The sequence below is a fragment of the Tasmannia lanceolata genome, unplaced genomic scaffold, assembly GCF_043159265.1.
Source record: "Tasmannia lanceolata isolate RefF3 unplaced genomic scaffold, GAP_Taslan_0.1 ptg000020l, whole genome shotgun sequence".
In the NCBI taxonomy this organism is placed as follows: Eukaryota; Viridiplantae; Streptophyta; class Magnoliopsida; order Canellales; family Winteraceae; genus Tasmannia; species Tasmannia lanceolata.
The window spans coordinates 33,384,280-33,515,276 of NW_027518697.1; the positions used below are offsets into that span (position 1 = coordinate 33,384,280).

General features: G+C 40.1%; 1 protein-coding gene across 17 annotated transcripts; it reads right to left on the reverse strand.

Annotated features, from left to right (window-relative positions):
• Positions 1-690: 690 nt before the first annotated feature.
• LOC143854854 (uncharacterized) lies at positions 691-102,353 on the reverse strand. 17 transcript variants are annotated; one of them, XM_077364967.1, is made up of 9 exons: positions 76,195-76,618; positions 75,808-75,868; positions 75,441-75,632; positions 70,430-70,514; positions 69,185-69,415; positions 68,957-69,034; positions 9,213-9,353; positions 8,507-8,557; positions 691-1,077 (listed from the first exon to the last, which is right to left on the reverse strand). In XM_077364967.1, exons 1-4 carry the CDS (start codon positions 76,498-76,500, stop codon positions 70,501-70,503), a joined length of 573 nt encoding a protein of 190 aa, XP_077221082.1. In that variant the 5' UTR covers positions 76,501-76,618; the 3' UTR covers positions 691-1,077; positions 8,507-8,557; positions 9,213-9,353; positions 68,957-69,034; positions 69,185-69,415; positions 70,430-70,500. The 17 variants fall into 17 exon arrangements, 9 of the variants coding, with proteins under 9 accessions (XP_077221082.1, XP_077221084.1, XP_077221087.1 ...); XR_013237608.1 differs by lacking the exons at positions 8,507-8,557; positions 9,213-9,353; positions 76,195-76,618 and adding exons at positions 100,893-100,958; positions 101,095-101,217; positions 101,750-102,353 and having other exon boundaries at positions 75,441-75,868; XM_077364969.1 differs by lacking the exons at positions 8,507-8,557; positions 9,213-9,353 and adding an exon at positions 6,486-6,588 and having other exon boundaries at positions 69,267-69,415.
• Positions 102,354-130,997: the final 28,644 nt, after the last annotated feature.

A 130,997-nucleotide genomic window follows, 5' to 3' on the forward strand; every position in this document is an offset into this window, starting at 1 on the left:
GTCGAGCCGGGTTGAGCATCCAAAAGCCCGCATGAATCTCGGGTCGAGCCGGGTTTGAAGGGGCCCGACCCGAGTTACATAAGTTATAGTATGTACTTTTTTTTCTTCTATTGTTAGTTAAAAGTTAAAAGTGAAAACCCACGCACCCACTGTTATAGTATGTGAGTGTAATTTCTGCTTCTATGAGTTGAGTTGATTCAAGTGTTTGATTCAGCATTGTTTGATTGTAATTAAAACATTGTTTGATTACAGCATTGTTTGATTCAAGTGTAATGTGAGTATAATTACATCATTGTTTGATTCAAGTGTAATGTGAGTCTAATTTCTGCTTCTATGAGTTGAGTTGCTTTGCCAAGCAAGAGTTTTCCTTAAAAAATTACGTCAACGTGAAAAAACCTGACCCGACCCGAGATTTATCATGGGTAGGGCCGGGTTTGGGAATCGTGGGTTTTCCGAAAAAAAACCCGACCCGCCCGACCCGAGTTGCAGCCCTAGTGAAAACACCGGTGCTTTAACGAGCGTCGGTGAAAAATCTGAGATTTTCCGACAGTTACAAAACGTCAGTAATTAAAATACCATTAGCTAGCCTGAAACATAGACCGACGTTTTGCGAACGTCGGTGAATGCCATATTCAGCGGCGTTTTTTATTGAACGCCGCTGTAGAAGTAATTTTTTTTTTATAATTTCCATTCATCAATATCCCCTTCTATGGTAAATGAACCTGATAATATTGTAATACACATTTAGTAGCTGCTGCTATCACATTCACAAGCACATTCACAATCTCACAAATAATTTGCATTACACTTGTTAAAGCTGAAGATATATCATAATGATTGATTATACAAACTAAATGTATCAGTCACCTAGGTACACAAAAATTAATTCCACCCATATAGATCCAGGCTCTACATCATGTAGGCTCCAATAGAATTCACCAAGTTGACAATGAGGCAATCGCCGTTCATTTACTTCATTCCACCCACAAATGTATCAGTCACCTAGTCTTTGGTTGTGCTTAGAAAAACTCCCTCGTACAGTCGTATCCTCTCCATATCCTTAAATTACATCATTCCCTAAATATAGAGGCAAAAAGTTTAGGCTAAAAAAATGTGTAGTGAAGAACAATGGGCATGGAAAGAAAACCCAAGAAAGCTATACTGTAAGTATAAAATAAAATTTACTAGATCAACATAACAAGCAGGAACACATCCATGGCATTAAGAACTAAATCCATCATAAAAAAAGAAAGAGATAAGGTAATTACGAAAAATTAACAAAACTACAAAAGACATTGTAAATTTGTAACACTGACTGAAAATTTACTTAGATTGCACACCGAGTGATTGAGAAGGCCTGGAATAGGAACCAAGCATGTCCTCAACAGTGAAAATAAGTTTCATGCTATTTGAATAGCAGAGCTCACAAGCCCACTGAAACTGATCCCATGTATATAGCTCTTGTTGAAATATATTTTGATAATTAGTGCATATTGGAGGAAATAATGCATCGTATTGCTCTTGTAAGTGCTAAAATGAGATGCATGTTAAAGGCTATTACAATACCCAAAACACTCTCAGCGGCCCCAAAATAAAAGACAAGATGAGTTCGCCCGCTTATCAAAATATGATATTACTAGTAACCCACATGGGATTTGCTAGGGACCTACGCAGAAAGGCATTTCACGGATAGCTGTTTCATGTGAGAGCAGCCACCTCAGATTAATTAATTGAATGAGACCAAATCTGTTGTGCAACTGCTCTCAAATGCAACAGCCGGCCACGAAATGTCTTTATGCTCTCATGCAGTGTAGCTGCAATCTTGATGTACTGCATAATATTTGGTTCATCAGAAATCTGAAATTTAGTATGTAATAAATCAATAAGTGCAACAAAAATAAAAAATGCCAGAAAAAGCAACACTGGCCTCTTTGTGAACATCATAGACCCTCGAATGCAAAACCTATTCCAAACGGAATCAATATGGGAATCATACCCACTTGCACAATGTAAAATTACATAAAAAATATTAACCCTCTGTTTTCTTTACATCAGTTTTCAAAGGCGAAGTAGTAAGGCGAGGCGCTTATCCTCTTGAGGTGTTAGTCATAAAAGGTGAGGTGTGGACAGCATACCCTCTGTAGTAAATGGGGACATAGTGATCTACTCCACAAAATATAGCAGAAAGAATAGAACCCACCTCTTACCCTAGAACCAGATCCATCATCTTCTCCATCAACCATACTCTACAAACCCTAGATCTGACAGGAGAAGGAAATGGTTGGAGGAGGAGATGAAGGGTGGTCGGAGGATTGGCAGTGCTACTACTGCTCCTACCACAATTTAGATGGAGGCAAAAATGTAGAAGGTACTCCCAGGTTAAAGCAGAACCAACACCTTCCTCTGTAACGTTTTCAGGGAAGGGGAAGAGTTCCAATAGGAATATTAAACCACGGAATAGTCCTGGTGGTTGGTTTTGTTCCCCCTGTAAATATTTTAATTTCAGGTGGCGGGATAAGTGTCGTTGGTGTCAATGGTCTGAAAATCCCTCAAAATGGGTTGCCCATGTTAGTTCAGAGCCTAGCATGGAGGCTAACTGTGAGGTGAACGGTCATGGCCTGATTCGGGTAAAATCCACTTTCTTGAGACTAAAGGGAGCCCAACTCTTTCCATATCCGGCAAGGAAGTGCTTATTCGTATGGACACCCTAAAAGCTTGTCTTATAGGAAAAAAGAAAGACAGATACATGTCTCTAGAGGACCTCTGGTTTTGGGCACAAAAAGTTTGGGATTTTCCATCCTTACATTGCCCTTGTACCTTGGCGGAGGACGAGATCCTCTTTATGTTTGAATCTGAAGCCCAGGCATCAAAGATTCTTGCTATGAGATCTGAAGCCCTAGGTAATCATTTGGTTTCTCCCTCACCATGGAATAGGGAGTTCCTTCAAGGTGAGGAAGCTCTTTGGATTAATTTTTATGGCATCCCTCTGCATGCATGGGCTATTTCAACGGTGGAGGCTATAGGGAGTCTATTTGGTAAAGTATTGGAAACCAAAATGAAAGGTAACCACCAACATTGTATGAGTTTTGTCTCGGCCAAAATTCTAGCCCCCCAGTGGCTTTTCCATGGTTCTTGTGTTAGAATTAGAATCCTTGATAAGGTTTACTCTATTGGGATTGATCTTCAGAAACAACACAATAATAAAAGTGGTGTTTCGGAGTACTCTAGTTCATTGGGATGTGCCGGTATGGGCATTATACCGCCGTCTGAGGGTTCCCCGCCGATTGAGGACATGCCTCTTGGTGAGCCGTTGGTTCCCCTGTCTAATTCAAATTTCAAATCCAAGGATGGCGCTGAGAAAGAGCTTGAGAAAGGTGTAAATTGGCCTCTAGTTAGGAGCGTTGGTCAATCTTGTCTGCCCCTGGTGGGGCTAGAGAAGAGTAAGCCTTTTGATTGTGTTGCCCCTAGAAAGAAAGTTGCTTGGCCGGACCTTCCCTATAAGGATAGAAACAAAGGTGCCCTCCCTCCAAAAGTAAGAAATACCTTCGTTCCACGAGCCTCGGGTGGCCTTAATCATCGCCTAAATCTTAATGCTAGGGCGGCAAGATCAGGAAATAACCTCCTCGATCACATTGTTGAGAAACTCTTAGATGCATCTTTGGTAGGGTCAAGAAAAAAAAATAGTTGAAATACAGGTGTGACAATCCAAGAGGGGGGTGAATTGGTCAATTAGAAATTTTAGGCTTAATTAAGGGAGATTAAAAATTAATCCATTTAATTAAGCACTAATTAGTCTAACCCTTGTTCAAATAGGTATATATCAATAAAATCTAGGGTTTAGACCTTCTAATCATGCACATTTAGCTAACCCTTGTTCAAATAGATATTATAATGCAATTTAGAGTTTAGACATTTAACTTAAGTGCATTCACTAACCCTTGTTCAATTAAAGCATAAACATAAGTAAGGTTAGAGATTACCAATCACCACACGTGTAAGAGAAGGAAAGGAAGAGAGAGAGAGAGAGACAATGCACACCACAATGAGGACACCAAGATTTATAGTGGTTCGGTCACAACTTGACCTACTCCACTCTTCCAAGTTTGGCTCCTTGGGTACTCCACTATGATGAGATTTCAAGCCTAATCTCGAAGCTCTTATAATAAGCTTTTCCATCTCAAGGGCCAAAGAGAAGCCCATCTGCACGAAGCCTTCTTCACCTTTCTTGGGCCGAAGAGGAGACCCTCATCTTCACCTTTCTTTACGGGCCGAAGAGAAGACCCTCTTCTTCACAATTCCTTTCGGGCCGAAGAGAAGACCCTCACATGAAGAACAAATACAAATGTAAAACTCTCAACGCCTCTTAATAGGCGGATTACAACTTTGTAAGCTCACATTCACTTCAAGAAATAAACAAATAAAAGCCCTATGGAGTGCCTCTTGATAAGATGTAGAAATGGAAGATCAAAGAGGTTTTTAGCATTTGAAATAAAATGTTGAAGCTCAAAGAGAAATGGGATTTGATCTTTCTCAAATGTTTAAAAAGCTTGTAGAGATAGGTTTTAATCATGTATATATAGTGTATTTGAAAATATGACCGTTTGGGGTAAAACTGTTAATAAATGGCTTGAAAAAGTCAAGCAGAAAATGTCCCAACGGCTAGTTTGCTCGACCAAGGCGGTCGACCAGGCTACGACGGTCGCCCGCCCCTATCAGGCGCCCTATTCTATTTTCAAATTTCTTACCGTCGCGGTCGACTGGCCACATGGCGGTTGCCCGGCGAGGGCTAGTTGTTTGCTAAAAAATTTGGCTCATAAAACCTATCTCGGTCGATCGACCCACGGTGGTCGCCAGCTAAAACCCATGTAGGATTGTTCTGTTTGAAACAGATACATATCCACGGTCGCCCGGCTTGACCCGGTCGACCGGCCCTGAGTGAAATTCCAATTTTAACTTTAAAATCCAGGGGCTTTTGGGCTATTGTCTTTGGGCTTAAGTCTTAGGTTTTCAAATACATTTTTGGGTGTGTTGATGGTTTTCAAAGATGTAAAATGTTAAGTATAAAAATCATTTGAAAATCTTTTGAAAGTGCATTTAAACATAAAATCAAGAGGACTCCAAATACATTCTAAAAATAAGAACCTTGAGTCTTTTTGGAATGTCTTGGCCCCTTTGCACTTTCTTGGACTTCTTCGGCTTGGGTGAACATCTTGACCTTGTCTTGGCTCTTGTGACATCCTCCAATCTTCAGTGCATGTTGTGAGGTGCATGAAGTGTCACCAATGGCATGTTCAGCTCCAAGCTCTTTCTTGACACTTGCTTAGGAACTACAGGGATCTTCATGATGAGCTTCTTTACTTGAACATTTTCAAATGAGGATGACTCCAATGTAGGTGCAAGCTCTTGGTTCCTTTGATCCTTGATCCACAAGTCATGTGTTGTGAAGAGTTGTGTAATGGCGAGTATGACATGACATTCCTGTGTACAACACAACATCTCAAAGCAACACATCAGTCCATAAATGCTAATCAATTTGGTTTGCTAGCATCAAAACAAGAAGGTAAGATGAATGATTAACCCATGGGAACCCTTGGGCTTACAATAGTAGACTCTCAAATCTCCTCAAATTTTATTCCCGGTTGCCCAGGGTAGGATTTGTTTTGGGCTGAATTATTATTACTCATTTTTTTAGTTAGTAGCCTTTTGGGTCTGGGGGGTCTCCTTTTTGTTTTTTAGTCATGAGGAAGCTAAAATTTTAGTCGAAATGGATATTCAGGGTGAGTTTTGCGAATTTTCCTCCTGTTCTGGTGATCGAAATATTCGTTTACCCTTAGGGACTTTGGTGCTAGAGAAGGTCATGTAGCACTTGAGAAAGATGAATGTTGAGGAAGAGATGGCATTGTTGGGAGAACGCCTTCGGAAGCAATGGAAGGATTTCATGTGCTAGGAATCTTACATGGCTTAGCCTCTGTGGGGCATTAAGGTGGTGGGTATCCGGAGTCGGATGACTTGCTCATACTGGGTTTCTTGATCCTTCAAGATTATAGCGAAGGGGAGTGCGCATTTTAGGCTTGTCATCGAAGATACAAACTGAATGACTATGACCATTGGGTAATATAAATGAAAGGAAGGAGTTTGGTGAAGGTTTCTTTTGGATGCGGTAGGAGATGAAGATCTCGAAAGGGAAGTGATTTAGTGATTTGGCATGGTGGGAGTGCATGGAAGTATTCACTTATCTGCAGCGGTTTGACATGGAAGATTTTATTTGGTTTTACTGGCCAAGGAGTATGTTCCTGGCCACCCTTAATTGATTCTATGTAGTGCAAGTTGGGACCCCTTGTCCCCATTGTAATCTTCATAGCATCAATGAAATTGTCAATTTTCAAAAAAAAAATTACATAAAAAATAGCCTCTCAGTGAGTAAGTTGGATCATTGAATACAACTTAAGATGCATGAACTTGTAGAAGCATTATAATAAGCTTACCTTCTCGGAAACTCGGCTGCTACTTCCATTCAATAGCTTTGGTTTGGGTACTTCACCTTGTCTTTTACTACGCGGACAGATGCCAAATACTTTCTCTCGGGTACTAAAAAGAAAAGAAAAAATGAAAAGAAGAGGACCCATTTATTCTCTATACGGGCAGCTAGAGAAATTGAGGACAAAAAACCCATTTTACCGACATTGAAATACAAATCTTTTTCAGGTCAATCATAATCCATCTCGGAATATGGAAGACCATATACAAAGGCTTATTAGTCAAGCTGGATATAACATGTGTAGTTTTCAGTAAAATATTGTCCTACAAGCATCTAATAAGACTCAAAAGAAGTCATTTCAAATTAAGTATTTTAACAATGGAAGTATCAAAATAAGGAAATCTGCTCACAATGGTACTTGACTGCTTCACTAATCTGCCAAGTTACTAAGTTCAGATCTTAACCAGTCAGAAACAAATCTCACGAAAAGAGGATATGATATGAACATTTTTGCAAGAAGAGATTTAAGGGGGAATGTGCCGTTGGGTCCATTCACTGATGCTCGATCTCAATAGGGAGATGTGAGTTTTATCTCCGGCCAAACGGTTAGGCAACACTACAGTGCCTGGGTAAACATCCCGTTTACTAAACAAGACGTCGAGAGTTTCACTAAGAAAGAAAAATAATTTTAAGGAAGGGGGGTCATCTAAACTAATCAATCCCCTTCCCTTGACTTCCTTCCCACTTTTCCTTGTCTTCTTTGGGCTGCGACGGTGAACGAAAGCATGTGTTGTGGTGACTATGCTCAGCAGGCTTGCAACCTTGGGTCTCTCGAGGAGTCGAAATCTCCCAGTTTACCGAATACGCATGTGCGATCAAACAATCCTATTTCTTCGATTGAAAATGTTCAAAATTGTTTATTTTGAACACCATGGAATCTTCCTTATTAGGTTACAGGAATTGATTGTCTCATGCGTTATAACATCTTTTAGGGATTATTATATCTTCATAAGTAGGGTATTTCAGTTTTTTTTAGGAGGGCGGGCTCTAATGGATTAATAACCGCTACTGTAGCGAAGAAAAGGTCGTAGCTCAAAAGCACTTGTTTCAATTTATCGGGATCTTTGCTTGTAACCGTCTGTTAGGAACCTTAACTTTCTCCACCATATGAAACGCGCAACTCTATAATTTGTGGACCTCCAAAGAGCTAAATGAAGAAGTACTTACTATCTTTCCCAAACCCCCTGTTCTACCTACCGACCTTAACTTCTCTTTCTAGCCCTTCTACGCTTACCAACGACTGCATTCCTCTGATTGCTTGTTATACTCCTACCATATTCCTTTGTTTGTGCACTTCAGTCCTGGATCGACTATAAGTTACGTTCTTTGATTCACTGAAAGTGACGTCTCTCAGGTGAGGGACTTCACAGAATTAAAAAAAGAGTATTATGGTGCTTATTCGAAATGAACATGTCACAAAGAAAGCAAGAGCTACTATGTTCTGCAAGAAATATAACAGTAAACAAGACTAACAAAACATTCCTTAATTTATGATTTTTTGAACTCGTAATTCTATTTTTAGCAAGTATATTTCATTCGATGCAAAATAAAACACAAGAAACAAGTCAAGATTAGCTTTCATAACACAAAAGCAGAACTTATTATTCAAAATCCTAACACTCTCTAGCCCAGTGCCAGTGGCTTTCATAATCCCAAACAAATGATTAAAAGAAAACCCTAAATACATGAAAGAGCCAGAAATCTACACAAGGATGCCTCATGTAGCAATCTTTATAGAACAAGAGTAAGGAAAAAATCCCTAAAATAAGAATCCAAGAGAAAAGAAAAACCTTAACTACATTAAAGATCCAGAAATCTACACAAGGATTCCTCATATTTCAATCTCTACAAAACAATTTAATTTAAAAGACAAAAAATCCTAAAACTAAGAACATGAAAGAAAACATGAATCGAGAAGAGATCTTACTTTATAAACAAACCAAAACAGGGATTGAGAAGAGATCTTACCATACAAAACAATGAAATCTTTCTCAGAAACTCAAACGATGAGGCTCGTTCCTAGTAGAGCAAAAATGTTGAATTTAAGAGAGAAATCGAAACAAAAATCAGAGAGGAAAACAAAGAAAGCCCTAAAAACTAAATGGGGTTTTTCTTCGATTGGATGGGGAAGAGAATGTTTGCGTTTTTATAACACATACCATTCTCTAAAACATGAAACTAAAAGGGAAGAGAAACACCAAAACCCTAGAAAGCATGATTGGTACAGCCAAGAACTTCTGATTATACATGGAACGAGAGAAAATAGCACTTGAGAACCCATTGATAATTCCCCAAAAAAAACAAATAATCACATTAAAATAGCAGAGATGAGAAATCACCCCAAAACCCCAAAAAAATTGTAGAGATAAGCAAAAACCCTAAACATACATTAACTTCACTGGTAATAGCCTTTTGAGATGGAAAAAATCACAAGGTTTTAGCTTCTTGATCCAGTAGGGTTTAACATAGCTCAAAATAAAAACCCCAAATCTTCAATGACAGCAGCAAATACCACGAGTAGAACTTAAATGGTATTTTCCTTCCTTGCACGAACAGTGACCTAAATCAGGAGATTTTGCATTTAAAATCGTTGCAAAGAATAAAGTCTGGAATGGGAAAAAAGAACCTCTATATATTTGTGAAGAAAAGAGCAGAAACTAAAATAAAAGCCTACCTTTTTTTCTTCACCTTCTACTTCTTCCTCTTCTTTTTCTATGTTATAGTATGGATACTAAAGTAGAGGGGATCCATGTAAAAACTTGGCAGCAGCACCTTCCCATTGGCTTCAATTCACGAAACCAAATTTACAGCAGCACTGAAAATGTAAATTAAAATGAATGATAAATGCAGTTGGGTGACATGGATCCAACGGGCGCTCTTGCCGCTGGGTTTTTGCAAGCGCATTCTTCAGTTTAGTATTCCTCGCGTTATAAAGAGGACATTAAGCAAAATCTCCTCGAAATTAGTATTAGAAGAAATGTACTTTATAAAAACATTGTTTTAGGCTACCGATATTGGCACTTCAATGTTTCGATAACCGCACTAACTCATCTTGTCTTATTATTTACACAAAAGTTATTACATTTCCCAAAACGATCTCATAAGCCTGTTAAAAAAGAAAAGACAAGCTGAATTTGTGCAATTATTAAAACATGGTAGAGCCAAATATCAGTACCCTTTCCATGAAATTCCCTCGAGATTTGCTTGGGCATTTCGCGGCCGACTTTTGCATGAGAGAACAACCAAAAGGCTCACTTTTCATCAGATTTTGTCTGATTCATTTAATTCATGTTAGATGGCTATTTTCTCATGCAAAAGAGCCATTTGCCTTTCCACGAAGTTCCCTACCAAACACCATAAACAAAGATGGAAGGTTTTTTTTATGGATATATCGAATGATATGGGTACACCTTTCTAAGACTATTGGTCACTAATTACATTTTCTTAGTAAAAGAAAATAACATATGATTTTTTTAACTAGGATAAAAAGAGAGTCCCCGGGCAGACCGCAAGTTGGATAAGATTAAGAGCAAAAAAATATATTAATAAAAAAAAAAAAAAATTGGACAGCAGCCAAGCAGAAGACTAACAGCTATAGCAGTGACTAAACAGCCTTGGACCGGATGTTGGGAAGGCCCAAGGCGTCACATTTGGCGGCCCCTCTGGCTGCTTGAGACAGGTCTCTCCAAGAATCGTATACGCGTTTAGCCTTGGAGATAACTGCATCAGCAAAATAATTCCCTTCCGAGAAAAGTACGGAGTGAGGATGAAGATTGCAAACTACTACGCTATGCAGATACTTTTGGACTTCAGATCAAAACACGCACGAATCTTGAAAACATAGAGGTACAAAGACCATTTTGCCTTTCCTAACACCATTAGAGTCCAACCTTAATCATTTTCTTTGTAGTCTCATTTTGAATATTTTATTATTTCTTATTGTTTCTTTTGGCTAGCATTTAATACATATTCATTCCCTTTAGAACCTGACCCTCTAATGGAAACCATACAATTAAGAACGGCTACGTTATTAGTTATACCGGAAACGTCCTCAACCCGTCGTTGCCAACCAATGGAAACCCTAAAACTATGAATGTCAGCGTTATTAAGTATACGTGGATTGTCTCTTCCACTTGAACTGAGTTGATTAAGATAAAAGTCAGTCGGCATATCATAAACGGTAACGTTATTAAAATATATCGCCAGCGTTTTCTCACTCCAACAGTTGTATCCACTGATTGAACCATCGTTGATTAATTGATCCCCCCAATAAAAAACGTCAACGTTATTAAATATACCGCCATCGTTTTCCCACTCCAACCGTTGTATCCACTGATTGAACCATCGTTGATTAATTGATCTCCCCAATAAAAAAACATCAACGTTATTAAATATACCACCGACGTTTTTCCACATGAACTGTTATATCCACTAATCGAACCATCATTGATTAAGGTGGTCGATAGCCCCGATCAGAAATGAAAACGTTAGTAAGTATACCGCCGACGTTGTTCCCACTCGAACCTTTATATCCACTAATAAAACCAACGTTTATTAAGGTAGTCGAACCAGCTTTTTTCCCACTCTATAAACAACAACGTCTGTCTCTTATAGAGGCAAGCTATACATTGAGGTGTACTCTTGTGCAACAAATCCGAGGATGCTATCTGGGCTCTGATGGTGTTAATAAGGGCAACAGGGTCTCTTTTCCTCCACTTTTTCAAGATTCGTGCGTGTTTTGAAGGTTCGATCAGTGGATATAACGGTTGGAGTGGGAAAAACACTGGCGTTATATTTAATAACCTTGCCTTTTCTGAGCTACTGAATGACTATCTATCTTATCAACTCGGTTCAGGTGAAAGAGACGATGCTGGTATACTTAACAACATTGTCGTTCTTAGTTTTAGGGTTTCCTCTAGTTGGAAACGACGGGTCGAGGAACGTTGTCGGTATAACTAATAACGTAGCCGTTCTTAATGGTAGGGCTTCCATTGAAGGGCCAGGTCCTGAAGAGAATCAATATGTATTAAATGCTAGCCGAAAGAGATAGCAAGAAATAATAAAATATTCAAAATCGGAATCCAAGGAGAATGATTGCGTTTGGGATCTGATGGTGTTAGGAAGGACAAAAGGGACTTTGTACCTCCACTTTTTTGAGATTTGTGTGTGTTTTGAACTAAAGTCCAAAACTACTCACATAGTGTAGTAGTTTGCAATCTTCATCTTCATTCCAAACTTTTCTCATCCACTAATTGAACCAGCATTCATTAAGCTAGTCAAACCAGCGTTTTTCCCACTTTGTGAAAGGCAATGTCTGTCTCTTATAGAGGTGAGCTATTGTGGGAGCCAGTTATTTCCCACCGCTCGCTTCTGGAAGCGCAGGATCACCACGTCGAGTTTCTTTTAGAGTGGGAGTGTTTGTTTGTCTGCGTTTCTTGTGAACTCGAGATCGGGGTCCGGATTTCAAAAGAAAGAGAGTTTCAGAGTTGCCATCTAGGTTAGGGCTTAGGACCCGTGTCTGCTTTTCCAATGAAACGGGGATAAAGATTCGAGTCTCATTGGAGCAGCAGTAACCGAAGCTGTACTCTAGGTTTGTGGCCTATTACCCATAATTTTACTCTGTTTGTTAAGGCTTGGTCTTTACATAAATCTGAGTAAGGGTTATGATTACATTCGGGGAAGGTGTTAGGCACCCCTTATGCCCAGGTAAACCCAGTCTCGACTTGATTTGGCATTTTGAAAGAACTTTATTAGAAATCTCCACTTTTTATCCTTTATTACCATTGGGCTTAATTCCTTTACGTAAATGAAATGGATTTACAAAGAAAAGAAAAACGAATCAGTTTGGGTGTTATCCGGATTGAGGGCGTGTACTGCATATCTCGAGTCCCAGGATGATCTCGCAGTTGACCACAATCAGGATAACTAAAAACAAACGGAAATGACAGGACATAAAGGAAAGAAAAGGGTGGGTTTTTTATTCCCTCCGTTTGTCCAACGCCGTGGGGGCACCAGGGCTCTCGTCTCTGTGTCTTTTGTCTATGGTGAAACCGGAGACAGAGTGGCGGGATAAGGAGAGGGAACGTAGCCCTATTTACAAGGAAAGGTACAGGGTTTACGTTATAGGATCTGGGGCAAGAGGAGCCCTAGATCCTATAACTACCCTTCACCGAGTTTTATAACAGAAATGCATAAAGCTGGGAAATAATTGTAATTTTACCAAAAGCGCGGGTACGTTTCCCGAAAAGTCGGCGGCGTAACGACGCTAATTTGATGACGTGGCTCCGGGTTCCCCAAAAATTATGCAGACCAACAGCGCTAATTGGATGATGGAGCATCGGGTTCCCCAGAAATTCTGTCGAACAACGACGCTATTTGAGTAAGAGGCACCGAGTTCGTCGAATTTCAATAGAACAACGGTCTAATTGAAAGATGTCGCTCCGAATCTTCGGAAATTCGGCAGAATACTGACGCCCAATATGAGCTCCCTAAGAATTTCTCTACTTTTTCTCTCCCGGGTAAAGAAACTAGGGTTTTTGGACAGAGTTTTCTTTGAAAAAAAGGGTTGAAAAACAGAGGACCAGAGGTTTTTATCTAGAGAATAACTTATGGAAAGGTTAGAATCTGATTTTACTCTTACCCCCCTATTTATAGTTTTTTTGGAACTTCGAAAGACCATATCTTATCCGTTTTGGACTCTAAATCGCATGCGGTCAGATCCGTTGGATTCCTTGTGGCAAAGAGAAACCAGCAAGGATGGTCTCGCGAGTTGGTTTGGGTGCGAAGTGTTTTTGGGTAAAAACGTACGTTTTTTTACTCAAAGTTAACCTTTGGTTGAAATGCCATGTGAAAACGGGCTTTTTGGCTGTACAGTAAAAGGCGGGTGCCGTGTAAAGACAAGGTTTTTGTTTTAACCTTGAGATAAATTCATTTTCGAGAAATCTTTCCTGTTTCATGAACCAGAGAGAGAGATCGAGAGAGAGAGAACAAGGGCTCTGGGCTCGTCATGAGACTCTTCATCGCGACAACCTATCATTAGTACTACCTTGACAAAATAGGATGTTTACAGATGCCCCTCTTTGGCATTCGTGTGCAAAAGAGACCGAGAGAAAGAGAACAAGGGCTCTGGGCTCGTCATGAGACTCTTCATCGTGACAACCTATCAATAGTACCACCTTGACAAAATTGGGTGTCTACATATGCCCCTCTTTGGTAGAGGGTGCAAGGCACAAGAATGCCAAAGTATGGAGACAAACAAAATTGTTTCATTGGGGACTAATTATAGGGTTGCAGGAGTCACGTCGGGTCCTTAGGCATGCAGCCTTTACCGAGGAATCTTGTTGTCAGGTCCTTGAGTGGAAACCTCTCACTGACAGTTTTGAGTTTTGAAAATACGACTGTTAGAATGAGTCTTAGGTGAACGTTTGAAGTCAGGTCTGGCGCCTGACTTGGGGAGGGACCTCAAAGAATGTTGTTCTTACATCCAGTACTAATGCTGATAAAAGGGGTGCCTGTGCGGCATCCGGTGCTTCGATACGACAGATCGTACACGAGATTTGATTGAGTAGAGAAGATGCATGATCATCATCTGCTCTTGGATTTAGATGGGTGGTTTGAATGGATGTAGTACCGTGTTTTAACGGGTTTTTTTACTTGGGAAGATGCCTTATCTGCATCCAGGGTTTATTGTCTTGAGGGTTGGCCAAAACACTAGTGTTCGTATGGATACGAACACCTACAAGGGTGGGATGCTTTTCTAGCATCCAATGCATGGCCTTTTTTAGGGTTAGCTTGATATTGAGGAGCTACCGAGTAGAAACGGACTTCCTCTGGTTCCGAGGGTTACCGTGTACAAACGGACTTATCCTGATGTTGTATAGCTACCATGTGGAAACGGACTTACTAGGAAGAGCTACCGTGTAGAAATGGACTTATTCTGATTTTAGGGATTACCATGTAGTAGCGGGCTTACCCTAAAGAGCTACCGTGTAGTAACAGACTCACTTTGAAAAGATATCGTGTGGAAACGGACTTATGCTAATTTTTGAGGATTACCGTGTAGTAACAGACTTATCCTTAAGAGCTACCGTGTGGTAACAGATTCATTTTGAAAAGCCATTGTGTAGAAACAGACTTACTCTGATTTTGGAGATTACCATGTAGTAACGAACTTATCCTAAAGAGCTACCGTGTAGCAATGGACTCATTTTAATTTTGGAGATTACCTATGTAGTAACGGGTTTACCCTGAAGAGCTACCATGAAAAGCTACCATGTAGAAATAGACTTACTTTGAAGAGATACCGTGTGGAAATGGACTTACCCTAATTTTTGAGGATTACCGTGTAGTAACATACTTATCCTGAAGAGCTACTGTGTGGTAACAGACTCATTTTGAAAAGCTGCCATCTAGAAACAGACTCACTTTGATTTTGGGGATTACTGTGTAGTAACAGACTCATCCTGAAGAGCTATCGTGTGGTAACAGACTCATTTTAACGTTTGATGCCTCAGGGGGCTAATACTGATTGATTGAGAATTTGATTGACTCCACTGGGGATTGATTACCTTTTGTTGGGAGAAATTAGGAGCGCGTGTTCTTTATTGAGAATTGAACGCGGATGACTCGCTGAGGACATGCGTGTCGATAGATTTGGATGATGGGATATGTGACGACAGGTCCCGATTGGTTGATCGGGGGAGGGATCCTTGACATGGGATCCGGCCGGTTCGAGATGGTTACGGAGTTAGTTGACGAGGTATCTTTACTGCAGACCTGGTCTCGAGAACCAGGCTATGAACAAAGATCTTTGGAGAGTGGGGGCGGGTCCTTGATTTTCTATGTAGGAAAGAATCCTGATTAGACCGAGGGAGCTTGATCGGGAGACATTTAATTGTCCGCCAACTTTATAGGAGATGATTTGGAAGGCACTTGGTTGCCTTGACTTTGCTGGTCATGAACGAAGCATTAGGTTGCCTCGACTTTGATGGGAAGACCATAGAAGCTGACGTAGCTAGAAGGGTCTTTTGATTGCCTTGATTCGGCTGAGAGTCAACCGGAGTTGATTCTGCTGGAAAGGGTTGACCCTACTGGGGAGTCGATGTTCTGTCGACTGTGTAAGTAGTTAGTTGATTCTGATAGAGACGGTGGACAGCTACTGATTGCGTTGACCTTGTTAGGGATAAACCAAGATGGATTGGTTCATTGTCTGCATGACTATACAGGCAAAAGTCCTTATCGGGGAATGATTGAAAGGCATTTGTCTGCCTTGACTCTATTGGGGAGAATTGTCAATCATAGGTTGCATTGATTTTGTCAAGGATAAACTAGAGTTCATCGACCAGTTGAATGCACGACGTAAAGGCGAGAATCCTTTCAAAGGCCTTGCAGTGACTTTACAGGGGGTTCGGGACCCTTTGGGAGACCTTTGGGAGTGACCAGGGGTACGGAGAGGTTTATTGAGGCTAGCAGGGAGGTTGGTCCCTGAAGTATTCTGCTACAAACTTGAATTCGATCGAATTAAGCTTGGCGGAGATTGGCCGGCTATGTGATCTACCGAGGATGGAAGATCTTTGGTCGTAGATTTGGTACATGAAAGCTAGAATCTAAGCAAAGGTCCTTGGGACAAGGAGGACGGGCCTCGTGATTTGCTCTGTAAGAACGGATTTGATGGATCAAGTTGGATGAACGGGAAAGCATTTCAGTCGCCTGACAACTTCACCGTGGTCGATTGGAAAGTGCTTGGTTAACTTGTGGGTCTCGTTGGGGATTTTGTCAGATGACTTAAAGGTGGTTGATCACCTTGGAGACTTGCAGGGGATTCCGTTGGACGGTTGGAAGGCGTTTAGAATGCCGTGTTTTCAATTTTTTGGGGAAGATTTTGGAAGGTGTTTGATTCCTTTAGATTGGTTTTGAATTATACCCTGATGGGTAATTCGTTTTGGGAAGTTGGGATTCTGCTGGGAATTTTTGGGAAGGCATTGACTTCCTTGGAGGTGATTGGGAGGCATTGGGTTGCCTCAGAGACTCCGCTAGGGATGATTGAAAAGGCATTGGGCTGCCTGGGAGTTGATTGGGAGGCATTGGGTTGCCTCAAGAACTCTGCCGTGGAAAATCCAGGAGGTGATCTGATGCCTTAGATTGATTTTGATAGTTTATCTTGAAAAGTTTGGACTCCCCTGGGGATGATCGGAAAGGCATTGGGTTGCCTTGGAGACTCTACTGGAGAGGCTTTGAAAAGGCATTGACTGCCTTGAAGATGATTGGGAGGCATTGGGTTGCCTCGGAGGTGATTAGGAGAATGTCGCGCAGGCTCTACTGGGAAGGATAGACAATCCTTGGTGAACTAGGGTTTTGAAGGGTTTGCCTCCGTGGGGAGGAAACCGACATCAGGGTTAACAGGATGATGTCCCTAAGCATTTAATGAAGCAAATATATGCTGTGACTAAGGGTTTGCCTTGTTCCCAAATCCCTAACGAAGATGATGCGAAGGTGTGGACCCTGCTTGAAGTATATTGTCGGGAGTTGGGAGCTATGCTGGGAAATTTTGGGGGTGACCAGAGGGCTACTCGATTTGGTTTTGAAAGATTTTGAGAATCCGCAGAGGAAACATGAGCAAAATGGGCTATAAAACGGACGAGAAAGGGCGCGGATAGGGCCGACATGAGGTAGAAATTCACCCAAATTCACGAATTGTGAATTTTGGTTCGGATCTATATATACCCGAACCAGTTCATTTCTTTTCATTTCTCGATGTTTTTGTCTTTTCTCGCTCTGAGTTTTTTGAGTTCTCTTTCGCATTTCTTTGAGTTTCTTTCTGCTTTCAGCCAACATGGTTCGTCACCACCCACGAGGGAGGAGGGATGCGGGGTGAGAGTCCTCTGGGGATGAGGGGCGGGATCGTGCCGAGTGGTACAGCGGGACACTCCTTTTGCGCACAGCTGTCCATCTGTCGCAGTTTTTTTGCAACCATCAGATGTGTCCTTTGGACTTCTTTTACGCTTTCCAAAGTTCAAATAATTGCGAGTCTAGTTCAGTGAGAGCAAGAGGATGTGCTGATTCACACACTTCTTTGGTAGAGTATGACTCCTTCTATAGCTGGCACCATTATGCTTCTTCCCACATTGAAGCAAATTTAGGTCCATATTGTACTTCTCTATTTTGGGGTCGATAGCCTCACACGCATCTGTGCCACATATTCCGTGTGGATGCGCTTTCGCCGCGGTGATCTGTCTCTGGCTACACATTATAGCAATTTCATCTCCCTATGTCAGCAACTTGATCTCTTTATGCCCCCACATCTAACATCACCGTACTTACCCAACAGCGGGACCAGCTCCACCGTTGTTCACTACCTCGATAGTCTGGGCCATGAGTTTGTTCACCTTCGTCAGTAGATCATTGGCTCCGGTATTATTCCATCCCTCACAGAGGTCAATTCTCGTGCCCAACAGTGTCTTCTGAGCGACTATTCTACCATTGTTCTTGTTGAAAACTCTATCCCGACAGCATATGATAGTGGTGGTTGTCATGGTCGTGGTTGTGCTTCTTTTGGATGTGGTAGGGGGTGTGGCGGGCGTGGCCGCCCATCTTGTACTCACTGTCAAAGAGAGGGCCATCATGTCGATACTTGCAATGCACTTCATCCCGAGCTTCGCCAGACCCGCTCGACGCATCTCACTGTTGCTACTCCTCTAGAGGCTTCGCCTTCCTCCCTTCCTCGCCTATTTCTGTGCCGGCCGATGATACGCTCACTTTATCTCGGGCCGACTATGAGGAGTTTCAACGCCTTCGCTTCAGCATCTGCTCTCCTACTATGGGCTTTGCACAGCCACGGAATTCTCTTACCACCCTTCTGTTTAGCTCTGGTTCCTAGATTATTGATTCCGGGACCTCGAACCACATGACTGGTAACTCTTCTGAGCTTAGCTCTTTTAGACATTTTCATTCGGTCTCTCACTCAATTACCCTTGCTGATGGGACCACTACTCCCATCTCTGGCTTTGGTAGTATTTCTCCTCATCACGGCCTTCCAATTATCATCATTTTTATGTGTCCCAAAGTCTCCCTTTAGTTTGCTTTTTATTTGCCATCTTACTAAAAGTATAAATTACTCTGTCTCATTTTATCCTTCTTATTGTCTCTTAAAGGATCTCTCGACTAGGAAGACGATTGGATCGGGACGTGAGGTGGATGGGATTTACCATCTAGATTGTCGCCCACCTACACCCGCATTACATAGTTGTGTCGACACCTATCAATGGCATTGTCGTCTTGGCCACCCTTCTCTTTAGCGGCTTCAGTAGACGCCTATTGTTCCTCGATCTATTTCTTCTTTTCAGTGCAAGTCATGTGAACTCCGGAATCACCAACATGTGTCTTTTCCATCCCGAGTGATCAGTAGAGTGTCGAGTCCTTTTGAGTTAGTTCATTCTAATGTATGGGGACCCTCTAGAGCCGCATCTTCTTCTGGCTATAAGTATTTTATTGTCTTTATTGATAACTATTCGCGTATGACATGGTTATTTTTTATTAAAGACCGTTCTAAGGTAAGCATTCCACACTTTTCATGCTGAAATTACAAATCAATATAATTGCACCCTCAAATGTCTATGCACTGATAATTGTAGGGAATATTTCTCTTCCTCGAATGGATTTCAGGATTACTTCACCACTCATGGCATCCTTCATCAGTCCTCTTGTGCCTACACCTCTCAACAAAATGGTGTTGCTGAGAGGAAGCTACACTACTTACTTGAGGTGGCCCGCACTCTGCTTTTTCAAATGCGGGTGCTTAAAACCTATTGGAGTGATGCCATCCTTACTGCCTGCTTCCTAGGTAATTGCCTCAGTTCATCGATTCTTCGTGGTGACTCACCATTCACAGTCTTATACCCTCTGGCTGTGTTTGCTTCGTTCATAATCTAGGTCCTGGTCATGATAAGTTGGACCCTTGAGTAGAGTGTTGTGTCTTCCTAGTCTACTATCATACCCAGAAGGGAAATCGTTGCTACAATCCTTGCCACCACAGGTCTTTGTATCTGCCGACGTGACATTCTTTGAGTTCGAGCCATTCCTAACTCAGATGCATAAGCCTCGTACAATTGTTATTGACTCGGCGATTCCTCTTCCTCTTCTGGTTCTTCCTGACGAGTTGTGCTATCCCCTCCGCCTCCCTCTGTGTTAATGGATCCCCCAGCTTCCGCTACTTCACCTTTACTGGTTTCAGCAACTCCTGACCCTTCTACAACTATGAAGACTTATCAGAGGTGTCGGCGTGCAGATCCACCACCACCTCCACGCGAGACACCGTCTCTTAGCCGGAGATACCGGCCTCTACTTCTCAGGTACCATCTACTATAGTACTTTTTGACTCTCCTACTGCTTCTGACTCTCCTATTGCTTCCCGCACCCGTTCTCAGTCTATTGCGCATTTTATTTCTAAATTTGTTTCCTATGATAATCTAACCCCCACTTTTTGAGGTTTTGTGTCTTTCATGTCTTCTATTTCTTTACCAGATTCGGTGGCCGAGGCCCTCGCTCACCCAGGATGGCATGTTGCCATGGATCTAGAGATAGGTGCTCTTCACACAAATCATATATGGATTTGGTTCCTCTGCCTTCTGGTGCTCGCCCTGTAGGGTGTCGATGGGTGTTCTCTATTAAATACTTACCAGATGGGACTGTTGAGTGCTTGAAGCCGCGCTTAGTAGCTAAAGGGTATACTCAGACTTTTGGGGTTGATTATATTGAGACATTCTCTCTTGTTGCGAAGATTCCATATGTTCGTGTCTTGGCAGTTTGGCCACTCCATCTGTGTGTTGCGAAAAATGCTTTCCTCTGTGTGTTGCTTACGAAAAATCTCTCTATGGCTTAAAGCAATCTCTGCGAGAGTGGTTTGGGAGATCCAATGAGGTTGTCATGCGTTTTGGCATGAAACAAAGCATCGTATATCACTCTGTTTTCAGTCATCAGTCTCCGACTAGCTGCATACTTCTCATCGTATATGTTGATGATATTATTATCATTGCCGGCAGTAACTCAGAGGCTATACGGAAATTGAAGAGTTTCTTCCAGAAAGAGTTCTCCACCAAGGATCTGGGTCGCCTAAGTTACTTTCTTGGGATAGAGGTAGCATGTTCTTCTCGACTTCTCTCTCTCTATCACAAAGAAAGTATGTGCTCGATTTATTAGATGAGACAGGGAATCTTGAAGTGAAACCTACATCTGTGCCCATGGACCCTAATATGAAGCTTATTCCAGAAGATGGCGATTTGCTGGATGACCTTGTGATATAGGAGGTTGGTTGACAAGCTCATTTGTCTCACAGCTATTCGCTGTGGACCACGATCCGAGAGAGGCGGGGGGCGAGCCCCTAAAAAGTCTCTAGATCATCCACGTGAAGGAGAGCTCTACCAAGGAACTCTCGAAAGAATGTGCCTCTCACAGTATGAGTGACGATTTAAAGTGAGATACCTCTCGATTCGGGGACTAGCCCAGATTCAAGACGTACCTTAAACAAAGAAGAGTCGCCATCCAAGGAAGTAGGCCCTGGATCCCATACTATGCTCTGTTGTAATGGATAACCAGAGATATAAAAGAAGGTTCGTGCCTGGTTACGAATTTGGAAGGTCCGAAGAGCACCTCATCCGCCCAAGTGCAAACACCTGGTCTCTTATGCCATTTGTTTATTGATTTTGAAGAGTTTTGGGCTAAAGTCATGTGAAATGGAAACATATATCCCCGAGAAGACGTCTACCTAATCATGCATGTCTCGGAGATGAATAATAAGCACACACAAAATAAATGAGAGAAGTGTCACCTAAGAATAGCTAGGTTATGAGTGTCATACCAAATTGGTGTCTAAGTTCTAGTGTGCAAACACATGCATGCTACAGCTAAAGGTATAAGGTCTGCACATGAAAGTAAGAAAACACAACAAAACACACATCACAACTTGACTCCACACACAACTCGACACGACAAATCCTAGACTCTAATGTGATACTTGACTCGGACCAAGATGGCCATCCATCCCAGCTGCTCCACGTATCCCAGCCTCGGGAAGAATCAGAATCAACGTAGTTCGATGACCTATTCTAAACTACGATACCTAACCATCTAGGACCGCTATTCTAGACTCGATCAACTAGACTCGACTAGTTTTTTAAAGCTTCTTGTGCGATTGCTTAAGTTCAAGTGAATTGTAATTTTTAGGACTCCCTATATGCCCTAACTAATGCAAGTTGATTAGCCTTAAGCTAATGCAGGTGGTTCCTATATCCTATGTGTAACTAGGCTGTTCATCTTAAGGAAAACCATGGGCTAACTAAATGTTTCCTAGTCTAGCCATCGGCTCGACTAAGTGTCTAACCAACCACGACTCGAGGCCTCCTTACTCTACGGACACTTACACGAAACACACAAAGCATCAACAAAACCAGGATAGACTCCTAACTCTAAGACACCCCAAATATCTAGGACAAACTACTAACTCTAGGGGAAGATCTTTTTGAAAAGGTTTTGAAGATTTTTTGTATTTTTTGAAGGTTTGAAATGATTTGTTTTTTAAGGTTTGGCTGGACTTGGAATATGGATCCCAAGCTGCACTACGTACCCCGTGGAAAGGGATCAAGCCAAAGTAGTTCGGAATAGAATTTTCTAACTACTCTCACAATGACTCAAGATTTTTGAGATTTTTGATTTTTCAGATGTTTTTGTTCTTTTTGACACAAGAGGACAGAATCCTATCATTATAAGGGTAGGATAGACTCCTGATATCCCACAAAGGTTGGACAGCATCCTATGCTTTGAGGAGAGGAACAGAATCACAACTCTGTAAGGGTTGGACAGCATCCTATACCTTACAGGGGTTGGACAAAATCACATGACTTGATGAGAGGTTGGACAGAATCCTAACCCCTATGATGATAGGACTGACTCCGGAAAGAAGGATTGACTCTCTAGCTAAGGACAGACTCCTATGCTAGTAGAAAAGACTTACTCCTAGTGCACAACCCTAAGAGGGGAGTGTTAATGAGACTAGGCGAATCTCCTAAAAGAAGATGAGATACAGAAGGGTGCTAGTGAGACTGGGCAAGTCTCCTAAACACAGAGATGGGCTCCAAGTAACCTTATCACTGCCCCTGCAATGACATATCTGGACATGTATCTAAAAGGCTAAGCTAGCCTCTAGCTAATGAGGGGGAAATGCTCTAGCATGAGACCGAGCTAGTCTCCTAGGGGTGCAACTTTGTGAGATTTGAATAGTCTATTATGGGTTGACTTACTAATGAGACAAAGCATGTCTCCAAAGGGGTTTGATTTTTCTACTGAGACATGGCTTGTCTTCCTAAAGAGGTTCTAGATGACTCTCTGCTGAGACATAGCTTGTCTCTCTAAAGGGTGGGCTCAAGATGACTCTTTCATTGCCCATGCAATGAGAAGAAGAATCTTTTTATTTAAAAGTAAGTAAAAAGACTGGGGGAGTCTTCCAAATTAAAGAGGGGAGTGCTATTTCGACTGAGCAAGTCCCTTAAGGATAGGCTTGGGCTAGCGCCTTCATCGCCCTTGCAATGAATAAGGGAGCTAAAAGATTATCCTAAAGGACCTTGCCACTCTCTAATAGGGTTAAGAAAATCTTCTACTAGAGGTTAATAATATTTATTTACAAAGACAACAAAAATGTAAATGATACAAATAAGATACAGATATTCCAACAGACACGGACAAATTAAATGCTCTTCTAAACACAAGGCTATTTCAAGAACAACTCATACTCCAAGTGGGGGAAAATTTTTATAAAACCACCTAATACCATATCAGAAAACCATTATGAATTCTTACTGAATCATGAGGATGTCAACATATTTTCCTATGTATAATTAAATCAGCCTAATACAACTACTGAACATAACTACATGACTCTCAAAAGTTTTTTCCACAGACTATACCTTATTATCCCAACCTAACTCCTCTTTCTGCAATAAATTGGCATTGATTCCCAAAGCAGTTGATAATATAAAGCATTAAACCAATCAAGTTATCTTAAAGGAGAGATGCGAAAGTGACCTCCTAAATTAGGACTTTGAAATTTCAAGAAGGGCCTGACCAAACTTTTTTTTTACAACTGGAGAACTCTTTTATTTCAACATTATAAAATCATAAAACAATGCATTTTTCCTGCGAGAATAATATGCTAGCAATTCAGTTATCATATCTATCCTCTAATCTTGTATATGTTTATTCTAATAATTTATCTCTTTGCTTAAATAATCTGCTAGGAATTCACTACACTTGACCATTAATATTATTAGCATACAAATAAAATCCAAACTGTATATAAAATAATACAAGTTCAGAATAAACCCTCAAACAGCAGCAGCATCCTAAAAAAATATATGTATAAATAACTTAATGAGCATAAGAATTCGACACATTTACCTCATACAATCATTCATAACATTAAAAATGACCTGATATAACCATTGACCTATTAATTACTCAGCAACCATAATCATTCTTAGTTTAATCTCCAATCCTTTTGTAAATACTTTACCCATTTTATAACAAAACTAATGCTAAATGAAAGATAAAGAGATTAAATAAAACTTTCAAAACATGACAATGCCTATCTTGGCAATCCAAGTAAAAAGATAGTATCAAAGAAACAAGATAGTGATTCCTGGAACCTGATTCAAAGTCAGCCTCAATTCAATGATTTGAGGGACCTTGTAAATTCTTGCTTGTATACTCATAAACAACAAGATTACCCAATATGAAAAAAACCCGGCCACTGATGGGAAATTCACCATAAGAAACGCATGGAACCATATTAGGAAGAAGTCAGAGTAACCGGATAGGACAAACTTGGCATGATTTGCAGGGAACATACCAAGGCAGAGTATTACCACATGGCAAACTATGACCAATAGCTTGAGCACTAAAGTGAGGTTGTTATTCCTTGATTAGTCTAAAGATACTAGATGCAGCCTATGCAACATAAAACCTCCACCAAATATGAGGACAAACTAGAACGGTACAGGTAACATGACATGGTTAGGTTGGTTAGGGAGGTGATACCAGCATCACCATGCTTTAAAATTTCCATCAAGACATTTTGTTTTATAATAACCAAAGAAACTTTCAAATGCATTTACTAGCCTAAAACTAACAGACACAGTCTACTAAAACAGCTATAACGTTTTAGCCACTGCTCCAAATTTCCACCATGAGTGCTTGTTGGAAAGATCTAAAAAGGACCTACAACTTTGTAGTTTACCATTTTCCCTAATTCTTTCATTTACTTGTCCAAAAACATGGTCTAAAAACCATCCAGAAAATTGTGGCGGGAATTGCTCTTGCATCACAGGCCTTACTATAGCTATTTAAACTTCTGTTCAGCACCTGTCCTAAGTATACTCTGATTTTATTAAAGCCTGTCAGAAATATCCACACGACTCACAAAGATTTATCCATTACCTTTAGTCTTATACTCCTAAACATCACCTAGAAACTAAATAGATTTAATGTGAATCATCAATTGACACATACATTCAGGATTACTATTACCAGATGACTAAAACTAAAGTGCTGAAACTCTAAGCTTAGACAGGGCTTACACCCTACACTACATTTATGGCTAAAATGATAACCTAGCAAAAGCCAAAATGCTTCATTCTTTCATAAGGAAAGGAAACACCACAAAACTTTCAAAAGATTATGAAGAAATGAAGCTCTCATTTAACACTAGAACATCAATAAAATGAATTGTCATTATCTGTTAATCTCAATAAAGGAAAAGTATAAACTGCTCATAACCTATCAATAAAAAAAAATGTACATAAGCATCCACATATTCCTACACTTTAATCTCTTGCTCTATATATATTAAGTTTCCCTTTTGTATTATGCAAATATACTTACACACAAACCTAAAGCTAGATTAAGCACATCAATCATACAACACAATAAAAAAAAACTACTTTAACTCAAAGAAAATTCACAACATATGGAGCCGAAACAAATTTTTTTTTTTCAAAATAATCAAATACATTGATGTCCAGGTTAACAGAAATTAATATCGAATACTATGGTTTACCAATCCTTATGTTCTCTTCCATCTTTCCCAAAACAAAAAAAAAAATTTAGATTACAATAAGAAAATACCATAGATCAGAACATGCTATAAATACAAACAAGAAATAGAAATGTAGAACGCATGCTCGGAAGTTTCAAGAGTTATAAATTTCAAAAACTTAACTGAACTGGAGAATGAAGCAAATTGAAGAATTTCAGAGGGAAATTATACCTGTTATGACGGTGATCCTTTCAATTGTATCCTCTTTTTTTTTTTAATAAAACTGATTTGTCCTGATCTTTGATTGTTCTTCTTTCTTTTCCTCTTTTTACCTCGATATTGTTTCAATTGATAGAAATAGTAACAAAGAAGTGATCGAATAGATCCAAGATTTAAGAAACTTGAATTTGAGGATATTATGTGAAAAGGAAAGTGAAATGCTTACCGAAGCTTGCCAAAGAAGATGAAAAAGGAAAAAAAAACATGAATCTAGGGTTTTAAGTGTTCAACTTAGAAATCAAGAGATCTAAACTTCAAAATAATGATCAAAGCTTGTATAAGTGGCCAGAAATGAGGAGTTGTTGTGATAAAGGTTAATGGACAGAAATGAAGTAGAAACAGAGTCTATAAGAAGACTAGGGTTTGAGTTGAGAAGAAAATAGGTTAAAAGCTTAAAAAAAGGATAGAAGGATTTATCGAGGGAGAAAAACACATCAACTAGAAGAAGAACAAACGGTCAGAGCTCGGCCGGAGCTCCGGTAAGAATTGATCGGAGAAGAAGGCTAGGATTAGAGCTCGGAGGTTTGGGGAAAAATGTTTCTCTCTCTCTTTTAAAAAAGAAAACCTAGATCCCTTGAAAAAATGACTTAATTTCATATTTATAGGATTTTTAGGAGGTTGATATCGGCACTACCATCTGATGGGCGCGCGGTTTGCTTGAAAAAATGATAGGCGCACGACACAATCGTGTCTTTTCTGCCCCAGGCCGCGACCTCTCTAGGATACATTCACTCCCCCTTCAGGATAAATTCACCCCCTTTTGTTTTACACACGATGATATCCGAGGTTCGTTTGCTAGGTAAACATGCTCGGATTTCAACGAAATTTTATGGGGATCTTGGTGGGACCCTAACCTACCTTGGGGTGAAATTTGGGGCTTTAAAACTCTAATTTGGTTGGGGTGTTCCCAAACATGGAGGGTTTAGGGCACGGTCAAAATGGAGTGTCTACACTCGCCCAGACATCGAATATGTTGTAGGCGTAGTTAGTCAGTATATAAGCTCACCTTGTACCTCTCATTAGGCTGCAATATTCCAAATTCTCAAGTACTCGAAAGCGCTCCAAGGAGAGGTCTGTTATTTAGAAGGCATGGTCATATGAAGAGTGAAGGATTCTCTGATGCAAATTGAGCTAGATCTCCACCAGATAGGAGATCAACCACTGGATATTGCACCTTTGTAGGAGGTACTTGGTGTCGTGGCGAAGTAAGAAACAAGACGTCATAGCAAAGTCCAATGCGGTAGTCGAATACAGGGCTATGGCAGACACGAATACAAAACTTATCTGACTGAGCTTCCTTTTTTCTTAGATTGGTATTGCTCCTTCTCATTTTCGGTTGTATTGTGATAATAAGGCTACAATTCATATCGCTACCAATCCAGTCTTCCATGAACGAATGAAACACATTGAGGTCGACTGCTATTTCATTCGTCAGAGGATCTAGAAGTGAGAGATATGCACAGTTTTCATTCGATCTGTGGATTAGTTGGCTGATCTGTTTACAAAGTCCTTAAGCAAAGCTAAGTTGAGCGATATTTGTAACAAGCTAGGAACGTATGATATATACATTTCAGCTTGAGGGGGAGTGTTAGAATATATGTAGAATGCCTAAGGGCATAGCTGTATTTGCACCTTATTCTCACTTAATATAAATACATAAGTGAGGGGGAGATCTCTCCTACTCACTCTCTTCTCTCATTCTCTTCCCAACATCTTTAATTTCTTGCTTTCAATTCTTGATCTCTACATATTATTCTTTGATCCCCATGCCCCTTAGTCTCATCAAAATCCTTGCCGACACCTTCCCTGCATATGTCTGCATATTTCCGGCAAATGTCTGCACATTCTCGACATACGTCTGCACCCTTCTAAACCTAGGGGAAATTTTTTCATACATAATCAGATATTTTAGGATCCTAAACCCTAATTTTCATTGTCCCAACAATCCTGAAACAAATTTTACTGCCCAAAACCATCATCTAACTTTAACCCTACAGATCCAATCACTCCAAACGACGGCACCCTCTCTCCGGCCCTCTCTCTCCGGTAGCCTCTGATTCTGAGTGAACCTCCTCTCACAGGTTGGTAGTCTCTCCCTCTCAGTTATTTTTTGAGATTTTAAGTTAGGGTTTTGAGAAAATCAGTTTAGAAAAAAAAATTAGGGGTTTTGAGAAAATCAGTTTAGGAGTTTTGGGAAAATCAGTACTCTCTCTCTCTCTCTCTCTCTCTCTCTCTCTCTCTCAAAACCCCTATTTTTTAGAAATCTATGGTTTAAAGCCCTAAAGTTTGGTTTAAAACCCTATTTTTTTAGAAATCTATGTTTTAAAGACCTAAAGTTTGGTTTAAAACCCTATTTTTTTTAGAAATATATGGTTTAAAGACCTAAAGTTTTGTTTGAACCATTAATTTGTTAGAAATGTATGGTTTATAGCCCTAAAGTTTGGTTTAAACCCCTAATTGCTCTCAAAATTTTCACAATTATGTGTTTAAAGCAAATAATTTGTTAGGCGCCTAAGTTTTGAAAAACAATGGTTTCAACCAATATTTGATAAAAATATTTTGTTAAAAGCCCTATTCAGTTTAGAGAACCTCTAATTTTTCAGAACTATATGGTTTAAACCAATAATTCTCACACATTATTGGTTTAAACCCTTAAATATTGAATAATAAATGGTTTAAACCAATAATGTTTGAAAAATCATTTGTTTGAATTCCTTCTATTTCATAAAACAGCTTGTATCCCTTCTATTTCGGAAACCAGCTCTTAAGTTTTGAAAAATGATGGTTTAAACCAATATTTCTTGTAAATCATTGGTTAAAACCTCTATTTTTTCGAAAATCAGTTGAGAAAACCCTTAATATTTTGACAATATATGGTTTAAACCAATAATTTCTCCCACCTTATTGGTTTAAACCCCTAAATCTTGAATAATAAATGGTTTAAATCAATAATTTATGAGAAACCGTTTGTTTAAACCCCTTCTATTTCGGAAATCAGCCACTAAGTTTTGAAAAATAATGGTTTAAAGCAATATTTGATATAAAGCATTGGTTTAAACCCCTAAATCTTGAAAAATCTATAGTTTAAACCAATAATTTATGAGAAATCATTGGTTTAAACCCCTAAATCTTGAATAATAAATGGTTTAAATCAATAATTTATGAGAAATCATTTGTTTAAACCCCTTCTATTTCGGAAATCAGCCCCTAAGTTTTGAAAAACAACGGTTTAAACCAATATTTGATATAAATCATTGGTTTAAACCCCTAAATCTTGAAAAATCAATAGTTTAAACCAAAAATTTATCAGAAATCATTGGTTTAAACCCGTAATATTTGAGAAATTAGTTGGTTTAAATTAGTTGTTAACTTTTTTTCATCACATTATATTTGAACAGGTCCAAATCTGATTTAGTGGATTTGATTCCATCTTTCCCCCTAGTGATCATCTCATCAAACCATGGTAATGCCTCCGTTATTCTTTTAAGCCTTGTATTTTTTAAAATGTTGTATATATCTAATAATGGTTTGTTTTGCAGGCGTCTTATGCTACGTCGAGATGCTGCCCCTCTAAGTTTGACGACTTCTTCAGGTCTCTTGAGTTGAGGAAAGCACATACTGATATGCTAGAGAGCGGCCCATTTGGGGCCTTGCTTAATCTGGAAGGTCTGAAATTGCACAAGGCAATAGTGACCGTCCTCGTGCGATCTTGGATACCCAAGTCTAGGGCATTTAAAATAGGTGACATATTAGTCCCCTTTGAGGTCAGGGATTTAGCATTGGCATTGAGCCTAAGCCTTATAGGAGATAGAATACGAATAGACTGGCATTCGACAGAGGAGGTCGAAGGTTGGAGGTTTTCCGGTGCTTGGGCGAGATTTGGTGAGATTGCAGATGTTATAAGGGCAGAGTCCAGATCGGATGAGATTGCATCGGTCCAGGCAACAGTGAGACATGTGTTGCTGCTTTTATGCTGCTCTGTGCTTTTTGCCTGGGCTGACCCTGTGGATCACAGGACGAAATCCTGCCTCTTCCCCTATTTAGGAGCAGAGACCGTGGGAAGAATTGCTTGGGCATACCCTGTCTACGACTTCCTGGTAGAGTCATTGGATTCATATTCCAAAAACGGAAAGACTGGATATATCACCGGATGCGCTATTGTGCTACAGGCAAAGAGTACATATATTATATACATGATTACTCTTTTGTAAGTTTGGTTTTTTGTTCTCTAAAGGCTGACTGTCTGTCTTCATTCCAGGTGTGGCTCTTTGAGCATACTACCTTGTGGGCACCTTCAGCTCCAGATGCACATCCACACTTATTAAAGTGGATCACAGGAATCGATACACGGAGGAGTGAGCAGGCAGCCCTTATCAGACAGACTGTTGATGGGAGGCTAAAGAAGACCCAGGTTAGACCTAGAGCTTCTGTACTCCCCTAGTACTCACTTCTTCTTACCGAGATTAACTATTCGATTTCAGGTTGTGAGGTGCCTACTACCTCTACCTAGAGAAGAGGGCCTCCTATCCGTCGCAGCTCCTCGATAAGAGGGCCTGGTATTTGTCGCGGCAGATGAGGTCGAGGAGGCTGATACTTTGATGGGAGAGGTAACGAACATCACTCTCTTTCTTGCATAGGGTCATTATATTCAGGTCATCTAAATTTCATTAATTGTTCGTAGGTTGGTAAGACAGAACATGTCATCCACGACATTCCCATTTCAGAGGGTCTCGTATCTGCCGCAGCAGATGAGGATACAACCCCCGTCTTTCTTACATAGGCTCGTCATATTCAAGTTATCTAAATTTTCTCTATTGTTCATAGGTTTATAAGAAAGAAGCTTCCGCGACCGCCCCAACAGACGAGGAATGCCTCCAAGACATTCGGATTTTAGAGGAAGAAACGATAGCGTCTCTGAGTGATATGTTACTAAAGGTACTAAATTTTAAGTCTATTTTCAATTACTATAGAGTCCATTCTCTGAGTGATATGTTACTAATTTTCCATTTCCACTTTTCAGATGAGCAAACCTTTTAAGGGGAGGAGAGGGAGAAAAAGAGATGCTGATAGGAAAGTGAAGAAAGAGCATGTGTCTATAACCAAGGCTGATTTTGATTTGTTAGTGGAGAGGGTTAGAGAACTTGAAGAGAGGTCAGTACGACATGAAAATGAAATAGCCACGCTTAAGAGGATCATTGCCTCGGGTGGAATGGAGGCCGAATGGGAGGATGAAAGAGAGGGGGAGATGATGGGAGGGGATGACCGAGGGGTGGTCGTCATTAAGAGCTAGGATTCCTTGGAGGAGGGAATACAGTGGAGTGTGATTTCCATCCCCGACAGTCCACTGAAACCTGTGGGAAAACTGATTTGGAGTATTGAGAGAGGAGTGAAGCTGGGTTTGAGGAAAAGGAAACCCTCTCAATACACTAGTTCGCCGTATACGGCTTTTGGACTAAGAAGGTGAATGATAAAGCATTGGTGGTGGCAGAGCCGCAATGCCATCCGTTGCTCTCAAAGCTTCTTGTGCTTCCCCAAGGTAAATCGGACTGAAGCCCTTTTGCAATATAGTTATCTAGCCTTTGTAAATCCTAAACTATCAGGTGTTTTGTAGTGAACGAGTTATACAGCTCAACGGCGAGTACCTGTTTGCTGAGGACTTGCTTATCCTTAACAACCCCATAGAGTGGTTAAGTTCTCCGGTAAATGTTTTGGTTATTTACTCTAGAGTTGAATTCTTTCACCATCGATATTTGTCTGAAATCTGTATATGTTATTTTACATAGATTATCAATGTATACGCCGAATATCTAAACAATCGGGACGAAAATAACAGAAAGCCCGGAGAAAGAGCCTGTGTCTCCATCACCACCTTCCTCTATGTAAGAATAGATAGTTTTTCATTTCCAATCATTCTCTTTATAGTTTGTTCACAAGGTCTGAATTTGTTTTGCTCACTCCATTAACTTCTCTTGTATTGCTTTTGTAGGATTGTTTAACTAGCAAAGACTACACCGGCCCCGATAGTGTTAAGAAGTTCGTCAAACGCTTAAACGAATACCCGCCGGATAGCCAAAAAAGTCCTCTTCCCGGTGCATGTACCTCAGCATTGGATTCTCCTGGTCCTCGATATGGTGGATGAGAAGTTCTACATCTTCAACTCCTTGAAAGAGCAGGTCTACTATAGAGATGTTGTACCATTGGTGAGTTCGGGTCCCACTTTCCTTGGTTATATTTCAATGTATATAAAATCCTTAGCCTGTATGGATTGTTTTATAGATACGATACCTTGAAGGGCTATACTTAAGTAGGTGGGAGTTGGATGTAAGCAAGTTTAGAGTGGTAGAAGTCGAGAAGAGGCCCTTACAACTCAACAGGTATTAAATTTCACTTAAAATCAGTTTGGAAGTTTAAATTCATTGTGGAAGAGCGTGGTCGATGATGTGTTGTTGTTTTGCAGCAATGATTGCAGGCTGTTTGTGCTTAAGGAGATGGACTGCCTGGCAGATGACGTTCCGCCAGAGTTCACTCAGGCAGATATAGAGCTGATGAGAGGACAATTGTTGGAGGATTTCTTGGAAGGTCGGTGTGGCACGGTTGTGAACTTGTAGGAAGGTGTGTATGTTAAGTTTGATATAAGAAACAATCTCCTTGTAATGGTTATATTTTTTAATATTTTTAACACCTTCAATCAATGGTTATATTCTTGTGTTTCTCCAGGTTTAATTGTTTTAAGGGTTACAGTTTTGTCAGCAACCAATGGCTCCCCCTGGCAAAGGTATTACTATGTCTAGCACTTTTATTACAAACTTTTTAAACTTGCTTTTTATAATTCTAGCAGAAGACCATTACACTTTAGGATGCACCAATTTTTCTGCTTTCTTCGACCACATTCTCTTCACTTTGTGAAGTGATTTTAATTTTCTGCATTACTTTGCAGCTGCTGCTCCAAAGAAACTTGATCCAAGGGCACACACGAAGGCTGTGAAATCGGGTGCCTCAAGCTTAAAGAAAAAGGCCAAGAAGATTAGAAGCGCGGTCACATTTCATAGGCCCAAGACACTTAAGATAGAATTGCGAGTTTTATTTTCTTTGCGCAGATATTTTCACATTGAATTTGGATCTTGCGACTCGTGAAGATGGGCATTTACTGAGGCTAAAGGCTGGGAAGATGCCAAAAATCGTTTTTCATATCAACATTGTATTTGGTTTGTGTTTCTGTATCAACAAACAGAAAAGGCTGTTGTAAATAAGATAGGCTTTACTCGGATATGTATGTGGTACACATTCCTACACGAAAAAACATGTGTGTTCTTCTATATGTGGATCTTATGAAATACATGGATGATGGTTTGTACTCTGTAAATTTGTTTTAGATTTTGAGAACCAATGTGAGCCGAAAGTTGATTACTTCACTCGAAATTATAAAAGTAAATTTCTGGCCAATAATCAGTTTTGAACCCAGACTAGGTTGCCAACATGCTAAAAAAAAAAAAAAAAAAAAAAAAAAACCCCAACCTACAAACAATTCTCGGAACTACGACAAAATTGTCAAAATTCCGAGTTCGGACTTCCGAGCAATTTCTCGGAATTCCGCAGCAGCCATTAAAAAAAAAACCCAACCTACAAACAATTCTCGGAATTCCGCAGTAGCGCAGGGGTAAAAAATTAAACGCTCGGAATTCCGCAGTAGCCCAGGAACCAAAAACTAAAGCCTCGGAATTCCGAGAAATTATCTCGAAATTCCGAGAGTCGACCCAGGCGCGTATATTCCCTGGACCAACTCGTTTTTCTCATTTTTTTTCTTTCTCCCTTTTCTCCTCCATCTCAAAAACCTCCTTTTTTCTTTTTTTTTTCCCTAAATCCACCCATCCTCCATCCTCTTCTTCCTTAGCAAACCCTACATTTCTCTCCGAAACCCTACCCACACCATTTTTCTTGAAACCCTTTCCTCTTTCCCTCATTTTTCCATCTTTTAGGTGTCCATTCCTCTTCTTTTCCCCAATCTCTCCTCTCCATCCTACATCCAACCATTTTTTCTTCCTTTTCTCCCCTTCTTTCATCATATTCTTCAATTTAGGGCTTCAAATCCCTCTTTTTCTCTCTTTTTGTTCCTTCTCTTCAAACTCTAGTTTTCCAACCATGCCTAGAACGAAAAATCCAAACCCTGGCGGTTCCTCCGGTGGGCGAGACGATGAAGGACCATCAAGAAAGAAAGCCAAGGGTAAAGCTCTGGTTTCGAAAACTAAGGTTATTCCCAATTCATACTTCTCCTCTGCCCAAGCCAAGAAGACATGGCCAAAACTGGCTAATTGGGGCATCCTCACCGGCCGATTCATTGAGCCCGACGTTCTCCAACATTTCGACCTTCAAGCGCGATTTGATGCCCTTGGCTGGACCCAATTTCTTCATCTCCCCGAGCTTGTCTACCCTCGGTTAGTTCGTTTTTTCTATACCAATCTCACTATCACTCCCTCTTACTTCCAAATTGAATCTCGCGTCAAGAACACCCCCATCAAACTCAATATTCATCAACTTGCTGAGATTCTCGCAATTAGTTCTGACGGCTTTGACCATTACTTTTGGCCAAGCAATGGGATCCATTCCCTCCCAGATCTTGATCACGACACTGTGTTTGGCCGAATTACCAAGCGCTATCGGCCCAACATGCGGAGGATTTTTTTTTTGGTTCAATGGCCAATCCATGGATGGCGACTCTGACTTATATTAGGTACATCTTGAATCTGGACTTGTTCCCGAATCGAGAGGTATCTCATTCATTTTGTACCGCCACTCGTGTTATGCTGCGAATGTGGCATCATTTCGAGAGTTCCTTGGTAGAGCTCTCCATCACATGTGGAGATCTTTGAGGATTGCAGGTGACTCGTTTCCTCGGCACTCGTCCTCGGGATCGAGGTCCACAGGCTAGCGACTCTGCTGGGGAGTTCTTGAAACATTGCCTAATTCTGTTAAAATGCCATTTTCACTAACCTTTGAGAAATTTGAGCCAAAATCATTTTAGGTGGGGACTCTATCGTTGGAATCCATTGGCACCAGATAGGTGCATAAATAAAACAAGGGATTGACACACTGCACGTCATGCGTTATCATATTCTTTATTTCTTTTATTATTTTTCATTATCACTGGTTCCACGGGATAGATTTAATGCGTACCAGATGGGATGTCATTACCCTAATAGTGTTGTTGTATCTATTTCCAAGCTATGGGCCGGTGCTGCAGCCGTAAACACTAGGTGTACTTGTGTTTACAGCAGCCGATGAGCAATGAAGCATACTGTGTATAACACCAGGTGTACTTGTGTTATACATCTAAAGTATGGATCATATGCATAGCGCCCGATAAAATTAAGTCTGGAGCCCTACATTATTTCATATATATTATATATATAAATATATTTGTTGACTTAGTGAAACCCAACTAGAAAGTACCCGTGTTTGTATATGTATATATTGCATTCATATAGGGATGAACATGTGTTGCTTACACATGTGAAGCCTAGAGTTAGGAGCTTTGTCCCACTTGTGGACTAGGGTAACTTATTTTATATGGCTACAACATAGTCCTAGTACACTATCAGTCTATCTTGAGTCGAGACTTCCTTGACTCCGCTAGATTAGAATTAGGGCTGGTGCCCCTAGTTAGGATATATGTATATGTATATATATGTATATATATTGATTCTATATATCAGGGTTCTCCTCTTAGTTAAAGTTCCTCATTCGATTCAATCGGTTATATCCATTCTTTATCTAGTCGTAATGCTGTCGAATTTCACCCGATCAATGATAAACCATAAGTTTGTTTTATCATGATCATTTTGTTTATTCTTATCTATCCATTTTATGAATCGTTCGTCAGATTACTTTCATTATTAGATTAGTGGCCTGTATATGTCGCTTTCATGGCCTCGGTCTATTTGCTACCCTTTGATTGTATATATATTCTTTTGTTGTGTCATAGATTCAATTTGTGTATCTATTATTCCTTAGGATATATGTTTGTCTGTCTACCTGTTTCCCCTTGAGATCTGGCCGATAGCTCGTTCGCTGTCCATATGGCCATGGTCTACCATTTTAATCTCCTTGATCATAAAGTTGTTGATATTCATCCCTAGATTTAGATCCGGTCTATGACCTACTCATGTCATTTTGTGGCCGTGGTCTACCCTTTTAATCTGCCGATCATTTTTTATCATCGATGAAAAATTTGGTGTCACCAATTGCATCCTCCCCTTATAATTTGATCATCAAGTTTATCCTTATCATTTGTTTATCGATATCTCCACTCTCTCATGATTGTCTTGTCAGGGTGTTAGGTTTGATCATGGCGAACAATGTGTTGAGGAGTTGGATAAATGAGACTATTAGAACTCTTCCGTGTGAGCATTCAGAGAGGAGGTATGGCTGAGAAGTTTATTAGTACATTCAATCATTTGAGCATACCGGCATAGACTGGAAATTTCTCCAAGCAGCTGCTAATCTTTGGGATCCTACTCTTCATGTCTTTAGATTTGGTCCCTTTGAACTTTGTCTTATCTTTGAGGATTGGTGCGTCTTATTAGAGCTTCCATTGGAGGGACACTGGGTCCAACCTCTGAGTCCAGATGACCCTCATTCCCTTTTCTGCAAATTGTTTAAAAATACAACCGTTGATGCTCTGTCATATTTTACAGACACAGGCGTGCGAGTCCAAGACCTCATCAAACTTATTTCCAAAAACATCGACCCTACTGACTCCCGTTTTCAGAGTTGTCGACGTAATGCTTTGATTTTTTGTGTTTTCCCACGTTATGTCATTCGTGGAGATTCTTATAATGCTCCTTTGGCCTTGTTAGCTGTGGTGGATCAAATCAATGAAAGAAGGAATCATATTCCCACCATACTAGCGGAAACTTTCTCCGGACTGGACCTTATTGCTCGTCAGGAGGTTCATGATAATTTCTTTGGGTGTGTAAAACTGTTATACGTGTGGCTTTGTGAAAAACTCACTATCTTCCGACCATAAAGCCACGACAAGTACACCCTGAAGGATTTCCTGTCCTGGCAACCAATGGCCAACCAACCGCAATCCATTGATGAGTGGCGTAACTGGTTACAGCAAGTGGAAAAAAATTAGTTTCACTGTGTGAGTAATTCGTGCTTGCAAATTATCACTAGCACTTACCCATATCCATTTGTGTATCTCATGGGTTTAGAAAAGTCAACCTTTTATGCACCAACCCGTTTGCTTCATCAGATCACAGGATATCCATGTCCTCCTGGAACTGTAGCACCTCCTCCTTGTGAAAAGTTGTCTCCTGATCTCATTAAGACCATTGTAGCTGCTTGGAGAAACAAGGTCGTGGAGAAGATATTTGCCTAAATATCTAAGGGCTGATGTGGGGAATTACCAGGAAAGCTCGCGGGCAAGAGAGCTCGGATTGAAGAGCTTTGAAGATTCTTTTTCATGAAATTGTCATTTTAATTTCTTCAAATAGTTACTTTCATCCAATTGTTATCAAAGATTAATGTTTTGTTGATTGTAACTACAGTTTGACTATTGATCAATCGAATAGTGTTCATGATTTTCTCTTATCTTTATTGGTACAGAATATTTTATCTCAATTGTTATCGTTTTAATTTAGTATGTTAATTTCCAACACAGGATTCTAAAATCGAGCAAACATCACTCCCTCAAGTGTCAGTCAATCTGCGTGGTCTAGACAGTCAACGACGTCTAGACACATTCGTCAATTTGAACCGCTAACCTTACCTGAGCAATCTACACCCTCTTTATCTGAGTCATCTGAATCCTTAGAATCTGTCCAAATGGCTGAACCTAATGATGCGCTAGCTAAAATTCAAGAGATGATGATGAATCTTACCCGAGATATGGCCTTTATGAAAGAAGAGATGGCCCAAATAAAAGCTCAGTCTCATGAAAAGGTCTCTACTTCTAGAGCACCTGCAGTTCAACCCCCTCCCGTTATACCTGCAAACCCGAACCCTGCAAACTTGAACCGTCCTTTTATTTCACCAGTAGATGTCGACCTGGAAGAAGAGCAATATGCTGAAGAATATTGCATTCCAGATATTGCCCGGAATAATAAGGAGAAGCAGGTAGTTGATCAATTGGAGAAACTGACAAAAGACAAGGAAAACTTGAAGCATCAAGGCCCAAAGCAGTTCGACATATCCGAGCTGATAATGTCTCCTAAGGTCACCTTGCCCCCTAAATTCAAAACCCTCGATTATGACAAATATGATGGGACTGGGTGTCCTTGGAATCATATGAGGTGGTTTATTGAGCTGTCACAGCAGTATGGGCTAGCTCCTAAGCAAATGGTCAGGGTCTTTCCAATGTCTCTTACTGGGGTTGCAAAGAAGTGGTTTCTTCGTCGAAAACCCGATGAGGTGAAGACCTTGCAAAGCATCTCCAACAAATTTGTAGAGCAATTTTCGATGGAGGAAGGAATAGAGGTTACCAAGAGGGACCTCAAGCAGTTAAAGCAAGGTCCGCTGGAGACCTTTACATTTTTTATCCGTCGTTGGCGTCGAAAGTCTGCACAACTGAGCGAGAGGCTATCAGAAGAAGATCAGATCAAGCTGGTAATTAAGAGTTTGTCGCCGCAGTATTTCCATTTCATGTCCCCTCAGCATTACACCAACTTTGACCATCTTATTAAGACTGGGACGAGGACTGAGGATGCAATAGCTAAGGGTCTGAGGACCAGACTTCCATCGGACATTAGAGAAGGAAAGAGACCTATGGTCATACAAAAAGAAGTAGACTAGGTGAACTATATTCGACCAGCGGCCAAGACTGTAACGGAAGTGGCAAAGCTAGCACCAGCACCAGTAGAGCAGAAACCTCAGAAGCACTTTGATCCACTCCCGTACCCTTTACCTATGATTCTGAAAAGGTTCAGAAAGGATAAGAAAATTAGACTACCTGAAATTAGGCCAGTACCCGACCCGTTGCCCCCATACTGGAGATTAGACCAGTATTGTGAATATCACAGAAATTTGGGTCACCTCACTGAAAGATGTTGGCTTTAAAGCATGCGCCCTAGACTATGTTAGAAAAGGGAAAACTTGAGGTGGAAAGGCCCAATGTAACTTAGAATCCCCTTCCTAATCATCGTGTTATTCCTCCTACGACGAACGCCATTTTTGTCGAGGAGTCAGTTCTTGATCCATCCGCTCTCATTTGTGTAATCGCTTCTGATGAACCTTATATCTTAAGGTTTGACCCTGAGGAGATCGAAGAGATGGAAAGAGAAAGGTTTTATGCCCTCTGGGTGGGTAGTACCGGTTTGGCAGTAGCATCCTCTCGACCATATGTCCTTCGATGCGAGGATGTTGATGCAGAAAACGAAACTCCTTATGTTCTAAGGATTGATGATTTTTAGGAAGAAGAGATAAATGAAACTCTGTATGTTTTGAGAATGGATGCAGATGATTTGCTTCTATTAGAAGATCAGTGTGATGAGCTTCGTCATGTTACAAGGGGTGGCCATGTGTTCAAGCCCGCAGAGTTGAGAGCAGAAAACCCTGCAGAAGCAGTAAGAGCAGCCGAGAATCAAGGGCAGAATAGGCCGAGTGCAGATGAGGAAGAAGATAATCTGTTGAAGCAGCTGAAGAAGACCCAAGCAAACGTTTCCATCTGGGGTCTACTTATGTCGTCAAGCACAGGAAGATTGTACTCAGAGAGTTGAATGCTGCTCAGGTGTCAACTGAGATTACACCCGATGAGCTGGTAAGCCTAATCGCTGTGGCTAAGACTTCCAAGGCAGTATCTTTCACAGATAACGATTTACCTCCTGAAGGAAGAGACCACACCCGTTCACTTAAAATCACTGTAATCTGTAACAAGAGGGTACTCGAAGTACTAGTCGACAATGGGTCTGCTCTTAAATTTTGTCCACTGAGTACAGCCACGACTTTGGGCTTTGGGCCCGGAGATTTTATTCCTTCAGAGCAAGGTAAATTAGCATATGATGGCACCCGGAGAGATGTCATCGAACCCTGGCCACTGAAATTCAGATAGGGGGAGAAGACTTTGACATAGAATTCCAAGTATTGGACATTAAAGCTTCTTTCTTGTTGTTATTGGGTCGACCTTGGCTGCATAAGGTCGGAGTAATCCCTTCTACCCTTCATCAAAAGTTGAAGTTTATTCATAACAACAAGGTAGTGACTCTAAAGGGTGACCCGGATTTAGAGATTGGACAGATTTCACAGGAGCCTATAGCTGGGAAGGCATCCGATGTCAGTTTGACAGGTTTTTCATTGGAGGTGTCGGTCATATCCATAGAGGAGGCCATGGGTGAAGAAGTTTTCTTGTTGACTAGTACCAACTCAAATGTAGTCAGAATGACTCATAAACAAGGCTATATTCCAGGAGCAGGGCTAAGCAAGTATCACCAAGGCCCTACTGAGTGGCCTGAGTTCAGAACTTTCAATGGTCTTTTTGGCCTAGGATATGAGCCGACCAAGCAAGAGGTCAGGGAAATGAAGAGATACATGTTGAAATGGACTGAGTGTCGCCGTAAGGGATTAGAATTGCCTATGGGACCAATCAGTCTGATCAGAAATGGTATTTTCAGAAAGGAGGGGGCAGATTTTCCATTTTGCGAGTTTGCTGAACCATGGACCGATGATGTGACACGACAGAGGCTTCCGGGCTTCGAAATTTTCTTTGACCTAGAGTCAGCAGAAGAGCCAGTGAGTGCGCAGATTACTGAGGTAGCACCGGAAACTGATTGGGCCGATGTTTTAGAGCCAGACTGTCTAAGTGGCATGTTTCAGACTGAAAATCCAGTGGTAGCAATGGTTAGCAGTGAGACCGAAGCGTCAGCAGATTGCGTGATTAGCAGTGAAACCGAAGCATCAGTGGTAGCAGTGATTGGCAGGGATGCATTCATTCTGAACCCCGCAGATTTAATCACCCCAGCCGAGGGACCTTTGACCAACTGGACCTCCCAGGTTTTACCTCAAGTAGTCTTTCAGTATAGTCCTGTTTCCTCAAAAGAGTCAGTGGTCTCTAAGTATACATCTACTTCCGAGTCTGATATTGAGTTTATTTATTCTAACTATTCTTTTGATGCAGGTACCGTAGAAGTTGGATCTGGTTCCGAAGTCGGTTATGAGTCTCCTTCCAATAAAGTTGAGTCTGAGAGTACTTTAGATGATGAGTTTAATTCTTCAACTGCACATATGCCAAAGTTGGCTGAGTCCGATATTGAGTGGTCTGTTGAGTCTGTGAATACATCGTTAGAGTCTAATATAATGCATGATGTGGGCTGTTCCATTCTTGATGTAATCAATTCCATGAATGAAATGAAAGACTCTTTTACATATGTTCCTGTTTCTATTTCTCCTGCTTCCATTTCAAGTAATGAATCTGCTCTTAAAACTGATAACATTAATAATGATAATCAAGATTCCCCCTCTGATGAGGATGCCGACGAAACTCCCCTTGAAATCAAACATATGATTCAACAAGAGGAGAGTCGCCGAGCAAGACTACTCGAAGAGGAAATTGAAACCGTAAATATAGGTGACGAAACCTTAACTCGGGAAATACGAATTAACCGAACTTTATCTCCCGAGGAGCGTAAGGAATTAATCACTTTACTTAAGGAATTCAAGGAGGTTTTTGCTTGGTCTTATGATGACATGCCGGGATTGAGCGAAGAAATTGTTCAGCATCGATTACCTCTAATCCCTGACGCGAAGCCGAAGAAGCAAAAACTCTGGAAACTCAAAACAGAATGAGAGTTAAAAGTTCATGACGAAGTTAAAAAGCTACTGGAAGTAAAATTCATTCAAGTTGTCGAATATCTAGAGTGGCCAGCGAATATAGTGCCGGTGCCCAAAAAGGACGGAAAGGTCAGGATGTGTGTGGACTTCAGGGACCTCAACAAGGCAAGTCTGAAGGACGACATCTCGCTTCCGAACATTGATCTTCTGGTTAACAATATAGCTGGTCATGCTCTGTTATTTATTATGGATGGGTTTTCAGGATACAATCAGATTAAGATGGCGCCTGAAGATATGATCAAGATAACGTTTACCACTCAGTGGGGAACTTACTGTTACAGAGTAATGCCTTTTGGGCTGAAGAATGCAGGTGCTAGTTACCAGAGAGCTACGACTACTCTTCTTCATGATATGATCTACAAAGAAGTCAAAGTCTATGTAGATGATATGATCATCAAGGGAAAGACTAAACCAGAGCATACATCGGCTTTAAGAAAGTTCTTTGAGCGGGTCAGGACGTATCAGCTTCGCCTAAACCAGAGTAAATGTGTATTTAGCGTTACATCAGGGAAACTTTTGGGATTTATGGTCAGCGAAAGAGGAATTGAGGTGGACCCACAAAAGATCAAGGCGATTCAAGAGATGGAGCCACCTAAGACGGGAAAGCAGATCCGAGGTTTTCTTGAAAAAGTTCAGTATCTGAGACGATTCATAGCACATCTGACGATGACATGCGAGCCTATTTTCAAGCTTCTGAAGAAGAATTCATTGAAGAACTGGACTGAAGAATGCCAGGTGGCTTTTGAAAAGATCAAGCAGTGGTTGTATTTACCTCCTGTTTTATCCCCTGTCATCCTGGGTCAGCCATTATTGTTGTATTTGTCCATCACGGATACAGCGATGGGTTGTATGCTTGCTCAGCAAGATTCAGAGTCTAAGAAGGAGAAGCCTATATACTACATCAGTAAGATGTTAGAATATGAAGTGAAGTATACAATCTTGGAGAAGACTTGTCTAGCATTAGTTTGGGCAACTCAGATGCTTAGACATTATTTGTTATCGAACAAGGTACTTCTGTTTTCCCGGATGGATCAGTTGAAGTACTTGTTTGAGAAGCCTGCTCTTACTAGAAGAACCGCAAGGTGGTTGTTATTGTTATCTGAGCTCGACATTACTTATGTCACTCAAAAGTCTGTTAAAGGGCGGGTCATCGCAGAACAGTTAGCTGATTCCCCTGTGGAAGATAATGCATTCCTGAAGCCTGAATTTCTTGATGAAGAGATTATGGATGTTGAAGAAGATACTCCAAATACCAGATGGACAATGTATTTTGATGGTGCAGTCAATAACCAGGGTCAGGGAGTAGGAGCATTACTTGTATCCCCTATGAATGAGTATATTCCTATGTCTATCAAGTTGCAGTTTGAGTGCACCAACAACGTGGCAGAGTATGAAGCTTGTATTGCCGGACTTGAGGCAGCCTTAGCTTTGCAGATTCGAGACATTGATGTGTTTGGGAATCCATTCTAATCATTTGGCAGATTAATGGGCAATGGAAAACTCGGGAAGATAGATTGATCCATTCTAATGCGTATCTGGAATCCTTGGTCAAGAAGTTCAGGAGTATTACATTTACTCACTTGTACAGAACAAAGAATCATTTTGCTGATACTTTGGCCACACTGGCTTCGATGTTAGACATTTCAGCAACAATGGAGGTCCAGCCACTTGCAGTGCGATTGCAATGGGAACCAGTGCATGTAAACGATATTGAAATAGCAGTCAGATGTCCAGATGGGAAGCCCTGGTATACAGACATCAGGAACCTCATATCTGGAGAAGGGCATCCACTTGAGACTTCTGGAAAAGAGCGAAGAACCCTTTAGAGATTAGCTACCAATTTTGTTATTTGTGGTGGACAGTTATATCGCAGATCTTTTGATGGGATCCAACTTTTGTGTGTTGATGAAGACAGAACAGTTGAGCTTATTGAACAAACCCATGAGGGAGTTTGTGGTCCTCACATGAATGGAAAGATAATAGCCAGAAAGATTCTGAGACTTGGATTCTATTGGCCAACCATGGAGGCAGATTGTTTCTCCTTTGTAAAGAAGTGCCATAAATGTCAAGTTTATGCAAATCTTATTCATGTACCTCCCTCATAGTTGCATTCTCTCACTTCGCCGTGGCCATTTCCAGTGTGGGGAATAGATATCATTGGGAAAGTATTTTCGAAGTCATCCAGCGGACATGAGTATATTTTGGTTGCCATCGACTACTTTACGAAGTGGATTGAAGCTGCTTCTTATACCTCTTTGACTTCTACCTCTGTTACGAAGTTTATCCGTACAAACATTATTTGCAGATACGGAGTACCTCATGAGTTAATCTCGGACAATGGTTCCCACTTCAAGAAGGAAGTAACACACTTGTGTGAAGAGTTCAGAATAAAGCATCACAAGTCGTCTCCTTATAGGCTGCAGACGAATGGAGCCGTTGAAGAAGCAAATAAGAACATCAAGGTAATCATCAGCAAGATGACATAAACTTATAAAGATTGGTCGAACAAGCTTCCTTATACTTTGTGGGCTTACAGGACGTCGATCAGATACTCTACAGGTGTCACTCCGTATTCTTTAGTGTACGAAATGGAAGCATTTTTGCCTGTTGAGCTCAGAATCCCATCCCTGAGAGTGATGATGGAGGCGAACTTGCCAGAATCTGAATGGGCGAAGGCCAGACATCAGGAATTGCAGATGATAGATGAGAAGAGGCTACGAGCTCTTTATCATATCCAGGGGTATCAAAGGCGGATTGAAAGGGCGTTCAATAAAAAAGTTCGTGTCCGAGATTTGAAACTAGGAAATCTTGTCTTGAAGTCCAATAGGGCACCGGTATGATCCGAGAAGGAAGTTTCGACCAAATTGGTCTGGTCCTTATATTGTCGATGAAGTCCTCCCGGGAAAAGCCGTAAGACTCCTCGATGAAAATTGAGAAAAATTAACAGAACCTACAAACCTGGATCAGTTAAAGAAATGTTATGCCTAAAACACTGGAAGGCCATCCTTGGACAGTTTAAGCTTTAAGCCATCAGCCCAGATTTAAAAAATGAAAACCCTTTTTGCTAAATCCTTTGAGCCAAAAGCAAAATCAACATCTCTTTGTCAAACTTAAACCAGGGATACGTAGGCAGTCTGGAGGGTCCAGATTCGGTCTAGTTGCCCAAGATTAACCGAAGTTTAATCCCTTTTGAACCCAAGCTTACCTGAAAAGTCCTTCTGGTGTTATTGGCACAGGTTCGTAAAAAAAAAATGAGTCTTAGACCCGCTAGAGTGAAAACCCGAAAGGGCGATCTAGGCAAAAGTCAGGGTATTAAGCCTCCTGGATGAAAAACCTGTAAGGGCAGGCAGTCCAGGAAAAAATTAAGGCATACGATCCACTTAATCGAAACCCTAAAAGGGGTGATTCAGTCATGGCAATGATTTCACAAAGGACAAAGCTTCCGAAAGCCGATTGGACTTCCGTTTTGGCATTACTTCAGAACATGAGTAAGCGCTCGCTTAATTTCTTTTGACACTTCTTCAAGCTAAAGTGGTTAAAACTAAGTAACCTGAAGGAGATAATAATCATGACAGAAATACCGAAAAGAGGTAGATTGTTACCACCTTAAACATTTATCACATGAAGAAGCAGATTCAGTCTCTTTTAGACTCTAAGTTATGTGTTTGTCAAAGCTTTCGCTTGTCATTTGTGAAAGTCCCATTTATCGTGTGTCAAAATCTTTTCATTATCAAGTCAAGGTCAAGTTTAGCATGTATTCCTCCTGAAGCTGGGGTGATAAGTTTTAAAAGCAAGAAGTTGCATCTCCTGCAGACAAAGCCGAACAGAGCAGAGTTCAGAGGAGGCAGCTTCTCAAGTTTATTCAGAATGTTATTACAAAGTGCAGAAGGAAGAATGTTTTGAGCAGAACCCATTTTCTTACATTTGTGAAAGTTTTGTAACCTCAAACATTTCTTTGAAATGAAAAACTTGTTATGTTTTGTAACCTCAAACATTTCCTTGAAACCCTTGCGTTTTGCTATCTTATGAATCTTGTTATGTAAATAAAATCATACTAGGGGCATCTTTTATGACTTAGTTTCCCAAGTCATAAAAGACGCCGAACAAAAATTTAGGTTTGAGATTGCTATTCTTATCAAATAAAGATAAGAGAAGCTTGACCACACCCTTTTGAGCTAAACTCCTTGTTTAGTTTTTCAGAAAAATTCCAATCCTCATTGGAATTTGGAATTCAATTTTGCAGTTTTCATAATATAAGCAGAGTTTTGGGTTACTTGTTTAAAGGGGCCAATGCCTGCAAGATTTCATCAAATTTCTTTGAGTTATACCTTTGGTAAAGGTCATGTTTTCCTAATCACTTCTAGCTATGCTAAGTTTTACCTCTTTCTCCTCTTCTCTGACCTCTAGGAGGTTATGTTAGAAATGATCTTGCTGTCGATCCCAGGATAAAAAAACTCAATACATCATCTTCCCATTCCGGTATTGAAAGTTTGAGTCTTCTCAAATATTCTCTACCCGTCTTGTGATCCGGTACTGAAAGTTTGAGTCTTCAAAAATATTCTTTGCCCGTCTTGTGATCCGGTATTGAAAGTTTGAGTCTTCTCAAATTTTCTCTACCCGTCTTGTAATCCGGTATTGAAAGTTTGAGTCTTCTTAATATTCTTTACCCGTCTTGATAGTTTCGTAATCTAGTATTAAATGTTAGAGTCTTCTCAAATATTCTTTACCTGTCTTGATAGTTTCGTCATCCGGTATTGAAAACTTGAGTCTTCTCAAATATTCTTTACCCGTCTTGACAGTTTCATAGTCCGGTATTAAATGCTTGAGTCTTCCCAAATATTATTTACCCGTCTTGATAGTTTCGTAATCCGGTATCGAAGGTTTGAGTCTTCTCAAATATTCTTTACCCGTTTTGTGATCCAGTATTAAAAATTTGAGTCTTCTCAAATATTCTCTACCCGTCATGTGATCCGATATTGAAAGTTTGAGTCTTCTCAAATCTACTCTACCCGTTTTGTGATCCGGTATTAAAAGTTTGAGTCTTCTCAAATACTTCTTTACCCGTCTTGATCTTCTTGTAATCCGGTATTGAAAGTTTGAGTCTTCTCAAATATTATTTACCCGTCTTGATAGTTTAGTAATCCGGTATTGAATGTTTGAGTCTTTTCAAATATTCCTTACCTGTCTTGATAGTTTCATCATCCGGTATTGAAAATTTGAGTCTTCTCAAATATTCTTTATCCGTCTTGATAGTTTCGTAATCCGGTATTGAATGCTTGAGCCTTCTCAAATATTCTTTACCCGTCTTGATAGTTTTGTAATCCGGTATCGAAGGTTTGAGCCTTCTCAAATATTCTTTACCCGTTTTGTGATCCGGCATTGAAAATTTGAGTCTTCTCAAATATTCTCTACCCGTCTTGTGATCCGGTATTGAAAGTACGAGTCTTCTCAAATATTCTCCACTCGTCTTGTGATCCGGTATTGAAAGTTTGAGTCTTCTTAAATACTTCTTTACCCGTCTTGATCGTCTTGTAATCCGGTACTGAAAGTTTGAGTCTTCTTAAATATTCTTTACCCGTCTTAATAGTTTCGTAATCCGGTATCGATGGTTTGTGTCTTCACAAATATTCTTTACCCGTTTTGTGATTCAGTATTAAAAATTTGAGTATTCTCAAATATTCTCTACCCGTCTTGTGATCCGGTATTGAAAGTTTGGGTCTTCTCAAATACTTCTTTACCCGTCTTGATCGTCTTGTAATCCGGTATTGAAAGTTTGAGTCTTCTCAAATATTCTTTACCCGTCTTGATAGTTTCGTAATCCGGTATTGAATGTTTGAGTCTTCTCAAATATTCTTTACCCGTCTTGATAGTTTCGTCATCCGGTATTGAAAATTTGAGTCTTCTCAAATATTCTTTACCCGTCTTGATAGTTTCGTAATCCGGTATTGAATGCTTGAGTCTTCTCAAATATTATTTACCTCTGTTCTAAAAGGCGGCCGCACAGGCCGCCTAGGCGATGGGCGCAGAAAAAACGCACCGCCCAGGCCCTGGGCGTTTAAAAAAGTGGTATCACCGCCTGGGCGTTATTAGGCGGTCATCCAGACGATGAGGCGGCGCCTGGGTATTGAGCGTAGGCCTGGGCGGGGCAGGTTTGAAGACTCAGATGAAGATAGAGTCTTGGTCTTGGAGGGAGAGGACAATGATTGGTGAAGACTGAAGAAGTGCTCAGATTTTAATCTTTTCTTTGTCATGGATTTGTGTTGTACTGTTAAATACTAAAATTATTAAGTACTTTATGCTTAATTTCTTATTATGTTTTTGACTTTTTGTTATTATTGAATGTTTAGTGCTTACACATAAAATCGTTTGGATTGTTATGTATTCAAGTATTTATATTTTATATTAAAAAATGCATATATATTAATATGTAAAAAACGACTAAAAATGCCTGGGCGCCGCCTGGGCTGCCTAGCCGCTGGGAGGTCAGTCAGCCGCCCAACGCGTTTTAGCACACTGTTCTTTACCCGTCTTGATAGTTTCGTAATCCGGTAACGAAGGTTTGAGTCTTCCCAAATATTCTTTACCCGTTTTGTGATCCGGTATTGAAAATTTGAGTCTTCTCAAATATTCTCTACCCGTCGTGTGATCCGGTATTGAAAGTCTGAGTCTTCTCAAATATTCTCTACCCGTCTTGTAATCCAATACTGAAAGTTTGAGTCTTCTCAAATATCCTTTATCCGGCTTGATAGTCTTGTAATCCGATACTGAAAGTTTGAGTCGTCTCAAATATCCTTTACCCGGCTTGATAGTTTCGGAATCCGGTATCGAAGGTTTGAATCTTCTCAAATATTCTTTACCAGTTTTGTGATCCGGTATTGAAAGTTTGAGCCTTCTCAAATATTCTCTACCTGTCTGGTGATCCGGTATTTTAAAAAATTTGATTTTCTCAAATATCCTTTACCAGTCTTGATAGTTTCGTAATCCGGTATCGAAGGTTTGTCTTCTCAAATATTCTTTACCCGTTTTGCGATCCGGTATTGAAAGTTTGAGCCTTCTCAAATATTCTCTACCTGTCTAGTGATCTGGTATTTTAAAAAATTTGATTTTATCAAATATTCTTTACCCGTCTTGGTGATTTTGTGATCTGATATCGAAATTTTAAGCCTTCTCAAATATTATCTTCCTGTCTGGTAATCCGGTATTGAAAGTCGGAGTTTTCTCAAATACTCTTTACCCGTTTTAGCACCCGATAATTAGTCGAGTGATTCTTGGTTTAATTTGTCAATTAAAATCTTCAATCTTTGATACAAGCATCGAGTTAAGAGTCGGTGAGAGACTATCTCACAAATATGTTTGTAGAGTTAGAGTTCGGTGAAAGGCTATTTCACCAATTTGCTTTTGTATAAACCTTCCTCATAACCAAAATTTAATCATTTCAAAGCTGGGTCGGCCAAAATGTGTTGTCTTATCAGCTTTGTCATTCGTGTGACAAGCACACTCTGGCAAATAGGGGCATCTGTAGACACCTCATTTTGACTGAACCCTGATAAGCTCAGTTAGGATAGAAACCCTATCCAACTAGTGTTTTAGCTTCCACAATTTGTTCCTAGAATAGGTTAGGGTTTCATTCAGGCCCCCATGAAATTTCATCCGAATTTGTCGATGTTTGCCTAGTAAACGAATGAAGTTAATAGTGTAATGTAGTATAGGAATAAGAGTGGCAATTTAGCCAGAAAGGGGGTGCGCTTGAACCTGAAAAGCCAGTTCAAATTTACTACGGATGGCTGTCCAAGAAGGATATTCAGGCATGTAGATTAATATGTAACATAATTGAGGGTGCATTATCCGGGAGCAAGGCAGTTTTGTAAATAAGGAAGATTCCCTTCTTCCTTTCCAAGTTACAATTAGGCCTAATTATGAGTTAAGGGGAGCTAAGGACTAGGGTTAGTTGGGAAGGAATATTAGGAAGCTTCTAGCTTCCTAGGTGGTTAAAAAGCCCTCAATCCTCACCATTGAACCTAAAGAAGATTTGGAGTGTTAAGATCAATTTTCAAAGGATATTTGTTGCAAAAATTTTCCCCTTTGCTCTTACCCTGGACCACCTTCCCATGTATAGAAGAGTAGCCCAAAATGCATAGATGGGAGCTGCCCATGGAACAAAAGGGGTTGAATATATCATTTCTATTTTTATCACCCGAGCCACTCCTTGGATGTGAAAAAGAGTAGTGGTAAATGCACATAAGGGGGCTGTCCAGGGCAAAAATAGGGGGTACAAATATATCATTTTCCTTTTAACTCAAAACCCAAGCGAATTAGGGCTTAAAAGGGAAGAAAGCCAATCTCGTTGGGAGACACACAGAGAGAGAGAGAGAAAAAAAAAGCACAGAGAGAGAAGAGGAAAAGAAGGATCCCTAATATCCAAACCCTAACTTAGCCCTTTCCGACCATCTTCTCCGACCATTCCTGCCGGAATCCGGCCGTTGCCCCCTACCACCATTTTCACCACTTCATCTTCTTTACCTTTCTTCCCAAAGCCTTCTCCACAAAACCCTAACCATTAATTTCAGCATCTCCCTGTACAATTCCACCTCCGTTTTCTTCACCCGAGCAACCACCATCACTTGAATCTCACCCTTTGACCATTACCCATCTTCTACCTCTTCTATTTCAGCCACTATAACCCCCACCTTCCTCCATTGGAAACCCATCTTCTCCATTTCAAACCCAAAACCCTCACCTCTGCAATATCCCCCATTTTTTCCGACCATCCCCTTTGCCACCGACCAGCCACCAACCCCACCACCACATCCATCACCTCAATTCTCTGCAACCATCACTATCTTCTTTCATCATTTCCACCATTGATTCCGGCAAGTTCCGACGGAATCCGACCACCACCATCATCTCCTTCAAACCCTTGTCATTTCTAGTCCCTATTGAAACCCATTTCATTTTCTATTTTCACTATAAATTCTGATGATCCACTCCTCAGCCACCATTGAAACCCACTTCATTTCTCCTTTTAACTACTCTTAAAACCCTCCACAGCCACCACCAAACCCTTCTTCATTTTTTATTTTATTTTATTTTATTTTATTTTTTTAACAAAAGAACAGAGAGTAGAGAACGGGGAAAAGACCAAGTCATCGACCACTCTCCGGTTCCCGCCGGCCAACACCACCACTTTCTGCTACCTTCATCTTCACATCATCTCCTTCTTCTACCCTTGGCTTCCTCTTCCATTTTTCCACCGCCACTACCCCTCTGTTTTCACCATCCATCTCCACTATCATCTCCTCCAACCATTATCAAACCCACCTGGAGCCTCTCCCATGTGCAACCATTAAAACCCACCTCCATTATCAGCCTACCATCTTCTTCACGTCGATGGAGTTTATTTATGATACGATTTATTTGTTAAAATCATTCTCAAGGACAGAGCATTATTTTGTCGTGATTTGTTTGTTTAAAGTGTTTAAAAGGAAGATCGGAGATTAAATATATATATATATATATATATATATATATATAGCTGGATCTGTTTGTGTATTTTTAATAAGAATTTTCAATTATAATGGAGAGTGAGGATATGAGATAAATTGAATGTTTTGTGTGTAACATGTGTAAATTTTATGATTAGTCGTACCTTGTTTGTACATCTTGTCTAAATCTCTCATAAGGCTATAAAAAAAAACATTTATTTTCGTCTTGAATTAGGTCCTTATGTTCTGATGATAGTTGTATCTTGACTACTGTACATCTTCGTCATTGTACAGATTTTTTTTTCTGTTTTGAAAAATTTTGTTGTGAGTTATGAAACCAGTTGGCATGACTACCCATACAATGTATTAATGATAGTAGTTTTTGTGATTACAAATTGCTTTGGAAGTGTTTTTGTAAGCTAGTAGACTTAGTGTGTGGGTGTGTGTTGCACAACTCAATGGCATGCTTTGACCGTGCTAAACTGAACTTGTTTCTAATTAGTATGCACACTTTATTTACTTGCTTTGAATGCATAAAACTGAACTAATTTTCATTATATCAAACACTTCAATTGTAAGTTTTGACATCAAAATAGAACATGTTTCCATTATAGTCATGTGATTAAAGGGATATGTGTTGGTGTTAAGTTTACATGCCTCATTTCACTAAAAGTTTTATGTTGTTATGGTTCAAGTCTCTTATCTCTTACCAAAAATCTCAACTGATTCTATACCTTGCGGTCGTTTGCCTCACAAAATGTTGACCATGGTGTGAGATTTGTATGGCTTATCCTCGTTTCAATCATTCATAGCAAATTATGAGTAAAGAATTAAATTTGTTCGTTTTGGATTGGTTAATATAGCTGCTGTTCTATAGGCTTACGCACTCAATTGGTATAATTTGTGTTTGTTTTAAAAAGGCATACGGCTACTGTCTTATAGGTTTATGCATTATATAGTTATGAGTTGTATTTGTATAGAAGCATATATGTACATAGTGTGTGTCTATCAGAGGCGTAGGCACATGTGTGTATGTGTGTATGTGTGGGAGTATATGTGTATGTGTGTGTGTGTGAATGAGTAGATGTGTGTCTATCATATCGAGTGCGTATTCAGTTTTGATGAGTGTATAGATGTATGTCTATCACATCAGGTATGTGCTTAGTTTTGTCTCTATGTTTGTATGTATGTGTAGCTCATTCGTTTGTAGTCAAGTCATCTAGCTACTTTATTCATTGCAAGGGCGATGAAGGCGTTAGCCCAAGCCCATCATTAGAGGAACTTACCAGGTCAGGATAGTACCCTCTTTCTTTCTTTCTTCTTCCTTACGAAGAGTGTTCTTAGCCTTTTAGACGCCCTTAGAAATCAGTAACCTTCTTCATTGCAAGGGCGATGAAGTTGTTAGCCCAAGCCCTCATTTAGGGGACCTGCCAAGTCCCAGTAGCATTTCCCCTCTCATTTAGAAGATTTCCTTAGTCTTTTAAACGTGTACCCAAGATGTTAATTCCTCCCTTCATTGCAAGGGCAATGATAAGGTTACTTGGAGCCCTCCTTAGGAGACATACACTATCTCGTTAGTAGTAGTTGCTTCCCCTTTTATAGGAGATAAGCATTACCTCATTTACCTTAGCATTTTATTCTTTTAAGAGACATGCTTTGTCTTATTTACTTTGGTTGTCCTTGTCATCATTAGACATGTTTTGGCCTGATAGCACCCCCCTTTCATAGAGTATTTGGAGAGTCTTTGACTCATTTCCCCCTACTTATTAGAGTCTTTGACTTGTTTGCTCCTTCCTTAGTATAGTCAGCTAGGAGTTCGTTCTTTAGTGTTGTTGTTACTCCAGTCTTATTAGAGCTTTGCTTACTTGGGATCTTGGATCATTTTCATGTTCTTGAGACACTTCTTACTTGTTCGTGGATTGTTACATCTTGTTTTGAGATACTAATTTGTTGGTTTGGGGTTTCCCCTTTACCCAAAGGGTTTTACCGTGGGGTGTTGTATTGCGTGTCCCCTTTGGCCTTTGACCAAAAGGATGAAAACAATTAAATATTTTTTAAAAAGAGGAAACTGTTGGTGAGCTTAAGCTCACCAAACTTATGGTGAGCTAGCTTGCCCAATCACATGGGGGCCCACTTTGTTAGGATGATCCAAACCATTCATTTGAAAGTCCCTTACATATATGGGGGGTGTACCAAAAATCAGCTCCATAGGATCATCCTAACCCCTCCATTTGTGGAGGACAAAAATGGACAGACACAAATCTGCCTCATTTTTGTCCTCCACAAATGGAGGGGTTAGGATGATCCTATGGAGCTGATTTTTGGTACACCCCCTATCTATGATAAGGCCTTGCAAATGAATGGTTTGGATCACTCCCCAAAATGTGGGACCCATGTGATTGGGCAAGCTAGCTCACCATAAGTTTGGTGAGCTTAAGCTCACCAACAGTTTCCTCTTTTAAAAATCCATAAACATTTGAAATTTTAAAATCACAAGAACATTGAAATCATTTAAAATCGCAAAAACATTAGGATATTTGAAAACTCAAAAAAAAAAAAAAAACATTTGAAAAATCATAGGCCTTTAATCATCAAATGTGTTGAGATGTTTTAGTAGTAGTTTAGGAGAGTCTGTTTCGAACTACGTTGGCTTGATCCTCTTTCACGAGGTACGTAGTGCAGCTTGGGATCTTTATCCCAAGTCCAGCAAAACTTTTGAAAATAACATTTTTAAATCTTTTTGAATAAACAACTTTAAAATCTTGTCTTCAAAAAGCTCTTCCTTTAGAGTTAGGTGTTTGTCCTTGATTTCTTGTATGTTTGTTGTGTGTTTGTGTTAGAGTTAGGAGTTTCCTACCTAGGAGCGCCTCCGTCCGGTCAGTTGGCGATTCACATCGCCAACTGATGACTAGGTCTAGGATGCGTTAGTGATCCCTTTGTTTTCCTTATGGCACACAGCCTAGTTACACATAGGTTATAGGAACCATCTGCATTAGCTTTGGGCTAACCTGCATTTAGCTAAGGCATATAGGGTGTCCTAAAATCCACAATCCACTGGAATTTAAATAATCACATAAAAAGCTTTAATAACTAGTCCAATCTTTTAGGTCGAGTCTAGGATAGAGGTCTAGATGTCTTAGGCATCATAGCTTAGAATAGGTGCGATGAACTACGTAACTTTGATTCTCGTGCAGGCGGGGATACGTAGGCGGCTTGGATGAACATCAGACCATCCAAGAGTCGAGGAGTACGTTTAGAGTTTAGGGATTTGTCTTGTTGTATTGAATGTGATGTCGAGTTGTGTTGTGTGTTTTGTTGTGTTTTCTTCCTGTGCAGATCTTAAACCTTTAGTTGTAGCGTGCATGTGTTTGCCCACCAGAAGTTAGGCACCCATTAGGTATGTCACTCAAAATCTAGCAATGCTTAGGTGACACTTCTTTCATTTATCTTGTGTGCGCTTATTATTTCATCCCCGAGTCATGCATGATTAGGTAGACGTCTTCTCGGGGATATTTCGTTTCCATTTCACATGATTTTGCCCAAAATTCTTTGGAGTTAATAAAAATGGCATAAGAGACCAAGTGTTCGCACTCGGGCGAATTGGGGGTGCTCTTCGGACCTTCTCCATTCGTAATCAGGCACGAGCCCATATATATTTCTGGTTATCCATTGCAGTGAGGATTTGTTTTTGAGGTTCCATAGCCTATCCATGGATGGCGACTCTGAGTTATTTTAGGTACATCTAGAATCTGAACTTGTTCCCGAATCGAGAGGTATCTCATTCATTTTGTACCGTCACTCGTGCTATGCTGCGAATGTGGCATCATTTCGAGAGTTTCTTGGTAGAGCTCTCCTTCACATGTGGAGATCTTTGAGGATTGCAGGGGACTCGTTTCCTCGGCACTCATCCTCGGGGTCGAGGTCCACACTTACAGATAAACATGATTAGATAAGATAAGATCTATGAAGCTAAAGATAAGAACTATCATAACTACATACCCTTATCCAACTCTCATCCAATGGTCCAACGGCTACATCTCATCATATCTGTTTCACTCTGACACAATCAAGGCTTACTTCTTCTTTTTTTTTGATAGGTAAGCTGGGATCGAACCGACCACATGGTGAATGAACATAGTCCTTGCCAACTAAGCTAGAGGCTCAACCCCGGAATAATCAATCAATCTCGGCTTACTTACCAAAAAATAAATAAGAGTTGGAAGCAGCATCAAAGTAAGGATGGACTAAAGGGTGATTTCAACTCTAAATTCTTCCATTCGGCAAAGTGCAGCAACCATCAATACACATCCATGAAATTGCTTGCCCCTTTTCGAAGGAAATTACAGACCACATCTCTTCTATCCTTTTACTCATTTGTGTCTGCTTGTTTGACACATTTAAACACTCTTTTGCAAGGCCATCCCGTTAGAGTTAGTGCTCTAAAAGCCAGTATATTTCGTGTATCTTGTCACATTAATATTAATAAAAGGTTTAATTTCATGACATCTAATGGGTAATAATATATGATTGAATATGTGTGATGTGCATGTTATTCGTCACATATTCGTCTTATGGATCAAAGTAGGAATACAATGCTCAAGGAATCTCAGATCTTAGGGAGCAGGGAGATTTAGTCTCCCAGTTCTTTGTAGACCTTAAAGTTTTCTGGTTAGGGACGAGATTGGACATCTCCTCCTGTACAAAACCAGCACCAGTCTTGCCTACATGCACGTGTCGTGGAGTGGCTTATCTTAGTCACTTGGATAGTGGACCCTAAGCAAGAAGAGTGGGTGTGACGATATGATCGAACAGTAAACATGATCAAAATAGAATAGCATGTGGACAGGAATTATAAGGACCCTTTATATGTCCTTAGATGTAATACCCGAAAACTTTATTTTATGTTTATAAAAACCTTGTTATTAATACCACAAAAGTTATAAAAAAATTTATGCCTAATCTAACCCTAATTGTTATATTACTTAAAAAGTTAAGGGGTATTTTGGGGCTAGATAAAATTAACAAGAATGTACCTTTTTGTTAAAACCTCCAAATATTAATCGTATTTCCCTAAACCCTTAAAAATTGGGCGTATTCCCAATCCTCCCAAAAAAATAGTAGCCCACTCCAATTTTGGAGTGGGTACGGCAATATTTTCTCTCCTCCCTCTCCCGCCCAATAAGTGGGCCCCATTAGATTAAATAAAATCCTATTGATCATTTATTCAACAATAAAAGAAGGGGGTGAGATTTCTTAGAGGCTAAGTAACCGTAAGGATTAGAAGGAGTGAGGGATTTTAGGGGTTTTAATTTAACAAGATTGGGAAACCAATCAAAAGACAAAAAATATATATAGCGGGGACTCTCTCCCACGTCCAAAATTTGGACGCCCAAGAGAGAGAGAGAGAGAGAGCTGAGAAGAAAAAAATAAGAAGAAAAGAGAGGAACAAGAGGTAGTGGCTGGTTGTCTTGGGTTTGTGAAACATTAAGAGACCCATCATCCAAGTAAGTATTTCTTTCATGTTTCTTGTTTTCATAGTAATTGAATCGAAATTTTTGGGCTTTATGTCAACAGTTGATGCCATCATATAAATTGATGGGATTTTTATCGGTCTAGGAGTATTAATTGAATGCTTTTATGTTAATAGAATGGATTTTTAAACGGTCTTCATTTCATCAGTGAAGGTTCTTCTACAAAACAGTGCGTGATGCATATAGTTTTGAATAAAATTTCTATATATTATGAAATTCCGAGTGTTTAACTGTAAGTATCTGATAATCTTTTCAATACTTATTTTTTTATGAACTTTCGAATCAAATGATTTTATAATACGAACATTTTTTTGAGTCATTTGATCTAATGTATTTCGACTACTCTTTTGGGTTAAATAATTTTATTTACAAGTCTATTTTTGACAGAACAAATGGATCAAATGATTTTATATGCATTATCTATCACATGTACCTGTCATATATATATATATATATATATATATATATATATATATATATACTGTGTATGTGTATCTTTCGTCTGGTCATTAGGGCCAAAACGATTTTTGTATGAAATAATTGATTTTCGACAATCTTTCAGATCAAACGAGTTTATATATATATATATATATATATATATATATATATATGTGTGTGTGTGTGTGTGTGTGTGTATGTATTTGTTGTCTGATTCACTTAGGTATCGATGTACGTCTAGATGTTTGACTTTTCGCAGTTTGTGTGAACAAATTTATTTTATGTACGTATCCAGGTTCTTTGTCTGTTTTATGTAATTTAATAGGATAAAAATGATTTTTATATGTTTTCCTTTTATGTCAGTTCTATACATATATAAATAGAACAAATGAATTTCGTGTATATTTTAATTAGCTATCAATTCTATGTGCTTAGGGGGAAGAAAATGTTTTTTTTGGGTATCTTCTAAACTTCGTCAGTGCAATGGAAATGAGATAATAGACAAATGGTACATAAGTCCTATGTAGTAAAGAAAAAGAAAAATGATTTTTGATATAACCAATGTTACCAGTACACTATGGGCAATGAGGAAATTTTAATTGATGGTATGTTCAAAACAGTTGAATCTCTATAAGTATCAAGACGAAAATTTTGCATTACTTTGTCTTACACAATATCCATGTGGGGTCAAATAAAAATTTCGTAAGGGTTTCGAATCCACCAGTTGAGTGATCATGATTGATCAAATAAAATATATAGATAGTTTGTATTCAACAGACCTTAGTGTATATAGCTATTTATAATGTAGTCTTGACCTCTTTTCAATCCAACAGTCCTTCATAGTTATAGCAAATCAGTCCAGATCTGGGCATTCCATGAACATACTTTTAACCCACCAACCCAGCTGAGATTTAATGGACACCTGGTGTATGTTTGGAGGGTGGAAATCATTCTTGAGTTAAAGAAATTTAAGACCGACTATTGGAAATTGACATCGCTCCAATCGTGAATATGATTACAGGAGCATCGCGTTTCTCATCTTCGACAGGATTTCTCTCCTTAATCCGGAACTTCCATAAGCCGAGGCAGATGATAGCTAAACTTTGTTTGTATGGAATTTCAATTCTTGCAATAGGGATGGTGAGTATTTTAGTTGTATTTTCTTACTAAGTTGTATTCCTGTTTAATGCTTGTAGTTTTATACTTCATGTGTTTTGGAGCGTAATTTAAATGTAAATTGATAACAACCAAATTGGTTGCTATTTCAATAACACAAAAAGGTTTGAAAAGAAAATAGGGATATAGAAAACTATTCAAAGAGGAAATAGGGAAGGGTGATGGGAGACCATTGGGTCATTCTAGAAAATAAGGAAAAAGAAAATTAAAGTGTATACAACTTGGGAGAACCGCACAACCCCTCATTGATGACGAAATCCTATGGAGAATACGAGTCCCTAGGCGGTATGATCTATCATAATAAGACCACGCGAAACTGACCGTGTCCGCAAAGGCAACAAGCTAGTTGGGTGCCGAAGTCCCTTGGGATAAGAATTCGTAACGATTAACACTCACTCATTTTGTCTTTTGCTTTTTTTTATGGCAGTTGTATTCATATTTTGTCTCCACTAAATTAGTTTCTCTTGTTTATTTTGTGTATATCTTTTATTAAATCGTTGTTATGGAAAAAATTTAATTGTTCAACTTATTCTATTTTTTTAGTTACTCAATATTGATCTTGAACTGTTGTTCAATTTGAAATTTTATACTTGCCTCGTTTACTATCAACCTGCTGTTGACCCACATTTTTCGCCAGGATTAGAAGACTTAAGCGTAGGAGCATTTGCGAAAGAGGATGTCTAGAGGCGTAGGAGAAATAAATGAGCGAATAAATAAAGGAGACGATACTTTTCGTCGATTATTTTGGTTATTTTAAGTTTTCTTGCGTTGGATATGATTAATTTATTTGGGACATTGAATAGATAGGTTATTTTGGAATTTTTAGTTGAATTAATTGTAATGGAACAATTTATGCTTTTGGAATAAGAATTTATGGTTTATTTAATATTCAAGTAATGGTTATAAAAAAAAAAATCTTGTGGTTTTATCAGGCTCTTGCTCGTAGCGACCTAGTTATGAAAATTGGGTCGTGACATTAGACCTAAGGGGACATATGGGTCCTACTCACAACTCGAATGGCCCATTTATATCCTTTGGATAAAGGTCCTGCATTTACTAGATTGCACGGACGGAGTAGCTTCGTCGCATTTGATGCGAGGTAAAAAATTTACGTAGTTCTTTTTGTGTATATATACTGTAGGACGCATTTGGAATACCCAAAGAGTTAATTATTAACTTAGGGATATTTTGGGAATTATAAAAAATTACAGATGGAGATTTTGTCCCATTAGATGGAAGTAAATAAGTTTATTTAATTAGAAAAATTAAATAACAAGTGTATATTTAGCTTATAGACTCCTTTTACTAAAACAGTCATAAATTTATAACCTCTCTTGCCAAAATGAGTGTAAGTACTCGTTTCGAACAACTTTGAAAGGTCTACAACTTTATAGCTTATGACTTTTCCAAATTCGTCCATCTGACAGTAGAAAAACGAAGTTGAAAATTGGTCAGTAGCTTTGTAGCGAGAAAGTAGAAAGAAAGAAAATGTAGGAGAGATTTTGGGAGATTTTTTTGGAATTTGATTTGAGCCAATTGGGATCATTTTTCATAGCGGAAAAATGTGTTTTCTCTTATGAGAAACACGTCCAAATTAGTATTAAAGATTTTCAATTAAATCTTGTTTCTATTTTTAGTGAAAAAGATAAAAATATAGTTTTCTGAATTGGCTAGTTTAAAGGAGAACTAATTGGAAACTTTAAAGGAGGAAAGCAAAAACTATATAAACACATATGAGAAAGTTTTCTACAGATTTTTAGCTGTAAAAAACGTTCTCCCTTAAGAGAATGTCCAACATTTCTCCTCTCTTCTAGTTATTCGCTTTCCAGTTCAATATCTTTGAAAAACCAAAAGCTCCATCAAGAAAAATCAAATTTCCATCTAACAGTGATGATATAGATCAGTACATACATTTGAAAAAAAAGTTATACACCTTCTCTTCGCACAATTTGAAGGAATCCATCGGCTAAACTTGCGGGTCGGCAGCGATTGGATCATTCGTAGCCGTTCGAAGAGTAGATCAAGCAGAGGCTGATATTACGGTCAGTCACAAAGGTATTTTTATGTCTTATATTTTTATTTGAATCACCATCAGATCATATAGACTCTAGGTTCTTGGGTTAACGCGTGAGATCGATAAGAAAAGTTTTGTTTTACAAGATTTCTAGTTCCGCTGCGAGTAGCGATTTCGCCTGGGGGTTACAACCCTTCCAACACATCCTCCTTGAGTCACAACTGAAAAATTAATGCTTCCCAGACTAATCAATTAAGATAACAGAATTCAGGTAACCTCTTTCAAATTACAGAAAAGGCAGACAGTTATCATTGATGAAATAAAACCATTCATACGCAAGAGAAACAAATTCTCACAAATACAAAATCAGAGTTTGGAACAAATTAAAGGTGAAATATAAAAATTCAAGCAAAAGCTAGAAATCCAAGTGTTTGGAATAGATAATTCTACTCAATTTACTGTGAATCCCATAAACAAAGTAAAATATTTGCAGACACAATCTAAAAGAGCAAAAAAGATTTGAAATTCTTTTGGTAAATCTTCATTGATAATTAAATGAAACTTACATATTCTCGAAACAATTTAGTGCAAAACTTCCAACAATATTAAGATATAAAAGTAGTGAAAGAGTAACTAAGGAGGGATGTAGAGGGACTTGAGAGGGCACAAGTAGAGGGATTATGGAGAGAGCATGAGAAATCCCTAAAAAACAATAAAAAATACATTACTTCAAAAAGGTTCCTGCTCTTTGTATGATTATTTTCTTGCATTTCGAGAGGGTAAAAATCCTAACCCAATGCTTTAGGATTAGAGGTTTTCCAGACTACTAATCGGATTTCTCGCGAAAACTGAGGCTATATTTTCAAGCCCACACAATAAAAGTCTTAACTGATCAACCACTCAGACAGGTTCTCCACAGGCCGGACACCTCAGGGCAACTTGTGAAGTGGGCCGTGGAGCTGAGCAAATTCGATATCCAATATTTGCCCAGGCCGGCGGCAAAAGCCCAAGTGCTAGCAGACTTCATAGCCGAGTGCACCATCCCCCGACAAAGCATCGCACCCGAGCCTGTCCAAACTCCGGTAGTTGAAGAGATAACTACACCCGGGGAGCGAGGAGTTGAAACTGAACCTGTAAGAACAGAAAGCATCCACACACCAGCGGAGCAGAATCCACCGTCCGATGAGCCGCTCTGGAAAGTATATGTGGACGGGTCTTCAAACAAGATTGGTTGTGGGGCCGGCCTGGTTCTCTCAGGGCCTGAAAACTTTGTTCTGGACTACGCACTAAGGTTTGGATTCCGTGCATCCAACAACAAGGCAGAATATGAGGCCCTCATCGCCGGAATGAACCTGGCGGCCCAGACCCGTGCCAAAAGGCTGAAGGCGTATTGCGACCCCCAACTGGTCGCGAACCAGATCCAGGGAGTCTACGAGGCCCGCGACGAGCGCATGACTAAATACCTTCCCAAGGTTCGCCATCTAGCCAGCAAATTCAAAAGCTTCGAGGTCGCCAGAATCCTGAGAACAGAAAATGCGAAAGCAGACGTGCTATCCAAACTAGCAGCATCCGGTTACACCGCTCTCGGGAATATATGTATGGAGTTTCTGAAGAAGTCCAGTATTGATAATGAGGCCGTGGAAATAATGCAGGTCGAGCGCGAGCCATGCTGGATGGACGAGATCACTGATTACCTGCATAGTAGGAAGCTTCCTGAAGGAAAGAAGGAAGCCCGAAAAGTAATACAGAGAGCAACAAGGTTTTCCTTAGATGGTGAGGACCCGTACAAAAGGTCGTACACCCTTCCGTACCGGAAGTGCCTTCGGCCAAGCGATGCCGCATACACTTTACAGGAAATCCACAAAGGAATTTGCGGAGAACACTTGGGTGGCAAGGGCCTCGCCATCAAAGTAATGTTGAGAGGCCTGTACTGGCCAACTTTGAGACGAGACGCCCTGGACCTAGTCAAAAAGTGCGAGAGATGCCAAAAATTCTCTCCCACCATACATCAACCGGCTGTACCAATGGCCCCAATCGTCAGCCCACTCCCCTTCACAATATGGGAGATGGACATTTTAGCCTTTTAGGCCCCTTTCCGCCAGCATCAGGGAGATGTGAGTTCGTCGTAGTCGCGATAGACTACTTTACCAAGTGGGTAGAGGTTGAACCTCTAGCCCAGATCACGGAGCAAAATGTGCAGACCTTCTTTTGGAAGTCGGTTGTTTGCAGATTTGGGATACCTCGCGTCTTGATAACGGACAACGGCCGGCAGTTCGATTGCCGGAACTTTCAAAAATTCTGCTCAGACTTGAAAATCGAACAAAGGTTCACCTCCGTGGCACACCCTCAGATGAATTGGCAGACCGAAGTTACGAACAGAATCTTGCTCCAGGGGATCAAGAAAAGATTGGATGAGAAGGCAGGCCATTGGGCTGATGAACTTTATCACGTTTTCTGGGCATATCGTACCACCTCACGCACTACAACGGGGGAGTCGCCCTTCAACCTGTCCTTTAGAACTGAGGAAGTAATCCCCATTGATATTGGCGTCCCATCTCCCAGTGTCACCAACTTCAACGAACCGCTCAACGGGGACGGACTCCTCGTAAACCTCGACTTGTTGGAAGAAGTCCGGGATGAATCCCGAATCAGGATCACAGCCTACAAGCAGAAAGTTTCCCACTATCACGACATGAGGATGCGCCCAAGAGAATTCCGAGCGGGCGATTTAGTTTTGAGGAAGGCCGCCATCTCCCAACCAACGAAGGTAGGCAAACTCTCCCCGACCTGGGAGAGGCTGTATCGAGTGAAAGGAGTCATTCGCCCGGGGAGTTACAAACTGGAGACACTTGGCGAGCACCTACTACCCCATGCCTGGAACTCGAGGAACCTCAGAAAATACTACTAATAGCCTACCACTTGGTGCAAAAGCGGATGCAGTTGTAATTACGCCTGAATGTGGATAATAAAAAAGGTTCATATTTCTTTGAAAGCTCCGAGTTCTTCGTCTCAAATACATGCCGCTTGGTCCACCCCGGTTCGTCTCCAAAAAGACCGGAAGCGCACTTCTGGTCAGGAACGGACCCGGGCAGAAAACCAAACCCTCGCCAAAAACCCAACTTCAATAAAACTTGGGTATTCGCCGCTTGGTTCACCCCGGTTATTCTCCAAAGAGACCGGAAGCGCACTTCTGGTCAGGAACGAACCCAGGCAGAAAACCAAACCCTCGCCAAAAACCCAAAATCAATAAAACTTGGGTATTCGTCGCTTGGTTCACCCCGGTTCATCTCCAAAGAGACCGGAAGCGCACTTCTGGTGAGGAACGGACCCAGGCAGAAAACTAAACCCTCGCCAAAAACCCAAGTTCAATAAAACTTGGGTATTCGCCGCTTGGTTCACCCCGGTTCGTCTCCAAAGAGACCGGAAGCGCACTTCTGGTCAGGAACGGACCCGAGCAGAAAGCCAAACCCTCGCCAAAAACCCAAGTTCAATAAAACTTGGGTATTCGCCGCTTGGTGGCAATGAAGCGCCCTTCTGGTCGGAAACGATCCATGTCGAAAGACAAACGCGACCAGATGCAATAGGTGGCAATGAAGCTTCTTCTATTCATAAAAAGTGGGGCCTCGAAGGGCCATTACAAAAGTTGGGCATTCAGGGGCCATTACAAAAAGAATTCATCAATCTTGTCAAAACAGGAAAAGGATAGGGGGTTCAAGACCCCTCATGACCACCATCCCGCTGAGGATCCACCGCGGAGGCATCAGCCGCTGGGAGGGTTCCCTGTTCGTCTGTGTCCCCGGCCACCGGCTCAGGCAGAACAAGGCCTTCCAGGACGACATTCGGGTTGGACCCCCTGACTTGATCAAGGCAATCCATGAACCCCAACTTATAAGAATCAGTGGACAAGCTGACAAGCTCGTCCTCTTTTTTCTGCACGGCCTCCCTCAGCCTTTCCCTCTCCCTCTCCCTCTCCCTCTGCTGATTCAGGGCATCGCTGGCCTTCTCTTTCTGAACGGCCGCCTCATTTTTTAGCCGCGTGATCTCTTGGTCCCGCTCCTGAATGGACCTATTGAGCTCGATGGCTTCCTGCTTCAGCTTGCCATTCTACTCCTCTAACTTGGTGATTGTGGCGGAGAAGCCCCGTCTTTTTTGGCGGAGGTCATTGTAGTAGCATCCGATCTGCGGGTTGAGAAAAGGGTGCAAGTACAAAAAAAAAAAAAAAAAAAAAAAAAAAAAACCCTGATAAATCAAGGAGAACATGGCCTCGTCGGCCGTGTCCGGAGACTCGTGCAGGACCTTGAGCTTGTCTTGCTTCAACAAGCCCTTGGTGACTATCTCCCTGGCTACCCGACAACACCCAAGCCGGTGTCAATTTTCTGAACGGCTCAGTTGGGCCGAAAAACATTGTCCACAGGCCTTACGGGGGGGGATTGGACGCCCAGGACCACGTCCGATTGCCTCGAGGATCCCGCTCCCCGGCCGTAGACGCCAACGATCTTCACTGAAGGCTTGCTCCCTTTGGGCGGCGGGTCCTGCGCAAGCGCAGGATTGGAAATCTCGGGGGCCTTCCTTTTCTGGCCCTGCCCCCGCCCGAAGGCACTCTGCCTTACCTTCTTCAATGTGGACTGTTTCTGCATCTCTGAAATTCGACAGGGCAAACCGGTCAGTAATAGCAAAAGCAAGCTAAAGATCAAAACTAGCCTTAAACCACATATGTGCCCGGGTCGCAGTACTAATGCCAAGCCCGACCAGAATCTCTTCCTTAGACAACTCTCCGCAGTGAATCAGGCCCTCACGTTGCAGCTCCTCGCAGACCTGAGCGAACGTAAGCGCATCATCGCTCAGCGCCAGCGTGTCCGAGGTGTCCCATTTTAAAGGAACCGGCCAAGGCTCAGTAGCCCCGTTGTCCTCGACATAGAGGAACCTGTTCTTCCATACGTGTATGGAGGATGGGATTCCGGTGATCATCTTCACCTCCGGACGTTGGCTTATATAAATCCAACCTCCATCCTTGTGCCTCTTCAAATGCACGCACATACGGAACAACAGAATGGACAAGTTTCTCTGGAGCTGGCCCCGGACCAGGTACATGAATCCAATCAGCTTTCTCCATGAGTTCGGCGCGACCTGAGCTGGAGCCAGGCCGTAATACCGGAGAACCTCCGCGAAAAAGGGGTGCAGGGGAAACCGAAGTCCGGCTCTTAGGGATTCCCCGTAGATGCATACATCGGTGCTATCGTTACAGGCCATATCTCCCTCTATCGCTGCCCTCAAAATGAACCCCTCAGGAATGCAATACATGTCCCGAACTTCCCCTAATTTGGACTCTTCAAGGTAGTTCTCCTCGTAAAAAGCTTGAACGTTGTACCAGGGATTGGCATCCATCCGAGCCTCAGCTATGACCTCTACAACCCAGCCCAGAACGAATGTGGTGGACGCCTCGGCGGGGGTGGTGTTTAAGTCTAAAATCACCTCGTCCCCGCTACCTACGAGCTCATCGAAATCAACTACATTTATCCTAGGGCTTGCCATTTACGGACCGGGAACCCTGGTCAAATTAGTTTGGGTCCTCTCCGACGAACTAGACCCTGAGCTACTAGAAGATGCGTACTCCCCTGAAGACGACCTAGAACCGGACTCATAACTAGAGGTACTACCGGACATCAAGAACACAAAAGAGAAAAATCAAATAGAGACGAGCTGAAAAGAAGATTACTAGTCTGAAGAGAAAGGCTCCTAATTCGCGGACGACCACAACCACAAGCTACCAGAGCCAAGCAGGCAGAGCAAAAAGGCAGAAGTAAAAAGTTAAAAAGTGAAGATTGAAGGGTGAAAACCTCCTCTTATAGCCTAGAGACTTGAGGCGGTTCGTGTTCGCGAACCAGATGGTGCCATGTGTCCCTCATTAATGAAGGGCACACACCGCAAGGCAAGCGTATGTATACGTATAGAGATACGTATAATATGTACATTTATAGACGACGATCGTGCCTTCTACGTATAGGGCCGGATGCGGAAAATCTCGTAAGTGTTTGGGCGCGGAAAACCTCCTTAGTGTTTGGGCGCGGAAGATCCTCCAAGTGTTTGGGCACAGAAATTCTTCCAAGTATTTGTGACCGTCTCAAGCCGGCCAGGATATAGCGCGTTCAGAAAATGACAAAAAACTGGTCATCCCAAGCCGGCCAGAATATAACGCGTTTCGCAAAACGACAAAAATCTGGTCGTCCCAAGCCGGCCAGGATATGGCGCGTTCAGAAAACGACAAAAATCTGATCGTCCCAAGCCGGGCAGAATATAACGCGTTTCGCAAAATGCCAAAAATCTTATCGTCCCAAGCCGGCTAGGATATGGCGTGTTCAGAAAACGACAAAAATTTGGTCGTCCCACGCCAGCCAGAATATAACGCGTTTCGCAAAACGACAAAAATATGGTCGTCCCAAGCTGGCCAGGATATGGCATGTTCAGAAAACGACAAAAATCTGCTCGTCCCAGGCCGGACAAACGGCTTGGTCGGACAGATTTTCCACCTCTCATTTCTGCTCGTCCCAGGCCGGACAGACGGCCGGCCGGAGAGATTTTCCACCTCTCATTTCTGCTCGTCCCAGGCCGGACAGACGGCTTGGCCGGACAGATTTCACTTCGAGTTTATGGCCGTCACAGGCCGTGCACAAGGCTTGGCCGGACAGATTTCACTTCGAGTTTCTGGCCGTCTCAGGCCGTGCAGAATGCCTGGCTGGACAGATCTTTTTACTTTGTATTTATGGTCATCCCGTGCTGGGCAAAAACTGGCCGGTGCTTTTTGTCCCGAACACCGGCTCATCCAACCTCTCATACTTCACCAAGTCACTGCAATGACTTGGGGAACTGGGGGGCAACTGATGGGGTATGAAAAGCAGCAACCAATTAGTTGTCGACACGTGGTCCTCAAAGGGCCCGCCACAAATTCAGCACCTACCCAAGGGTAGTTTGGTAATCTGCCAAGAACAAGTAAACCTAAACCCACAAATGGGCCGACACCTGTCCTGGGGTAGGTAATTCAACCACCCCAGGGCTCTCTCTATAAAAGGCCCCCTAAGGCTAAAAAAAAAGGGTAATAACTTCTGAACTACCACTTTTAAAATTCTGGCTCTGCACTTCTGCTCATACTGACTTGAGTGTCTAAGGGCCCATCCGGAGCAACGACTCCGGGTTGGTCTTCTGACCTCGTGCGCTCTTGTGCAGGGCTTAGTTCCTTCAGCCCAGCCCCTTGGGCCCACCAGATCAGCTCTTTCGTCACTGACGTATCTGTTACCAATTTTAGGCATAACACATGCTACCAACCTTTGGGGTGGATTTCAAACCAGCTTTAAGCAAAATTTCACTCCCAAATTCAGAAGATTGCTCGCATATTCTTGAAGAGCCATGTCATTCATATGGTGGCAGACCCCTTCTTCTCCAAAAATGGGATCCAGACACCCCTCTTGAGAAAAAGAAGATAATAGAGGCTCCAATTTGGATTCGTCTCCCGGGTCTCCATCTAAAGTATTGGAATACACATTGTTTGAGCCGAATTGCAAGCTTGTTTGGTAAACCTCTCTACATGGATAAACATACCGCGGAAACTACTCGTCTCAACTTCTCTAGATTTAGTGTATTTGTAAGTGTAGCCCAGCAACTCCCTGATTCTATCAATCTCAAATCCTCTAAGGGAGAGATCTTGCAAAAAGTGGAGTATGATTGGAAACCTAAGGCGTGCACCTCTTGTCTTGATTTCAGCCATACCTCCGACCATTGCCCTCTCAACCATAGCTATGTTCCTTTCAAGAAAGAATGGAGGCCAGTTAAAACAGCTAGTGCTTCAAGAGAATCTCTTGATCAGTTTCGAAATGAAGTGATTCAAGAGAAGGAAAAATTCAGAGGTAAAAGACCCCTTACAAATTCGAGGGTCTCTCCATTCAAAATTAGTTTCTCTGCCTGGATACCGAGCAAGGCCATTCTCTTAATGTGGATCACCATATTGGCAGGCCCCAAGAGTTTGCTACTGGTGCAATTAAAGACCAGATTTCCCTAGTAGAGAAATTTCATGTTTCTTACAAGGAATCTGACTCTCCGTCATCCTCTACTATTGAAGAATCATGGCAAAAGGTTCAAGGAAAAAAAGGAAAGAAACCGTCTTTATTTCTTAGGCCATCCCCATCCTGTGTTCTTCCTTCACTCTCAAAGATTCCCTTCGAGAGATTGGGATAGCTCGAGATGGGGCTAATTTTCTGTGATGATTGCTGGTTTCTGTTTTGATTTCTTAGCTAGATGCTTTTGTTTCTTTGCTTATTTTGGTCTCTTTTCTCCATGCCTTAACAGGCTGGCTCTTGATGTTTTGAGCTTGCTTGCTCCTTTTGTGTTTTTTTTGCTTGTTCCCCCTTTCTCCTGTGATTGGGTTCGTTCTCATTTTCCATGATGTATCTTTCCTTTTTATTTATATATCCAGTCGGGGTCTGCCTAACCCCAGCTTACCAATCAAAAAAAAAAAAAAAAAACCATGAAAACAGCATGCTTGGTCTTGCAATGTCAGCAATATAGAATAATTTCACGTGGAAACTGGAATAAAATTTGGAGCATTACCTGTAGATGGCTAGCGACATTTTTTTCTTGTTAGCCCACGGACATTCATCAATTCAAGAATTTTCTTTGGACCAACCTCTGGAAAACAAAAGTACTCTTCTTAGTCCATACAAGCATTTTCATATGAAAGCGAATAATAAACTTTAAAAATCCCTAGGAAACATCTACCATTTTGTGTTAAAAAAGATATGAGGAGAAAATAGAAAATGGAAAAAAAGTTTGGATCACCTCCACTAAGTAAATGCACATAGTCCAACTCATTTAATCCAATTTTTAGCATCCGAGTATCATCAGTGCTTTCATGACTCACAATTTCTTTGACCTCATGTATTTTCTTTCTAAAAACATGTTTCCATATATTCTGAAGTTCTTTCATCTGTATGGGCTTAAGAAGATAATCGCATGCCCCTTGTTGAACACTGTTCATTACCCTGCTTGTCTCTCCATCTACAGACATCACTATAAAATTCGATAGAATATATCTCATGAGCTGAAATTTCACAAAACAGAAAAGATAGATGAGGAAAAACAACCCATGAATTCAAAATCTGGTGATAGGAAACTAACTGATTGCATTTACATCCATCTAAAGCCCAGCATGTTCAAGGAGATTGAATCCATAAAAAAACATGTACAAGGAGACTGAATCCATCCATATCAGGCATGTTGAGATCACTAATTACAATGTCAAATCTATCTTTTCTTTCACAAAGCATGTCTAAAGCACCTCTTGCTAAACCACACGTAGTCACTGAAATTTGCAAATAAATAAAAAGGAGAATTTGTGAAGAAAGAATTGAAATTCCCAAGAACGTTTTAAAAAATGGAATCCAATGCTGTCACAATTGGAAGAAATAATGAGTCTAATAGGAAACATAATTTCTTAACCATAAATAAAAATTTGGATATTCAAGATCAACTCAGATGGATGGAGTTGAAGCTTCTGCTCATTAGAGGGAAGATCAACAGCTTAAAAAATTAATAGAATAAACAAAATTATTTAACCTGTAAAACCATTCCCCTGATAAATGGCGGTGATTTTTTTTCAAATAAACACCCGTGTCCTTCTCCCTTAAAACTCAGCTTAGGGTGATCAAACCAGCATTAGAAAGAAAAATGTACATGTAACAAAGCACAAAGCATTTTACAATAGGCTATGGCTATGCAGATAGATGTTCCAACTTTATACAAGTTTGCGTAGATCTTCTGAAAAAGATGGGGCATTATCTCATCTACATTTTCATCAACAGTGTATGAAGTATGAACCCCTAAAATGCCTACAGAAGAGTTGCATGATTTCCTTCAGCCCAAATCTTCCATAGGCCAGAACTTTTGGCTAGCAACCAACTATACATAGCAATAGAAATTTTCGTCTCATTTTAGGGATATGAAAACAACATTTTAAAACATATGCATTAATGTCAACTGGATTAGATTAACTATTGAAACGACAGAAAATTTTCCACATCTAACCTTATATGTGCCATCAAAGTCTGATTTGGATGAACCTTTGAAATTTTCCAATGGCTATGCCAAGTTGCCGACTAATGCTGACGTCCTGCACATTTATAAGCATGTCATATACTTTGCCATTTCAGTCCTCTCCGAACTGCGTCGAACAACCTCAATAATAAAAGGGCGGCCCAGTGCACGAGGTTCCCGCCATTGTGGGGTCTGGGAGGGCTAGATGTACGCAGCCTTACCCCTGCTTTGCAGAGAGGCTGTTTCCGTGACTCAATAAATATACGTGGACACAATTAGGTGATTATGAACAACCTCAATGACATTTGATCTTGTTGATTCTACTAGTAGTGTAACAAAATATATTCAAATTTGATACCTCCAATTTGTTAACTCTACTAGAAACTAAATACACACGGACACAATTAGGTGATTATGCAAGAAATAGCATATTGACAGAATTTTACCTGATTGAACTAACTCCAAAGTGTTAGTAATGGAACATAACGCATCTCATAATCACAAAATCAGTGTTGTTATAAGGAAAGAAGCTAATGTTGACGTGGGTCAACCCGACCCAACCCAAATGCGACCCGAGTTGCCAAAATAGAAATAAAAAAAAAAGCAGAAAAATAAAAGAAAAGAAGATCTGCCGTTAGGGATCTTCCACCCTCTCGTTGAGGTTCCTCGACTTCCTCATCATCGTCTCCTTCCACCTTCAAGATCTCCCGTTAGGGATCTTCTACCTTCTCGTTGAGGTTCCTCGTCTTCCTCATCATCGTCTTCTTCCGGCGAATGGATGCTTCTTCCGGTGAATGAGTCTTCATTCAAATGGTTGAGAGTGTACATGAAAATGGCATATGGTTTCTCCGGGGAGAAGACGGACGCTTCTAGGTTGGGGAAAATACCAGCTTTGGGTTTTGAGTCTTTTAAAAGAGAGTGATTTATTGGCCCCCTTTTTTTTACTTGGGACAGCCTCTTCTAATGTATTTACGAGTACTCTTTTAAGGGCTATCTCAATGGGCTGTCTCAATGAACAAAAGGGGTGAATATATCAATTCACTTTTTAAAACCTTCAAAAATGTGACAAGCTGACAGCAAGATGTAATAACCCACTCTTGTTTTGCCTTTGGATTGGCTTGAGAACCGGACAATTGATTCTGAGGGCAGCCATGAGATGTGACTAAAATCACAGCACAATTTGCACGATTTGGGCTTCCATTCATATTCCATAACCTGTGTTTCATCTCCTGTAGGAGTTTGAATGTGGATTAGCTCTGGCAAGGGGTTATCAGCAGATATTTCAATGCAGACACGAGCAAAATTTAATCTCGAGGCTTCTGCTGTGTGGGAGTCCATATAGAAGGGCTTACTGATGATGCTGGCTAATCTTCCTATACCTGATGTAGTCCAGTATTTGAGGTGTAAATCTGGAAATTTAATCCAAATTAGGATAGTTGATAATTTTAGCTTCTCCGAAGCACAACCCGGAGTCTATTTCTGAAGAATAAGAGCACGGCCTCCCTTGGGGCTTGAATGCACAATAAAAGCTCACAATGATTCTCTCAATTAGATTACAAGTAGAAGATCCTAAATCCAAACTCAAAAGAATGACACAAGTCAAGGCACAAGTTTGGAGGAGAGATTTTAGCCAAAAATGATTGCAAGGTGTTAATGGTGGCTCTTGAGGGTTGGTAGATCATCAAAAGTGTTTAATGTTCAAAGCAAATGGGTGTATATATAGATATTGAGCCCATCTCCCCTACCCTTCCCCCTCCCCTTCGCCCATCTACTGGCTCCCCTACCTGCGGAGCCTCCTCCCCTCCCCTCTTGCTCCCCCCTTTGCTCCCTACCACCAGATCCAAAGCTCAAGGCCTCCATCCCACCTGACCCAGGCAAGGTTTTCCCTTCCGATGGGGTAGGAAATGAGTTCGACTCTCCCTTGGGCTTCATGGAAGCTATTCGTGTGGCAAGAGACTACGGGCTAGAGGAAGATACCCCCTTCTTTGGGGAAAAAATGCCCTTTTTCGAAACCAAATCCCTTCCTCTCAATCCTTAGAAAAGGTATGTTTTCCTTTGACGAGGAATCACTGCAGTTCAATCCAGAAACCCACTTCAAGCAAGGAACCAGACTCCGTAAAATCATTCCTGGCAAACGCCCCTCTCTCTCAAAACCCCCAAAACCCTCCTCCTCCCCCCCCCCCCCCCCCCCCCCCCCTCCTAAAAAATCCCTACAATCCCAAGGAGCTGTAGCTGAGAAGCCCCCCCTGATGCAGGGTCTCTGGTAGCGGAGGCGTGAAAAAATTAAAATGCACTGGTATTTGAACAGCCACTCGATTAGCTCGGCTCTTGAATGGAAAACAAGTTTTGGTAGCTGAGTTCAGCTATAAGAACAACCCTAGTTCCAATTGAAGTGATGGCAACTTCAATTTAGAAAACTATTTTCTCAAAACCACACAGAACTTGTAGCAATTATCATTTCAGAAAATCAATTCGCTAGTTTTAACAGCTCTCCTTCTCAGATTCTTCAACGAGGTTAAACCACAAACACTTAAATCGTACTAGATGTCAATTGAAAGGAAAAAATGAGTACATTCCATAGAGAGCTCAACATGCAACAAGAATCCTTAATTCAATATAAGTGTTTCACATATTCAATCCAAATGAACTGAATTCACATGAAAACCATCAGATCTGAAAGAAAATGTTGCAAAACACCCTAGATCTGTGCTATTCGTATTAGTAATTTTCACCTCTATTGCTTGCAGATCTGAAATGGAATGCTATGAATCTGAACGAAGAGACGCTCAGACTCTGTTTCATGAAGAAAACCTTGCCAAATCAAGGTAGAAACAAGAAGAAGAAGCTAAGGGTTCCAGCTCCAAAGACCTCCTTATTCACAGGATTTAGCCACCACGAGAAACACACCGGTTTCTTCTCCGAAGAGCTCTCTTCCAAGTTCAAATGAAAAAAAAAACAAGATCTAAAATGAAAAGTAAGGGGAGGGAAGGTATTTATAGATCCCCCTTTTACAAATTAAATGTAAATGGGATGTCTTACTAACCAAATGAAATGAAATGCCGCTTAAGTGTGCATGTGTCATTGGCACATAGGCACTAATTCGTGCTAATAGCTTCTTTAAGCAAGAAATCTGTTAGATAACTACATGGTGCAAAGAGAGAGAGAGAGAGAGAGAGAGAGAGACGTGAGAGGAAGAGAATGGCGTGAGAGTCTACAATGCATTCTAAGCACTCTCTCCCCCCATTCGATATATTAATGATAATAATTAGCATATTATGACCATAATACCCTTAATACGTTCAACACTTCCCCTCAAGCTGGAAGGTATATATCATACATTCCAAGCTTGTTACAAGAATCTTTCAGTTTTGCACTACCCAATGGCTTGGTAAACATATCTGCAAGTTGATCTGCAGATCGAGTAAACATTGTGCAGATCTCACCACTCTGAATTCGATGACGAATGAAGTGACAATCAACTTCAATATGTTTGGCCCGTTCATGGAAGACTGGATTTGTTGAAATATGAATTGCAACTCTATTGTCACAATACAACTATACTGGAGATGTAGATGAAAAACCAATCTCTGCTAAGAAGGATCGAAGCCATATTAGCTCCCCACTTGTATATGACATAGCTCTATACTCAGACTTTGCACTTGACTTGGACACAACATCTTGCTATTTACTTCTCCAAGACACCAAATTACCTCCTACAAACGTGCAATATCCCGTAGTTGATCTCCTGTCAGCAGGACAGGAGATCCTGCCCAATCTGCATCACTAAAACCTTCTACCTTTTCATGTCCATACTTTCTGAAGCATAGACGCTTACCTGGAGTACCCTTTAAATATTTGATAATCTGAATGACAGCAGTCCAGTGGGAAGTACATGGAGCACTCATAAAACGACTAACCATACCAACTGCAAATGATATGTCTGGACGGGTGACAGTCAAATAGATTAGTTTCTCAACTAGTCTTCTATATTGACCTGGATCATTCAGCAACTCTCCTTGATTAAGAAGATGTTTAACATTTGGATCCATAGGGGTAGTCGCAGGTTTCACCCCCATTGAGCCCGTCTCCTCTAAGATGTCCAACACATACTTTCTTTGTGACAAAACTAGTCCATGACGAGACCGTGCAACCTTAATACCAAGGAAATATCTAAGCTGGCCCAAATCTTTAGTGGAAAACTCTCCTTGAAGAACGGACTTTAGATTTTGGATGCCAGACATGTCATCTCCTGTAATTACAATGTCATCAACATACACTATCAGGAGAATATATCCAGAATCAGATTTGTGACTGAACACGGAATGATCAACAGCACACTGCTTCAACCCAAAGCGCAAAACGGCAGCACTAAATCTTCCAAACTAAGCCCTAGGCGATTGCTTCAGACCATAAATTACCTTCTGAAGGCGGCATACAGAAGAGCACATCTCCCCCTGAGCAACATACCCAGGAGGTTGCTCCATATAAACTTCCTCTGAAAGATCACCATGAAGGAAGGCATTCTTAACATCAAGCTGATACAGAGGCCAACCACGATTAACAACTAAAGAAATCAGTACTCGTACGGACGAAATTTTGGCTACCGGTGAGAAAGTCTCCTGATAGTCAACGCCAAATGTCTTAGTGTACCCCTTAGCAACAAGGCGGGCTTTGAGACGTTCAATAGACCCATCTGGTAGGTACTTGATGGCAAAGACCCAACGACAGCCAACAGGTTGAGCACCAGAAGGAAGAGAAACCAACTGCCACATTTTTTTGGAGTGAAGTGCAGCCATCTCAGCATCCATAGCAGCCTTCCATCCAGGATGATTGAGAGCATCTGTAACTGACTTAGGCAAAGTAACTGAAGACATGCTAGAGACAAAGGACCGAAAAGATGGTAAGAGATGCTCATAAGTAACAAAATTAGAAATAGGATGAGCCACAGTACGTGATCTAGTCCGTGATGCAATAGGTGAATCATGAGTAGGAGAACAAATACCTGAAAGTTGACAATCCGACTGTGGAAGAGGATCATTGGGTTGAGATGATGCTTCAGTCGTCGAAAGAACGACCTGGCGAGGTCCCCGAGTAAAAGTTTTCAGTTCAGTAACCACAGGACCTGGTAGAGAATCCACAGAATCCTTAGGGTCCACAGGAGAACTTGTGGCAATGTCTGGAGCACCCACATGACCTGGCAGAGAATGACCCATCACTAAAGGAACGGGAAGCCTAGGGATGTCAACATGTAAGTGAGGACCTGAGCCAGACAAATAAGGCTGGTCCTCAAAGAATGTGACATCCGCAGAAACATGTCTTTCGAAGGCGAGGGCTATAACATTTATAACATTTTTTGGTTCGAGAATAACCCAAGAAAATGCACTTCTCTGCCCGAGGGTCTAAGCCAATCCTCGTCCCAGTCTTCATGTCCTGAAAAACACAATGAGAAGAAAAGGAGGAAACAGAACAGTTAAGAGACTGCGTTAATTGACGAACAGATAATAAATTAACAAATTAACAGGAAAAGACGGAACATATAGAACAGAAGACAAGTGAAGACCCGTCGAGATGGAGACCACCAATGCCAGAAACAGGGGATGTAGTCCCATCAGCCAAGGTAACAGTACGAGGACCCATAGACGGAACAGAGTGGAAAGAAGAAAGAATGTTAGGGTTACCAGTCATATGGTGTGAGGCACCTGAATCAATGAGCCATGGACCAGAAGAACTACCAGAGAGAAAACATGAGGGGTTACCTTAATGCGCAAACGTGGCAGTGGGCTGCTTTCCTTTGTCCCGGGTACGGAGAAATTCCTCATATTTCGCACGAGGGACAACCAGAGTATCAGGCGTCGCAGATGGAGCATCAGAAAAAATACCATCAGAAGAAGCAGAAGCATTTGCAGTTCTGTAGGGACAAAGTTCAGGCTGTAAATCATAGCAATAATCAACGGTATGTCCATCCATACGACAATAAGTGCAAAAACGAGGCCCACGTCCACGGCCACCACCATCCCGGCCTCCCCTTGAATCACGACCACGGCCATGTCCAACACCACCATCACAACCACGACTACGACCACAACTATCACAGCCACGGCCAAATAGACCAAAAGCACTAGATGAATGGAATGAAGAGGGAAGAGTGGCTTTAACAACCTTAGGCTGCGATGATGAATCTTTCGAAGCCATAATAAGCACCAACTACGACAATCCAAATAACCAATAATTAACAAGGACCAAGTAAACAACCACCAACAATTCGTCCACAGATAACAACAACGCCACCACCAAGCACAATCAACAATAATAAGGAACATTAACCATCAACCAACAAGAGTCAATAATCCAACAAACACCAATAATCATCCACACTCAGCAGCCAACAACCAACCAACACCACCAACAATCAACAATAAATCCACAATCATCAGCAATCACGAACAATAATCATAACCACACAATATTCACAAGGAACCAACACCACGATCAACAATCGTCAACGAATCCACCACCGACAACAACCACCGAGCATCACTAACAACCAGGTGACGAGGCACAACCGATCACTCTAACCAGCAACCAACAAGCACCAATAAATCTACCTTAGGGAATCACCAATAAAGTCGCCAACAGTAAACATTCACAACCAACTCCACAATCACCAACACCAACATACAACTAAATCTATTAACAAATCACGATCGCAGGCACAAAGACAATGTTCCGGGACAAATAAAGAGATCAAAAAAAATACCCCAACACATAGAAGAAAGAGAGTAGAATCACCAACAAACTTCCCGGATCCAACAAGAGAATAAAATATGGAGAAGAAACAAGTTTAAACCATGAAGAGAGTAGGATTTATGGACTGATTTGAGAAGAGCAAAGAGTTAGGGATTGATTTGAAAAGATAGGGCTAGGTTTGAAGGATGTGAAGGGAAGAAACAAGGTAGAGTTGGAGTTTAGGGTGGAGAGAAGGGGACGTGAGTGGATTAGGGTTAGGTTTTGGGTGTGAATAGGGGGTGCAAGTGGGTTAGGAATAGGTTTTAGGGTTGTGTTTACGGTTATAGTTGAAAGAGAAGGGATTGTGTTCGTCTCGTCTCGTCGCATCTTCAGGGTTAGGGATTTGGGATTGTGTTCGTCTCGTCTCGTCTCGTCGCGTCTTCAGGGTTACGGTTTTAAAAGTTCTAGGTTTTAGGTTTCTTCAAGGATGGGTGGTCCGATCTTCAACCTTGAAGCTCTTATACCATGTTAGATAACTACATGGTGCAGAGAGAGAGAGAGAGAGAGAGAGAGAGAGAGAGAGACGTGAGAGGAAGAGAATGGCGTGAGAGTCTAGAATGCGCTCTAAGCATTCTTTTCCCCCATTCGATATATTAATGATATTAATTAACATATTATGACCATAAGACCCTTAGTACGTTCAACAAAATCCAACCAAAATAGTCTCTTCTTGCATGTAGAGCTGCTATGTTTTCTTTGGGCACTCTCTCAAGTAGTGTCCAAGCTCACCACACCCAATGCACCTAACGGGTGGTCTAGGTGTTGAATTTTGCATCGGCGTGCCTTGAGCTGCTTCTGAACGAATGAAAGGACGATTAACATAGGTTGTATCAGCTGGAACAGCAGTAGGTAACGATTTTGGAGCTGTAGAAGATGAAGGGACAGCTTGTTTTACCGGTGTGGCAGCCTCATAATTGGTAGAAGAGGAATTAGCTCTATATGGTTGTTTCTTTTGTGATTCATCTAGTAGTTTAGCCTTGGAGAATGCAGCTGAAACTGACGTGAACTCAAACACTCGTAAAGTGTCATATATCGAAGGCCTAAGTCCTCCCAAATAGCGGAATAGTAGCTGTTGTTGTGTTTCTCTTAGGTTATTCCGTGCAACAAGCTTGTGAAAGTCATTTGTGTACTCAACCACCGTCTTGTTTCCTTGCTTTAGATTTTGGAGCTGATGATAGAAGTCCATTTGGTAATTAAATGGGAGAAATTTACGCTTCATTTCCCACTTTAAGTCATTCCAACTCGGAAAAATTGGCTCACCGATTTCACGGTGGTGATGCTTCAACGATTGCCACCAACCCGCTGCCCTTCCCTTGAATCGAAGGAAAACTAACGGCACTTGCTTATCATCGGGTACACCCTTAAAATCAAACAATTGCTCAGCTGTGTCTATCTAATCTAGAACCTCTTCGGCATCCATGTTCCCATGAAATTCCAAAATTTCTGGCCTGATCCCGGCTTCCCAACGTCGATCGTCATAGGGATGCATGTTTTGCCTTGGAGCTGCCCTTCTCGGCCATCTATTCTCATGTTCATCGTGCTCCCCTTCTTGGATGCCTTCTTCCATTATTTGTGGAGGTGGACTAGCTCGTTGGATGGTTATTCTTTCCATCCTTTGTCCCAAACTCAAAATGGCTGCAAGTAGATCTTGCTGATTTTTCTGACTTTATGTCATAAACTCCTCAAATTGATTTTTATCCACATATCCAGAATTATTAAAGGGACCGGTGGCTGCGGATTCGGTCTCTTGATCTCTTCTCGGTGCCATGAGAATATCTCAACAAAACAATATGAAATTTCTACTTAACACCCAGCAAATTATGTGTTCCTGGATCTGTAGCGCTAAAAAAACAACAAATTAGCTTTGATACCAAGTTGATGCAGGGTCTCTCGGAGCCGTGAAAAAATTAAAATGCACTGGTATCTGAACAGCCACTCGATCTATTCAAATGGATTATCTCGGAGCTTGAATGGAAAACAAGTTTTGGTAGCTGGGTTTAGCGGTAAAAACCCTAGTTCCAATTGAAGTGATGGCAACTTCAATTTAGAAAACTATTTTCTCAAAACCACAAAGAACTTGTAGCAATTATCATTTCAGAAAATCAATTCTCTAGTTTTAGCAGCTCTCCTTCTCAGATTCTTCAACGAGGTCAAACCACAACTACTTAAATCGTACTAGATGTCAAATGAAAAGGAAAAAATGAGTACATTCCATGGAGAGCTCAACATGCAACAAGAATCCCTAATTCAATATAAGTCTTTCACAGATTCAATCCAAATGAACTGAATTCACATGAAAACTATCAGATCTGAAAGAAAATGTTGCAAAACACCCTGGATCTGTGCTATTCGTATTAGTAATTTTCACCTCTATTGCTTGCAGATCTGAAATGGAATGCTATGAATCTGAACGAAGAAACGGTCAGACTCTGTTTCGTGAAGAAAACCTTGCCAAATCAAGGTAGAAACAAGAAGAAGAAGCTTAGGGTTCCAGCTCCAAAGACCTTCTTATTCACAGGATTTAACCACCACGAGAAACACACCGGTTTCTTCTCCGAAGAGCGCTCTTCCTAGTTCAAATGAAAAAAAAAACAAGATCTAAAATGAATAGTAGGGGGGGAAAGGTATTTATAGATCTCCCTTTTACAAATGAAATGTAAATGCGATGTCTTACTAACCAAATGAAATGAAATGGCACTTAAGTGTGCCATTGGCACATAGGCACTTATTAGTGCTAATAGCTTCTTTAAGCAAGAAATCGCACCTTCTTTTCAAAGAAAAAAACATTCCCAGCCCTTGGATCAGTCATAGGGTGGGCCCATCAACTTGCACCTGCAAAGAGGAAATGAGACACATGCATCACCCCCCCCCCCCCCCCCCCCGCCTCCTGCAACCCTTGATTTCTTCCTTCCTTGCTCATCCTCTTTGGGTATGGCGAAAGATTCGCTTCCCCTTTCTTCCTTAACCCTTCCCTCTAATGGCCTTGAACCAGCAAAACCCTTGACCGATCCAGACTCACCCAACTCTAACCTTAGCCTAACTCCTGATGGTAACCCAAGGTTAGCCGACAAATTTGAAATCCTTTCAAAAGCAGGAATTGGACGCCAAACCCTCTATGCAGATCAAGGTGGATCTTTCAACAAGATTCTAGATTCCCGCCATTCCCCCCGGTTCAAAATTCAAAAAAACCCCTTTAGGTAACCCACTGTGGCACATCTTTTGAAATTCAAAATTCCCCTCTGGTGACGTCATCCTAAACTCAGCTTTTTGTTGACCCTTCCCGCCCACCCATTTTAAAAGCAAACCTAGTTCTCCAAAACCAAAGGCTCTAACCTCCCAGACGCCCCGTGGAAGAACCTCTTTGCAAAACCCCCTGAAACAAAGCCAACCAAGATTGAATTCCACTTGCCCACTCTCTTGTCGGACGGGGAATCTGAAGCAACCTTTGAAATGGACGATAATGATGATGCCAAAGCCAAATAGAATAACTGTTTATTCGGCTACTTCCTTGGGAGAAAACCCTACTATGCCGCCCTCAAAGACCATCTTCAAAGGAAGTGGAAGCCAAACGGAGAATTTGAATTCATCATCCTACCAAATGGTTTCCTCCTGTTCAAATTTTTTCTTGAAGAAGACTGTACTCGCATCCTCGAAGCCCCAACCGCCACTTATGGGGGAAGAGCCCTGATTCTTCAGCGATGGGCGCCTAGTTGCTCGCTACAGAGGAAAACTCTCTCCTCCCTCCCAATATGGATAAAGTTTCCAGCTCTGGATCTCAAGTTTTGGACAACCCAACAGCTCTGGGAAAAATTGACAGCATTATCGGCCAACCATTGTACATGGACACCCCAACAGCGGAATCCACAAGGCTAAGTTACGCCCGATCTGTGTTGAAGTCTCCTCAGAAAGCTCTCTCCCAGACCATGTCCGAATCTGCACCCCAACGGACCTAGAAATTCAAGTAGTCGAGTATGAGTCTGTGTTGAAGTCTCCTCAGAAAGCTCTCTCCCAGACCATGTCCGAATCTGCACCCCAACGGACCTAGAAATTCAAGTAGTCGAGTATGACTGGAAACCTGTGGCTTGCAAAGAATGCAAAGACTTCGGCCATTCTCCACAAGCATGTCCTCTCTCTCGAGAAACTCTTGCCAGGCAAAAGCCCAGAAAAGAATGGGTCCCAAAAAAACCCATGCCGGAATCCCAGGAGGACATTCCATTCAATCAAACCTCCTTCCCAGCCACATCAGCTAAACCTGAAGAACCAAAAGTCCACCAAAACACCCTGGCAAAAATTAGGCCCTCACATGAAAAAATCCTGTCTACAAATCCCTGCCAAGCCCTTGAAATCCAAGAATCTATGGAAAATTCCGATGGTGTTAAAAAGGGACACCCCGATTCTGGTTCTGCTGAATCTCCTCCGTCTGTCAGTCCATCTCCTCCTCAAGATGCCCCCATGATAATGCTGGAACCCAGCCCAAAAACAACTGTGCATTCTACCCCACTTCCAAAACACCGTGTTCCATCTGAACAAACTCACACCTCCGAAATCCAGGACCGTTTGGCCCAATTTGAAAGCTGGCGGATCTCCGGATTATGAGTTGAAGCAAGCTACAAGAATTAAGGAAATCCAGGACATTTTATGAGGGATAGAATTAGTTTCTAGTGAGATTCCCTTTTCCCGCTCATTTTTCAAATTTGAATTTTGAGCTTGAAAGGTCTTTTTGGTGGAGTGATTTCCAAGGGAAGGCTGATTGAGTTGACTTGCAGTCTTTTCGAGGTTAGCTTCTAGGGTAGGGAACTCCTCTTTTTCTGGACAAAGATATGGGGATGGGTTTTTGACCTCCGGATTATGGGAGGAGTTAGGACTTTGACTGTTGGGCAAGGACCTGTCAGATTGGGGTAAGGCAGGAAGGGAAGTTTGAATGTTCCCGGATTCCGGTGAGGGGAGAAACTGGGATATCAAAGGAGCTGGCGGAGGGAAAAATTTAAGGTAGGTTTCAGGTTCATATTGAAGAAAGACTGGAGAAGGTTTCAAATCAGTGCCAGATGGATGCCTTCTCTTACTTTTTTTCGAAGATCCGGATGAGGAGGAAGTCCATTCTATCTTTTTGTGAAGTCTGGTTCCTTTCTTCAGGTGGGTGGACGGGTCGAAGTTTGTGCTGGGATCTTCCCCACTATATTTCCCTTCTCTAAGAGCTTTGAGGTTTTTGAAGAGAGATTCATCAGAAGCTCTAGATTTGAAACCTGGGATAAGGTTTTCATGAGATAGTGGAGATGAGACTGGGACTGATCCATTCTCAGTCAAGGAATCGATATGAAGAAAGAAGCTTTATTCTGGGTCGGCCAGAATCTACCTTCTTCCTCAACATTGGAGTGTTTACTGGGGTCTGGCGGCTCCATGGAGCAGAGGGGTCTTGAATCAGGTGGGAGAATCTTGATCCCTTAGAAGGGAAGGGACCGGGAGCCTCTCAGCGAGGGAGGAGCCTCCACCGGTGAGCCGCCGGGGAAGGGAGAACTAGGGAGAGCTAGGGGAAGAGAGCTCTTAGATGCATGATACGGTTCGAGATATAGACATAATTGGATTTGCGGGTTGCTAAGGTAGCAGAGGTATATCCACCGAACTTCCACCATATGTCTTCAGAGGTACGAGTACCTAACCAAGAAGTCTACTCCGACTGGGTATAGCAATGATGGCCGTAGGCCCATGCTTTGAAGTTGTAGATGGAGACGCTTATTCTTGATCTAGAAATGTAGACACCGAGCTTCAAACAGAGCCAGATATACAACAGGATGGCGGGGGAGGCTACACTGGAATTCTGACAAGTGAGATACCTTTTTTTTTTTTGGTAAGCTGGGGTTAGGCAGGACCACGACCAGATATATTGATAGGCATAAAAAATTATACATGAAGAACACAAAACACGCCTACCTAATCAAGACAGGGAGAACAAAAAGACACAGAGGAAGCACAACAACTTCAACAAAACAAAAAAAAACAAATCAAACAACAAAGAAAAGAGAGAGGAGAGACAGAGGGAGAACCACCTCCAAACCAAGAAATATATCCCAGCAAGCATCAAGGGCTCGAGCCATCACACACCAAAAGGGAATCCAAACTCCAGGAGTTATCCCATCCTCTCAATGGGATGAACCATTGAGAGGGAAGGGAGAACACGAGAAGAAGAGGGTAAAAGTAGAGTAGTAGTGTTTCTGCCTTTCTTTCTTTGGACCTTCTGCCATGACTCTTGATTTGGAGTTGAGTCAACTTGATGACTAGCTGGTAAGGTAGATAAATCACTTCCAACTTCTCCAAGCACATCAAATTTGTTGTAATGAGGGGGCTTTATGAATGGGACAGAATGAGGAACATGGCTGGTGATCATTTTTCCCAATAGGAGATTTATTTCCTGGGTAAGAAACTTCGGTATTCAGAGACTGGTTAACTGCCAGGTCTCTAATAGATTGAACTGGCCTCTATTCTTGCTTGGGTGGAGCACGACTTTGGCATGGGATGTGGGAACAATTTTCTGAGCTATCACTAAAGTCATTGCAATTTTTGCAAGCTTTAGGCTTCCATTTATAGACTATTTTTTGCAGGATCTCTCCGGTAGAGGATTTGAGAGTGATTGACTCTGGTAACTGCTGATTTGCATTGATTTGGACACAAACCCTTGCAAAATTTAGCCTAGATTCCTTTGCTGTGTGCTGGTCCATATAGAGAGGTTTCCCAATCATGCTTGCAATCCAACTAAGGCAGGGAGGGGACCAGAATTTGAGGTGAAGACCTAGAAGTCGGATCCAAACAGGGACCTCTAAGATTTTATTTTTTTCAAGGGAGGCATTAGGGTCCCACCGTTGGAGAATAACGGGCCTACCACCATATTTGTGGCTGGTATCTTCAAGGACCCTACAGCAATCTTCTTGGTTAGAAAACTTAAAGAGGAAGAAGCCATTTTCCAGTGTAAATAGCTGTAGATCACCACATAATTTCCATTTTCAGTAAAGACTTTCCTTTAGAGAAGGAAAATAAGGCCTCTTTACTAGGAAAAAGCCTATCAAACACTTTTCCCATTTGTCTTCATTTTCTTGGGTTTCTTCATCCTTGAATAGAAGCTCTGTGGTCTCCTTCTCCTCTTTCTCTGGAACAATATGGTTGAGCTTTGTAGGAACCGAAGAGGGAGCTTTGTTTTGGAACAACATTCTCCATGGGGAATCTCTGATGTTCTGAGGGATTCCTCCATTTGAGTCAAGGGCCTGAAGAGGAGTTGAAACTTCAATGTGAGGTCCTCCTTGACTTGCAATCTGATGGTGCTTCTCCGAGGAATTCAAAGCAGGTTTGAAAATTTTTGGGCGGGAGTCTTTGAAGAGATGATTTTAAGGATTGGGCTCCAAAGGATAAGTGCTTTCAGTGCCTTGGGAACAAGCAGAAAAAGTATCACCAATAATAGCCAGCTATCCCCAGATAAAACCTCTAGATTAGGCAAGGAATCAGAGGGGACAACAGAGCATTTAAGACTGCTTGTACCCAAAATCTGCTTGCATCCAATCCTACGGACCCCAGCCTCATCCAGAAAGAAGATTCGCTCAGAACTGACCTCTGCCAAGCCATCTCCAAAGAAGAATGCCTATACAGACAGAAATCTATCATTCATTGGTTGAACCTTGGTGATTCCAACTCAAAGTTTTTTTACTCAGCGATAAAGAGCAGGCAAAACCATAACAACATCAGAGCCACCAAGAAATATATTTAGAGCTCGTGACCTTGCGCTTCAGCACACATGCTACCTGGTGGGGGATAAGACCAGCATTGAATTGTGGCACCAACCTTGGCACGCAAAAGGAACACTCTCATCTCTTATTTCCAACAGCTGTACTGATTCCTCTCTTCAAACCTCAATAGTCTTGCTCAACTTCACAATTCTAGAGGCTGGAACCGCATCCTTGATAAACCTTCCCTCCAAGAGGAAAAAAGCATCCTGATGGAAACAATGTTCAATTCCAACCCAACAAACAACCCCATTTGGAAACCAAGTGCATCTGGGCAGTTTTCAACTATAAGCGCCTGGAATGAAATCAGACTTAAGAACCCGAAGCCCCCCTGGTCCGCTACTATCAGGTTCAAAGGTGTAAATCCGAGGCACGCCATAGTTAGCTGGAAAGCTATCCAATATCGACTCAGCACCAAAGATAAGATTCCATCTCTGCACTCTCAACATGACCTCACCTGTACCCTTTGTAAATCAGAAAGAGAATGCTCGGATCACCTCTTCTTCAAATGCAGCTATTCAGCATGGATTTGGAGATCCCTGCTATGGTGATTCGGGCATAGAAGAAAGCCAAAGAATACCCTTATGGATGAAGAGCTATGGATTAGAACTCGTTTCAGTGGTAAATGCCAGATTGCTACTACTATTCGGCTTTCCCTCCAAGCAGAAATATACAACATCTGGAGGGAAAGAAACTGAGAGTTTTTGAAAATAAACACTCTCATAAATCCAAAATCCTGCATCAGATCATGCTCGAGGTGAAAATAAAGCTAGCCTCCCTTCCTTTCAGCACTTTAGGGAATGAAAAGAACTTAAAGATCGCGGCAAATTTTGGTTTCAAACTGATCCAAAAGCAAGTAATCCCAAAATACTGCACTTGGGACAAACCTGAAATTGGAGAATTCAAGATAAATACTGATGCCTCATTGGATACGGATGGCACAGGCCTAGGGGGCATCATTAGAGACGCTGATGGCAAGATTGTAGCTCTCTTCTCTACAGAGGTCAGCATGAAGGAAATCTACTTGCTAGAAATGGAGGCTTGCTTCACTTCATGGCCTGGACAGAATCTGGGTGGAATCGGACTCTCTTCTCGTTGTTCAAATCATTGATGACCAATTGTATCCCCCATGGAAAGCTGCCATGCTGTTTCAGCAAATCAAAGAAAAGCTTCCGCTTTTACGATCATGGAAGATTACTCACACTTGGAGAGAGGCAAACGCTGTGGCCGACTACCTATCCAAGAGATCATGCCCTTTGAAACAAGAGATCATGCCCTTGAAAGGAGAGGACATCCATCCTACTCTTGTCCCACCGGATCTTCTTGCCATCACATGTGATGATAGTCATGGAATTCAGTATATCAGATTATAGCTTGTCTATTCCTATTATGACTGTATCTCTTTTATATTTCTGTTGTTATGTCTTTGTAGCCCATGCGGATTTTCTGACAAATAGTTCTTCAAAAAACTGAATGATGGTGACAGACCAGCATCGAAGCGGGCCAAATTATGGAGACCATGTATCCCTCCTCGCATCACGAGTTTAGCTTGGACAGTGTCTCATCGCTGCATCAACATATGTGATTGGCTTAAGCGAAGGTCATTTCGATTAGCTAGTTGGTGCGTTCTCTATCATAACGCGGAAGAGTCTTTGGGTCATTTATTCATCTTGTACCCGTACTCTTTTTCCATCTGGATGTGCTTTTTCAAACTTTTCGGTGTACCATGGGTCCTTCAGAATAGCATCTAAACGGGACTTAAAAGATGGAGAAATTGCTAGATTTGTCACTCCTGAGAATCTTAGATGTATCTTATCTATCTCACCATGAAGCTGATAGATGGATATGGACACCGGACTCATGTGGATTTTCTGTCAAAACGTTCTTCAAAAAACTGAATGATGGTGACAACTGACTGACGGTGATAGACCAGCATCAAAGCGGGCCAAATTATGGAGACCATGTATCCCTCCTCGCATCACAGGTTTCACTTGGACGGTGTCTCACCGCTGCATCAACATATGTTATCGGCTTAAGCGAAGGTCATTTCGATTAGCTAGTCGGTGTGTTTTCTCTATCGTAACGCCGAAGAGTCTTTCGATCACTTATTCATCTTGTGCCCATACCCTTTTCCCATCTGGATGCGCTTATTCAAATTTTTCTGTGTATCGTGGGTCCTTCAGAATAGCATATCAAAGACCTTACTAAATTGGAGTGGGGCCTTTCAAGGGTATCTTGGCAATCCAATGTGGTCATCTATGCCTTATGATATTATCTGGTTAATCTGGCTGGAGCGGAACAACCGAATCTTTAATGACAAATCGAGGAGCTGGTACCACATCGCATTTGGTATCAAAATGGCCATTGTTGTGCGGTCCAAGGCTACTGTTGCAATCCCGTACTCAGTCGGTAACATACTTCGCAATGTGGTTTAAGAGATTGGGGAAAAGGAATTCATCAAAACTGTTACCGCAACGGTTACCATCACTGGAAGGGTGGTTCAAACTGAACCTTCGATGAAAGCTCTATGGGGAATCCTGGCAATGCTGGTATTGGTGGCAAAATCTGTAATGCGATGGGGGTGCCCATCATATTTTTTCAGGATGGAAGGGCATTTGTGATGCTAATGAAGCCGAGGCTATAGCTCATAATTTGGGGCCTCCTATTGTCAAAGGTAATTCCGCCAATGCGATTGCATGGGCTGCGAACCGGAGCCCCGGACACCATGGAGAACTGCTTGCATCCTCGATGAGATACGGGACATGGTACATATCGATACTATGGCGATGTATCGATATTGCATCCTTGAACCATATTTTCTTCAACTGCAGCTTCACTGGCTGGATTTCACGCTCGATATTATGGCAATGTGGCTTTTGGAGGAAACTAGCAAGGACCCTGATTGATGAAGAACAATGGCTTAGGAAAAATGCAGCCGGTCAAGGACAAGCAGCAACAGCTCTCAAATTCTGCTTTTCTTCTACCATCTACCGTGTGTGGAGGGAAAGAAACAACCGCATCTTCGAAAATGAAGCAAGACAAGAGGCTGATATCCTTGAAGACATCCTTCGAGAAGTGAAGATCAAAGTCAATTCCTTTGAAATTGCAGATTAGTTCACCTCGAGAGCATTACTCACAGCTCATAACTTTGGTTACAAATTCATCCAGCGATCTTCATCACCAAAAACATGTATCAGGATAAAACCAAATCACGGTGAATGGAAGTTGAACTCAGATGCATCATTGGATGACAACGGTGGAGGCATTGGTGGCATTCTCAGAGACAACGAAGGGATAGGCGTAGTAATGTTCTCAATGAATGTAACTAAAGAGGAAATTTACGAACTGGAAATTCTCGCGATTTACTATGGCATCAGATTGGCAATCTCACTGGGAATCGAATCCCTATGGGTGGAATTCGACTATAAATTCGCAATTTATGTTATATCCGGTGCCTCCCCACCTCCCTGGAGAAAATTATCAGTGGTAACTGATATTCAAAAAACTGGTAAGTCCCTTAAATCCTAGCATCTTACAATAAAGGAGGATTTTCAATGCGAGATATAAAAACATATCTCTCCGTGGCACCTGTGCTAACTACTCTATGGTTCGGGTCTTTAGCAGGTCTATTAATAGAGATCAATCGTTTATTCACAGATGCGTTGACATTCCCTTTTTTTTAAAACCACATCAGATCTAATTCGTAATATAATATAGGGTTCGAATATAAGGAAGGGGAATCCTTTCTTGCTATGGAATGCAAGTTGACACTACTATCTATTGTATCCGAAGGCGACATAGTATCCGAAAGCAAACTAGTATTCGATGTTACATTGTATGTGAGGCGACACTATATCCAAAGCCAACTTGTATCCAAAAGCAAAATAGTATCCAAGGCTACATTGTATCCAAGACGACATTATATCCGAAGGCAACATAGTATCCGAAGCAACATTGTAGCCGAAGGGCAACATTGTATCGGAGGCGACTTTATATCCGCAGCCACATTGTACCCGGGGCCACACTATATCCGAAAGCGACCTAATATCCGAAGTGACCTTCTATCCGAAAGCAAAAGAGTATCTGAGGCTACATAGTATCCGAGGCGACATTATATCCGAAAGCAACATAGTATCCGAAGCGACATTTTATCCGAAGGCAACATAGTATCCGAGGCTACATTGTATCCGAGATGAGTTTATATCAGAGGCAACATTGTATCCGAAGCGACCTTGTATCCGAAAGCAAAACAATAACCGAGGCAACATTGTATCCGAGGCGACATTATATCCGAAGGCAACATAGTATCCGAAGAGACATTGTAGCCGAAGGGCAACATTGTATCCGAGGCGACTTTATATCAAAGGCAATATTGTATCCGAACCGACCATTGTATCCGAAGGCGACATAGTATCCGGAGGGACCTTGTATCCAAAAGCAAAATAGTATCCAAGGCTACATTGTATCCGAGGCGACATTCTATCCGAAGGCAACATAGTATCTAAAGCGACATTGTAACCGAAAGCAACATCGTATCCGAGGCAACATTGTATCCGAGGCGACTTTATATCCAACGCAAATTGTATCTGCGGTGACATTGTACCCGAAGTCGACATAGTATCCGAAGGCGACATAGTATCCGAAGCGAAATTGTATTCGAGGTGACATTATATCCAAAGCGACATTGTAGTCGAAGGGGAACATTGTATCCAAGGCGACTTTACATCCGAGGCAACATTGTATCCAAGGGGACATTGTATGCGAAGGCGACATAGTATCCGAAGCGACCTTGTATCCGAAAGCAAAATATTATCCGATGCTACATTGTTTCCGAGGCAACATTATATCCGAAGCGACATTGTAGCAGAAAGCAGCAAAGTATCCGAGGCTACATTGTCTCTGAGGCGACATTGTATCTGAAGGCGACTTTATATCCGAGGCAACATTGTATCCGAGGCTACATTATATCCGAAGGCAACATAGTGTCCGAAGCGACATTGTAGCCGAAGACAACATAGTATCCAAGCCAACACCGTATCCGAGGCGACTTTATATCTGAGACAACATTGTATTCACGGCGACATTGTATCCGACGGCGACCATATATCCGAAAGCAAAATAGCATCCGAGGCTACATTGTATCCGAAGGCAACATAGTATCCGAAGCGACATTGTAGCCGAAGGGTAACATTGTATCTGAGGCGACTTTATATCCGAGGTAACATTGTATCCGAAGCGACATTGCATCCGAAGGAGACATAGCATCCGAAGGCGACCTACTATCCAAAAGCAAAATAGTATTCGAGCTTACATTGTATCCGAGGGGACATTATATCCAAAAGCAACATAGTATCCGAAGCGACATTGTAGCCAAAGGCATCATAGTATCCAAGGCTACATTATATCCAAGGCGACTTTATATTCGAGGCAACATTGTATCCGAGGCGACATTGTATCCGAAGGAGACATAGTATCCGAAGGAACCTTGTATCCGAAAGCAAAATAGTATCCGAGGCTACATTATATCCGAAGGTAACATAGTATCCGATGTGACATTGTAGTCGAAGGCAACATAATATCCGAGGCAACATTGTACCCAAGGCGACTTTATATGAGAGGAAACATTGTATCCGAGGCGACAACATTGAATCCGAAGCGACATTATAGCCGAAGGCAACATAGTATCCGAGGCTACATCGAATCAGAAGCGACTTTATATCCGAGGTGGCCTTATATTCGAGGCAACATTGTATCCAAGGCGACATCGTATCCGAAGGCGACATAGTATCCGAAGCGACCTTGTCTTAGAAAGCAAAATAGTATCCGAGGGTACATTGTATCCAAGGCAACATTATATCCGAACACAACATAGGATCCGAAGCGACATTGTAGCCGAAGGCAACATAGTACCCGTGGCTACATTGTATCCAAGGCAACTTTATATCAGAAGAAACATTGTATCTGAGGCAACCTTGCATCCGATGAGAACATTATATCCGAAGCGACCTTGTATCCGAAAGTAAAATAGTATCTGAGGCTACATTGTATCCGAGGTGACATTATATCCGAAGGCAACATAGTATCCGAAGCGACATTATATCCGAAGGGCAACATTGTATCCGAGGCGTCTTTATATCCGAGGCAACATTTTATCCGAACTGACCTTCTATCCGAAAACAAAATAGTATCTGAGGCTACATTGTATCCAAGGGAACATTATATCCGAAGCCAACATAGTATCCGAAGCAAGAATGTAGCCGAAGGGAACATAGTATCCAAGGCGACATTATATCCGAGGCGATATTGTATCTGAAGGCGACCTTCTATCAAATAGAAAATAGTATCTGAGGCTACATTGTATCTGAGGCGATAATATATCCGAAGGCAACATAGTATCTAAAGCGACATTGTAGCCAAAGTCAACAGTGTATCCGAGGTGACTTTATATCCTAGGCAACATTGTATCCGATGCGACATCATAAGCAACGGCGACATAGTACTCGAAGCCACCTTGTATCCGAAAGCAAAATAATATCAGAGGCTACATTGTATCCGAAGGCAACATAGTATATATCCAAAGCGACATTAAAGCCGAAGGGCAACATTGTATTTGACGCGACCTTATATCTGAGGCAACATTGTATCGGAAGGCGACAGAGTATCCGAAGCGACCTTGTACGCAAAAGCAAACTAATATCCGAGGCTACATTATATCTGAAGCGATATTATATCCGAATGTAACATAGAATCCGTAGATACAATGTAGGCGAAGGGCAACATTGTATCCGAGGAGGCTTTATATCTAAGGCAACAATATATCCGGGGCGACATTGTATCCGAAGGCGACATAATATTCCAAACGACCTACTATCCAAAAATAAAATAGTATTCAAGGCAACATTGTATCTGAGGCGGCATTATATGCGAAGGCAGCATAGTATCCAAAGCGACATTGTAGCCGAAGGGAACATAGTATCCAAGGCTACATTGTATCCAAGGCGACTTTATATCCGAAGCAACATTGTATTTGAAGGTGACATTATATCCGAAGGCGACAACATATCCGAAGGCGACATAGTATCCGAGGCGACATTATATCCAAAGGCAACATAGTATCCGAAGGGACATTGTAGCCAAAGGCAACATAGTATCCTACGCTACATTGTAACCGAGGCGCCATTATATACGAAGCTACAATGTATCCGAGGAAACATTATATCCTAAGGCGACATAACATCCGAAGCGACCTAATATCCGAAAGCAAAATAGTTTTCGAGGCTACATTGTATCCGAGGCAACATTATATCTGAAGCGACATTGTAGTCGAAGGGCAACATTGTATCCGAGCCGACCTTTTATCCTAGGGGACATTGTATCCGAAGGCGACATAGTATCCGAAGCGACCTTGTATAAGAAAAAAAATAGTATCCGATGCTACATTGTTTTCGAGGCGACATTATATTCGAAAGCAACATAGTATCCGAAGCGACATTATATCTGAAGGCAACATAGTATCCGAAGCGACATTATATCAGAAGGCAACATAGTACCCGAAGCGACATTATAGCCGAAGGCAACATAGTATCCGAGGCTACAGTGTATCCGAGGCGACATTATATTTGAGGCTACATTGTATCCGAGGCGACATTGTATCCGAAGGCGACATAGTATCCAAAGCGACCTAGTATCCGAAAGCAAAATATTATACGAGGCTACATTGTAGTAGAAGGACAAAATTGTTTCCGAGGCGACTTTATATCCGAGCCAACATTGTATCCGAAGGCGACATAGTATCCGAAGCGACCTTATATCCGGAAAAAAATAGTATCCGATGCTACATTGTTTCCTAGGCGACATTATATCCGAAGGCAACATAGTATCCAAAGCGACATTGTAGCTGAAGGCAACATAGTATTTGAGGCTACATAGTTTCCGATGCGACTTTATATCCGAGGCAACATTGTATCCGAGGCGACATAGTATCCGAAGCAACCTTGTATGAGAAAGAAAAATAGTATCTGAGGCTACATTGTATCCGAGGCTACATTGTATCCGAGGCGACATTATATCCGAAGGCAACATAGTATCCAAAGAGATATTGTTGCCGAAGGAAACATAGTACTCGAGGCGACTTTAGATCCGAGGCAACATTTCATCCGATGGCAACTTTAGATCCGAGGCAACATTGCATCCGATGGCGACATTGTATCCAAAGCAACCTTATATCCGAAAGCAATATAGTATTTGACGATACATTGTATCCGATGTGACATTATATCCGAAGGCAACATAGTATCCAAAGCAACATTGTAGCCGAAGGCAACATAGTAACCGAAGCTACATTGTATCAGAGGCGACTTTATATCCGAGGCAACATTGTATCCGATACGACATTGTATGCGACGGCGACAGACTATCCGAAGCGAACTAGTATCCGAAAGAAAAATAGTATCCGAGGCTACATCGTTTTCAAGGCGACACTATATCTGAAGCCAACATAGTATCCGAAATGACATTTTAGCCGAAGGGCTACATTGTATCCGATACGACTTTATATCTGAAGCGACATTTTATCCAAGGTGACAACAAATCCAAAGGCGACATAGTATCCGAAGCGACCTTGTATCCGAAAGCAAAATAGTTACGAGACTACAGTGTATAAGAGGCAACATTATATCCGAAGGTAACATAGTATCGGAAGCTACATTGTTCCCGGAGGCAGCATAGTACCGGAGGCTACAGTATATCCGAGGCGACTTTATATCCGAGGCAACATTGTATCCAAGACAACATTGTATCCAATGGCGACATTGTATCCGAAGCAAATTTGTATCCGAAAGCAAAATAGTATCTGAGGCTACATTGTATCCAAGGCGACATTGTATCCGAAGGCAACGTAGCATCTGAAGCGACATTGTAGCCAAAGGCAACATAGTATCCGAGGCTACAATGTATCCAAGGCGACTTTATATCAAAGGCAACATTGTATCCAAGGCGACTTGTATCCGAAGGCGGAATGGTATCCGACGCGACATTATATTCGAAGGCAATGTAATATCTAAAGCGACATTCCGAAGGGCAACATTGTACCGAGGTGACTTTATATTCGAGGCTACATTTTATCCAAGGCGACATTGTATCTGAAGGCGGCATAGTATCCGAAGCGACCTTCTATCCGAAGGCATCATTGTATCCGATGCATCATTGTATCCGAGGCGACATTATATCCGAAGGGAACATAGTATCTGAAGCGACATTGTAATCGAAGGCAACATAGTATCCAAGGCTACATTGTATCCGAGGAGACTTTATATCAAAGGCAACATTGTATCGAAGGCGACTTGTATCCGAAGGCGGAATAGTATCCGAAGTGACCTTGTATATGAATGAAATAGTATCCGAGGCTACATTATATCTGATGGCAACATAGTATCCGATGCAACATTGTAGCCGAAGGCAACATAGTATCCAAGGCTATATTATATCCGAGGCAACTTTATATTCGAGGCAACGTTGTGGCCGAGGCGACATTGAATCCGTAGGTGACATAGTATCCGATGCGACTTTACATCCGAAAGAAATAGTATCTGAGGCTACATTGTATCCAAGGCGACATTATATCCGATGGCTACATAGTATCCGATGCGACATTGTAGCCGAATTCAACATTGTATCCGACGCAACAATGTATCCGAGGAAAAATAGTATCCGAGGCTACATTATATCTGTGGCGACATTATATCTGAAGCGACGTTGTACCCGAAGGCAACATAGTATCCGAGGAAACATTGTATTCAAGGCAACTTTATATCCGAGGCAACAATGAATCTGAGACAATAGTGTATCCGAAGGCGACATAGTATCCGTAGCAACCTTGTATTCGAAAGCAAACTAGTATCCGAGGCTACATTGTATCCGAGGCGACATTATATCCAAAGCCAACATAGTATCTGAAGTGACAATGTAGCCGAAGTCAACATAGTATCCGAGGCTACATTGTATCCAAGGCGACATTATATTCGAGGCAACATTTTATCCGAGGCGACCTTATATCCGAAGGCAATATAGTATCTGAAGCGACATTGTAGCCGAAGGCAACATAATACCCGAGGCTACATTGTATTCGAGACGACTTTATATCCGAGGCAACATTGTATCCGAAGGCGACAAAGTAACCGAAGCGACCTTGTATCCGAAAGAAAATAGTATCAGAGGCTACATTGTATCCGACGCGACATTATATCCAAAGGTAACATAGTATCCGATCCGACATTATAGTCGAAGGGCAACATTGTATCCGAGGCGATATTGTATCCGAAGATGACATAGTATCCGAACCGACCTTGTATTGAAAAGCAAAATAGTATCCGAGGCTACATTGTATCCGAGGGGACATTATATCCAAAGGCAACATAGTATCCGAATTAACATTGTAGCCGAAGGCAACATAGTATCCGAGGCTACATTGTATCCGAGGCGACTTTATAACCGAAGCAACATTATATCAGAAGGTGACATTGCATCCAAAGCAACCATCTATCCGAAAGAAAATAGTATACGAGGCAACATTGTATCTGAGGCGACATTATATCTGAAGGCAACATAGTATCCGAAGCGACATTATAGCCAAAGGAAGTATAATAACCGAGGCTACATTATATCAAAGGCGACTTTATATCCGAGGCAACATTGTGTCCGATGCGACATTGTATGCGATAGCGACAGAGTATCCGAAGCGAAGTAGTATCCGAAAGAAAAATAGTATCCGAGGCTACATCATTTTCGAGGCGACATTATATCCGAAGCCAACATAGTATCCGAAACGACATTGTAGCCGAAGGGCTACATTGTATCCGAGGCGACTATATCTGAAGCGACATTTTATCCGAGGCGACATTGTACCCGAAGCCGACATAGTATTCGAAGCAACCTTATATCTGAAAGCAAAATAGTTACAAGACTACACTGTATAAGAGGGAACATAGTATTCGAAGCTACATTGTATCCAGAGGCAGCATAGTACCCGAGGCTACATTATAACCGAAGTGACTTTATATCCGAGGCAACATTGTATCCCAAGCGACAGTGTATCAAATGGCGACATTGTATCCGAAGCAAATTTGTATCCGAGAGCAAAATAGTATATGAGGCTACATTGTATCCGAAGCGACATTACATCCGAAGGCAACGTACTATCTGAAGCGACATTGTCGCCGAAGGGCAACACTGTACTGAGGTGACTTAATACTCGAGGCAACATTTTATCCAAGGCGACATAGTATCCGAAGGCATCATTGTATCCGAGGCATCATTGTATCTGAAGGCAACATAGTATCTGAAGCGACATTGTAGCCGAAGGCAACGTAGTATCCAAGGCTACATTGTATCCGAAGCGACTTTATATCAGAGGCAACATTGTATCTGAGGTGACTTTATATCAGAGGCGAAATAGTATACGAAGTGACCTTGTATACGAATGAAATAGTATCCGAGGCTACATTGTATCCGAGGCAACATATCTGATTTCAACATAGTATCTTATGCGACATTGTACCGAAGGCAACTTAGTATCCAAGGCTATATTGTATCAGAGGCAACTCTATATCCGAGGCAACATTGTAGCCGAGGCGACATTGTATCCATAGCTGACATAGTATCCGAAGCGACTTTGTATCCGAAAGAAATAGTATCCGAGGGTACATTGTATCCGAGGCGACATTATATCTAATGGCAACATAGTATCCGATGCGACACTGTAGCCGAAGGCAACATTGTATCCGAGGCTACATTGTATCCGACGCAACAATGTATCATAGGAGAAATAGTATCTGAGGCTACATTGTATCTGTGGCGACATTATATCCGAAACGACGTTGTACCTGAAGGCAACATAGTATCCGAGGCAACATTGTATCCTAAGGCGACATAGTATCCGTAGCGACCTTGTATCTGAAAGCAAAATAGTATCCGAGGCGACATTATATCCGAAGCCAACATAGTATCCGAAGAGACATTGTAGCCGAAGTCAACATAGTATCCGAAGCTACATTATATCCAATGTGACTTTATATTCGAGGCAACATTGTATCCGAGGCGACATTATATTCGAAGGCAATATAGTATCCCATGCGACATTGTAGCCAAAGGCAACACAATACCCGAGGCTACATTGTATTCGAGGCTACTTTATATCGGAGGCAACATTGTATCCGACGCGACATTGTATCCAAAGGCGACATAGTAACAGAAGTGACCTGGTATCCGAAAGAAAATAGTATCTGAGGCTACATTGTATACGAGGCGACATTATTTCCAAATGTAACATAGTATCCGATCCGACATTATAGCCGAAGGGCAACATTGTATCCGAGCTGACTTTATATCCGAGGCGATATTGTTTCTGAATGCGACATAGTATCCGAACTGACCTTGTATCGGAAAGCAAAATAGTATGTGAGGCTACATTGTACCCGAGGGGACATTATATCCCAAGGCAACGTAGTATCCGAATCGACATTGTAGCCGAATGCAACATAATATCCGAGGCTACAATGTATCCGAGGTGACTTTATAACCGAGGCAACATTATATCTAGGGCGACATTGTATCCGAATGCGACATTGTATCCAAAGCGACCTATCCGAAAGAAAAAATAGTATCCGAGGCTACATTGTGTCTGAGGCGACATTATATACGAAGGCAACATAGTATCCGAATTGACATTGTAACCGAAGGAAACATAGTAAACGAGGCTACATTGTATCAGAGGCGACTTAATATCCGAGGCAACATTGTATCCGATGCGACATTGAATGCGACGGCGACAAAGTATCCGAAGCGAACTAGTATCCGAAAGCAAAATAGTATGCGAGGCTACATCGTATCCGAGGCGACAATATATCCGAAGGCAACATAGCATCCGAAGCGACATTTGAGCCGAAGGGCATTGTATCCGAGGCGACATTGTATCCGAAGGCAGCATTGTATCCGAGGCGACATTGTATCCGAAGGCGACAAAGTATCCGAAGTGACCTTGTATCCGAAAGCAACATAGTTACCGAGCGCAGTTTACTATCCGAAGCTACATTGTACCCGGAGGGAGGATAGTACCCGAGGCTACATTGTACCCGAGGCGACTTTATATCCGATGCAACATTGTATCCAAGGCGACATTGTAGCTTATGGTGGTATTGTATCCGAAGCGAATTTGTATCCGAAAGCAAAATAGTATCTGAGGTTACATTGTATTGGAGGCGACATTGTATCCGAAGGCAACGTAGTATCTGAAGCGACATTGTAGCTGAAGGGCAATATTGTAACCGAGGTGACTCTATATTCGAGGCAACATTTTATCGAAGGCGATATTGTATCCGAAGGCGACATAGTATCCGAAGCAACCTTGTATCCGAACGCAAAATAGTATCCGAGGCAACATTGTATCTGAGGCGACATTGTAGCCGAAGGCAACATAGTATCCGAAGTGACATTGTAGCCGAAGGCAACATAGTATCCGAGGCTACATTGTATACGAGGCAACTTTATATCCGAAGCAACATTTTATCCGAGGCGACATTGTATCCGAAGGCGAAATAGTATCAGAAACGACTTTGTATCCGAATGAAATAGTATCCGACGCGACATTATATCCGATGGCTACATAGTATCCGATGCGATATTGTAGCCGAAGGCAACATAGTATCTGAGGCTACATTGTACCCGAGGCAACTTTATATCCGAGGATAGATTGTATCCGAAGTGACATTGTATCCGTAGGCGACATTATATCAAAAGCAACCTTGTATCCGAAAGAAATAGTATCCGAGGCTACATTGTGTCCGAGGCGACATTATATCCAATGGCAACATAGTATCTGATGCGACATTGTAGCCGAAGGCAACATCGTCTCCGAGGCGACATTGTCTCTGAGGCAACAGTGTATCCGAGGCGACATTATATTCGAAGGCAACACAGCATCCGAAGCGACTTTGTATCCGAAAGAAAATAGTATTCCTGTATTGTGTCAGAGGCGACATTATATTCAAAGGCAACATAGTATCCGAGGCTACATTTTATACGACGCGACTTTATACCAGAGGAAACATGGTTTCCGAGGTGACATTGTATCCGACGATGACATAGTATCCTAAGCGACCTTGGATCTTAAAGAAAAATAGTATCGGATGATACACTATATTTGAAGAGACATTATATCCGAAGGCAACATAGTATCCGAAGCGACATTATACCAGGCTACATTGTATTCGAAGCGACTTTATAACCGAGGCAACAATGCATCCGAGGCGACATTGTATCCGATGGCGACAACCAGCCGAATCCAAGTTCTAAACAATTATATGAAATAGTTTCATGGAAAATAAGAAAAATGAGAAAGAGAAAGAAAGCAGTGTACAACCCATGTTCCTCACTTAGAGTGAGGTGTTTAGACCTACAAGAGAGGGGGGATTCTGTCCCCAGTCTCAGGTAGTTTAATAGGGCATGGACAATGTATGACATTCAAATTCATCTCAAAAAGCTATTCCACATGGGGGTATTTAAGCCAGTTGTTGATTAGAGCTGATCCACTGCAGTTAGCATAGAGTGAGTTTGAAGATTATATCTGGTGTATTTTGATTTGTGACTCTACATTGGGAATAGACAAGAACCCTTTTCAGACACAATATGCCTCAGAGATGTCTACAAAACTAGGTGGATCCTAAACTGCTTGAACTTGCAGCCAATCACAACACACAAGGATAGAGTTGCAAGCGGTTTAACATGAAGGAACAGAGATATAGACCCTGCACAGGAAGGCCACCATCAAGAGATGAGAACTGACAGATTAGTTTGAGATGCAAGACCTATTGTATGCAATTTACATGGCAAGGCAGCGGGCAATGGATGTTGCCTATAGGACTGAAAGAGCTGTTAGAAGGATAGAGATCACTAGATAGATATTGTTCTCTGATTTTAAAATGGGATTTTGGATATGTAAGTCCTTACCACATAAGGCATATCATGGATTACCAACAAGAATAAATCCCACATTTTGGACTCGTGGAGAATAAAGAAGCTAAGGAAAAAAAACATAGCTGGCACAGAGAAAAGTACCTTAAAATTGTCTCACACAAAAAGAGGGCAAAATGGTCAGCGTTTGAAATGAAAAGGGAAAAAAACCAATATGTAACCAAACCAAAGCAAAAAATTACAAAAATAAATAAATAACAAAAGAGAAAGATATCTAGGATTACTAGCCTTGAGCTTTTCTTTCTTTTTCTTTTTTTTTGAAAGCAAGCCTTGAGCTATTCATAACCAAAAGTATGAAAAAAAATGCCAAACGTCATCCATTGGGCCTCCAAATAACAGTCTAATTGTTTCATGCATGATTTTAGGGTTAAAGAATATAATATTGAGCCAAGAGTAGCTAAGAATACAAGGCTAAACCGTTCAGCAACATGATATGCTTCTAGTTTTTAATTTGGAAAAACATCAATGAGCTGATATGGGTTCGATTTATAGCATCCAAGAACCAAGAGTATCCGCACATTCATCATAAGTAGAAGTTAGAGAGAGTGGAACTTTCTTTTTTTTTTTTTGAATGGTGTGAGGTAGTGGAACTTACAGACCAAGAAAAGTACGGGATCGCTAGAAAACTGGTTTCAGCACGCAACCCATAGATCCCATGGAGTCAAAAGTACTAGTTTGATCGTGGGCCATTCTAAGTTGCGAAACTAATGGATCTTCAGCTATACTTAGCTGTGTTACATTAAATTCTAAGTTGCGAAACTAATGGATCTTCAGCTATACTTAGCTGTGTTACATTAAATTCTAAGTTGCGAAACTAAGCAAATAAAAATTACAAAGTGGAAAACTAAAAAACATAATTCATTTCTCAAATTCCTTACCTCAAGATGCTGAGCAGCTCCTGATGTCAAACCAACCGTTGCTGCAGCAAGCCCTATCAATACACCCTACCAAAAAATAATAAACAGAAAACATTTTCATTAATAAATACACATTCAAGTGGTAAATTTCTCTACCTCGAGCAAAAACAAATAATTAATATATTGCAAAAAGATGAGAGAGAAATTTAAAAGAAATACAAACCTTCCGATGATTCACTCGAGGGGGGAGTATGTGAACTCTGTAGTTAAGAGATTGATCACCGCTGCTATCTTGTCATGATCTTCTGCTGCCGCAAGCTGCTTTACAATCCCTTCAAAGTTCAACCTGAAAGAAAAAAAAGTAGAAATAACAAAACAAATTCAAAAGTTGATTGAGGCCAATTTGAACGGCCTAAATCCATTTCAAACCCTAGATAAAGATAGGCGGATACCTCTAGGGCAGAAAATGGCCAATTTGAACGCCCTAAGCCATTTCAAACCCTAGATGAAGATAGGAGCATACCCCTAGGGCAGAAAATGGCCAATTTGAACGCCCTAAGCCATTTCAGACCCTAGATAAAGATAGGAGCATACCTCTAGGGCAGAAAATGGCCAATTTGAACGCTCTAAGCCATTTCAAAGCCTAGATGAAGATAGGAGCATACCTCTAGAGCAGAAAATGGCCAATTTGAACGCCCTAAGCCATTTCAAACCCTAGATAAAGATAGGCGTATACCTCTAGGGCAGAAAATGGCCAATTTGAACGCCCTAAGCCATTTCAAACCCTAGATTAAGATAGGTGCATACCTCTAGGGCGGAAAATGGCCAATTTGAACGCCTTGAGCCATTTCAAACCCTAGATACGGATAGGTGCATACCTCTAGGGCGGCATTCTTCCGCTTCTCTTAGAGCTTGTCAGCGAGATTACGAAGAACAGCTTCCGGAATTATCGACAGAGCTTCGGCCATGGATTTTGGGAACCAGAGAAGAATCAAAGAGCGAGGATCAGGAGTCGTTTTTGCACCTTCTTCTCTTCGAATCGGAACATCTCACGAATCTCTTTCAGATCGAGCTTCGTGAATAGATTTAACGTGCCCTAATCGGCATTCTCCATAGCTAAATCGCAAATTATGAACAGATAGAGAGGGACTGGGAGAAGAAACCCTAACCCTAGGTTTTTAGAAACATGGATCAGACTGACGAATAGAATGACGAATGTATCCCTCTAGGAATTGCAAACAATAGGGGCTCTGGGGGTTTTGAATAGCAGAATAGGTATGTATCAAACGACTTGGATAGATTTGGAATTTCAAATATGGCGAACCCACTGGCTGGATTTCCGCTTTGAGTTACAGAAGACTCTCTTTTGGAGATGAATGATGAGGGAGTCCCTACACTTTTCGACAGTATACAACTGTACTATAATAGAATGACGAATATATCCCCTGCACGGCTGCACCCATTGCAAACCATACGGGCTCTCGAGGGTAATGAAACGTTTTGGATATATTTGAAACTTCGCATATGGAATACTGACTGCTTGGATTTCAGCTTTGAGATTTTAAATTACAGATGACTCCCTATTTTGAATTTGAATGAGGGAGTCCCTAGTTGCTCGATTAGGACCCTAGCTTTATTGCGAGTCAAAAACCTTGATAGAGGAAGGGAATGGGGACGGTTGACTTTCGAGCACCATTCGGAGAGCACTTTTAATCCAGGGAATTATTTGAATCGTAGGCCGTTGAGGCAAAGCGATACGACTAACCACAAACGCCTACCCTCGAACTCAATCATGCCAAGCTTTTGGATTTGAATGACGTAGACGGTGTCACAATGTATGGCCCACATGAGGATGGACCATAACTCAAAATCGCGATGCTCAAACCAGTTAACGTCCCCAAAAATAGAGGGTTTTTAAAAAGGTTCAAAATAAAAGTGAGCAACCATCCGATTAAATGCGATCACACAATTGTGGATTGGGAAATGATATCCCCCGTTCACTGCTTGAGGATGAATTCACCCCCTTTTAACATTTTGCTTTGCCTTTAAAACTTAATGAATAACGTTAAAGGAGGGGATTTTATTCTTCGGAGGGGGGAAAATACCATTTCCCTTGTGGATTTTCTAGCCCATTAATTGTTTTAATGTGGCCCAACATTGCTATGGCCCACTTGATCAACAAGAGCGCCCTTGCAAAAATAGCTGCAACGACGACCCATTTCTTCAATTTAACATGTTTAACATTTGAATGTTATTAATTTAGCAATTTCCAGTGCCATCATTACCTACTTGGGAGTTGGGGCGTTCTTGAGGATGGGTTTCTGCAAGGATTCTCTTCAGTTTAGCCTGTATATTTTATATAGGGAAGTGATATATCCGCCACTTTTGATTACTTGGGACACCCAGCAGCAGTGTATCAATGACTGCAGAGGGGCTTATGTACTTCATGTCAGAAGGATTCAATGGGGCTGATTGCCACGTACACTGGCCCTGGCTGTCCCAAGTAATCAAAAGGGGCGGATATATCACTTCCTTTTATATAATGTGTGTGAAGTCGAGTATTTTTCCAAAAGTGCAGGGGACCCTCATCAAAGTACGGTCCGAACTGTTCATTTATTGGGCCACAACGTAAATAATATTTATCCTGACCCTTGGGTCGGCAGAGGGACTACACATTACAGAAACCTCTACCGTGGAGGAAAATTGAACAATGGCATTGTATAACAGCTCAAGTATATCGTGGAAAATATCTCTTAAAATGCATCACATCTTGGAGTTGTTCTATGATGCATCCTTATTATTCCAACTCCAATCCAAATATCAATGTTTGACTTCCCTCACTAACGAGTATGAAAAGGAAAATTTCTTATTTGGAAAGAAGACCTTTCCAAAATACCTTTCCCTCCTATCTTTTTTTCCCTTCCTCTTCTCTTGTTTTCTAACTCTTATACTCTGACCTTCCCTCTTGTCTCTCTAAAGCTGGTCAGAGTGGGCTTTGAGCTTGAAGGCTTAAAACCCTATAAATGAAAACATAGTTCATTGGGTTCCTTCTCCCACTTCCAATCAACCCCTAAACAATAGACATGAAACGAAACCCATAAGATCCCTTAGATAAGGAAAATGCTTTCAAAATGGACCCTTGGAAATGAAGACGATGCTACTAATGACCAAACCACTTTCTCTAAAGACAAGATGGGGTAGTGAACCACCCAAAAGGTACGGCTACTTCAACAACAATTTACACACAAATCGTGTGTATCTTCGCTGGACAATCCACAGCTGAATAAACCCAGTGTCTTTTATGATTACCTAGAAAGCCAAACAACCTTCTCTTCACGCCTTCATCGCATTAATTAATACTGAGAATATAATGAGAAATGCATGAACTCCAGAGGAAATCCAGCCCATTGAAGCAATTTCACATGAACATAACGATAACAGAATAAAAGCAAGAATAACATGATCAAATATTGGATAAACGATAGTTACATTTCATGAATTTCTTATAAATACATGTCATTGTAGAGGAAGATAGCATAGTTCAAACAAAAGGATGATATTAGGAAAGCTTTACTAAAGAGATTAAGGTGATTTTTCTAGCGTTCAAGTTCATTTAATTATTTTTAACCCTTTTATATTTTTTTTTTACTTTTTTTGTTCCCCATATATCTTACAATGTGAATACTAAATATTATCATAAGGGTTCCATCCGGATTAAATTCAATCATATCCCCCTTCATCTCTAAGACAAAACTGAAATAATATCAAATAAGGAAACCCTTGTTAGTTTTTCTTAAATTTAGTTCATTTGTTTTTCTGCCCTTAACTTTGTACTTGTAGGTCAGTGAAGAAAAATGAATTCTTCAAAAAGTGATGGATAAGATCATTGGTCCCTTCCAATCTGCCTTTGTTAAAGGCATAATTCAAGATAACTTCTTGCTGACTCAGGATTTGATCCATAACTTCCATAGGAAAAATGTGAAGCCCACTATTTACCTCAAAATCGATTTAAGGAAGGCTTATGATAATGTGGCTCATGAGGCTATCCTTGCTTTCATGTCCAAGATGGCTTTCAACGCCAGATGGTGCGAGTGGATAAAGCAATGTATCACCACTCCCTCATATTCAGTAATGATTAATGGGTTCCCCCATGGGTACTTTAAGGGAACCAATGGCATCAGACAAGGAGATCCTCTCTCTCCCCTCATTTCTGCTTTATCATGGAAATTCTCTCAACCATTCTGGAAGAAGAGGTGCAAAAGGGCCATCTCACAACCCCATTCACTAAGGGTAATCTCTCCATCTCTCATATGTTTAACGCTGACGATGTCATGCTATTTGCAGATGCTTCTGTTCAAAACGCCAACATGATAATGCAGTGCCTCAATAGATCCAAAGCTTGTACGGGTTTAGAGGCTAATGTGAGAAAATCTGAAATTTTATTTGCGAGGTGTAACCAAAGAACAAAAAATTCCATCTGTCGTATTTTTAAAATTGAGGAAGGGAAGCTTCCGATGAAATACCTGGAACTTCCTCTCTCTTATACCAGAATTACCAGAGGAGATTGCATCCCCCTCATCTCTAAGATCAGAGGGAAAATAGCATCCTGGGCAAACAGAGTTCTATCCAAAGTAGAACTGGTAAAGACAGTTCTAAATGCTTACAACATTTACTGGTCTATGGCCTTTAGTATTCCGATGGGTATTCTAAACGACATTGATAGAATCTTCCGTAACTTTGTGTGGGCAGGGTCGTCCCTGGAAAGAACTTACCACCCCATCAGCTGGGAGCAAATTTGTACTCCAAAGGAGGAGGGGGGATGGGGATTCGAGAAATTCGGGACATCAACAAAGCTCTTACTATTAAGAGCTTATGGAGGGTCATAAATTGTAAGGAGTCTCCTTGGACAGAGTAGTTTCAAAAGAAATATGTTAAAAGAAAGAACGTTTGGACAGTGAAGACTCCTTATAATGTATCGTGGGGGCCAGGGGTTTTCCAAATTAGGAAAGAAGCAAGTACAAATATCTGCTACTCTGTGGGTAATGGTGAAGGAGTTGATTTTTGGGATCAACCTTGGCATCCGATGGGAATTATGAGAAACAAAGTATTTGTGGAAGATTGTATCATCTCTATTCCTCGCAATACTACCCTTAAACATATCCTAGAGGAGAGATATGGGGAGGATAATTCCAGGAGATCAGAAAGTGCTGAACTCAAGGATCTGTTGGAGTCTGCTATGATTGATGATAACCAGATTTACCCTATTTGGAAACCTGAAGCCAATGGTAGATTGACATTTAAATCGGCTTGGAATTCCTCCCGTAACGAACATCAAAAGGTCAATTGGGTCTCCACTGTTTGGTGCAAATGCCATATCCCCAAGCATAGTTTTACGACTTGGCAGGCATTACACAATCGGCTAGCAACCATGGACAGACTGTTATTCTTAGGAATGTCTAGGGACACTTCCTGCCTCCTATGTGGCTCTGATGGAGAAAGTGTAGACCATCTGTTTTTCAGATGTGGCTACTCAGACAGGATTTGCAGATCAATATTGCGGCAGTTTAACTATCGCAGAAACCTTAAAAATTCTGTACTTAAAGAGGAGGAATGGATTCGATCGCACTTCAAGAAAAAAGGAGCAATGTGCTAGTGCCATGCGAATCGCTTTCGGTGCAATAATTTATTCCGTCTGGAGAGAACGAAATGCAAGACTTCATGGAGATCCCCATACTCACAAACAATCCATCCTTAGGAAAATCATTAGCATCATCAGAGACAAAATGCCCTTCCTCAAGATTCTGGATGAACCCTCAGCTAGCAGCTTATGCTTTGCAAAGGCCTTCAGATGCCCCTTTGCCCCTGTTGAGCATTTGATCGAAGAATGTAGTTGGGTGAAACCTGATGAGAATATGATTAAGTTAAATGTGGATGCATCCAATTCTGCTTATGAGGCTGGTGTGGGAGGTCTTCTCAAAAACTTATGGGAAACTCCAGTTCGTCTTTTCTCTATAAACCTGGAGCCCAAACCAATCCACATTCTTGAGATGGAAGCAATATTGTATGGGTTGGATCTGGCTAGAACTAAAGGCTTGAAAGATGTGTGGATTGAATCAGATTCAATGGTGGCAGTCAAGGTGTAGACACCCCCATTTTGCTACACTTTAAAAAAGTAAAAGATTCGGTAGTTTGTCAAGTTTCGAGTCTGTATTCCACCTAGGATTAGGCATCTGTGTATTTTATGGTAGATTTCGCCTCATTGAAGGAATTTTGAAGTTGATTCGCGATCCTAAAGGTTTCTAGGGTGTTCCAGTAGTATCTACAAGATGAAAATTCAAGTTTCCAAGCAAGTGAAAAAACCTGCTATTTTTATAATTTTTGGGGTTTCCCTCATTCTTGCCAATTTTTACACTACAGGGGTATTTTGGTCATTACAGATGTGTCTCGTCTGACCCTCAAGTTATATTTGGGAAATTTTAAGTGATTTTACAAATTTTGAAAAAGCTGCTATTTTTAGAAACTCATGGGGCTTCCATATTTTCATCATCTTATGGATATTTTAATCATTTCTCATATATCCAAAACCATCTTGAGGGTACGGTTGATGAATTAGGAGTAATTTCGTAAGATTTGGGAAACCTGCTAAATTTAGATATCTCAAGATTTTCTCTTAGTCTTGCACTTCGGGGGTATTTTAGACCTTTCCAACATGTCATATTTAGTTCCTAAGTTGTGTCTAAGAAATCTTGAGTCCGTTCATAAATTTTCAGAAATCTGCTATTTTTGGAATTTCTCAGGGTTTCCCAAGTCTCGCCAAATTCTTGCACCTCGGGGTAATTTGGCCTTTTTCTATGTAATTCTTTTGATCCCCGAAAGGTGTCTGAGAAATTATGAATGGTTTTCTGAATTTTGGAAAACCTGCTAAATTTAGAATTTCTCAGGGGTTTCGCTTAATTTGGAAATTCTGAGTGTTGAGGGCTTTTTGGGTATTTTCAGGGGATACCAAATGATCATGTTTGATATTGCTCTCCGAAAGGACCCAACTTTAAAAGTTTCTATTTTTGAAGTTTGACCACAAAGACTTTCCATTTTTTTAATTTTTCCCTTTAAGGGGTGAACCAATTTGAGGGTATTTTGGTCGCATTTAGATGTGTAATGGTCAAATAGAGGCATTTTGGTCCGAAAAGTTATTTTCCCAAAAAGATTTCGATCACGTGTTAGGGGTGCACTATAAATATCATATGGGTTGGGTTCATCAATAAAAAATTTGAATTTAAAGGGTTTTATTGAATTTTCATTAAAAAAAATCCAAAACACATGTCATAAGGCCTATTGGGCTAAAACCCACAAGGTGGGGTCCATGTGGACCCACCCATGTGGGTCGGCCACATAAGTGGGCGCCTCACATGAGGAGGCCACATGCAAAAACGTCCAACATGGGATGAGGTGGTTGGTGACATCATATTTGTTTTAGGAAAATAATAAAGAAAGGAAGAGTTATAATTAGAAAGGGCTTGTATGGTCAGGTTACTAAAAGTGTCATAACGTTTTACCTTTTTATTCAAAAACTTTGCGGTTATACTTGTTTCGAACATCTCGAAAAGATCTACAACTTTCTAGTTCACGACTATTTCTGAATCAGCCTCTAAATAGGTAAAACATGAGCTCAAACGTCAGACAACCCTTTTTAGACGAAATTCATTCATAAAAGCTAGTTTCCTATGTGAGAAGGCTTCTAGATTGATCTTGAAGGCTCTCCATTGTGTAATTTAGCATTCCTTGGCTTGCAGTAAATCAATATTAGAAGTAAATACAATTTAGAAGTTAAGGGAAAAGCAAGCCATAGGTGAGAATTATAAACTAACTAAAGGTAGGAGTCCTTACATTGGAAACTTCCAAATCCAATCTAATCCTAACTTTTTCTATAAAAACAAAGCAAGCACAACCTTTGGCCGGGCTCTAGAAAATTCATCCCTCTCTCTTCCTCCTTGGAATTCATTCATCTCTTCAAGTGTGTTCATCTCTCTCTCAAGTGTTCTTTACAAAAGGGGTTCTTGAACTTCTTCTTCTTCTCTAAGGCATCATATAATCAAGGACTACTGGAGTGTTCTTTGGATCTTTTTTAGCGTATAAAAGGGTTGGACAAAGTATATATCTCAGATCACCAACCCTAGAGACAATGATCGCGATAAACGGTAATGATTTCTCTTCTTTGTGAATTAGAACAAGCATGCTAGGATTTTATTTTTGAAATATCAAATCATTGAGTTTTCTTTTGAAATTCCAATATGTTATAGTATAGATTAAAGGCTTTCAAAATCCAAAATTTCAACAAAAAATTAGTTTTCCTCCATATATTTAGTTTTTTTTTTATTCTTCAATATGAGTTTAAATTCAATTTTCAAGGCAAGTGTTTGAAAACATAAATTTTTTCAAAAAATGAATTTTTTTTAGGTTAATAAAAATTTTAAAACTACTAGAAAGTGAAATCTTGGACCACCGTTTGATCCCCTCGATTTCCGTTTTATTTTTCGAAAGATAACTAGGCAAACGAATATTTCTTGAAGAATAAAATGGAAAACGGGTCAAATCAAGTTTCAATTTTATGACAATTTGGTTCCAAACCGATTTTTGGATTTCCCGTTTACCATAAAAGTTTTGGAATTTTTTGATTTTTTGTAAACTGGTTTTAATTTATTTTAATTTTGGGTTATTTTTAATAAATATCAAACGATTTTAAAAATTGATGAAACTTTTCAGAACTCATGTTTAATTATAAATTGAAGTTTTAATGGAATAAAATTTTGAAAAAAATATTTTCTTTACTGGTTTCTAATCGATTCTTCGGTTTACGTGCCGTGATTCTTTTTCTTATTAAATTAGTAAATTTTCAAAAAATTTCTTTACAAACCAGTAACTTAGGTTAATGGAATGTTAGAGAAAAATTTTCAATTGGTTTTGCAAAGTTTTAATATGATTTTGTAATTTATTTTAATAAACGGGTTTCAATTCTTAGGAAACAAATTCCCCTTTTCTATTCAAAAATCGATTTAATGGTGGAGATTTAATTTTTAAGTTTTGAAATTTAGATAGAAAATTTTATAATCTATTATATATCTACTGAAATTTTTTATTTGATTTTAGGATACCATTAGGTTTGCTTTTTAAGTAATTCTTGGTTTCATCCGATTTTGGTGTGAATTTCAATTGGCATCAAATCATAATAAAAATTCATGAAAGTTATACAGTAGTCTGATCTCATGATTATCTTTGTACTGTATGCGTTTGAGTTGATTTGAAATTGATATGCTATAGGTTGCTCTGTTAATCTATAATCTGATTTGAATTTTGAGAAATCAAAAATTGATATCAAATCTTAATTCCAAATCATGAAAATTTTCCAGTAAGCTATAATCATCTATATCTCTATTATATGAAAGTTTGGATTAATGTGAAATTGATATGCTATAAGTTACTGTGTTAACCTATGAACTCATTTGAATTTTAAAAAATCGGAGATTGATATCAAATCTGAATGAAAATTCATGAAATATTTCTCGTAATCCACAATCATCCATATCTTGTTACTGGAAAAGTTTCAACTGATTTGGAGTTTGATTGCTTAGGGTTTTTGTGTAATCCTTGCAATCTGGTCTTAATGTTAATAAATCACAATTTAATAGGAAATCAACAGAAAGGTCAGTAAAAATCTTCAAAAAATCTTAACTTTTCATCATGAATTCAATCCCTAACTTATTTGAAACAGAAACCTTAGGGTTCATAGATCTCCCATGTAAATTTGTTATATCGCGATAGTTCAACTGCCGAGATCGCATATACTAATTCTGATCGATCCTGCATAATTTGAACATGTAAATTATAGTATGTTGTTGGCTCCGAAGTCTACTATCCATGAAAATCCTGAGAAACATGCCAGGCAATAATATACTGTAACTTATGTGTTAAATTATACAAGGGTTGAGAGCACTATTCCCTTCCATGGATGCAATCCAATGCTGAAACTAATCAAGCCCTAGAGCCTTTGGTATTCCTTAGACCTTAGGAATTGAAAACTTTTAAAGAATTGAAAATCATTAACTTCTGCAAACTGAATTGATTTAATCATTGTCCTTGGGACCGTTAGATTACGGTTTCCCATCGTAAGAACATTTATGGCCTATTAGGAACACTTACGTCACGTTGTGTCCTAGGTTTTAGGGAGTCCTAGAGTTAGAAGTCCAGCCTCATCACGGCCGTTTGCTATGGAGATGATCCGTGCCATAGATCTAGTTACACTAACCAGCCAATTTTTCCCTAGGACAAGCCTAGTTACCTAGGATGTAGGTTAACCTGCATTAGTCTAAGGGACGACTTATACTTCGATAGGACCATATAGCATCTTAGATGAAGTCGTAGGATAATAAAATCTTCAACTTGAATTAAATAATTTCTCTTAAACTGTTGAAACAGTCAATCCAGTTTGGATCGGTGTCCTAGATGAGTTAGGCATAAGTAGCTTAGTTTAGGTACGCCGAACTACGATCGACTCTTATTCCAGTGAGGCTGGGATACGTAGGCAACTTGGATACTTGAGTGGCATACCAAGCCCGAGTCGGCTGGGATTTTGTATATTAGTCCATAAATTAAAAGTAATTAAATCACTTAGAACTTTCCATGAAATTAGAATTTTATGAGAACTTTCACTTAGATTGAATTCAAACAAATTAAGAAAATTAAGATACACATTTAGAAATTATATTAAAATTAGATTTTATGATGCATGTCACGTAGTTCGCACTTCAATAGAGTTAAATGAGCAATTTAAAAGAAATTCAAGAGAGTTAACTTTTGGAATCGAAGACCGGATTATCGGGTGAGGATGACGCATGAAGTGGTAACTCCCCATACCTTTCATTCTCGTAACCAGGTAACGAATATAGATTTCTGATTATTTATGGGTCCTAGATCCCTCATCTAGGTGGCGACTCTATCATTCTCCTTTGTGTGAAATTCAGATTCTTTTAGTGATCCCAAGTTCACAGAAAAGATGAATTAAATTACACCTTACTAGGCTCGGTGACTTACCCCTACCCTTGTGGGTACTGGGTTGCACATTTGTTTGCACCCTATGGCTTGGTTGTGTAATGAATAATAAAAATAATAAAAGACACGCACCAATCGCGTGGGTACGAGACACCAAGAAAGAGGAAGGCGGCTCACGGGCCATTCCCCTCTCGCGAGATTGGGTCCCACACAAGGTTATCAACAGAGAGGTGGATTTTCCTTGGAGAGCCAAAGCAACCCTTAACAAAATTACTAAGGCTCTCTCATATCTAGAAAATTGGAAATTGTCCCATGTATGGAGGGAGGCAAACCAACCGCTTGATTTTCTTTCGAAATTTGGTTGTCCTTGTAAAGAGATGGACATAGAGTCTATGTCCATTCCCTCTGATCTAATTGAGCTCATCCCGCAAGATTCGGTTGGAACTTGCTTTTACCATTTGTAATCTTGTTTATTTTTAATATACTCTGGTTGGGGTCTGCCTAACTCTAGCTTGCCTATAAAAAAAATGAATTTACATAACTGAATTGTCTACTGTTATTTCTAGACACACACATGTGGGTGACATTTCCACCCATTTTGTCGCCATTTCCACCCAAAGTTGTTTGTAGTAAGAAAATTATCTTTTTAGTTTTTACCTCGGCTATGGCCTTGTCTGTCCCCACATATGGCAATTGGCCGTGAACATGCCCCATAATAAAATGTATTTAATTTAGTATAATGTTGCGCCTGCTATTATCACCTACAACTTTAGGCAATTAGAGGTTGTTTCTTAGCCCTTCACGTTAAGGCTATGTTTATTTTGAATTTTGAGAATTGATTTTAGCCCAAAATTGATTATTGGTCTCAAAATTAAGCCCGGTTTGTTTTGGATTTTGAATCCGAAGCGGTTTGAGTTGAACCCACCAATCACTTTAGCCTGATTTCCGAGCGACGAAGATGAAACTGGCTTTTCAACTATGCTAGTTTGTCTTATTTGAATTATTTTCACATTTCTACATATAAGACAAATAGACACAAGTAACATTCCTAATTTGGATGACGGCAATTCCACCTATATACATACCTTGCTAATTATTAACATGAGATATTATTATACTTGTTTAACGAACTTGGCGGCCGTAAGTTGAGATATTGGAGAAAACCAGAAAATGAGGTACATGACCATCTATCGCTATTTAATACTCATAAAAAATAACAAAGAAAACCAGGATAGTATATTTAGGGAAAAATGACATGTACAATATTCTGCCAATGTCGTAGATCCACATAACCAATATGGCGTGATGGAAAATGGTATACTTGGATATGATTGTTTTGAAAAAGCGTTTTCATTTTCTGGACTAATCGAATGCTACTATATATTTTTATAATTTTGTTCATGAAAACGCTCTCGAAAAGCCAAATAAGATCTTTGACAGTGAACAAATTCATTGTCAATGGTCAAATGCCTACACGGCTGCCATAGATATCTTATGTTTTGAAAATGCCATGATAAATTCTCCCCTCTAGAATACCTCGCGTTTAAAGAAAAGCGTCAAGGGCTGACGGTTACTCTCCTTCAACTGGGTAATATGACCATGTTTTTAAATTTCAGTTTCGGTACCGGTTTTGAAACCGCTGAAATCGAAATTTAGACCGAAGTTTCAAAATTTCAGCTGAAATCCGGCGAAACGGGAAAAAAAATTATTTTATTCGATATAAAATTTTGGCAGAAATTTCAGTAAAATATTAATTTAATTAAAAAAAAAGGTTTCTGGGTGAAATTTCGGAGAAAAGCGAAATTTCGACCAAAATTCCGAAATTTCGACCGAAATTCCGAAAGTTTGGACGAAATAAAATACCATTTCAGGTATTATTGATTTCGGTGTTGGTCTCCACCGAAATCCGAAATCCGAAATTCAAAACCATGAATATGACACACACTCTCATCTCTCTCCCTCCCTCTCTCCACTCTCACCCTTGGTGGCGCCAACATCACCTCTCTCTCTCCACACTATTGGTGGGGCCGAACAATTGGATATGGTTTAAATCTTTGAAGGTAGTCCTCATTGTATTTAAAAAAAAAATGCATACACATGTACAAACACCATGTAAAGTTTATCTATTAAAAAAATACGCTTTGGGCCACTTTGTTAAAAGATACAAACCGTTCATTTGCTAGCTTCAACATAAATAGGCTTGCCCATAAAATCTTCTCCATAGGATGATCCTAATCCTCTGATCTATAGATGGACAACAACATATATAAATCTATAGATGGACAACAACATATATAAACCTCTACTGATCGAAGAGTTAGGACCATCCAATGGAGATTATTTCTGGGGAAATGCTTATTTGCGTTGGGGCTCAACAAATTAACGTTTTGGATCACTGAAAAAGGTGGACCCCGATAAAGTTTCAAATAAATACGTGTTATGTAGGTCTATACGTAGGTGTGCATGAATTTTTTTTTAAAATAAAGTGGGGCCCACATTGTTCAAAAATCTAAACCATTTAGTTGGTGGGGTCCACTTTGTTCGGATATCCAAACCATTTATTTGTTAGGCCGCAACGTAAATAGGTTGTGCCCTAAAGCTCATCTCCATAGGATGATACATAACCCTTCGATTTGTTTACAGATGAAACCATGCATAAATGTCGTTATAGGGTGATTTAAAGGATGATCCTATGCATCCCTCCGATCTGTAACCCTCTACATGTAGACATGTTATATGATGTCCGTTCATTTGTTGAGCCCCATTGTAAATAAGCATTTCCCAAAAAATAATCTCCATATGATGATCTTAATGCTTAGATCTTAGAGGTTTATATATGGTGTTTCATATGGGCAGGCACTTCTCTTCAACAATCTGCCGTGGGGTGCTAAATTTGCCTTTAGCAACAAGACTGAAGTTAAAAATCGAGGCGACTTTATATCCAAGGCAACATTGTATCTGAGGCGACATTGTGTCCGAAGGCAACTATAGACACCCTATTTTGACCGAACCCTTATGCACCTTGTTTGAATAAAAAACCTTTAAATAGGTGAATTAGAGTCCCAATCTTTGCCCTAGGGTAGATTAGGATCCCAAGTAGGTCCCTTTAAAATTTTGTCAAAATCCGTTAAAGTTTGCCTAATAAGATAAGCATAGTTCGAAGTATAGTGTAGTATAGTGTAAAAGAGGGGAGTGGTTTATCCGGTTTAGGGTGTGGACTAATTAGAGTAATTAGTGGTGGAGGGTTGTCCTTAGACAATTGAAAGGGCTGGAATGTATCTTCTTAATTTTTCATTAATCATTTTCTTGCAGACCACCCATCTATATAACAAAACAAGCTCAAAACATATACGAGGGAAGTGTCCAAAGTAATTCAAGGGGGTAAAAAATTCTTACAGAGATCTATAAATTGGGGCGAGGGCCTCATTTAAAGGGAATTTTTGCTATTCTCGTTTGAGAGAGAGAAACTAAGAGAAAAATCGAAACCCTAACTTTGTCCCCTTTTCCTTTATCTTCTCCGGTAAGAGTACCGGAGCTTCGGCGAGTGATATTTCATCTCAATCTATAATCAATAATTGCGTTCCTTCAATATTTTCTAGTTAGATCCATTCTATTTCAAACCCTAGCTTTCTCTCAAACCCTAGATCTAAGAACGTTTAACCTTAGCTTAGAAAAAAAAAAAAAAAAAAACTAGCTTTATTTACTTCAGAAATTGTTAGATCCGATTCCTTTTATCATAGATCTAAGTGTAGTGATCACAGATCAGTGTAGATCCATGTTCTCTATGTTTTGTGAGGAAGAATAAAGAAAGAAGAAGGGAATTTACTTTACACTCAATTTTTTTAGTAACCTTAAGAGAGGCAGAGAAGGCTGGAGCTATTATTGTTACTCATTCATGGCTTAAATGTCATCAAATTGCAAAGAAAGGAAAGCGAAGCTATCTATCTTATCACTGGATAGCAGATCAGTATGACACCAGAACGTGGAAGGATCTCTAATACAGTAAAATCTGCAAGCTACAATTGTTCTACCTTCAGGTGATCTCCTTCATCAGATTCAGGTAATTATCCTCACAAAGTGTTTGTGCGTATTATTGAATCGTATGTTTAAAATGAAATATATGTATATGAAATTGCTTAATTTGATTATAGATTTTTGCTCTTAGAAAGATCAGTAGACTTTCGTCAGAAATCATATAAATATCATTTGTGTATTATAAATTTGTTCTCTAGCATGTTTGTGACGTTCTTATATGGATCTATGTGATTTTATGAAAAATTTCTTGGAAATAGGGCTTGGTTCCATAATTTGGACTCCATTTTGTTGATGCATGATTTGGATCTACTGATTGTGTTTCCATCTTGATGATGTGAGGATTAGATTTATTAAATTGCATTTCAATTTTAAAAATGATTGATTTGGATATGATGATTTATGTTTCGACCTTAATGATATGTAGCTTTATTATGATAGCATTGCTTTAACCTTTAACATATTACTATAAACTAATGTATAGTCTAACCTGATAATCCTGTTTTAAACATGTGTTTTTATTCTCGTAATCTTGATCCGGAATGCAACGATAATTAACTTGATGGTTTTACTCCTGTAAAAAAAATTGCGATTGAAGTCATAGTTTGTCTTGGTTAGTAGAATTGTTAATTGCCATTGTCTATGGGATTGTGTCAATATGTGAAATGGTCATATTCCATAGGGTTTCCACCTTTTTAAGATCTATCATAACGAGTGTCTATATCAAATGTAGTTTGCTGCCATATTTTTTTAGAAGAGGTCTTTGTTAGGTCTTCTCATGTTAAAAATGTCTTGAAAGAGGCATTTATTGGATTCATTCATTTGGAGAAATTTGACTAGTCACAGCATAAGCTTGGTTTTCATTTATTCAAATAGTATAAATCTTTTTTAGGTCTGTTGTATAAATTTTGTTGGAATTAAAAAAAAAAAAACAAGTATAGTGATGATTCATGGTATAAAGTTTATGTGGTTTCATTCATTTAATAACTCATTGTTGGCCATAGTATGAATTTTGCTTGGTTTTTCTTTCTTTAAACTACATAGATTTGGTCACAGAGTAGAATTTGTTTGTGTATTCTTTCTTTCAGCATTATATAGGCAATTTTGGTACAAAGTTTGTTTAAGAATCCTTCATATTGTGGTTGAGACAAGGTATTGGAATGCCCTGGTCTTGGTATGAAGTTAGTTTTTTTCTTATTTCATTGCAGTCGTTTGTATGCTTTTAACTGGTGTTCCCGGTTTATCCCTAGAGCTTATGTAAAGCTTGTAGGATCATAGTTGGTAGAGGTTAACTTGTGCTTCAAAATATTGTAGGTTTTAAGGGTTTTGGGGTAAAAAATTGTCTGGATGAAAGATTTTCTTATTAGTTAGACAATGGGTTACAGCGTATGCTATATTTGTTATGTTAAATTTAATTGGTTTAATGAGTTTAAAAGTGTAAATACAATGTGATTTTGAACAGAGTCATGCTGTTATTGTCTTTTTTAAAAAAAAATTGTAAATGTTGCAGAGAGAAGTTTTTTTCTGCATATTTGGATCATGTATCTGATCTAGGGTGTAATTGCTCTTGTCATTGTTCATAATTTTTGTGAATTTTTTATGAGATTTGGATGATTTTTTTAGCTTGAAATTACAAGGTTCTGTACAAAACGAAGTAAGGACTGTTCTCTAAACCCATCACTTTCTTTTAATCTTTACTTTTGGGTGTTGTTTGAGCTTTGTCATGCTTGGAATAGTGTGATAATTTTATTCTACTCATCATAATGAATTCATTTGAAGCATAGACATATTTACAATAATTTAAAGATGGGCCAAGGCCTTGTCCCTTTTCGTATCTATTATGTTTGGAATTAAGAATTTTTTTTCTAGTTAAAGTTTTGTGAATGTACAACTTCAAGTGTATAGGGACCATATTTTCAGCACTTGTATGAGATTTTTTAGCTGAAAATTTAACTCATAATCAACAACAAAAATAAGTACATTATTCTGTTAGTTGCCTTAATTCTGAAAGAGAATATAGTATATATGTATATAGATGTATTTATGTATATATATGTATGTATACATATCAAATCCTATAATTAGCTTTCTGATTTTAATTCTTAATAATTAGTGCAGAAACAGAGGCTGAAATTTCTTCTTCGATTTTGATTTAGCCTTTATTATTTGTCAGAATTGAAATACTCTAGTTGTTGTTATATGACATGAGTTGAGGTAAGCCTGGAATCAAGCATTACCACATTCACTCAATTGTACACCATATTCAAGCCTCCCATGGGGCCATGAAAATCAATATATATCTTCTCTCCCTGAATTGATTCCCCATGTTTTTGTTTGTCATTACATGTCGTTAATTGTGTTGGTTCTATATACCTGTATTTAGGATGACAAGTACTTTTGTTTAGTTGATAAGTTCTAAATAACTGTTGGAAAAAATATAACTCAGGTTAATTTCTAATTGATTAAATGTCAATGGGCAGGATGTTCTAGACACCCCATTTTGACCGAATCCCTATTTGCTTTATTTGATCATAAACCTTTCAAATTGATGATCTAGTGTCCCAATTTTGTCCTTAGGGTAGGTTAGGATCCTAAGTAAGTCCCTTTAAAATTTCGTCCAAATCCGTTGTGGTTTGCTCAACGAACGAGCGTAGTAGGTAGTGTAGTGTAAAATTGTGTAGCAGCAGTGGGGTGATTTATCCAGTTTAATGGTAGTCCAGTTAGTGTGAATTGTAGCAGGGGGTTGTCTGTGGGTAACTTAAAGGGGTATGAACTTATTAATTATGTTTTACTAAAACTTTTCTTGTGGACCACCTCTTTTCGACTCAAAACTAGGGGTGGCAAAATTGGCCGAACCAAATCGGAACCGAGTCGAAACCAAACCGAAAATTTGGTTTCAGTTTGGTTTAACCAAAAACCAAACCGATTAAAATTTCAGTTTGGTTCGGTTTGGGGATCAAACCGAACCGAAACCGAATTTTTCCAATTATTATGAGTAAGGGGTGGCAAAATTGGCAGAACCCAACCCAAACCGAACCGAAAATTTGGTTTCGGTTCGGTTTGGTTTGGGGTTCGAACCGAACCGAAACCGAACCGTTGCCACCCCTACTCAAAACAGTGTTAAATGTATTTAAGAGGGGGTGCTTGGGCAACTTAAGGGGGAGATTAATTTTACAAATCCTTTATAAATATAAGATGAGGGCTCTCATTTGAGGACCTTCTCATAGAAGCTAGGTTTTCTTTTGTTCCCCAAATTTTGAGAGAGTACGAAGAGAGCCTTTGCTAGAAACCCTAACCCCTTTACCATCTTCCCCGGCGAGATTCTGGCTGAAATCCGGAGCTCCGACCGGCCATTAGTTGTTTCTTCTTCATTCATTTCATCTCATGACAACCTCTTCATCTCTACCACCGAGATTTACCTTTGATTAGATCTTCATCTTCTTTGAAATTTGCACCTTCAAACCCTAACTTCTCAGCCCATTTATTCTAGCCAAAAGCCTTCTTCTCCAGCCATTAGCCGTCAAGATTCCGGTCATTCCTCCGCCCAGATCCTGTTTTTCATTGTTTGATAAGTCCTCACCTTGAAGCCCACATATCTTTGCTCTCAACCTCCAAAAATAGAGATTTGTTTGGCCATATCATTTCAGAGGAAGAAGAAGGGGAATTTCAGTTTGAGGCTAAACACTTTCAAAGTATTGTGAGTTGATTTTTTTTTTTCGATAAAAGCTTGCTGTGCATTTCCCCGTTCAGTTACATCGATTTGCTTCAACTTTTCTTATAAGATCATCAGGTAATTGCTTAGACTTTCTGTGCTAATTAGATCTATATAAATCAGTGAAAGATGAGCATTTTTTTAGACAAATTGGACGGAAAATTATATGGATTCTGGTTCAGCTCTGTTGTTGAACCGAGCAAGCAGCTTTTTGAGTTAGGAAATCAAGATCTAGGATGAAATTGTATTTTATTTTCAGATCTTGATTGCTTATATGATCTCTTAAATTTTTTTGTCTCGATATCCTTGATCGTGTTTCAAAAACAAATTTTTTTTTCAAGAAATGAACACAGAGCTGCTTGTTTGTAATGCGTTTTTCTTGGGAAATTCGAACTTCTTGAAGTGTTATTTGCATGTTTGGCAAGGCTTATTCCTCTGATCGTGTTAATCACTTGAATTTATTCTATCTAAGCTTAAAAAATTGACAGAAATCAGCTTTAGGAGGTTAAATCAGTGGACGGGACAATGTAATTACAGAACATGGTTTGTGTCATTGTTTTTAGCTAATGATGTGGACATTTACATTTTAATAGCTGCATGAAAATCATTCCCATCTATTTTTGCTGGTGAAATTTTCAGTCTTATTCGATGAGTGAAGGTGACAAGTAAAATAACTTCATTCATTTGTAGTACAAGCGTTTAATTCTATAAATCTCATCTCACATGTGCTGATGTTGTTCTCTTTTCTTGTTGTGGTTGCTACTAGAATCTATGATTTTTCTTTGTCTTTCTTTGTCGAATTCCCTTTCTGGTAATGCCATTCCTTGTTTGTATTTAGATTTGGACTGAAAGTTCAAGATATGAACGTTTGATCTTTGTTTTGATTGTTCTTTGTTGTGGTTACTATCATGAGTCCTCATATTCCTTGGTGCCCTTTTCATAATTGCCTAGAGAGCGTTTGATAAATTCCTCAAAAGTCTCATTCGATGAAGACATGACTTAATTGTAGTTGGTTTATACAAGTTCCTCATTTTAGAGTGCATATTTGAATTGTCATTTTAGCCCCCACACCTTGATAACGGTAGCCCTTGCACACCTTGATAATTGCAGCCCTCACCTACTTATGATAATTGCAGCCCTCACTCTTATGATACTAACAACCCTTACCTATTTATGATAATTGCAGCCCTCACCCTTATGATATTAACAGCCCTCTTAAAGTTTCAATTGTGGCAGCCATCTCTTCACTTTGGTAATGACAACCCTCTTATGGCCTACTTGGGTGTTGACATCCTTCATCTCATTTTGATATGTACTGCCCCCTTACCACTTTGGTGTTTACACCCTTCACCTCATTTTGATAATGGCCGCCCTTATATCTATGATATTGGCAGCCCTCCCATCTTTGAAAATTGACAACCTCATTAAGGAATTATGAGTACTGTTTGATAAATATTTGGATGGCAAAAGGTGGGGAAGATACAATTAAAGAAATATGGCTGTTACTGTAATTTCCTTAAAGAAGAAGAGTCTAATGTTCATAGAATGTGATGGGTGCACTTTATTTTGATAAGAACACTATGTTCATTTATCCCTGTTGGGGTATCCATAGCCTTCTTTTGTCTCTATGTGGAGTTACATTCACCTGATGAGTCATTATATTGCAATTGCTAACACCTTAAGGTTTGGATCTTCAAGTTAACCCATTATGAAATGATAGTTGTGTCACATAATACTGATAATGATAAAACTATGCTTCTGTGATCGAAATTTGTTACTTTTAGCCATTTGTTTTTTTTAGATCCTCACTTCCGGGAATCAAGTTTTGAATGAACTGAATGAAGAAGGCTGGTGATTTATAAGCTAATTTTAGTCTTATCTGTGATCTCAAGATAGTTGAAAAGGTAGAATCCATGAGATTTGTTTTACTGCTCTAATCCTTTCAGAGTATACTATGTGCAGTGCATATATATGACTCTCATCGCTGATTTGTGAGAAATGACATTAGTTTAAAAACACACACACACACACACACACACACACACACACACACACACACACACACATATATATATATATATATATATATATATATATATGTAGTTGAGAAATTCATAGGTCATGCATTTTATTTGAGCCATGAAAACATTGATACTTGTTAAAGGGAAGTCAGGAGCTAGGAAGCACGGGTACTCTCCCGGGGTTCCCGCACCCGCACCCGACACGTATGGGGTGCGGGTACGTCTGGGGTACGTACCCCTTAAAAAAAAAAAAAAAAAAACTTTTGGTGGTTGGGTGCGTGTCGGGTGCGCACCACGCGTACCCGACACGTCCTGCTTCTTCCTGCTGCTTCTCTTTCCTCTCCTGTACTTCTCTCTACTCTCCTGCACTCGGTATTTACATGTAAGTAAATGTCTTTACTATTTTATTGTCCATTTACTTAAGATTTACATGTAAATAACGGAATACCCCCCTTTTGGATTTATTAAAAATAGTTTCAACACCCAAATCTAAAAGGAAAAAAAGTCAACTCTCCAGTTCTAGTACAAAATTCAAAGAAAAAGGGTCGGGTCAAAATTTTAACTTTCTTAACTTCCAAACGGTGGGGTATTTTTCAAATTTTAAAAATTCATAAAATCTATCGTGTCCAAACATTATTAAATCCCAAAGTCCGGTAAAAAAAATCTCATAATTTGGTCTCTAAAAATTATTCATCTTGTCAGGCACTGGTCAACACACTGGTCAACACACTGGTGACAGACTTTTTTTTCTAATGAATGATGTATTGATGCCTTATGTTCTGAAATATGGAACTTAATCACTTATGAAATGAAGAGTAATATTAGAATTTTCCATTTTGGTGATGTTATTGTTATTTGATTACTCTACAATTTTTTTTTTTTAATTTTTATAAATATATAATAAAATAATAAAATATATTATTATATTCGGCGTACCCGAACGTACCCGCACCCAGTTTTTTTGGCAAATCACGTACCCACGTACCCTTGTCGTGTCGTACCCGCACCCCGTACCCGTACCCGTACCCGTGCTTCATAGGTCAGGAGTAAACGTGTTTATATTGGTGAGCTATTTTGTTGTTATTTGGAGCATGATTCCGCTTGATTAAAAGAACAAGGTATTTCATTTGATTTTGAGGTCTGACCTTACATTTTCTCGGGCATCATTTTGTTTTTATGAAAATTTGATTTAAAAATTCCATTTCTTCTTAATTTAATTTGATTTTTTTATCGTAAGTTAAGTCATTGTCCTAAGGTGGTTATTTGAAAGATTTTTCTTGTGACATTTGCTAGCGTGAATCATTCAAAATGGTTTTAGGGGTTATTCTGTGCTAGGTTGAAAATGATCTAAATGTTTTTATTCTCTTAGCAAGGTTGGTTTGTGAGGATAATTTAAAGTTAGTTTGAACATTTCATCATCAACCTGCGGTTGCATCCCAATTTTCTGTGCAAAGTGGACCATGAATCACTGATACGTGTGTTATCTTAGCTTAAGAAATACTGTTATATTATGGGGTATTTACAAGGGATTTATTCTTCATATGTTGTTAATATTACCTCCTGATTTTTATGGCTAAAGGTTGCTTGTGATTAGAGAAAAGGCTAATATAACTTGGTTTTCTTTATGGCTGTTCTTGTGTCATACTTTGGGAGTGTTGAAGAGGAAAGTGTATTTGAATTGGAACGCCAATAAGGAAAATTTGTGCTGACACATTGATTTAAATGTAGCTATTGTTATGTGACTTGAGATTTAGGTCCCTTTTCTGATTCTTTTATCACAGTTCATGTTGTTTATGTAGCCTCTAATGTAAGAATCAGAAAGTAGGAGGAAATGTTATGAAGGGGTTAGCTTTAACCCTAATCCTAATACCAATTCATTGTTTCTTGGCCCTCTAGAATAGTATCAGCACAATTTTGTTTGATAATTTCACAAGCTTTATCTGCTTCCATAGTGTCATTTTGAAGGGTTATAATTATTGTAGTCTGTTGATATAAAGATAGTGAAAAAGTTGATGCAAATTGTTGGAGTGTGGTTAAGGGGACATTCATTCCATCAGTAGTGACATGGTGTATGCATATGCGTGTGAGTGTGTTAGTGACATGGTGTGTGTATATGCGTGTGAGTGTGTGAGTAACATGGTGTGTGTGTGTGTGTGTGAGTGTGTGAGTGTATGTTAGTATATATGTGTGTGTGAGTGTGTGAGTTTATATGTGTGTGTGTGTGTGTGTGTGTGTGTGTGTGTGTGTGTGTGTGTGTGTGCTAGAGCTGTGTGGTTCTTTACCTCAATATGGTTTGTATGTGATTGGATTTCTCTTATGTTATGCGTTTACTATCCACTTCATCAAGCTCGAGTATTATGCACCTGTTTTCTTTTGATAAAATTAGTGTGTTTCAATTTGTATATTTGATTTCATCTATGGTCATGTACATGATGATGTTTGTAGTTATAATCCCGTTATATGTCTCATTTTGTGATTTGGTTTTTTCACGCTAGTTATACTTCCCTTTGCTGTACTAGTCAAGATGAGTTGAAATTGTTATAGCATAAGCAATCCAGTGGGTTTTGTTTTAAAAAAAAAGAAAATTTGGATGGGGAATTTTCATACATTTACCTCATTAGTTACATATAATAATATGGAATTCTCTATTATTATAGGTTGTCCGATTGAATGTTTGTTTCATTTTGTCATATCAACCTAGTCGAGTGAAAAGAGTAATGACATGAGTTTAGGGATGTGCAATGAATTAGCTTATTGTTCTTTAAACAAATTTGTGAGGCTTTTGAGAACATAGATGATGTTTCAGCTATTTTAAAAAAAAATAATATAATGATTAATTCAGGATTTGGGGAGACCATTGCCATGTTCTTACTTCTGTTGGATTTTCTTTATGCTATTTACATATATTGCATGCTTCTATGATGAAGTTCTTAGCCATTGTATTAAAAGAAAATCACATTAGCTTTGCATTTACCTGATGGCTATTATTTTGTATATGTGTGGCTTTATATTTGTATATACATATCCAAATTATTGTGTACTGAAAATTGTGATGCTTATTCTATGAAAATTTCTGAAGGCGTTAGCCCAGGCCCATCATTAGGGGGACTTACTAGGATATGGTAGTACCCCCTATCTTCTTCTTCCCTCTTCTTTAGGAGACAGTGTTCATTCTTTTAAATGTCTTTTGAATCTTAGACAACCATTCCTCTTTTAAAGGCGATGAAGGCGTTAGCCGAAGCCCATCCTTAGAGGGACCTACTGGATTATGGTAGCACCCTCTATTCTTCTTTTTTCTTCCTTAGGTAAAGATTTCGTAGTCTTTTAGTAACCTTGAACCTTAGGTACACAATGAAAGAGTTATCTAGAGTCCCCATTAGGAGACGTGTTTCGTCTCATAAGGCGTTTCTCCTTCGGAGACAAGCCTTGTTGTCTAGAGTTTACCCATAGGGAGTTTACCTTAACCTCATTTATAGGACCCCTACTAAGTTGCAGGTTAACTTAGTTTTAAATGTCTTATCCCTATTTATCTTGCAATGATAGGGATACTTGGAGCCCACCTTTGTGTCTAAGAGATCTGTCCCGTCTCACTAGCACCCTTGTTTATCTCCTCTATATTCAGGAGTCAAGTTTTGATCTGTTAACACCCCCCCTTTTAGAGTTTTTAGTCATACTTTGACTTATTCGACCTCCTTTTAGAGTTTTTAATCATGCTTTAGCTTATTTGATCCCCTCCTTAGTGTTGTCGGTCATGAGTTTGTCTTTTAGTGTCCTTTTTACTCTCTTTTTTATAGAGACTAACTTAGTCTTATTAGACCTTACTTGCTTGTGATCCTTTCCATTTCATTTTTCTTGGGACACTAGTTCATCTGTTTCAGATTTTATCCATTTCATTTTCCTTGGGACATTACTTTACTGGATTCAGGGTTTCCTCTTTAGCCTTTGGGTTTGGCCCTTGTGTGCTGTTTGGCATGTTCTTTTTTTTAAGGGTTAAAACATTTAAAAATCTAAAAACACTTGAACATTTTAAAATCCAAAAACATTAAAATTTGAAATTAAAAAACATTTGAAACATTAAAAAACTTCAAAAACATTTGAAATGTCAAAATTTTTAGGAGAGTAGTTAGGAAAGTTTTTTTTCCGAACTACGTTCGCTTGATCCTCTTCCACGAGGTACGTAGGCAGCTTGGGACCTTTATCCCAAGTCCATTTAAACTTTCAAAAAGAAAACATTCAAACTTTATAAATAAAATTTCGTAAACATTGTTTTCAAAAAGATTTTCCTCTAAAGTTAGGATTTTGTTCTAGATGTGTTGTGTGTTTGGTTTGTGTTTGTATTAGAGCTAGGAGTTTGTATGCGCCTTTGTCCTGTTAGTTGGCGGTCCACATCACCGACTGATGAGTAGAACATGATGCGTTAGTTCGCCCATTATTTTTCTTAGGACACACAGCCTAGTTGCACTTACGATATATGAACCACCTGCATTAGCTTAGGGTTAAACTTGCATTTAGTTAGGGCATATAGGGTGTCCTAAAATCCACAATTCACTTTAACCTAAATAATCGCAAAAGAAGCTTTTAAAACAAGTCAAGTCCAGTTGATAGAGTTTAGAGTAGCGGTTTTAAATGTGTTAGGCTTCATAGTTTAGAATAGGCACGCAAGAACTACGTGGCCTTGATTCCTGTGAGGTGGGGATACATAGGTGGCTTCGGATGAATACCAGACCATCTGAAGATTCAGACGAAAACGTTTAGAGTTTTAGGGTTTGTTGTTAGCATTTTTTGATTTGAGTCGGTTATTTAGCATTATTTCATTGCATAGGTACATGCTAGTGTGTTTACTCATTTCTTCTAGTTATCTTTAATTTTGCACAGCCTCACATGTTTGCGCACATTCAGCTGTGGTGTTGGGTTGTCTTTCTTTGTTGTTCTTCACATGTTTAGACATAGTTTATTTACTCCTTTATTGTTTACCTTATTGTTTATTCACATGTTTAGCCATAGTTTTTTTATTGCTTTCTTTATTGCTATTTCACATGTTTAGTTATAGCTCTATACTGTTTTCTTTATTGTCATATCACACGCTTAGCTGTAATCTTTTACTACTTTTCCAGTTTATTATATCTCATCATATCTGCTCTTTTACTATCTGCTTAGTTGTAGCTATGCATGCGTATGTTTACTGCTTTATTAGATGTGATGAGTTAGGTCTAGGTTTGATGAGTTAGGACTTCGATGTTTATTTTCTTTTGCCCATCTCCAGGTCATGCATGTTTAGATAGACGTTTTCTTGGGAATATATGTTCCCATTTCACATGATTTTTGCCCAAAACTCTTCAAAGTTAATAAATATATGGCATAAGAGACCGAGTGCGCTCGGGCGAGTTGGATGCTTAACACCTTCCTAACTCGTAATCAGGCACGAACCCAATTATCTCTGGATTTATCCATTGCACAGAGTAGATTTATGGCTCCATGGCCTATCTATGGATGGCGACTCTGAGTTATTTAGATACGTCTTGGTTTCGAGGCTTTTGTCTCCGGATCAAGATGTATCTCATTTATATCGCCACTCGTGCTATGCTATGAGGGTAGCACTATTTTGAGAGTTCCTTGGTAGAGCTCTCCTTCATGTGGAGATCCAAAGGACCGACAGGGGACTCGTTCCTCGTCGCAGCCTCCGGATCGGGGTCCACATGTCTTTATTAAAGTACATAGTGTGTCGTTATTAGGGTACAAGGACCTTAGTATTTGTTTGTTATGCTTGATTTGTTCAAATATTTGTTCATATTCATAACCTGATTAGCATAATATACAGATCACTTTTCTTTCTTGTAGTTGGATAGTTTATAGTATCCCTTGAGAACCATGGCAATTTTGATAATTCAGGTTACAAGATGCAAGCAGGGTCAATACACTTATAGGGACATGTTCATGATAATATTAATTCCTCTTGAACAAATATTCACTCCACTGCATTTTGGTAATGATATTAGTAATGGCATTGTATTTTTACAGTGATATAACATTTTGATATGGGTATAATGAGTTTTGTTAATGTGGTCATTTCGTTGAGTATATGAAGCTTACTCTCTCTTGTAGAGCCAAAGTGATTCCATTTGGTGTGAAACGAGCCAATTTGGATTGTCAGTCCAAAATTAGACTAAGCGGCATGTTCCAAAGTTAGAATAGTGCTTTTTTTAGTAACAGTGGTGATTGAGCAATATTTCATTAGATTTTGGATCCCCTTGTTGGATGTTTTGTTTACCTTGTTCAAATGGGTTTTATTGAAGAAAATTCATTATTCTATTCTTCTTTTCTTAGGTGGCAAGTCTGATAAATTTCTGCTCTTGTTGTCAAATGTTATTGCTTTAGGTGCCACTATGTTTGAATACCATGTCAGCATCCATATCCTTGTATATGATCCTTGGTTACACTTCTCATATTTAGGACATTAAGGCATTTAGAAATTTGTTGCACATTCCACAATTGTTTTCATCATCTTTAGTGTAAGCATTTTTTACCTTCACCTAATGTAAAAAAAGGAATAGGGTTGAGGAGATGTAGTGATCGTCACAGTCACAAGTAAGGCAGTACCCATAAGGATTCTTTAGTTGGCAATGTTAATGTTGCCTTATATTGAAAGAATGTGCCCAAATCACCCACTCTTAGTCGAAATGCTCATAACTTGCTTATCTTATTCTTAGCTCTTTCTCTCCATTCAATATCCAATTTATAGCTTCTGCTTGCATACCAAGGCTGTGTCTTGCTCTTGTTTTATAGATTTTAGTATTATGTATTTTATTTCCATCATCCTTATTCACATTTTTAATTTACCCCTTTAGCTTACTTGTTATCATTTAAGTAAAAATAGCAATGAAGGTGTCAATCCAAGCCCATCCTTAGGGGACTTGCTCGGTCCTAGTAGCACTCCCCTCTTTATTTAGTAGACTAGCCCAGTCTTTTAGACACCTTTAGATATTAGAACCCTTCTCATTGCAAAGGCAATGAAAGAATCATCTAGAGCCCGCATTAGGAGATATGCTTTGTCTCACTAGGTAGTGCTCCTTTGGAGACAAGCCTTAGTCTTTGTAGTAAGAAACCTATAGGAAGTTTACCTAGCCTCATTTATAAAACCCTTCCTAAGTTAAAGACTAACTTAGTCTTTTAGTTGCCTTATTCCTTATTTATCATTGCAAGGGCAATGATAGGGATACTTGGAACCCACCTTTGTGTCTAGGAGACTTGCCCAATCTCACTAGCACCCTTGTTTATTTTCTCTCCATTTATGAGTCATACTTTGACTTATTTGCACCCCCTAATAGAGTGTTAGTTATAATTTGACTTATTTGCACCCCTTTATAAGGTGTTAGTCATACTTTGACTTATTTGCACCCCTTTATAGAGTGTTAGTTGTGCTTTGACTTATTTACCCCCTTCATAGAGTGTTAGTCATACTTTGACTTATTTGCACCCCTTCATAGAGTGTTAGTTATGCTTTGACTTGCACCCCTTTTAGTGTTGATTGTTTATGAGTTTATCTCAAAGAATATTAGTTTGTCCTCTAGCTTAGGAGTTTATCCTTTAATGTTGTTGTCACTCTCCTTTTATAGAGACTAGTTTAGTTTTGTTAAAGCCTACCTATCTTGGGATCTTACCATGTTTTTCATAGCTGGGAGACTAGTTTACTTGTTTAGGGATCATTTCATTTCCTTGGGACACTAGTTTACTTGTTTAGGATTTTTCCTTTAGCCCTAGGGATTTTGCCCTAGTGTGTTGCATTGTATGTTCCATTTGGCTAAAAAGATGAAATTTTTATTTTTAAAATTTCAAAAACATTGAAAAATTTAAAACTTTCAAAGATAAAAAAAGTTAAAAGGAGAGTAGTTAGGAAAGTTTGTTTCCGAACTACGTTGGCTTGATCCTCTTCCATAAGGTACGTAGGCAGCTTGAGATCTTTATCCCAAGTCGAGTCAAACCTTTCAAAATAAACAATGTCAAACCTTAAAAAAGAATTCATTTAAACCAAAAATCTTACAAATAAAACCTTTTCAATAAATTATTTTTGAAAAGATCTTCTAGCGTGTTTTAGAGTTTATGAGTTTGTCCTAGATGTTTAGGAGAGTCCTAGAGTTAGAAGCCTCTGTGCGGTCAGTTTGACTATATATAACTTGGCGCATAGTCGGCTGATGGCTAGAATATGATTCACTTAGTTAGCCCATCATTTTCCTTAGGATACAGCCTAGTTGTACATAGGATGTAGGGCCCACCTGCATTAGTTTAGTGTTAGGGCATATATGGAGTCCTAAAATCTACAATTCACTTTAACTTAAATAAACATTCAATAAGCTTTAATCACATGTTAAGTCAAGTCTAGTTTAGTGCTCTAGGCACAAATAGGTATCGTAGTTTAGAATAGGCCACAAAACTACGTTGACCTTGATTCCAAAAAGAGGCTTGGAAACGTAGGCAGCTTGGATGACCGATTATCCAGGTCCAGATCATACTATTGCACATTTTTTATTGTTTTAGAGTTCTAGAAGTCTGTGGTCTGGCACTTGTTACCGTTTATTGCATAGGAGCATGTTAGTATTTTTACTTACTTGCCTTGACTGCATACCATTATAGGGACATGTTAGTGTGTTTTCTTCTCTTTTCTTGAGTGTCTACTCTTTTATGTATATTTTTATGTATTTTCGGATTGTGTGGTTTATCACTTGTTTATATTTTCTGTTTAGAAGCATGTTAGTGTGTTTTCTTTCCTTGATTGGATTGTTTATGAATTATTATTCACATGCTTAGCTGTAGCCATGGTTTTAAATTTCAGCTGAAATCCAAAATTTCGGATTTCGGTGGAGACTGAAACCGAAATTTGGCGAAATTTCAAATTTCAGCCATTACTTGGTCTGAAATTTCGATAAAATGTAATTTTAAAAAAACAAAAATCTGTTACAACGAAGAAGGCGTCTTCAACACTCGCCTACGGAGATGGCTCCGCTTCTCCGAGCACTCGCCAATTCCAAGGGATTTAATATTGGCACCCTTTCCACCTTTACAATGTGTCCGAGGGGGTTAATTATGGTGCCCTCTCCACCAACTCTCCACTAAGAGTTTCTTGAAGAATACAAGTGTGTGTGCCTTCTTTAAAGGCTAATACACTTAGATTTGAGTTCAAAGCTTCTTCTTGATAAAGAGATATGCAAATAAGCTTGTGAATGCTTCTTGAAGATGATTGCACGATAAGGCTTAATGAAGCTTGACTTCTTGTTGATGATTTGTAAGTTGAGCTTCAAGCTTGATCTCGTTGATGATGATGGC

Coding starts and splice junctions, on each gene's coding strand:
- LOC143854854 (XM_077364966.1), bottom strand. CDS start 76,500: ATGGTGGTGTTGGACATGGCCGTGGTCGTGATTCAAGGGGAGGCCGGG. Junction 75,869..76,194: donor TGCCACGTTTGCGCATTAAG/GTAACCCCTCAT, acceptor TGTGTTTTTCAG/GACATGAAGACTGGGACGAG. Junction 75,633..75,807: donor AGAGAAGTGCATTTTCTTGG/GTTATTCTCGAA, acceptor ATTCTCTGCCAG/GTCATGTGGGTGCTCCAGAC.